The sequence below is a fragment of the Strongylocentrotus purpuratus genome, unplaced genomic scaffold (genome assembly GCF_000002235.5).
Source record: "Strongylocentrotus purpuratus isolate Spur 01 unplaced genomic scaffold, Spur_5.0 spur5_scaffold_19, whole genome shotgun sequence".
In the NCBI taxonomy this organism is placed as follows: domain Eukaryota; kingdom Metazoa; phylum Echinodermata; class Echinoidea; order Camarodonta; family Strongylocentrotidae; genus Strongylocentrotus; species Strongylocentrotus purpuratus.
In genome coordinates this window covers 27,835,869-27,980,047 of record NW_022145604.1, presented here as the reverse complement: position 1 = coordinate 27,980,047, position 144,179 = coordinate 27,835,869, and the positions used below count along the sequence as shown (strand labels likewise).

Here is a 144,179-nt window from a genome sequence, read left to right as displayed (position 1 = left end):
TATATCTTTAATTTTTTCAGTATAATTATGATTTACCATCTCTACTAAGTTAACCGAAAAATCTATTCCTAAGTATCTCGAATAACCTTCTAATACCCAATTTAATTTGTGCTCTGGCATTAGCTGTTTTTTGCAGGCTCTATTTTTCCCAATCCATATCACATGAGTTTTTGTAATATTGATCTTTAGGTTTGACATTTCTTCAAAATCACCCAATATTTTCAGTGAGCTCTGTAAATCTTCTTTTGTACCGTTAAGTGTCAAAATTGTGTCATCTGCGTATTGTAGTAGTTTACTATTTTTCCCCTGTAGATGCAAGCCAATTAAATCATTGGAATGTCTAATCAAAATTCCTAATATTTCGCTAACAAGTAAAAACAGGTATGGAGATAATGGGTCTCCTTGACGACACCCTTGTCCTATATTAAATCTTTCTGTGCAAAAACCATTTACTGTGACACAAGAAAAGCATTTTGATAAAATAGATGAATCCATTTTTTCAGCGATGGCCCAAAATGAAAAAAAGTCATGGACATTGATTAGAAACTTGTGAGATATACAATCGAAGGCCTTTTCAAAATCAATCATCAACAACATGCCTGGAATGTCATTAAGTTCGGTATATAATAATATATCATAAAGTAAACGAATACTTTCTCAGATAAAACGGCCTTTCAAAAATTCTTTTTGATTCTCATGTATCAAGTGGGGCAATACTTGCTTTAATCGATTTGCTATGCACCCAGATGCTATTTTGTATATAACATTTAAAAGTGAAATAGGACGCCAATTCTTTAATAAATGTCGAGGCTTGTTTCCATTAGGAATTAAAGTGATCATTCCTATTTTTTGTGATTGCGACAATTCTCTTGTAAAATAAGCAAAGTTCAAAGATCTGATCATAAATGTTTTAAGATATTGCCAAAAGAAACGAAAAAATTCAACAGTGAAGCCATCTTGCCCAGGGGATTTATTATTTTTCATACTTTTTAGCATTAAACAAACCTCACTTTAACTCAAAGGACCCTCTAATAATTTGGATAATTCTGGAGTTAACTTAGGAATATCTGGATAGTTTAATAATGTGTCTATATCTACCTCTTCAGTGTCTTTCCTCTTATATAAGTTTGAATAAAATTTAAAGATTTCGTTTGATATAGCATCTTGTCCACTAATAACATCTCCATTTTCTGTTGACAACTGTCGTATTTCTTTATTTACTTTATTCTGTTTTTCCAAGTTTAAAAAATATTTTGATGACCTTTCTCCTAGCCTCCATCCATTTGATTCTAGATCTCATGATAATTCCATCATTTACTTTTAGGCGATAGGTTTCAAGTTGTGACTTTTTGTCACTTAATTCTTTTAGTAATGCGGTCTTATCAATCGATGACATTAGTCTTTGTTCCAGTACTTCGCTATTTCTTTCCAGTTCCTTTTCCCGACTAATGTTTTGTTTCTTAATGAACGAGCCATAGGATATAGATTCACCCCGCAATAGCATTATCAAAGTTTCAAAAAATAATTAGTCATTGATAGAAAATTCACAACTTCCAACTATGTTATCGTTTTAATCAAACTCTACCTCATCTTTTGCATAAAATGTAATTGTCTCTTTTATAGTTTTTATAATTTTTGACACAAAATTTTCATCTTTTAATAGAGAATTATTAAATTTCCAAATTCCCGGACCCCGTTTAATTTTATTTAAAGTCAAGCTAAGACAAACTAATGAGTGATCTGTTCGATAACCAGATAAAATATCAGATTTATGAACTAATGATAGTAATTCTGATGATATAAAAAAGAAGTCTAATCTACTTTGTTTAAAAGGGTTCGGCTGGCGCCACGTGTAATATTTTTTCACAGGATATCTAATTCTCCATGGGTCACATTGATCTAATTCGTCCTTCATATTTTTAACCTGTTGTCTCGCCCTAGGATTATTTACATGAACATAATTATGAGTATCAAGGGTCTGGTCCTGCACTAAATTCCAGTCTCCACAAATAACAACATGTGGATTTTCGAACTCTGTGATGATACGTTGTAAATCAGTATAAAAAGTTGGATTATCAGTGTTCGGGCCATATAAAGACGCCAGTGTAATGTCGTACTCATATAATGTCAAATCTAAAACTACTAAGTTTCCACCATTGTCTATTCTACTTTGATTAACTTTGACCGGAATAGTATCCTGAAAAAAAATTGCTACTTCTCTAGAGCTGGATGTATGATAAGAGAAAAAACACTTGCCTCCCCATTTGCGACATATTTCTGTTTCTATGTCAGGAGTAAAATGAGTGTCTTGAATACAACATACATCATATTGTTTAGATTTCAAATATAACAAAACATCTTCTCTTTTCTTATCATTTGCTAGGCCGTGACAATTCGTTGAAATAAAAGTAATGTCACCCTGCATCAGACGAGAGTACCGAGGCGAAAAAAAGACGACGAACTACCTGTGGAAGATTTTTTCAAGATAAATACAACTACAACTAACACACATACAAAAACACAAACATTAAACACTAAGGTCGAACAACGACACGCCCGACAAGCCACGGGCAACAGCATTGTGGCCAAAATAAATCCTCTCGAGACCCTTTGAAATACGAGAGCAACGATTTACATTAATTTACATAGCAGGGAGTGTAACAGAAAGAGAGATAAAGATAGATGGTGCAACATCCTTAGTTCAAGAGTTCAAGCAAGTACATTTCTTCAAAGGCTTATTGAAATTTACAAAGGAAGACACCTGTTGAAGGTATGCGCATGGTTTCTTATGAGATCTACAGAGTACATGTAAATCTGAATACATTCTTTAGCGTTGCCAAATCCTGCATCCAGAACTAAACTAAAAGTACTACTCTCCACTGCCAATGAACTGAATGAGTGTAATGTTGCCGTCTTGCAAGTCAAAAATATAACTTTTAGAACCCTCAGAAGTTTCTTTCCCAAAAATTAATACCTCAATCTTTTTTCTTTTTTTTTAAACATAAGAAAATTCAAAAATAAACAACAAATTTAAGACTGGAAATATAATGAAAATTTACTTTAGACAACTTTGATTCATAATCTTTCCTTTTTTAGGAGTACTACAATAAGTGAAAAAGTTAAAAACGTATCGAAATCAAAACATCCTCTAAACATGACATTTATTCTACCCAAGGAATAATCTGTCTGGTTTTCGAACTGCGTTACAGTGTTATATTCACATTCTCTGCCTGGATTATGTTATATATCTAACAAAAATAGTGGGTAATTTACGAGAAGAGGGCATAATACCAAACATCATCATGTACATCTTATGCATGGCTTTTCTATCGACATATTTTCGAGTAAAAACAAAAATTCAACAATAAACAAATTAAAAAGTAGATATATAAAGAAGGATTTACTTCTGACAAATTTAATGCATACTCCTCCCTCTTTTAGGGGTACTAAAATAAGTGAAAATGAAAACGTATCAAAATCAGAACATCCACTGAACATAACATTTTCTCTACCTATACCAAAATTGTGTTAAATACTCAGTTTATCGGATATGAGGAAAGTATGTTCAAATCATTAAAAACTAAGATACCCTGTCCATTCTCTTTTTTGATTAATAATCCTCCTTCTTTTAAGAATACTACAATAAGTTACAAAATGAAAACGTATAAAAATCAGAGCATCCTCTGAAAATGACATTTTCTATGGATATAAGGAAATTAAGTTCAAATCAAAAGAATGTTTATGTTCATTTCACACTAAATATCTTAGACAGACAAAATCTAAATGCAAGGAATAATTTAATTCGAACTGTTTTACAGTGTTATATACACATTCTCTCCTTTCATTATGTTACATACCAACATTCCCAACAACAACAAAATAGTGGGTAATTTACTATTGGACATAATATAAAATATCATGATGTACATCATATGTATGGCGTTTCTTCATTGCCCAAAGAACTGCTTGAATCTTATTCTCAACATTCTTTACTTCGTCGGTATCACTATTCCATTTTTTCTTCCCAGAAATATTGGAGTTTATATTGTAAATAATATTTTTGGAATAGGAAAAACGAATAGGCCTATACAAATCTTTCGTATCGACATACACATTTTACAAGTGATCGATACAAACTGAATATTTGATTCCTATATAAAAATATAAAAAAAGAAAATGCATCAAAGATAAATTAAAACAACCTCACCATCTGATGATATCTTAGTCTTTTAGTCCTTCAACTTCAATGTAGCCGATGTAGATGTAGACTTGTTTTCCTTGGCCTGTTTCATTATGACAGTCGATTCAGATAACGGGAATCTTGGTTGATTTCTTTCTTTTCTTTATCTGTAATACTAATAGTAGAAGTAGTCACACTTTTCAAGTTTTCAATCGTTAAAGATAAATCGCTTTAGTAGTATTAACGGTAGCAATACTAACTTCAATATCAACAAAATATACAGGAAAATGAACTGGTGACCATAATGAAGATGACATTTTTCAACTTCTATCTACTCAACTTCTCTTTTCCAAGCCGATGTCGAACCTTTCTCTCGCTTCTCGAGCACTACTTCGATTCCAACTACGCGGATTATCGTTGACTGATTTCCTTCTTTCCTTAATCTGTAGGCACATTTTTTCTAGCTCGAAACGGCGTCGCTTCAAAAGTGGGGGTAGGTCGATAAGGAGCCTGAATGGAAGTCGGTTCTGGGCATCACGATTTTCCCTCGCAGCCACCATGAAGTCGCGTTGTTTCTGTTGATACTGCCGTAGTACCAGATCACGGTCAAACATGGTACCGAAAGGGGTCGGGTCCTCGCTCCTCTCCCGGTGGGCCAGGGTATCTACGAGGCAGTCGATGGGCGTTTATCAACGGCATATTTGTGACAACTTCTCCCGATAACCCCAAATTTCCAATCACATCTCGTACCTTTCTTTGCACATTCTCTCCTGCTTCCTTTGCTATTCCGAATATCAGTAGGTTCTGCTTTCTGTTGTGAATGTCCATCGCCAAGATGGCTTTTCTCAGCTCCTTTTCTGCCTTTAAGCGTTCGTTCTTTAAGGCAGGTATGCTCGGTTCTAAATCATTTATTCTTGCGGATGAGTCGATGGTTGTCGCTTTTAGGTCTTCTAGTCCGTTGCGCAGTTCGGTAATGTCTTTTTTAATGGTTGCCACGTTGGCGGCCAGCCCATCAAATCGACTCACAATCGTGTTGGTCAGCTCGGCCATGTCTGCCTTGGTTGCCGCCTCACAAGCCTTGCTCGCCGCCTCACTTGTCTTGCTCGCCATGGTTGCTGATTTTTTCGTAGAATCTTGTTTTTTCCTGAGAAAATATGGATCTCTTTCTGAAGAAGTATGACTTTTGCTCTTTTTCATACTACTGCATAGATTTTCGGTATATACAAAACCATGGATCGAGAGGATTTAAATATTTTTCCGCCTAGCCTTCAAAACCGCCGCCTGAAGCCATCGTTTCGTGACGTCATTCCTACATAACATGTTGGATTGTGTGGGTGTGCGGGGGATTTGTTTCAGGTGTGTGATGTACCTGTAGTATATGGGTATTCAGTGGCGGATCCAGGGGGGGGGGCCAGGGGGGCCCGGGCCCCCCCCCCCTTGAGAAAAAAATCATGTAAAATCACGTGATTTTTACCTTTTTGGGGGTTGGGCCCCCCCCCTGGCGCTCAAGGGGGGGGGGGGGGTGCAAATTGAAATTTTTTTGAGGACAAAAAAAAAAAAGTGCTCACTACCCCCCCCCCCCCCCCCCCCCCCCCCCACTGAGCGAATTTTTGGCCGGCGCGTTTTTCAAATTTTCGGGAGCAAAAAAAAAAAAAAAAAAAAAAAAAAAATGGTGCTCTGTACCCCCCCCCCCCCCCCCCCCCCCCACTGAGCGACTTTTCGGCCGGCGCGATTTTCAAATTTTCGGGAGCAAAAAAAAAAAAAAGTTGGGCCCCCTCCCCTAAGAAATCCTGGATCCGCGCCTGTGGGTATTTTATTTGATACAAAATGTACAGCAGATCACTTTTCCTACTCCTTTAGTGCCACAGCCTATACAAGCTGACAAATATGACAAAATCTATGTGAAAATCCTCGAAAAGGCGGCCATATTGGATTTATGCAAATTAGGGACATTTCCACTACTTGGATTTTTTTGGACTTTTAGTATGTCAGTTTGGGGACCTTACTAAAATGCATTGAAGTGAAAAATATTTCATTGCAATTTGTTTGACCTCAAAACACAATATTCCTGGCCTATAAGGGTTAGGGTTAGGGTAACGTTAGTGACTATTTTTGGAAACATACCTCCAGGACTGATAAGTAATGTATTTCATGTTAAGAGCAGGTTATGCGAGAAAGGTAAACAAAAATGCAAAGGGTGTATATCGGTTAAATATACCTCTGCCGTGCATATTCTAAACAAATAAAGTGCAGAATAAATGTTGTAGGCAAATATTAGCTTGCGGTGTGCTCTTTTAACATCACTTGAATGATCATATTTCCACCATTACGTGTGCGTACGTGGTGAGTATGTGCAAGTTGTGTATGCGTGCATTCATTGTATTTTCAAAAAAGCTTGCCAGACACACGCGTACTGACAATTTTGGACCTGTTCTAAGCCACTGTCCACCACAAAAGAGACGTGTATAGAACAGGACAACACCAAACTGGTAGATGAAGGGCATATAAAAAATGCATCCGGAACAAAAAGAAAGCATATCACAAAAAATGTTTATCAATTAATTTTTATACCAAAGCAACACGGACTTGATTTACATTGAAATCCACTCAACAGAAACCTGTAGACCTGCTACCCCCTTTTCCCTCTTCCACCCCATACAATTTAACCCACGTTGTCACCATAAAATAAGACCGCTATATCAGTATTACTTTCTTTGAAGAACGAAAAGTTCAAGCCCTTGGGATGTTCTTTACTGAACACAACACTGTAAGAAAACTGTAAAATTCAGCAAATCCCTAAATCACACAAACGTCCGATCACGCACTATCTTACATGGCGCATTAGATATATATAAAATAATTATGTGTTTAAATTGGAACACGCTACTTACTCTACCACGTTGACGGGACAACTCCTATCGTCTTTCGCCTGTGGTTTTCCCCAGAACTTTTTTATCGGCATCACATCTACCTTTGTTCCGAAATCTTTGACCGATGATGCCCCATTGCAAACAGCGAAGTCTCCATAGTACTGAGGAGGTGTTGTATCTGTAAATGGGTAGCGGTATTTGTTAACAAATGTACCCGATTTGAAAATGAAGATAATGGAGCTGATGATGATGATGATGATAATAATATAATAACATTAATTATAATATCCTGAAAAGGGGTCACCTGAATAGTAGTTTCCTGGTGAAAAACTTCTTTGTGCACAATCAATAATTTCCAGTACTCTCCAACTCTTGGGCAGCACTTGAATAAAAAACAACATACTTTCAGTAGAATCGTCGGGTTTCGTCCAAAACACTCTACTTCTATGGCATTGATTAAAGTCACGGATGGATTGTTAAATGTTTTTGAGGTAAAGTGTACGGGTGCAGTATCTGATCGAAGAATTGTAACCTGTATATGCAACTGTATTTACGAGGAATTACCTATATATTGGGTAAAGGGTACCCAAATGATCTATTTTGGGTACTGTATTATACATAATCTTTATTAACGATTTACCTCCTGTCACAGATGACACCGTTCATTACTTTTCTCATAAGATCGGGCAGCCAAATTTGGTATCAACTTAAAGCTTAGACATCGGAAAAATGGTGGTATCAAAATTTAAGCGGAACTCCGCAGAAATCTAAACATTTCCTCTGGATTTATAAAAGATATTGATAATTAGTCCATTTTTCAGTGAATTACCCTATAATATATCATGAAGATTGTGTTTCTATTAATTTTAACCCATTCATGCAACGAAGTGAACTACCAGGAATATGTGAGAGCAATTTCATATCAATAAGTTAAAAACTTTATGTTATTAAAATTGAAAGATTTATATAATAAGTCAAGTTTGCACTAAAAGTGTAAATATGTAGGATTTTGCTGTTTAAAGGAATAAATTTATACCCTTATTGTGCATACCGGAATTAAATATTTTACTGAGGTAGTCGATCCTCAATGTATTACCTTTCAACTGGGCAAGAAAACAAATTGAACAAAATAAATCCTCAAAAATGAGTTTGGGTGCACTTTGGTTCCTCCCTGGCCCACTGTGCGCCGCAGGGACGCCCTAAGGCAACCGTGCGTCATCACTTGAAAGGTCGTAAGGCAGTCGCAGATTTTCCGTCTCCACACATTCAAATTACGCCGTGCGGCTACCCTATTATGTGACCACTACCGTATGTGACCGTGGGAATGCTGCGGCGGTCCTATGATTGTTATTTATTGGCCGTAGATATTTTAGACTGCATGGCAGCCGTTGCAAATGTGACCTATAGGCATTAAGATTCTTTTCCTGAAAACCTCTTTCAATCTTCTCTTCATACAACTGTTAACATAATCTTCGTCATATTGCATACTTCTACGAAGCTCATATCCATCATGCAAGGTACTCAATGCGGTCTAAGATTGCCCCTGATTTAGCTAGGCTGTCGACTTGTGCGTTCATAGCATACACGGTAATCCTTCCTACCGTTTTCTTTTTGTATAAATAACTCAAAGGGGTGTGGCAAAGGTAGATAAATATCTTCCCAAAGGACATCAGTGCCACACCGGGGCTTGAACCAAAAACTTTCCATCTCTAGTCAAGCTTTTAAACTACTCGACCCAACGAATTTGAAGATCGGATGTAGGTGAAGTGTAAATACCTCTGTTTAACTCATTTGTGCATTTGTTTAACATCATTTCATTAATTATATAAAATGGAACAAAGTTTAAATTCTAAGAGCAAAATATGAATAGGGGATGAATTTTAAAAGTTCGTATAAGTCCAATTGGTCCCTGTGGTCCAGCGGATATTTCACCGAACTATGGGTCACAAGATAGGGGTTCAACGTCCCTGCCATAAAATAAATTATTATTCATTTGCCAAATTTAAGCCATGTGGGGTGAAAAAAACTTACCTGACATGAAAGCATTTAAAATACCACAGCAACTCAATAGTTCAGCCCCAGGTGTGTCAAGCGTGACCGATATTAGCGCTTAATTTACAAACCCAGTATCAAATAATTCAATTCAATTCCTATAATTTCATTTTTAAAACTCAATCAAAGTATTTCAAATTGCTTACATAAAATTAATATCAAATGACACTAGCAATAAAACATAACAAACTGAAATAATTTGTAATCATACAATATCGAATGTTGATAAGTAATAAACGTATTTTAAAGGTACTATGTCCCTTTTGCAGCCAACCTCAAATTCTGTAGAACTTTGCAAAAAATATGAATATGTCATGTATGTCCTATCTGTGAAATTTAAACGTTAGCAGTGTCCTCATATTCAAATTATGCAAGGAAACCCGTTTACTTGCTAGACTTCACTGTCAGACACTATTGAGTGACCGACTCGCTTTTTTCTTCTTTGGTAATAACATACATGAAAAGAGTTGTAAAGGGTACATGAGCATTTGTCTACATCAATAACCCACTTCTTGTGATGGCCAAGATTAAACTGATTGAATCTTTGCGCAGCATAAAACGTATGACCATTCGGTACAATTGTCTGAAAATCAAGACTATTACTTTTGGGCTCTATAGCCCTAAAGTCGATTTGACAACTAATAGTCATTATTTTCTCACTTGAAGACATTTTCAAGCCCCACCTTTTTTAGGGAAGTTCTAAATAAGTATTATCTTTCAAATGCAGTTGGAATTAAACTTTTTCATTTTTTTGGCCTGCAAATGGGACATAGTTCCTTTAAGATATGTATTGCAGATCGCGAGCAGGAGAACACAAGTCCATGAATTCAGTTTGGGTATTATTCAATTGGAGATAGTTAGCCGACATCCAAATGCTGCAATACATAATGAGATTTGGTCAAGTGTTTCGTTAATGTTTTCTAGAGAGCGTGGATTATTACCTGGTGGGGGGCCCGGACCACCACCGCAAAACAAGATACATAGTACAGCTCCTGCTATTGCTGCTACTATCAAAAAGCCTTCTGCAATTGAGATAAAATGAAAGATGATCATGAGGATGATAATTATACAGAAAAACGATTATCAGATGGTAACGTACATTATATTTAACATTGCAGTTAGAATAAGCCCATCGCACACTACATGACCATTTTGCGATCAGATCTTCACAGAATTCGAAGTACCGTTGCCTTGGATATGGAAGTTTAAAAAATATCACGTACCTAATTGACGTTCTGAATAATGATATGAATCCTAACAATCGAAATGTCAGTATGTATACCTCTTTTAGCTGACGTAAGCCGATTCGGCTAGAAATCGTATAAAATCGCACATAAAATGATGTCACAACGAATCTAAGCCGATGTGCATGGGCTTTCCTGCTTAAAGGAAGCTTTAATTGGCACAGCCGCCCTACGATTTATTTTCATTAGTAAAAGTCCGTACCTGGATTATTACGATATTTAATAATTATTTGAATGTTTATTTGGAATGCTCTTACACATTCTTCCGAAATCGGATCGTATTCAAGTCGTAAAGTGTGCGATGGGCTTTATGATGATCAAAATATAAATATAACCGCTACGAGCAGTACGTCTACTTTCCCCTAATTACGAATATATGCATTCGTTTATTTCTTTTTATATCATTTAACTAGTGCATTACATCGATAAATTTATTTTATAATTCACTATGTTTCAGTAATTTTTTTTAAAAATATTAAAAATGCAAAAAAAATTAGATGGACGAAGAAATGCATGTTTCAAAATGATTGAACATTCTGAAATAAGAGCTTCTATAATGCAATTAACTGTTTGTGCACTCGTGTGCACTTTTCGACATGATTAATATAATACACACTCTTTTGTTTGAAATATAGTGATAATTGACAAATGAACCGCAATTATTATGTATACAACATGGATTAATAAAATATGGCAAAATATTTCCTTTCAACTTACCGCTCTGCTTCAAAATAGTAGTAAATATGGTAAAAGCGAAGAGGAGTTGTATCGGCTGTATTTTCATCTTGTTATCCCAATTACTAACAACCACTTGGCAAAACTGATTGCATGTTTGTCGGTTAAGAAAAGTAACGATTCCAGTGTATAAGCATGGGCCTATGGTATAAGCGTCCTTTATGCAAAGTAAAATGGTGCTGAAGTGGGCTGCATTTCATTCCCACACCAAGCGACTCTTAGTAAGAGAGCTAGCTACTCGAGCGTGTCTATACAAGCGCAGATCAAAGTCATCCGTGTGTGCGTTGAAATAGGTTTGGAATGTCTATGATGTTCATTCGAGGGTTAAAAAATGGAGTCCAAAAAGTATCTAAGTGCACTTTCAAAAATACAAGTTTATCAAATTACCATGCTTCGTCAAGAAGTTTGTCGGGGTTAAAATGCGATGGGAATTTTCTTTCTTCTAAAGGCCGGTCATTTTGCTTAATTCAGGTCTCGTAACCTCGCGCCTCAATATAAATTGTAGCTAAGTTCATAAATATCTTTTTTTTTTAAAGGGTTAGATCATTTTTTATTCTCGTTGGTTTGATATTTATTGCGCCTGAATGTACTGCAGTTCAAAAGGATGACATTTGGGAGAGTTCAGCACTTGGAAAACCTCTTTATGTTACCTTGATAAGTTCTTGGGTTATATTCATTCAGATATTTCGTTAATTTTGCGCCCCAATCAAAGAAGAAGTGAATATAAGTCGTCTTTATTTCCCAAATGTGCGACGCAACTGCCTAATATTCAGGCAACAGAGTGCCGGAACAAATTCTTTTTTTTCCTTCATAGCAAGTACATTTTTATGATGAAATCACATGTCAAAGAAACCACAGTGTCAATTTTCGCTCGCTTGCTTCGCTAGCTCTTATAATCAAGAAGAAAAATGATGATTCTTTGCAACGAGATGCCCGGAGATCTTCCTTCTAGGGCAGGCCTGTATTTTGATGAAGAAGTAGTATTTTATCCCTAATAAAAGTCCTGTTTTCGCGGTCGATTCACTCGCTTGTACGGTTACATGTACAACTTCTTAACTCTAACCAGTTTGGATTTCGCAGGTCTCACTCGACAGACCTTGCATCGTTGAAATTCTATGAGCATGTGTCCAGTGCTCTGGGTGAAGTGAACATGTTATCGGTGTATTCATGGATCTAAGCAAGGCTTTTAACACCCTTTAGTGTGTGTGTATTGGGTTTTTACCGACGTTTATCAATCAGATATAAATATTTACGTCTGGGGACCGACCTTTAAACGTCACCATCCGAAAGACGTGACTCAGCTTCAAACCTGCGTCCTCGGCTGAATCAGTTTTGTAACTTCCGGTCCACTTTTAGCTGACGAGGAATTCATTTATGTCACCATTATTTATTTTAAAGTAATGCAATTGTCTTAAATAGCATAATGAGCCAATTAGCATGTGTACGATATATGGACTTCATTTTTATTGTTTATCTATAAAGCCTAAAAATGGTGCAATGCAACATTGTAAATCACTTTTGAAAGACTAATCATTAATTCATGAGAAGATATTCATGTATATGTAGTATAATTAGCCTAATTATCATAATTATCTAATTAGCATAGTATGTAATAATGTTGCTAATCTTAATCCAGGAAGCCTGAAAACATGGATAACATGACTTTTCCAGGAATTCTACCACAAGCTTGAGCAACGTCGGGCTTGTACTCTCAATGGTTCTGGCTTTGGTAAACATAGACAGATCATAGTTTGCACTGTTGTATTCAACATCCCTGGCCTATGTACGTACCTGTCTCACCACATCATCAATTCCATCATTATCATCTGCTTTAACCATCTTCAGTGTGCTTCCGACGGTCTCTCTAAATCCAATGACTGAAGCCTATATAACCATCAATGCCTATGAGGTGCCAGGTAAAAATGTCAGAGGTAAAAATGTCAGAGGTAAAAATGTCAGAGGAACAAATGTCAGAGGTAAAAATGTCAGAGGTAAAAATGTCAGAGGAAAAAATGTCAGAGGAAAAAATGTCAGAGGTAAAAATGTCAGAGGTAAAAATGTCAGAGGTAAAAATGTCAGAGGAAAAAATGTCAGAGGTAAAAATGTCAGAGGTAAAAATGTCAGAGGTAAAAATGTCAGAGGTAAAAATGTCAGTTGTAAAAATGTCAGAGGTACAAGCAAAAAAAATGAGTGCCGTCATAATATCTCAACACTTTTATCACACAGAATGTTGAGACGTACTGCTACTGCATGGGCTAGTCTATTATACCGTATTCCTTTCTTCCATAATGTAAATTTTATAAATGGCTGTGTGTTGTATTTCGTACATGTCCCGAGGATAATACAATGTGGAAAATAGATTTTGAAATTTATTTTGTTGTGATCAGGCTTGCATATAATGAATGTCTAACATTTTTTGATATTTTGAATTGGTCGATGTGTTAATGTTTGTGAAACGGACCGGTTTGGCCGGTGGCAGCCTGCAACATAGCCCGTGTAACATTCCAGAGACGAACAAAGACCAAACGAAGAAATGAAATTCTCGACAAAAGTCAAGTGTTAAAGTGAGTAGTGCATTTAGTACAAAATAGTTACATAATCACGAGGAATCACGAAAAGTTACATATAAGGGCTGGGCGCCCCGAACTCTCATGGCGGCAAAGGAAGTGGAGTAAGAATGAGAAAAAACAAGAAGTCGCCCGAAAAGTAAAAAGTCGCTCCGAAAACTAAAAACCCACTCCAAAAAGTAAAAGACCGTCTCGATTCAGAAGCTCATCCCCATTTTAAACTCTCCGACAATTATAAATAACGATGTAATTTAAACCGAACCTCTGCAAAGCGCGCGCTTCTCTAAAATGTGATGGTGCGGTTGGCATTTAAAGATAAAGTTGAGTTCTGGTCTTGCGATTGCATTGTGAAAGAAACGGTGTGGAAGCAATCAGAAAAGGTTGATCATCTAGCATAAACATGTAAGTATTGGTGTGTAGTGCAAGGTTTTGGAGTCATCAAAATGATAAAATCTTTGGTACACAGAAAGATATTGATATGGGACTACACAAACATATGTCATACATTATTATCGGGCCACATTTTAAAGCTGTTACTTGTCATATCTGGGATATGAAGTCATATGAAATAGATTTTCAGGGAATAACTTTTTTCTTTGATATTCTTCCACACTTGCATAATAAGAATGATAACAAACGCTCACACATTATTGTTCACCTTTCCCCAGAACTCAACCTTCTCTTTAATTGATGTAACATGGGCGGCTTGCTGCTTTGTATCGGAGTAACAAAGCTGCTTATTGATTTTTCGCAGACTACTCTATACCGCAATAGTAATCGACAATATTTTATTGCAACGTGAGCACTTCGGGAATGTGATGGTGCGGTTAGCACTGATAACATGGCTTTCTGCTTTGTTTCAGCATGGACCCTACTTTCAGAGTATCAAAATACCAAGTGGAATTGTCGGAAATATGCATTTATTGGAAATTACATATAATAGTAGTCATTGCCACGCAGTTAAAATGTCCAACAATCTTCAAAAGTGAAGGAAAAGTGGGGGGGGGGGGGGGGGAAGGTTCATAGATATCTGACGTATCATGCGAGCTCAACTTCCATTTGCTCAGTACTAAAAAAATCTAAAATTTTCATTTTCCCTCAAGAAAAATTTCAACCATGCATGCACCCTAAATATAATAATTGCAAATATGTTTCTATACTCCCCCTGCAAGGAACAAATATATATTCCGTCATCAATAACGAAGAAAACATGATTTTATGGAATATTATGCACAAAGCAAATGAAGGAGAGCTCGTATAATAAGTCACAGAGTTGCCAATTTGTATTTGATTGATCACAACTTCAATAATTCATAACTTTCTTATTTTCATTCAGAATTTGCTCAAACTTTCACTCACCTGATTTTCTTATTATTCTGCATCTATCGAAACAAACTTATTTTGGGGATGGACTTTCCCTTTAAGGTTGTAGGATAACCATGTACTTTTAAGAATGCTATCAGTTGCCTGATGACTGCGTGCAAGGCGCGAAACTCGGAGCAGAAACCATGTCCCATTAGTCTGCCTGCTCTGCCTAGGCATTGACCACTGTTCGGAAGGATATATAGCAAAGCATATAAGAGGAAGGGGAGAGCAGCCGGGTTACCGCGCCCCAGAAGAAGAATACCCCCCCCCCCCCCCCTCTTCCTTCGACACTAATCGAGCAAAAAGTCACATTTTGGGGCCGAAAGGTAAATAAATTTAAACTGGGAAAGTGGAGAATAAAGCAGCGGTGAAATAACGACTGCAGAATATCCCTCGCTGTTCTTTTTCGATAAGCCTAATATATAACCCGGGTGTAACCATAACAAACTTGTCACATGCTTTTGTTTTTATTTTATACCTCTAACATTTATACCTCTAACATTTTTACCTCTGACATTTTTACCTCTGACATTTTTACCTCTGACATTTTTTCCTCTGACATTTTTACCTCTGACATTTTTACCTCTGACATTTTTACCTCTGACATTTTTACCTCTGACATTTTTACCTCTGACATTTTTTCCTCTGACATTTTTACCTCTGACATTTTTACCTCTGACATTTTTACCTTTGACATTTTTACCTCTGACATTTTTACCTCTGACATTTTTACCTCTGACATTTTTACCTCTGACATTTTTACCTCTGACATTTTTACCTCTGACATTTTTACCTCTGACATTTTTACCTCTGACATTTTTTCCTCTGACATTTTTACCTCTGACATTTTTTCCTCTGACATTTTTACACCGAGCCAAATGAACGGTCTCACGCTTAACGACGTTGTATTATTATTCTTATTTGTTCATCGTCTCTACGATGCTCTTTGAATCAAAAACAGCTTTTAATGTTAGGCTTCCTGAAAGAAATTTTAATTGTTGTTAAGAAATTTTTGGTTGCACTATGTAGATTATGATGATGTGTTTGATCTTGCTTTCAATAACAAGGTCATACACAATGTCATGATGAAAATCTACTGGGTGCATGCCAATTGTGACTTTTTGCCCGATTATTGCCGAAGGAAGACGGGGGGGGGGTATTCTTCTTCTGGGGCACGGTGACCCGGCTGCTCTCCCCTTCCTCTTATATGCTTTGCTATATATCCTTCCGAACAGTGGTCAATGCCTAGGCAGAGAAGGCAGACTAATGGAACATGGTTTCTACTCCGAGTTTCGCGCCTTGCAAGCAGTCATCAGGCAACTGATAGCATTCTTAAAAGTACATGATTATCCTACAACCTTGGTACAAATACCCCTAAAATAAGACTTAACTAATAAAATACAATTGGAATTACTCATGAGTATTCTTATTGTATTGTATTCAGGTATTGTATTAGTCTTATTGTATTGTATTGTATTAGTTAAGTCTTATTTTGAGCGTATTTTTACTAAGGTTGTAGAGGAATCATGTACTTTGACGAATGCTATCAGTGTCTGATGATCGCTTGCAAGGCGTGAAACTCGGAGTAGCAACCATGCATGTCCCATTAGTCTGCCTAATTCAATATTTATATACCGGTATATTATGCTTTTGTATAAGCAAATGGTACTGGTACACTGAGCAAACTTCTGGGGGAAAAGATTTCTAAAATCGAGAAGTTTGGCCATGTTTTATAGGCTGAGTTGTCGCTCCATGGTGTAATCATTAAATAAAAAGAAAAGTCAGTGCAGCCCACAAAATAGGATCAGATATCTATGAACCTTCCCCCCCCCCCCCCCCCCCCCCACTTTTCCTTCACTTTTGAAGATTGTTGGACATTTTAACTGCGTGGCAATGACTACTATTATATGTAATTTCCAATAAATGCATATTTCCGACAATTCCACTTTCTTGTGGGCTTGGTATTTTGATACTCTGAAACAAAGCAGAAAGCCATGTTATCAGTGCTAACCGCACCATCACATTTCCGAAGTGCGCACGTTGCAATAAAATATTGTCGATTACTATTGCGGTATAAAATAGTCTGGAAAAAAAATCAATAAGCAGCTTTGTTACTCCGATACAAAGCAGAAAGCCGCCCATGTTACATCAATTAAAGAGAAGGTTGAGTTCTGGCGAAAGGTGAACAATAATATGTGAGCGTTTGTTATCATTCTTATTATGCAAGTGTGGAAGAACATCAAAGAAAAAAGTTATTCCCTGAAAATTTATTTCAAATGACTTCATATCCCAGATATGACAAGTAACAGCTTTAAAATGAGGCCCAATTTGTATGCAATATGTTTGTGTAGTCCCATATCAATATCTTTCTGTGTACAGTGCTTGTTACTTTACCAAGACTGGGCCAAAGATTTTATCATTTTGATGACTCCAAAACCTTGCACTACACACCAATACTTACATGTTTATGCTAGATGATCAACCTTTTCTGATTGCTTCCACACCGTTTCTTTCACAATGCAATCGCAAGACCAGAACTCAACTTTATCTTTAAATGCCAACCGCACCATCACATTCCAGAGAAGCGCACGCTTTGCAGAGATTCGGTTTAAATTACATCGTTATTTATAACTGTCGGAGAGTTTAAAATTGGGATGAGCTTCCGAATCGGGAAGGTCTTTTACTTTTTGGAGCGGGTTTTTAGTTTTCGGAGCGAGTTTTTACTTTTCGGAGCGACTTCTTGATTTTCTTAGTCTTACTCCACTTCCTTTGCCGCCATGAGGTGCTAAAGCTTTAGCAGAGTTCGGGGCGCCCAGCCCTTATATGTAACTTTTCGTGATTCCTCGTGATTATATGTAACTATTTGTACTAAATGCACTACTCACTTTAACACTTGACTTTTGTCGAGAACTTTTATTTCTTCGTTTGGACTTTGTTCGTCTCTGGAACGTTACACGGGCTAGGTTGCAGGCTGCCAACGGCCAAACCGGTCCGTTTCACAAACATTAACACATCAACCAATTCAAAATATCAAAAAATGTTAGACGTTCATACATATTTATGCAAGCCTGAACACAACAAAATAAATTTCAAAATCTATTTTCCACATTGTATTATCCTCAGGACATGTACGAAATACAACACACAGCCATGTATAAAATTTACATTATGGAAGAAAGGAATATAATAGACTAGCCCATGCAGTAGCAGTACGTCTCGACATTCTGTGTGATAAAAGTGCTGAGATATTATGACGTCACTCATTTTTTTGCTTGTACCTCTGACATTTTTACGACTGACATTTTTTCCTTTGACATTTTTTCCTCTGACATTTTTACCTCTGACATTTTTACCTCTGACATTTTTTCCTCTGACATTTTTACCTCTGACATTTTTACCTCTGACATTTTTACCTCTGACATTTTTACCTCTGACATTTTTTCCTCTGACATTTTTACCTCTGACATGTTTACCTCTGACATTTTTACCTCTGACATTTTTACCTCTGACATTTTTTCCTCTGACATTGTTTCCTCTGACATTTTTACCTCTGACATTTTTACCTCTGACATTTTTACCTGGCACCGTTCATTTCTATCTCTCCCCGCCAAATAATCCGAACAACAGAATCAACCAAGGGTAATCAACTGTTAAAAGAATGTATCATGAGTCTTTGAACAATCAATTAATATTGCTTGTCAAAAATTATCGAAGAGCAGCAAAGGTCAACGGTTGTGTTAAAAGTTCAAACAGAGGAATAAAAAATCAGCTAGAGAAAGTGGAAAATGTAGTTCTAGTTATTTTATCTGTACATCAATTAAACATAACGTTTTGCCGTATTTAGTTTCCATTTCGGGAATTCGATCCACGAGAGAAAAATCCCGTATGTTTTACGCGCGCGGCTACGAGCCGTCACTTCGTGAAAACAATATTGCACCGCGTCCTTGAATTTCGTGTTTTCACGAAGTGACGGTTATGTTTACAGCTCATTTCCCCCAAAAATATAAGAAATTATGGAAATAATTAAACATAGAACTAAACATAGGGATATGTTCTATCCCAGAATATGACATTTATTTTCCCTTGATACATTAAAGAGGTTGAGATTATAGTTTGAAAGTTTGAAAGCGATTAATTCAAAACTAACTTTCTTTTAATTTCGCGCTCATCCGTCACTTCGTGAAAATAGGGACGATACAGTGTATATGCTAATAAGGCTAATTATACTACATATACATGGAATATCTTCTCATGAATCAATGTTTATTCTTTCAAAAGGTGATTTACAATGTTGCATTGCATCAGTTTTAGGCTTTATAGATAAACAATGACGATGAAGTCCATATATCGTACATATGCTAATTGGCTCATTATGCTATTTAAGACAATTCGTCGCTGTTTTCACGAAGTGACGGTAGTGAAAAAAAATTGCATTCACTTTGCGTTACGATTTTCCTCACTACCGTCACTTCGTGAAAACAAGGACGAATTGCATTACTTAAAAATAAATAATGGTGACATAAATTAATTCCTCGTCATGGAAAATCCTTGAAAAGTCACATTATCAATGTTTTCAGGCTTCCTGGATTCAGATTAGCAACATTACATATTGCACATATATGCTAATTCGATTATTATGCTAATTAGGCTAATTATACTACATATACATGGATTATCTTCTCATGAATTCATGATTAGTCTTTCAAAAGTGATTTACAATGTTGCATTGCACCATTTGTAGGCTTTATAGATAAACAATGACAACGAAGTCCATTTATTGTACATAATTATGCTAATTATGCTATTTAAGACAATTGCATTACTTGGAATCAAAAACTGGTGTCATAAATGAATTCCTTGTCATAGAAAACCCTTGAAAAGTCGTATTATCCATGTTTTCAGGCTTCCTGGATTGAGGATAGCAACATTATTGCATATTGCACATATGCTAATTAGATGATTATGCTAATATGGCTATTTAAACAGTTGCCCAAGGTTGCCAAGCTGGCAACCAAGCTGAATTTACCTCAATACCCATCTAGAACACAAATCAACAACAAAAACTTGTACTTATCAACTTGTCCAGGTCATGTACATGGTATATGGTACCGTCTACTGGACTATAAGTAAATCTCAGTATGAAACTTGATAATGTCTTACTAAAAAGAAAGAAACCAACGACGTTTCTTGGAATTTACATTAACGATCATCTTAACTGGGATGATCGTTTGAAGCACATAAATAAGCAAATTTCTCGAAAAGTTGGTATATTATATAGAGTGAAATATCTTGTATCCGGTAAGAAATTATACATGTTGTACAATACACTTATTTTACCTTACATATCATATTCCGATGTCATCTGGGCGACATCAAGGATTGCCATGGATACACTGTTGTTACAAAATAAAGCCATTCGTTTATCTGTTGAAGCTGGTTTCCGTGACCACACACGCACTATATTAGGGACTTTTAGATTACACGACGAGAACGTGGACCGCCACGTGTGACATCCTTTTAAGGTAATGTGACGTCCTTTTAAGGCACTGCCGGGCACGGCCCAGTGCATTTACACAATGTCACACGCGACAGTCCACGCTCTCGCCGTGTAAATCTAAAAGTCCCTAATTTTGTACTGCAGAGCCTGACTGTTAATGATGTTCATTTTCTTCAAGCTGCCCTTTTTGTATCGCTTTGATAGCAATTTGTTACCTGTCTCCTTTTCTTCTAAGTTTCGCCATACTAATGATATTCATACCTATCCCACACGACAAGCAAGTAATATACATCTATCAGATCCTCGTATGGTGTTGGCTCATAAATGTACCAGACTGGACTGGACTAGATGTTTGGAATTCTCTACCTACTGACATTCGAAATGTATTGACCGTGCATTCCTTCAAAAGAGCAGTCAAGCACCTTAATATTACCATACATTAATTATGGGATTATAGCATGGGGATGTGCAATACAAACACAATTAAATAGGATCCTACTGCTGCAGAAAAAAGCACTCAGGATAATATTTCAAACACAATTCAGATCTCATACAGATATTTTATTTTTCGAAAATAATATTCTCAAAGTGAAAGATATCTATGTGTTCCAACTCGGCCAATTTATGTTCAAAGTAAGTAAAGACGACCTCCCCGCAATTTTTTCCGATATGTTCTGCAAAAATGCCTCTGTACACAATTACCCGACTAGACAACGGAACTGTTATCACTTACCCTTAACACGAACATTATTTGCACAGAATTCATTTGTCTTCGCTGGATGTGCCTATTGGAATTCTCTTCCCAACGATATAAAAGAAGCCCCTAGTCTTAGCAATTTTAAACGTAAACTTAGGAAAACATTAATCAGCCAATACTCCCCACCAACAAGCCAAGCTCAAAAATCTAAACCTACGGAAAGATAAAACAAATCTTTCCTTTTGTTATTCCTCCTTTCCTCCTTTTTTGTTTCTTTTTTAAGAATAATCTAAACAAGCCTAACGACCTGGTGGTGTACCTGCCTACTGTCCCCATCTCCTTCTTCCTGCCTTTCTCTCGCTCTCTATTTCTCTCTTGCTCTCTCCCCTTTCTCTCTCTCTCTCTCTCTCTGTTACTATATTTATCTTACTTTTATTTTTACTTTTACTTTTTTTTTTTTTTTGTATTCCCTTTTAGTGTGTTTTACTGGTATTAGCTTTCGACCATAATTATTTAAGCGTATCCATGTAACTAAGTCAGAGGCTTGCCTCATACAAGCTCTGCTTTTTTAGCAAGCCCCTCCGTTTTGAATTACTTCATCAAGGTCATTTTTTTTCTATTGTTCAGTACTGTTTTTTCCCAATATTTCTTATCAACTAAATTTTGTTCTACATAATACTGATTTTACTTTGTTTATATTATATTTGACTGTATTATATTATGTCTGTTTATATTTTGTTTGTTTTGAAACGGAAATAAAATCTGAATCTGAATCTGAATCTATCTCAAAGATGTAATTACTGTATCATATTCATATAATTTTGTTTATCACTATAAGATTATCGTTATCTTCTTGATTTCTAATACAAGAGCCTTTTTCATTTTTACTCTTCATATTTTTGTTACATGTTTATGTTAATTTTTGGAGATTAAATAGCAGGGCTATTCTATTCTATTCTTCCTCCTTCTTCTTTTCTGAAAATGTCTTTATTTTTTTTCTTATAATTATTTTTTCAACTTGGAAATATAACTTTATTGCATTGTATTATATATTGAATAATGCCATGTTTCAGTTATCTAACTTGTTTATTTTAGTTTTAATCTGTTAGCTATTTAGTAGTAGCTTAATAGTAGCTAAGTTAGCCTAGTAGTACTTTTTTTTTCTTCTTCGTCTACCACTTTAAAAAATACATCGTTAGATGATAAGGTGTGGCAATCTTTCAAGCATTAAGCTTAAATTGTCATCCTTCTGTATGCTTCTGTATTATTTACAAATGCAAATGTATAAATGATCGTAAAGATTTCTCACATTTGTGGTGCCCCACAAATATTTGATAGTTTGAACCATACTTTGAAAAAAACGAGATAGCACCTTTTACGTTTTATGCCAGCCAATGCCGATGTAGGCTTTTTGTTGGTTTTCTCGTGTTGGTTATAATACGCACAACTAGCCTGCCCATGTCTTGTTATTGTTAATTAATTAATTAAATGTCACTGTATTTTGGGAGGAAAGTGTAGCTGAATTGGTATGATCGTATTGGCTGAATTTAGTACATTTTGATGTCTAAATTACCTTCATGGCAATTTTAGGTCCTAAAAGGACACTAGTAATGACATAAATAAGAATAAGAGCAATAACCATGCACTTTGAAGGCATTTAAGGACTGAAACAAGAACCCAACTATCCCTTAAAATAGCTGACATAATGCCGTATCTTCTATCGTCTTGTAAAAATGTTAACACATCAAATGCATAAATGAAAAAACATGTCTTTGTCGATGACGAGCAATCTTACAAATGATCGCAATACAAATATGCTCAACGATAGCTGTAAAATCATTGAATAATAGGCATATTTGTACTGGCGGACAAAAGAATTCAAGTCTGTTGTGGAGTGATCACATGAATGGCATTGTCCTCAAATATTGGGGAAGTTATAGGGGGACGGGTAGCAAGGTATTCCTAATCTCTCCACTACAGGGGACTTTCCACTAAAGTTATGAAAATAGAAGGGTTACAAAAATAATTGTGATTATTGAATCATTTTATTACTCGCCTTTTATTTTTGAGAATTAAAATCTTTCCTAGTCCAGGAGTCAAGAACGACTCAATTGAACCTAACAACAGTCCACACACACAAAAAACACGCACGCAACCCCACAAACTTTACATTCATTTCCCAAGGCTGTTTAGGAGGTTACAGAAGCGAACGTGCAGTGCAAGGATATTTTTAAGGGCAAGATAGATTTTAGTTTAATACGAAATAAGGTCTATGATCACTGGGAGTTAGTCTGATTAGTAGTAGTTCTAAGGAAATCCATGACTTTGTTATATAATGAGTCTTAAACAATTCAGACAAAAATCTCTGATAAATGAGCATCAACACAAATCTTAACTTTAAAAGGGGCAAAGGCAGCTAGGTGAAAATATCATAATGTACTAAAGAATCGCACAATTTTTGTGCCGCGACGGGCACTGGAATCATTTGAGAGAGCTTCATCGTCTATTGACATTCGGCAGGAGTAAACTCCAATTTTGTTAAATTTCAATGAATAATTGCGCCGAAAGCGGAAAGAGGTGAAAACATGTCTTTGTCGTCGACGATGAATCAGACACATGCTCGCAAAAACACATGCTAAACAATAGCTGGTGAAACGAACGAAAACCAAATAAATGTTTTCGTATTGAAGTAAAAAAAAAAAAAAAAAAAAAGTATTTCAAGCCTTTGGTATAATGATGAGGTAATGGCATTGTCCTCGCATATTAGGGAAGTTGCAGGAGACGGATTGCAAGCTAAGGAATTGCCAACCGCTCCAGGGACTTTCGACAGAATGTGATAAAGAGAAACCGAAGTTAAGAAAAGGGGTTTTGTTTCTCGGATGATTTTAATTCTCAAAATGGGGGACTAAAATATAAAAAATAATACTAAATATTTCCTAGTCCAGGAGTTGGGGACGACTCGATGGAATCTAACAACAATAGTCCACACAACCACACAACCACACAAACACACAAACACACACACGCACGAATTCCCATTTCCCACACACTTTTCATTCATTTCTCAAGGATTTACCCTGTTTAAAGGCATACAGAATCGGACTAGCAGTGCAAAGATATTTGTTAAGGGAAAGTTATATTTTAATTTAATATAAAATCAGGGATATAATCACTTTTAGTTCGTGTGGTTAGGGGAAGTTCTGTGGGGACCGATGACTTTCTTTCAAAATGAGTCTGAAATAATCCAGAAAAAAAGAGATCTTTGATAAATGAGCGTCAACACAAAGGTGATTATATAATTGCCATAACGGAGTATTATCAATAATTACCCCGATCGTTGGTCCCGTTTCATCCATTTTGTGATCATATGACCTGCTTTCAAGATTTGAAGCCATTTTCACATCCCATCAAACTATATCTATTTGTCTTCACCAAAAACTAAAAGCATACTTGTCGGGTCAGACTTCTTTTTAAATCTAAATAAATCACTTTTGGTTAAATTTACGCTATTATGTTCATGATAATTTAAGGTCAGAGTATAACTTTTCTAGGGAAGCGCATATGACAAAGGGAAGAGCTAACATGATGAGAATCATTTACGTTATCTTTTCACGTTTCGTTAAATGTTTAAACGCATCAAATACATAAATGATAATGACTAGCAAATTATAATCGCACCGAAAGCAGAAGGAGGTTTTTAAAAACGTGTCTCTGTCGTCGACGATCAATCAGACACATGATCGCAAAAACACATTATGCTCAACAAAAGCTGGTTAGAAGAACACCAGAGCACCAGAAATGGTTTTTCATTCAACAATAAGCATACTTCCAATGCCACTACCTCATCATTTCAAGGTATTAATGGTATTTAATGGTATTGTCCTCACATTTTAGGGAATTTACAGGGGACGTCTTGGAAGGTATTGCCAATCTCTCCACGTCAGGGGACTTTGCATAACATTTGATAAAGAAGAACCAAAGTTATGTAATAGTAAAGTTAAAAAGGGTTCTGTTTCTTGGATGATTTTAATTCTCAAATTGGGGGAGTTTTAACAAAAATTACGGTTTTTTAAATATTAAAATCTTTCCTAGTCCAGGAGTCGGGGACTACTCGACGGCACCTAACAACAACAATCCACTTAAACACACAAATACGCACGCATTCCCACACACTTGTCATTTATTTCTCAAGGGTTTACCCTGTTTATGGGCATAAAGAATCGGACTAGCAGAGTAAGGATATTTGTTAAGGGAAGGTTATGTGTTAGTTAAATATGAAATCAGGGAAATACTCACTTTGAGTTGGTGTGATTACGAGTAGTTCTGAGGGGATCGATGACTCTTTTACGTAATGAGTCTGAAATAATTCAGGAAAAAAAATCTTTGATAAATGAGCCTCAATACATAAGTGATTATATATAAATATGTATATATATCATAGAGAGAAAGAGAGAGAGGGATATGTGTGTGTGTGTGTGTATTTATGTATCAGGGGCGGATCTAGCTTTTTGCCAAGGGGGGAGGGGGGAGGGGTTAACCCAGTGGCGGATCCAGGATTTTCCAAAAATCGCGCCGTTTTACTTTTTTTTTTGGTCCCCCTTTGTTTTTCTTCTTCCCCCTGTTTTTTTCTTCTTTACTTGGCCGCCCAAGGGGGGGGGGGTTAAACCGCCGAACCCCCCCCCCCCCCTAGATCCGCCCCTGTGTATACATATATGTTTACTCTGAGACGGCTTTTAGTCTTTACTTTAAAAGGGGAGCCGTGGTGAAAAACATCATGATGTACTAAAGAATGTCTCTATTTTCGTGCCCCCGGCCCTCCTCGCCCTAACCTCTCTTGCTTGAATCTGCCACTTGTAGTAGGTGCATAATAATCTGGATTAAAGAGAACCAGATTATAAACATCACCATACATCACACATCAAGCTACCATGTAGGAGCTGGGGAAAGGGTAAACGCTGATCCTAGATATTTTACGTTGTCTATTTCTACGTTCTTCATTTTGTTTGTTTTACTCTATCCTTGTTATCTCTTTCTTCCTTCCATTTATTACCTTAATCTGATGTTTTTTGGTTACAAGCCCTTATTCTTACATATTTTGTTCGAAGGTACTTGTGTTTAATCTCCGGTGAAGAGAAGCTGTTGGTGATGAATTTCGTAAGACAAAATAAAGATATTCATGGTAGGATGCGACCGTCATTGTTGGTCAAACAGTTTTTGAGCGTCATGTAACGCCTGGCTGGAATGCTCCCCAGGGAATGGAAATTGTGCACACAGTATGTGCGAGCAAGCACTGAATCCAAAGACCGGGGTAATATTATAGGTGTAAAGCGCTTAGAGACATTTGTAATAAGCGCTATATAAAATTATTATTATTAAAGGCATTATAGGAGGAGGTAAAGATTGATCAATATGCAGATGACACGGTTATTTTCCTTTAACCTGATGAATTAAATAATCGTAGATGCGTTAAAGTCTTAAATGACTTCAGATAAGCTTCTAATTTAAAAATCAATTCTGAAAAATATAAATGTGATTAGTCTGGGAAATTGCAAAACACATTATGCTTAACAATAATTGATAAAAAGGACGAAAACGAGACACCAGCAATGTTATTTCATTCAACAATAAGTGTTTTCGTATTGACGGACAAAAGGATTTCAAGCCTTTTGTAGAATTATGAGGTAATGGCATTTTCCTCGCATACTGGGGAATTTGCAGGAGACGGATTGCAATCTAAGGTAATAATAATAATAATAATACATGAGATTTATATAGCGCCATTATCCATTTTAATTAAATGCTCAAGGCGCCTCCACTAAAAAGGACTTTCGACAAAATATGATAAAGAAGAACCAAAGTTATGAAAATAGTAGGGTGGAAAAAGGTTCTGTTTGTTTGTTGGATGATTTTAACTTTAAAATTTGGGGAGTATGAAAACTTTGTATGGTTTTTGCAAGATTAAATTCTTTTCTAGTCCAGGAGTCGCTAGTCTAGGAGTCGGGGACGACTCGATGGTATCGAACAACAACAGTCCTCATAAACACCCAAACACGCACACATTCCTACACACTTTTCATTCATTTCTCAAGGATTTACCCGGTTTAGGGTAATACATAATTGGACTAGTATAAACGATAGAATGTTTATAAAGGGCAAGATAAGATTTAGTATAATATGAAATCAGGGATTTAATCACTGTGAGTTAGTGTGGTAAGGAGTAGTTCTAAGGGGATCAATGACTTTCTTACGTAATGAGTCTGAAATAATTTAGAAAATGAATCTCTGATGAATTAGTGTCATCTCAAAAGGGATATATATATATATATATATATATATATATATATACATTGTGTGTGTGTGTGTGCGTGTGTGCGCGTGTGTGTGCGCGTGTGTATATATGTATACACATTTTGAGCCGGCTTGTAATCTCAAATTTAAAAGGGGCAAAACCAGGGTGAAATATCATGATGTACTGAAGAACTGCCCGATCATCTCCCCCCCCCCCCCTCCCCTCCTCGCCCCAACCTCTCCGATTTCCTCGCCATCTTGTTGATTTACCCTATCCATGTTAAACTGTATTTGAAAAAAGACATATCAACTTTAACGGAGACATGCATGTCACTATTGAATTTAAAAGAGTTATATTTTGAGTAATGAAATACGATGTCACATGAATTTCAATAGACGCGATCGGGTAAAGTAGCGTACCCAGACCATTTTGTATCGAGAGGGGTGTTGGGAAAAATTTACTCTGAACTTTTAGCCTGATCCCACCATGCACCCAAAGCATCAACATGCTTGAGGTTTGAGACGGATAATTTGCATTGGGCGAGTTGAAACACCTCTACATCCCACCCCTTTAGCAATGCTTCGCTCAGGCGATAGGCCCTATGGGATTAGAGCGTAGTCTTTACTTCAGACTCGGTTATTTTAAAAAAATGAAAAACCTTCAAACTAAGACCTCACCATCTCATTCATGTGGAATAACATGGGTATAGAGCGTAGTCTTTCCTCCAGACCTGGTTATTTCAAAAGAAATAGAAATTTAAACAAATCTTCGAAACTAAGACCCACCATCTTATTCCTATTTTTTCTTCATTTAAAAATAAATTACATTATTACATATGTTGATACAACACGTCATAAATAAATGATTGGTCGGCGGTCACACGAACTGACGAATCAGTCAAAATGGTCCATATATATAACACACAGAGGAGGGACCGATTGGATGGTTCGTTGACCGTCGACGATTTTTTTTTAATCATGTAAATATTCTAACGCCCACAAATATCCTGGAATTCAATGTTTGTAGAAAAAAAAGTAATCGAATGAGTGACCTTAAATGTATTTAAATATTGACGCTGATTGTTTTATGCATGTGATTATGAAATATGTTCACATTATGTAACATAATATATATATATATATATATATATATATATGTACACTATTAGTGACATTGAAACGTTGGATTGCGATGTTATAATTTCATGAGTGCGTGTATGAATTACCTTTCTTCATGTGATGAACGTATCAATTAGTTATACTGAAGACTACCAATTGGTACGCGGTACACGGTGTGAATTCATGAGAACGAAATTTATTCAAAGGCAAATACAAACAAAACACATTTATATTACAGTTTTCCCTACTTCTGAAACACTCAAGCAGCTATATAATGCAAGAACAAGTCTGAAATGATAATCGGTTAACAAGCAAATAACAACGCATACTTTCATATAACAAATCATAAATAGCTATATAACGAGATCACGCGAAACACATTTGCATGTTTTGAATGAACGATTGCAGAACGGTGTCTGGAGGAAAGACTACGCTTGATTCTCATGTTATTCCACAGGAAAAGGATAATGGGGTCTTAGATTTGAAGATTTTTTTATTTTTTGAAATAACCGGGTCTGGAGTAAAGACTGCGCGCTATATCCATGCTTTATTACAGGGTTTTAGTTTTTAACAAATTCGACAAAATATCACTTCAAATTTATTACGTTTGTGGGTAAAGTCATTATTACATTTGTGGGTGATTCGAAATTATTACATTTGTGGGTAAAGTGGTTATTACATTTGTGGGTGAAATTATTACACTTGTGGGTAAAGTGTTATTACATTTGTGGGTGTTATTACATTTGTGGGTAAAGTGTTATTACATTTGTGGGCGTTATTACATTTGTGGGCGCTATTACATTTGTGGGTGTAACACCCCCATTTGTGGTTGATTCAAAATTATTACATTTGTGGGTAAAGTGGTTATTACATTTGTGGGTAAAGTGTTATTACATTTGTGGGTGTTATTACATTTGTGGGTAAAGTGTTATTACATTTGTGGGCGTTATTACATTTGTGGGTGTAACAGGGTACTGAAATAGATCGCTCTGATTCCTCATTTCGTTCAAACTGCATAGTTTTTTATCTTTATTGACTACACTGAATATTTCCTACCTGCTATTAGAAATGACAAAATGAGAAAAACATACCGAGGAAAAAATAATGCTAACAAGACGAACTAGAAATGCAATCGTGTCACAACGATGTGCGTGCAATGACGCCGTGTTTCTACGTGTCGAACGAAAGAGCTTCTCTCGGACTATCCAGAGCAATTTGTACGAAGTCTTTAGCTTCTGTAATATTGGAGACAGGTAGGGCGAAAGAAAGGCCTCAATATGACCTTGATGGGATGGTAGTGACTATGCCTACGATGTTTGAAAGAAATTGGGATAGGGGAAAGAACCTAGAAAGGGCTCGCAAGCACTACGTGCAAAAACATATGGGATTAGTTGCATGTTCGTCATTGCAATCAAGATCGTTCTAGGGGTCAAAAGCGTGAACCCGATTTGCCCCCATAGACAATGCGTGTAATGCATGGGCGGAAAACGTACAGGATCTGTATTATGACCGGAGTTAAATTGTTTTTTCTCTCTCTCTTTATGTCTCTTTATGGGCCGTATATGGTATCATTGGAAAGAGAATTTCATGGTCGTTATTGTAAACTACTCTCTTTTTTTGTATGATAATCCTATCGAAACATGTGATGTAAAATAGATTTAAAGGACAAAATGGCGTCTTAAATGGCCCCCTTGACCAATTTTAAAAATCCGGCCAAGAGGTGCCCTGCGTATTGCATCTCGGAATGTCATTGCAAATTTTCAAGGAAAAAAAGGATGTTTAGGGGGCGAAAAGTAGTCTGAAAAAATGACGTCATGGCCGATAAGTGTTATAATCGGGCGGAATTCGTATAGTGACCCTTGTTCAAATGCGATTTACTCACAATTTTCTGTGTAAGCATATACCATACTTGGTATCATTCGAAAGGGCACTTCATTGCGGTCAGTTTGACACCATTGTCATCTGCACGCAATGTACTGCACGCATTAAAGGCGCTATTATGTAATGCATAGCAAATTCATCATTTTTGGCGATAACTTTGCGCTGACGTTATTAAAATTTACTAAACTTGGCAGACAGTTGTCACGTATATGGATACATGTGTCTGCCAAGTTTCAACGACGTAGGTATAAAGATCGCCATTTTAGAGCAAGTTGAAGTTATTTCGGAATTTTCTTGAAAATGGCGAATTTGGAGGGCAATTTTCGCAAAGTTGGTCAGTGATAGGGTATATAATTTTGTATATGGCTGGAAAGGGCATATCCTCAGGTATCTAAATCCAAAAAAAGGTACGGGTCTGCCAAGCCATAATGGAGATACGGCCACAGAGAGAAAGCCAATTTCCAGAACTTTAGAGGGCGCTATTTATGTTTTGCAAAGCCATTGGAGCGTGAAATTGGGCATGGCTATCAGCAATTATGAGACAAACATACTGTGAGATTTTAATACAAAACGGACATTATATGAGAAAGTTATGGCAGTTTTAGATTATTTAGGGGTCCATTTCTCAAGAATTTGAGAGATTGTTGACGGAGTCGGTTTCAGATTTGAATTTTGAGTATGAAGATGGCATTTTGAAGGGCAGGTTATACGTAGCAGATTAAAGAACATCTCTTAGACTATCTAGAGAAATTTGTTAGAAGTTTGTAGGATCTAGGATAGTGGAGATAGGAAGGAAGATAGAAAGGCCTTAAAATGGACCAGAAACGGACAAAATGGCGCCTGGACGGTTATGCATGAGTGATTTCGAAAATCGAAAAAGTAGGTGACCTTGATGAGATGCTAGAGACTATGCCTATGAAATTTGAAATGAAAAGGACATGAGGAAAGCACCTAACTAGGAATCACAAGCACCATGTGTAAAACGAATGCGATTTTCTGACGAGGAATATAATTATAAGGAGGAGAATATTAATGGGGCAGAATGTGAACGAAAACAAGGCAATGACGAAGGTTCGTCATTGCAACAATGTAAATGTATACTGGTGTCATTAGGTATGATAGAAAAACAAAAAAATATCAGGGCGGATGTATTCTGCTTTAATAGGCGGCATGGGCGGCGATCACGGGGGTGGGGGGGGGGCGTAACTTAAGGGTTCCCCTCCCCCTCGTAAATGTTGTAAGAATGCAAAAACAAAAAGCATAGCTAACCATCTGTAAAAGCTGTAACACACACTTCAGGTTCGGAAGTGCTCTAAAGGGCATAATGTCACTTCTGAAAATGGAAAAACTTCTCACCCAGGAGCAATGCTTAATTGCAGTGATTATTATCTTTATAAGACTTTGAAATATCTCATAATCGCGTGTGTATAACATAGGCAGAGGCTCTTCGGTGCTTTAAAAGTGGTATATAAGCTCCAAACAGGACTTATTGCTGGGTCGGCAAATCAGGGACCTCGAATATCCATCATCTCATTTGGTTAGCCAGATTCCCAACTATGTTTCTTCTTCTTCTTCTTCTTCTTCTTCTACTACTCCTTTTTCCTCTTCTGAAGAGAGAGCGACGGAGTAAAAATGGGGGAAATAGGAAATGAAAAGAACATAAAAGAGAAGAAGGTATAGAGGAAAAGGAGAGAGAGAGAGAAGAAGAAAAATATAAAACTTAGATTTACACAAACAGATTACACTGTTTGAGTTGGCTCGACATTGTGCCTACGAGGATTTCAGACGAAAGTTCGAAAAATGTATAATTCTACAGAAGAAAGTTGAAATTAGAATGATAGGGCTTGGGCTTGTGCTAATTTCAAGGACAAAAATCATAATATCTATATTGCTTGTTACGGCAATCTTGAGGTTTTAAAATTGAAAATATAACTCAAGAGCGTCCAAGTATCCTACCCCTTGACCCCCGGTAGGGGTTCTAAGGCGGGCCCATGGATCCCATCCATACAGATAGAAATGCTTTCCAGGACCACACTTTTTTCTATGAAATAGTCCTTTGGAGAGAGAGAGAGAATTTTAACGAAATAACCCAATAAGGGCAGCGCAAATTTCCAAGGATGTAGTATAATCTTTATCACTCAAAACGGCTATCTTAAAGGTGTTAAATTGCTTTGACTCTAGTACTATTTTCACACCTGTTTTGCTTAACCCCGTACTTTGCTTATCCCCGTACTAATAACCCCGGACTATCTTTTTTGGCTTTTCTCACTGCAATTCCTAAGCCCCGTACTAGCCACAGCATGAATATTCATTAATTCGCTCCACTGCGCTGTCCCGGACTATTTTTCGTTTCCGTTCTCATTCATTTGCTTGGCACCGCAATTGCGGGGTTAGCAGGAGTTAGCACCACAATTGCACAGTTAGCCCTGCTATTTACCCCGTACTATAGGTGGGGTTAGCCCACTTTGGTAAAAGCCAGTCTGAACAGAAAGTGGAATAGGCTTAACCCCGTATTATAGGTAGGGCTAAGACCCCCCTTTAACCCCACCTATAGTACGGGGTTAAGCAAATTTTTGCCTGTGTGAAAAGAAAGTGGAATAAGCTTAACCCCGTACTATAGGTAGGGCTACCCCCCCCCCCCCCTTAACCCCACCTATAGTACGGGGTTAAGCAACATTTTGTCAGTCTGAAAAGAAAGTGGAATAAGCTTAACCCCGGACTATAGGTGGGGTTAAGACCCTTTAACCCCACCTATAGTACGGGGTTAAGCAAAATATTGCCAGTGTGAAAACAGTATAGGGGGTCCCGGTACTCTACTCTCTACACCATCGGCGGGGACTCCTCCCTTGCAACCTAAAAGGGGGCCCTAAGGCGAACTCCTCGTTCCAATTCGTAAATATAGAAGTGGCTCCCCAGACAAACGTTGTACACAATTTTCCATAAAGGTGGTGCATACGTTTTGCAGCCAACAAATTTTGTAGAGCTTTGCAGGAATAAGGAATATGTCACGTATGACCTATTTGTGAAATTAAAACGTTAGCAGTGTCCTGGTATTCAAATTATGCAATGAAACTAGTTTACAGGCTAAACTTCACTGTCAGACACTATCAAATGATTGACTGACTTTTTAAAAATAAAATAACATACATAGAATGAGCTGTAAAGAGTACATGAGCATCTATCTACATCAATAACCCACTACTTGTAATGGCCAAAATTAAACTGATTGAATCTTTGTGCAGCAGAAAACGTACGACCATTCGGTACGAGGGTCTGAAAGTCAGAATATTTAATTAAACGAGCGCACTCGCTAAATTCGATTCGACAACTAACGGTCATTTTCAGGCCCTTTTGTTTTGAGGGAAGTTCTAAATCAGTATTATCTTTTAAACGCCGTTGGAATTTAATTTTGTCATTTAAGGGGGACTGCAAATGGGACATAGCACCCTTAAAGATACTATGTCCCTTTTGCAGCCAACATCAAATTCTGTAGAACTTTGCACTAATTGTGAACATGTCACGTATGTCCTATCCGTGAAATTTAAACATTAGCAGTGTCCTAGTATTCAAATTATGCAAGGAAATCCGTTTACCTTCTGGACTTTACTGTCAGACACTATTGAGTGACTGACTGACATTTTTTCTCTTTAGTACTAACATACATAAAATGAGCTGTAATAGGTACGAGCACGTGTCTACATCACTAACCCACTACTTGTTATAACCAAAATTAATCTGATTGAATCTTCGTGCAGCACAAAACGTACGAGCATTCGGTACAAGGGTCTGAAAGTCAGACTATTACTTAGGTGATTGCAATCACTTGAGTCAATTAAAAAACTAATGGTCGTTATTTTCCCACTAACAGCCGTTTTCAATCCCTTTCGTTTTGAGGGAAGTTCCAAACTTAGTATCGTCTTTCAAATGCCGTTGAACTGACTTTCTCATCGTAAACTGGTTAAGATATTATTCATAATTATTTTTATTCGATAGCGATTATTTTTCATAAATATTTATAACAATTAAGTCTTTCTCTATGCTTTTTTCCTCCTAGATGTACAACAATGAATACTGTGGGGATTCTTTTACAGTCTCCGGAGCAACATTAACAATACCTTTACCTCATCGCCTACCCACTGGGTGGAAATCTGCTCTGCTTCGTAAAGCCGGTAACCAGTAACCACGGCGTGTTGTTTAGCAGCATGAACAAAAGCTTCATACGTTTACATCAACATCATCATCATCATCATCATACCGTTATCACATGATATTAATGATTATAATTAATAATAATAATGCTAACAAAATAATAATCATACTAAAAATTAGATTAATTATATTTAGAAGAAGAATTGAAAGAAAAAGAAGAAGAAGAAGAAGAAGAAGAAGAGACAGTAGGAAGAAGAAGACAAAGAAGAAGAAGAAGAAGAAGAAGAGGAAGAAGAAGAAGGAAAAGAAGAAGAAGAAGAAAAAGAAGAAGAAAAAGAAGAAGAAGAAGAAGAAACGGTAGAAGAAGAAAGTATAATTGTTATCTATTAGCCTATGACAAGCAATAGATCTAATTCATATTTCTGTACTGGGGTCATTAACTCATATTGCCATGCACTTAGCAAGGATGATAACAAAAGAAAAAAGGTCTCTGGTGTGGGGCCAATAATTCTTTCACAATGTTCAATGACCCACGATGGGTTCATGCGGGGGAGTTTTCTATACAATTTTGTACAATTACATTATAAGAAAAAAAATGATGACTGATTTCCCAATCCAATTTTGCACGTCTGTCATTCATTTCCTCTGACATGTACGATAAAGGCTTGTAACTAAAACACAATACCCAGAGTTTTTCGGAACTAGAGATAGATGCCATGTGTTGCGTCTGGCCAGATGAAAGGGGCTACCTGTAGATTTATACATGTTGTGGTGCATCCCGAAGGGGGGGGGGGGTGGAAGCATGATGGGTATAGACATGTGCAAATCCTATTATGCATGGATATCCCAACAATAATGAAAATTCTAAATAACTTCGTAGGGCGCTTCGGGTTTTTTTTTACGTGTTGGAATTGTGCTTATTTGATGTGCGATAATGTGGTGAAGAAACATTTACAGTGCACTCTCGTTATAAAGAACACCGATATAACAAAATTTCATTATAAAGAAGTAAAATCTCTGGTCCCATATGTGGGATTCCCTTTGTATTCTATTGTTTTTGCAACGTTTTTGTAAGGTTTATATTTAGGAAAAGTCTGTTGACCTCCAAAGTATATACAGTATTTAAGATAATTACTATTTTTTTTTATCAATGATGGTCCAAACGTAAAGCATTGGTGGAGGAGTACATGTATGGGCCAGGAGGAAGTACACTCCCTTCACAATGGCGATTCACTCATTCACATATGATGTATGTCATCACTCTCAAGTGAAGCAAGTATTGGAACAAGGGAACAACCTCTCGAGAGGAGTATAGGGGGAAGTGTCGTGGCAGTATTGGAATGCCCTTACAGGTACACTCCCCTCAAGAAGTTGTTCCCTCTTTCACTTACAGTGCACTCTCGTTATAAAGAACACTGATATAACAAAATTTCATTTTAAAGAAGTAAAATCTCTGGTCCCATATCTTGGATTTCCTTTGTATTCTATTGTTTTGGCAGCCCTGATATAAAGAAATTTCGTTATAAAGAAACAATTTCATGGGTCCCAAGGACTTCTTTATAACGAGACGACCAAGATGTGACTTTTGCTTTGGACTACCATCGCCCTGTTCATGAGGAAAATGATGAACAACCGAAGATTTGGGGGTATGAGTTACAGGTTAATGCTAGTGTTGGACAATAATTAAAAGATTAAGGTGTTAGCAAAATCAACAGGTACAATTATTTTGGCTACATGCAGTGTTTGTTGAAGGCATGCTGAAGGGATTTTAATGTAGGCCTACTGGTACATGTCTTGAACTGTTTTGATGTTGCACATAATTTTGTGTAATGTTCCTGTGCTTGGAGGATGACTGTTGTTGATGAAGGATTCTGGTGGTGAGAGGATGCATTACCCATACGGGGAATACATCCTCTCACCTACTGATTTTGATGTTGGAAGTGAATGTTGGGATAGTGTCTGTACTCACATTGGCTGGAGTTGTTCATGGGTGAAATTGTCCGAAGTCCTCCCAAATTAGATTTGGGTAGCGTTGACGCATGCGGTTGAAGACGCATGCGGTTGAAGACTATCACATGAACATAACAAATGATCTTCCATGGAAAACATTTACCAAAAGTTTATATTTAATTGTAAAGTGTCAGTACAAGGTGGCAGATTTACAATGTATTTCACACACAAAAAAGACAATCGGCATGGTCCTTGTCACATACTCCGAGAAACTATAGCGACATATTGCTGAAAGTGGAAAGGATAGGGAAGATGACTATGAGTGTACCAGTGGTAGTCATGATGAGAGCAATTTATACTAAGAATCACTGATTGCTATGTGCACTCAAGTAGCCAGCAGTAACTTTTGAGATGTTGGTATTACACAATGTGTGTTATGGGTAGTTGGATTTTTTTTCTTTTAAAGTCTACAAAATTATGAGAACCTTAAATAATTTTTAATTGGTAAAATGACCTTTTAAAGGAAAATGCAAGATTTTGCAACCAATGACAACAAAGCATGCCAAGTGAGTGTGTTGTTGTAACATATGTTTTCATATGCTCTGGCCTACAACAAATTTGGCAGAGGTGCAGAGGTAAATTTATGGTGAAATACATAGTCTTACATGTATAATAGCCCCAAAGGTGAAAGTGATTTCACACGCCCTAATATTTGTTAATACACATCCATTTTTCACAAAATTATACCTATTAGGTGACAAAAAAAATAGCGGTCAAACCTTCCAGGGAGGGTCGGTCAGTCAGCATTTTTTATTGTGTTTTTGACATTAAATTTTTCGATTAAAAAACATGGAAATTATTTGTTCTCAGCTTCTCGCTCACTCACTGCACTCGCAACTTTTCATCCAAATTTTTTGTCAAAATGGCTGATTTTCCTTGTTTCCAACAAAATTTACAATGATAAAATATAGACCTACACACCTCAAAATAACAGTAAAATACAAAGACTGACAAATGGAGGAATGAGCCGGAGAGCCAGTAAGGCCCGAAAGTAGCCCACACCTTTACAAAAATATGTATACAATGCATGATATACACAGAAAAAAGAAACAATTAACAAAAGTTGAACGCGTAAAAAAAATCTGACAAAAACCATTACGACAAGACAAATGTGGACATGCTCTAAAGAAATTACTCATAATTACTAATCAGCTAACGTTTAAGTAGGTTTCGAAAGTGTTTTGTATTTTTTGATTCTTTGATTAGTTTAGGGAGTGAATTCGAAAGGATTAGGCCGGCTGCTTGTATACCATGATCAGAGAAAGCTTTCTTATTGAGTGTATGAGAAAGATCATTAATTTGTGTTGTTTAGTAATGGTAAGTATCAGAGCGCCTTTTGAAGTAGTCTTTGAAAGACACTGGTAAATTATTAATATAGAATGTATGCATAAATACGCCAAGTTCAAGAGTATACATGTCTATTACAGTATCGTGCATGCGCATTCAGTTTCAGCAGTTCCCTACGAAGAAGAAGTGTTCAAGCGATGCCCGTTATGGACAGAAATTGCTTGAAAACACTGACATCGTAAGTAAAAAATGGTTGTATATGTGATGTAAATGTTGATTAATATCGTGTAAAGATCTCGGTGAGCACAAACATGGAGAGCTCCTAGTCAGGAATCCGCCTGACAAGCAATAGTTCATATCCTGCCCGGTTGACGTGAATTCACGCGCATGAAAATATGCTGGTAATGATGTCTGTCCTTTGTATGAGGGGACTGACCTAACAACACCTCAAGGAAACTTTGGACGGTAATAGGTAGGGTGGGGACTTGAGTAACCGGACACTTAATTTTGTGCGTTTTTTCAGAATATGTTGCCAAAAAACATAATTGAGTAACCGGACACTTAATTTTGTGCGTTTTTTCAGTAGTGTAAAATCTAAACAGTTAAAAAGTTACTCGCTCAAAATCGCTCAAATTTTGTATCAATTTGAAGAAAAAAAAATCACATTTTCACTTACCCATCATTGATGCCATTTGCCTCATGATCATCTTGAACGTTCAACATTGGGAACAATTGCAGAATACCCTACCACGGTTTTACAGAATTAGAACTAGGCCTAACAGTCTGACGAATATTAGAAATATAGAACTAGAAGCCAAGAGTCCAACGACCAACAGTCTGACAAATATTAGAAATTGAAACCAACGACCATCGACCAAATACTATTGAATGGAAGAGTCCAACGACCATCGACCAACAGTCTGACAAATATTAGAAAAAGAGACCAATGACCATCGACCAAATAGTGAGGCATATTTTGTTTAAAAGAGCCAACGCATTATTTTTCTTTTGTATTTTTAGAACGAGACATTACTTGTTGATTGAAATATCTAATAGGGTCTTTGAAAGCAGACTAGCAGTGTAAAAGAGGGCACAAGGTACAAACAAATACGTGTGTGGGACTATGAGCGGGCTGGACATTTTGTGTTACTGAAATGGGCTTAGAATTCAAGTAATTCATCTATTAAATGACTATAACAGACAATAAACAAGACAAAGGTAAGGACAAGAATCAGTGCTTATCAATTTAACAGACATTTTGCATGAAATACCATCAAGAAAGCCATCTAGATTTGTCACAAATTAGCGACAAACACATCAAACTCAGCGCTGCAATGGCGCACAAAACGGCGTAGAATTCAACTTTTCATCCACCAAATGAATTCAAACACTTGCATTATACAATCTTCAATACCTGTATCACCGTTATCGCAAATAATAAAATCACAATCTATATCTACGGCTAATATATGAAGACTAACAATATGGTATGGTATTAGCCCAACTTTGTTTGGGTGACATTTCCGAGCATCCGAATGCTTCCGAAGACGTTGCTTCCAAGACCTCTGATGCCGAAGATGACGTTCTGTGTGACGTCACAGGTCTACTAAATAAAATAATAAAATTCACTTTTTGGCTCAGATATATACTGTTTCGTATGTTTTTTCAGCGTTTTAACCCTCTTGAAACCATTCTAAGGCGTTCCATGCGATACAATGTCAAAATGTTGGCTACAACATACATATCTGGGGCATTTTAGGTCATTACCTGGTTTTTTACTACGAAAGTAATTGAGAGTGTTCCGTTAAAGCCCTAGTCGTGTGGTGCGCCACCTACCGGTGGTTCCGGGAACATTGCGTCTAGTAACAGGAGTAAATCTAAGCTTTCATTTTACTCCCCCTTCTACACCTCCGCCTCCATCTTCTCATTCCTTTTGTTCGTTTTCTTCCTCGTCGTCTTTCCCTTCTTCTTCTTCTGTATACTTTCTCTGTTTCCATCTTTTCTACTTCTTACCATTACTTCTTGTTCATATGTATTAATTTTATTATTATTGTGATTGTTATTCAACACTGTCGAATTCATGAGACCAAAGTAACTAATGAGGTTTTACTGTAATGTTTCCAGTATACGTTTATTTAACAAGTGTTAAAGCCAGGGGCGTAAATCCGTACCGAGGAGTGGGGGGATGATCGGCGATAGCCATCACATACTAGCACGAGCACACGCCCACACTAATTTACGCAAGCGCGCGCGATCGCGCACGCACAAACACACAACACACACACACACACACAAACGCACACGCACACACGCACACACACAAACGAACAAACAACAAACAATATTAGAAGACGATTCGTTGTACCGTTCTCGACTCTTAATCCTCGTCTGAATTCAGTTCCCCTTTTCCCTCCCGCGCGAATCGCGGAAGCTTTTACGTTTCATTAAATCATTAGGGAAAGAAGACGATTCGTTGTAATGTTCTCGACTTTTAATCCTCATCTGAATTCAGTTTTTCCCTTCCCCCCTCCTGCGCGAAGCGCGGAAGATTTTACGTTTCATAAAATCATTGGAGAAAGAAGGCGATTCGTTGTACCGTTCTCGACTTTTAATCCTCGTCTGAATTCAGCCCCCCCCCCTCCCGCGCGAAGCGCGGAAGCTTTTACGTTTCATTAAATCATTAGAGAAAGAAGACGATTCGTTGTTCCGTTCTCGACTCTTAATCCTCGTCTGAATTCAGTTCCCGCCTCCCCTCCCGTGCGAAGCGCCTAAGCTTTTATGTTTCATTAAATAATTAGAGAAAGAAGACGATTCGTTGTACCGTTCTTGACTTTTAATCCTCATCTGAATTCAGTTTTTCCCTCCCCCCTCCCGCGTGGAGCGCGGAAGCTTTTACGTTTCATTAAATCATTAGAGAAGGAAGATGATTCGTTGTACCGCTCTCGACTTTTAATCCTCGTCTGAATTCAGTCCCCCCCCCCCCCCCTCCCGCGCGAAGCGCGGAAGCTTTTTACGTTTCATTAAATCATTAGAGAAAGAAGACGATTCGTTGTTCCGTTCTCGACTCTTAATCCTCGTCTGAATTCAGTTCCCCCTTCCCTCCCGCGCGAAGCACCTAAGCTTTTACGTTTCATTAAATAATTAGAGAAAGAAGACGATTCGTTGTACCGTTCTCGACTTTTAATCCTCGTCTGAATTCAGTCCCCCCCCCCCTCCCGCGCAAAGCGCGGAAGCTTTTACGTTTCATTAAATTATTAGAGAAAGAAAACAATTCGTTGTACCGTTCTCGACTTTTAATCCTCATCTGAATTTAGTTTTTTCCTTCCCCCCCCCCCTCCCTCGCGCGGAAGCTATTACGTTTCATTAAATCATTAGAGAAAGAAGACGATTCGTTGTACCGTTCTTGACTTTTAATCCTCATCTGAATTCAGTTTTTCCCTCCCCCCTCCCGCGCGAAGCGCGGAAGCTTTTACATTTCATTAAATCATTAGAGAAATAAGACGATTCGTTGTACCATTCTCGACTCTTAATTTCTTTAAAAAGGGGGTGAGTTTTTTTCTCTCTCTCTCTTTGGACTCCTAAGAAATGTAAAAAGGAGGTTATAAAATATCTTGAATATCTTAGAAAAATTGATCAAATCCCGGGATCAAATTCCTGAAATTTCTGCTAGCTTTGAAAGCTCATTCAGGATTATTTCATTTTGAAAAGTAAATGCATTGGCCCCCAGTCCCCCTCGATCGACTAGAGCTCACCTGAAATTGTGGGGGGGGGGGGGTTGTACATTTATCAGTGTTCCGGATTTGGGGAGGGGGGTCTCCAAGGTAGGAAAAGCCAACAAAAAGCCGGCGAAAGGGGGATTCAGAAATGTTGGCATTCCTGAGATAGGGTGGGGGGGGGGGGAGTGCTTTCAAAGGGCGGGAACGAGCGTACGCGTACCGTAAATAATACTAAGTGGGGGAGCCGGGCATCTACTGTATATGATTGCACTTTTTAAGCGCTCGCGCGCTGGCGCACTTTACGTCTGGGCTATAATAATACCTTGCAAAATAACGAAAAATTATTCTAAAGTTTATGAAGTGCTTGTTCGCGCACGTCGCGCAACTACTCTTAATGATCGTGACATACTATATCCATGTAGGCTATACAGTTATACTTACATTAAAAAAATAACTCATTTCTCATGTATTATGCTAAAATTGAAATAATAACATTTTTTTCTTCTTCTTCTTCTTCTTCTTCTTCTTCTTCCTTTTTTTCCCTCTTTTTTTTGTAATATCAGGGGGGATGATTGTACAGGCCACCCCCCCCCTACTTCAAGCCAGGGGGGATGCAGCCCCCCCCCCCCCCCATCCCCCCGGGATTTACGCCCCTGGTTAAAGCCCCTCTTAAGGTGTTGGGAGCCCCACATTCGCTAAAGAAATTAAATGGCAAAATGTAATTTAAAATGTATAATGAATTGAAACAGGATGTCATTTAACATTCAAATCTGCAAGGATTGTCAATAAAAATGTGCATGAAGACGAATCTTGATGAAAGCATACCAAACTTGGGTTTGTGTTGTACACAGAAACACCAAATTTGTGTATTCTTTCATCAATATTCCTCTTCAAACACGTTTATTATATAAATCATTGCAGTAGTCAGTTCAATGGCATACTTTCTATGATTCATTACACAATTGAAGTGAATTTTCGCCATCAAATTAGTTGGGCTCCCAACACTTAAGGCCCGGTCACACAGAGAGGACACATGGGGAACGCACGGCCAGCGCATGGGAAATTTGCAATTTTGCCAGTGCGTTGTCGTGCGCCCAACTTTTGTCGAAGCTACAGCGAGCTGACACCAAATGCATAGCGTGTTGTTAGCGCGCTGAGCGCATACAGGGCGCATACAGTGCGCATACAGACCGTACACAGAGCGCACATGATAACAACTTCCACGAATGCACAGCGTGTTGCTAGCGCGCTGGACGAATGGTCCACGCATGCACCGCGTTCTACGACGCACGGCCCGCGCATTGGAAATCGGTAAAGGCCGTGTGCCTAACTTTTGTCATAATTTTGGAAAAGCTAGCGAGCTGACAAAAAATGCACAGCGTGTAGCTAGCGCGCAATGCTATGCAGGGCGTGTGCTCCGCGTATGGCTGGCGCTGGTCTAGCTCGCTCAACGCATGTCTGGCGTGCCTTTGGCGTGTACATTCATGCGTCGAGCTCCGCGCACACTTTTGAGCATGCTCAAAAAACCCTGACGCACACAGCGAATGACGACGAATGCATAGCGCTGGTCCAGCGTTGGTCCAGCGCGCTCGACGAACGAGTAACGAATGATGACGCACGCCTAGTGAACGACAACGCACTGGCCCAAATTGCAAATTTCCAATGCGCTGGCCGTGCGTCCCCCATGCGTCCCCTCTGTGTGACCAGGCCTTTAAGAACACCTTGTCATGTCATGTCTCGTTTTGTCTTGTCCTGTCATGAATTGTTTTGTCATGTCCTTTTTTATCATATTAAGTCAATTTCCTTCGTTCTTTTATTTCGATTATTTAGACACTTTAACATGATTTATAAAAATAATGTTCATATTATATTTATTCTTGGGAATCAAACAAACAACAATCTATGCTTTCCAGTAGGTTCCCGTTTCATTTCATAATTTTTAACTTACTTTGTTAACTATGTTCTTTTTTGTGTGGAAACAATTGATATGAAATGGAATAAATTCGAATCAATTAATCAATCAAAGGCTTCAAATATCGATACAAATGTAGCAAGAAAGTGTGAGAGAGATAGAGAGAGCTAGAGATAGAGAGAAATATTGAGAGAGAGAAAAGGGGAGAGAGAGTGAGGGAGGGAGAGAGAAACAGAGAGAAAACGGGGGAGAGAGAGAGCTAGAGAGAAAGGAAGAGCTAGAGGGAGAAGGTAGAGAGGGAGAGAGAGAGGGAGAGAGAGAATAGGGAGAGAGTTTATATATATATATATATATATACCGTGTGAGTCAAACAAAAGTTTACACCTAGAAAATTGCTTATTATTTTTAAAATCTGTTATGAACAGTAAATTATTATACATGTTATGAAAGAGTGTTTTATTATTTTTTAAATAATTAACAATTGTCTAGGTGTAATTTTTTTTTGACTCGCACTGTATAGACGGGTCTGGCGGAATTCAATCATTTTTTCGTACAGAGAAAAAAAAAATTGGGCACCTTGCTAACCGTATGAGATGATGGTTATTCTAGGTCACATAGCCAATTCCAGGGGGTCGTTTCACAAAGACTAAGATCGACGTGAAGTTGGACTTAAGTATGGCAGGCCATTCATGCCACTGTTTACTCTCACCATTATGATCTTTAGATAATATTTTTTCCCTCAATAATGAATAGATTTGTTACCATGACTTGTACGTCCCTTGAGATACTAACATGAGTGAAAATGGTGAGAGCAAACGGTGGCATAAACGGCTTGCCATAGTTAAGTCCAACTTAAAGTCGATCTTAGTCTTTGTGAAACACCCCCAGCTTGCCACCTGTTATTGCTGAATACACACGCTCTGTTATTAAATACAAATTAAATAAAAATCGTTTTCTTTTTGTATCATTATGATATAAGCATACATTCGCATTGTTCGTCTTGTAAGCAGTATTTTTCCTCGGTATGATCTTCTCATTTTGTTATTCCTAGTAGCAGATAGGAAATGTTCAGTGTAGGAAATAATAATAAAAAAACTACACAGTTCGAATGAAAAGGGGAATCATAGCAATGTATTTGAGTCCCCCCCCCCCCCCCCCAACTGAGCGAATTTTTGGCCGGCGCGATTTTCAAATTTTCGGGAGCAAAAAAAAAGTTGGGCCCCCTCCCCTAAGAAATCCTAGATCCGCGCCTGGTTTTAAGGCAATCTAATTTGGACATTGTGGCTGTGCAGCTTGAAGAAATAATGTGAGTTGATTTGATGATGTATGGTGTTGTAGTCACCTTTAAACTCTTGCAGCTCACAATATTTATTTTTCCCTTTTTCAAAATAGCTTTGAATTCCACTTCCCTATTCGTTATTATTATCATTACATTCATTTTAATATTAGCAGTTGTATTTACTTGTTTTCTTGTAATCGGATATCTTTATCATCATCATCATAATTGTTTTTTTAGGGAGAGGGGGTGAGATCTATTGGACCACTTGATTGGTTCACAAAACTAAATTTCACATCTTTGCTTCTGTCTGTCTAACTCTGTCTCTTTCTCATTTCCTCATATCTTTCTCAATTGTCCACTCACATTTTATTACAATTATCTATACATGTATGTCATATGTATGGTTTGTTCTATAAAAGAACATGAAAACGATATGCACTAATAATAATAATTGTTCACACATGGCACGATTAATCTCCTCAAATGTAAATTAAAAAACGATGATCAAACTGCCTCGGTAAGACTAAATGACAAAAGCATAATTTGCTTCATACATGTCTGTATCCACCTTAAAACACACAGATACAGTTCCATTAAAAAGACGAGATATCTCTATTTTCACTTTGCACTTAATACCAATCAGTTGCATTCACTGACACATAAAATATACAGTTTTATTTTGGAATATGTTCTGGTTTCCTCTTTTCTTGTCTTTCGTTTTATAGTTCTGTTAATATACAGTGTTCTCATGTTATGTCATGTGTGACATTTCAGGGATTCTTGTCTCGTCTCCAGATTCACAATATTCTTTCTTCTTATATCTATTTTTTTACCAGCTTATCAGAACATAGAAACACAAAAAAGCTTCAAAGGCAAACAAATTAGCACGTTTTTTGTTTTTTTAATATATATACGCAGTCACCTTTACATGCATTTCTTGGTTATTTCAAGTAAGGAAAAATGATATATCAAGAATTAAAGTGATAAACAAGGTATAGTGTGGGACATGTATATCAAACCATAGCAGTTCAGAGTTTCCTTTTTTTCGGTTTTAGTTTAATCCCTTTTCCCTTCTCAAGTGGGCAGCAACTAATGTTATTTTCCTGCATATTTTCAAAAAACAAAAATGTTCATTTCAATAACCAATGTGAAAAAAAAAAAAAAAAAATCTAATCTGAAATTGGCCAATTTGTACAGGAAAATAAATATTTTATGTTCGTATCTGCGTTGCAAATTTAAAGACTTCAGTGATTAGTTACAATTGAATCACTTTTATTTGAGAACGACACAATATACTGCATTGTAAATAAACTCAGAATTTCCTGTGTCTTTTGCTCTTTTTGCTCAAGTAAATTTGGAATTCCTAGCATTCTGGTCAATGAAAAAGGCACTTAAAGGAAACACTACTGCTATGAGTCAAGAGCTTGTATACATCTTCTTTTCTGCCCAAAGGCAGATATACCGGTACATGAAGATTACCTCAGCGATAAATCGTAAATTTGCAAAGTCCTATGTATCAGAGTAATGCAACAGCTAGCTAGGTATTGTAAACAAACGGTAACTGGTTTCGCACACTGCATTGATTTTTTTATAAAGCACTGAAAATATATACATTTGTTTAGGCAGAAAACTACTGAGTAACATATTATGTACCATGCATCCCAATATAAAACGATTCTGGCTTCTGGGTATACTGTTTGAAAATTATCAGGTCATGCTCGTTTCCCATAAACACTAAACTCATAATTTTCTTTTTTTAGTGGTAATAAGTGCTATCACTTAATTTCTACAAAATTAAGATAGGTATACAAAAATTGATATAAAATTACTGTACTCACAATTTTGAAATAATAACAGTTCTTCAAAATAAATCAAATGACTAATATGAATAACATTGTACATTGTATAACAAAATAAAACCAATTCAAACAGAGAGCATTAATATTCGAACGTTATTTACTCTGATTACGTTAATTACATGCAGGTTTTGAATAAAGAGGAACTCGTCATTTTTGCATTGATACTTTTCTTGCATCACTGATGTTATCAAGTTTTAAGTTTCAAGTTTCAAGTTTTATCTTCTTACCAAAACTTGCAACAGATAACGTAATAGCTATCATCTTCAGCAAGTATGAAGCATATACTCGGCCATGCACGGCATTAGTGATACAAGATACGTGTTGATGTGAAAGTGAGATGTTCCTCTTTATCCAAAACGTTGGAATAGTAGCCCACTGACTTTAAAAGCCCTTATTTATATACAATTCTTGAATACATATATATAAAGTAGTGCATTTTGATCTGAATATAGAGAAAAACAAATAACAAATGTTATATTCTAGAATACATAATGCCTACAGTAGTGCAATTTGATCTGAATATAGAGAAAAACAAATACAAATTTTCAATATTTCAGTGAGATGTTCCTCTTTATCCAAAATGTTGGTATAGTAGCCCTCTGACTTGAAAAGCCCTTATCTATATAAAATTCTAGAATACATATTTATAAAGTAGCGCAATTTGATCTGAATATAGAGTAAAACAAATTTTCAATTCTAGAATACATGTATAAGGTAGTACAATTTGAACTGAATATAGAGAAAAACAAATAACATTTTTCAATATTTCAGTGAGATGTTCCTCTTTATCCAAAATTTTGAAATAGTAGCCCTCTTGACTTTAAAAAGCCATTATTTATATAAAAGTCTAGAATACATATATAAAGTAGTGCAATTTGATCTGAGTATAAAGAAAAACAAATACAAATTTTCAATATTTCAACGAGAGGTTCCTCTTTATCCAAAATGTTGGAATAGTAGTCCTCTGACTTTAAAAAAGCCATTATTTATATAAAATTCTAGAATACATAGTTATAAAGTAGTGCAATTTCATCTGAATATAGGAAAAAGCAAATAACAAATTTTAAATTCTAGAATACATATATATAAAGTAGTGCAATTTGATCTCAATATAGAGAAAAACAAATACAAATTTTCAATATTCAAGATAATTCTTATACAGTGAGTATTAAACAAAGTTTACCCAACTTTGGTAGCTAATTATTGAAAGTCAATATCAATACGACCTTGAAATCTGTTTTATTGTAAAGAATTACTTGTTTTCTGTCTAACGATCCACTATGATACATTTTCTGCCACAGTTGACTGAGCACCAGAGTGTTTAAAAATTTCCATCAAAATCTCCTTGTACCAACTGGTATGTGCTGATGTATTTTATGTCAGTGGGCCTTATGCATGGGTAAATTTGGTTTTTAAATCATTTTAAAGTGTTAAAACCTGTTTCAGGCTTCAGTAGTGGTCCATTGTTTAAGATGTATCTAACCTTGAATAGGACTTGTCTGAAGTTGTCTCAATCCACGGGATAACCTTACATTATTTGGAACAACCTACTAACTTCTTGTCTCATGATATCTAAGATGTCTCTGATCACTTGTCCACTGCACCATTTCACATCTATAAGGTGTGTGAGGTGCATAAAGAGTCATTTGTTTGAAACAGCACATGAAATCTCAGAGATGGTACTAACCTTAAAGATTTAATAAATGCAAGAAAAAACTCATGTCGATAACTACCAAAGATATTTACAATAAACTTTTATATAATTTTGTATGACATGTATGACTCGATGTCAAGGCTTACCTTAAACAAGGCATGCGAGAGAGCCAAGATTGTTTCATAACAGAGAATATCATAAAGTTTGGTTCTAAAAGGGCCTTTTGTTTACCGGTAGTCCGAGTTGACGATGCAATCTTTTGCATTCAGACAATGTATTTTCCGATTGAAATAGCAGTTCTTAAGGGCTCCTGACCCACATACATTGCTTCAGACAAACTTGGTACAAGAGGATTGTGATAATACATTTTGGAAAGGCTGTTACTCAGTCATCCATTTCAGATGAGTTATGAATAAGGTATCATTATATAGATTATTAGTTGCTTATTTGAAGGCCACACAGGTTATTACTTTCAAATGGGAATCAACGATAGTTGGGTATACATTTATTTTATAGACTGTAATATAGCAATTTAAAAAAAATTGTCTTCATCTTTTTAAAATGAACACTAGTTGCACTAGTGAAATTAATGAGTTAAGCATATAAATCATTGATCCTAGATGCGTTTACAAAGAAATACTAGTAACATTCAAGTTTCTGCCATCATAACTAAGTTTACTCTCCTTAAAACATCAAACTTGAAGATATTTCTTATAACTTTGTTGCGTTCAATTACTAAGTCTCACAAAAAATTGACATGCCATCACCAAAGAAAGACTGCCTTATTGTCAGTTAGTAAGCACTACGTTTTTAATTTTGTTGATGTTGTTTTTCTTTTTTGTTATTTAGTCCTTGTCTGTCATTGTGACAACCGATGTCCAGTGAAAATCCATCGGTGTAAGAATATGTCAAATTTAACTGTAAGTACTAGTAGTATGATACAGAAATTGTTCATGTCATCTGTTGAAATAGCAGTTTGAAGTTGATGATGTGATATTAAATATACCCTATATGTTACCATGGTCACCTGCATCTTCTTGCAAAGATTAGGGAATATGACTAAGAACCATGACTTTGAACAGATCTATTTACAAACAACCTTAAATGTAATCATAACGCTTTCACTGGAAATATCTTCTCTACAACGTTCAACGATAATAGTTTTCTTGTGTGTAGGCCTATACCTTCGTTTTGAGAAGCCCTTCAAATTGTAGTTACTACCTACATTGACCTTTCATCAGGCAACTCAAGAGAGAATCTTTTCAGACAACAAAGTTTTTACATGTTATTCATATGCATTATTATCATGATGACTTCCGGCATGATCAATGGCTGACTGTTTCGAAGCATCTCCCATCTCCTTCATCTGATGCTGTGAAGCCGGATGGAACATAATATTCTTCTTTGCACGACTAAATAAATACAATAGTACAAATACACTGAAGATTAGAATCTTTTAAAAAAATTATGGAAAGTTATTCATGTACAAACTGGTTTTGATAAAGACCCAAATTTGATGCACCTGAAGAAAAAAATATATCTTATCCTGTTTTTTCGTACTACTCATCTTTGGGCTTTAGGTGACAATTCTTGTTTGGGTATATATAGAAATAAGGCCCTTGATGTTTCCCAGGGGGCAATTGACCATGACAAATAATAGATTTCTTCTATTTGCAAAATGCCACAAACTGGGGGGGGGGGGGTGAAGGAAGGGGATATTGATCTATGCTGGCCTCCTATTCAGTCAGCAGGTAAGCATGACAAGCCTAATCTGAAATGTGATAGGGGTTTAATAGTATATATATGTATATTTGACATTTTCTGTCGTAGCATATCAAGTTGGTTTATTTACCTACTTTTTCTACTTTTACTACTTCAAATGATATTAACATAATTTTTGTAAAGGCAATTATCAAGTGAAACAAGTACAGTAAAAGATCATAAGAAGGGATCGTTACAAATGTGTTACTGTCCTTACATTTTTGTATTTTTTTTATTTGTTATATACGAAAGGTGTAAGCTATTATGGTCTGGGATATGGACAGTGCATTTACCCATGAGTTCACTTAACATACTTGGATACGTTGCCGGACTGTGGAACACATGGCTTGTGCTTCCTTTGGTAAGACATTAATCTACATTTGCAACTCTTCACCTAGGTGTTACTAGTAAGTGGATATCCGGTAGGATGCAACCTTAAAGTGGTTAGATTGGCATGTTTGTGCTTGTAACATGGCGCCTGGTGAAATACTCCTCGGAGAGCGGAGCGTGTGCACTCTCCAATGTCCAATGACCGGGGTAATAATAATTACAATGTAATTAACACTATGAACATGACTGACAAAGAAAGCGGACAAAATATACAGTTCCTCAGGTAGACAAAGGAACATCCCTTCACTGCTATTGTGTAAAAATGTGTAGAACAGGTGTCACACGCATATTCACCTCTTTACATAATAGCAGTGAAGGGATGTTCCTTTGTCTACCTGAGGAACGGTATATTTTGTCCGCTTTCTTTGTACGTCATATTCATTGTGTAAGGCGCTTCGAAGCGTGGAATAAAGCACCATTCAAATGTAATTATTATCATATTAAACATAAGAAAGAGACATAGAAGGGGGGAGTGAGGAAAAATACGAGAGAGGGAGAAAGAACACAGCTAAATCTTTTACCAATCGCACACTCAGACTCTAAGCTTCTACTTTTGTATGCCAGACTACGAATCTATCTAAATTTTGTAAGGGATAGGGAATGGAAACAATACAAATAGAGTGCCTACCTGCGCTGTTTCCTTTTGCAGCAAAAGCCCACTACCACTATAATGATCAGTACTACAGCTCCAGAAACGATGCCAAGTATTTGACCCAAAGTGATTCCTGGTGCGATGGGGCGTTTGTCAGTATCCGGCTCTGGTGGTTATTGAAAAAACAGAGAATAATAAAATGATTAAATAGTGATAAAAACGAACAAATATGATAACAATGTACTGTTGTATCAATCAGTATAGATACAATAAACTACAAATGCGAATCGATAAATTTAGTTACTTCTTGAAAAAGAGACTATCAGAATTACATTTTCCATGTTTCAATGAAACTAAGAGTGCATTATTTTCACATTACAATACAATTGCAGTACAGGTAATACCACAGTAAAACCATAACTTAAATATAATTTTCTATAGACTTTATTAGTGTGCACTGGAAAATATTTCTTGATCGCCTGAATGAAACCTTGGACAAAAAAAATCAGATAAGTAATCAGAAATTTGCAATACTCTGATGTAAAGTTTAATAGCATTAACAATTCCTGTGGCAACTATTTATTCTCATAAAGTATCTATAGCTAGGCTATCACGCATTCTCATATGAGGCCACTGCTGTATTTTCAATAGGAATGGAACGTTGGGTCTGACTCTCTTTATACCTGTACAGTCTGCAAGATTATCTGAACTTTCATCGAAAGTAATCAGGTTGCCAGGACATAGGATGCAGGATTCCTCACGATAATTGGTCTGGTCTTGATAGGTGTTTAGAGGACATGGAGTACATGATGAACTTTCCAGATAGCTCCCTGGCTGGCACACAACTACATAACCGAAACATTGGGAAATTCATGTAAACTGTAGAAACATAAGCATCATAAACATGTAGTTGTTGTGGTAGTTGTAGTAGCAGCAGCAGTAGTAGAGTAATAGTAGTATACTAATAGTAGCAGTAGTAGTAGTAGTAGTAGAAATAGTAGAAATAGTAGAAGAAGTAAAATATACTGGCACAAGGCTTATCTGCCACAATGTCTGTGTTCTGTTATAGATTCAAGTTATGAAAGTGTTAGTTAACTCAGTTAAAATATAGTTTTACATACAATTTAAATTAAGTTTTGCTGAGCATCACTCATAGTTTAGTTGAACCTTTACATGGGTTGATTGGTCTGAAATCTTCTTCTTTTTTTCCCCTCCCTCTTCGGACTGATTTTTTTTCAGTTTTGAATGCTTTAATACATATTTTTTTTTATTCATTAAACATATTTTCCTGAAAAAAAGTAAAAAAAGAAAAAAAAAAGTAAAATGTAAAAGCCGATCATAGATTTCAAGATTTTGGGGTCAGTCGCAAAATGCAATACAACATCTTTTTTTTTGTTAGGCCTTTGTATTAGGATCGTATTTATAAATGAGGATTTTCATGAATAGATTCTCTTTCTTGTCCCCTTACCAAGGCAGTCATTACTTTGTGAAGATCCATTCTGGATGGTAATCATTCCTGGAGCACATGGAATACATTCTTGTTCTTGATGCACATCAAGATCTAAGAATGTGTCGAGTGGACACGGTATGCATTGTGGATTGGTCTCATTTGATTGGTCCACGTAACGCCCTGCATTACACAGGGCTAAAAATACACAAATACGATATAAATTACATAAATCTACCTGTCTGAGCATTTGATGACAACACATTTTTCATCCCTTTTTCATTGTATAGCCATATGTATAAGTATAAACATAAAACAGACATTTACACTTGATTATCAATCATTTGCCTGTTTATCAAAGTGTCATTCATTTATCAGAATTACTATCACATCATATCTGATCAGTCACATTTTGCACATTAAGAATAATAAGTTCATAGATAAATACTTATGTTTGACAATATATGTGATGATAGATTTTGCATGCTCTGTACAAATTTTGAACCTTGCAGTGGTAATAATGCTTTGAGTAGATCAACAAGTTATTAGCATAAAGCATAAATTCATTAAGATTCAAAGTTCTTGGAAAGTTTTGTGATTTTTCTTTATGATTACTTCTGGAAAATAACAAATAACACTTTGTTACACTTTGCCTTGGTGAATGGATAACTTAAGAAACAATAATTTTACAGGTATGTAATAAGAAATGTATATAATTCGTTTTGGTTTGGCTGTGAAATATAATAATAAAAAAATTACCCAGACACAACAACCTCACAAGATCTTTATATTGGTAATTATATGAAGTGATAAAAAAGTATGTATACGTCTGAGAACAGGGAGAGACGTTAATGATGACACTTTCAAGAGCAAAAACCGAAGCAAATGGAATGGGAAGTGGAAGAGAGAGAGGAGGAGAGAAACAGTGAGACTTACCAACACAATCAGAGGCACTTGCTGCTCCTGGTTCCAGAGTTACATATCCAGCGGGACAAGGGAAACAGCTTTCTTTTCCAATTTCGTTTTGGTAGGTATTAAGAGGGCACTGAATACATGTAGTGTTACTAGGATCTGACCACACGTCTTGGTAATGGCCAAGTGGACATGGTTCTGTATCAAATGAGAATTATAACAAGTAATTAACAACATAAATTAGAAAGATTTGTGTTGTGTTTATATTAATGGTTCATTCACTTGACTCTCAACCCAAGGACCTCTACTACCACTGTGGCATTTCCTTTGTCTGCTGTGAGAATGTGGATAGTATTATCTCTGTGCAGGTTTGTAATGGCTTGATGTTCGGCGTAGCTGATGTTAGGCCTATAGGTAGCTAATTGGCCAAAACTAGACCCTGGGAGATCTGGAGGCAGATGAAGCAAGCCCTATCCTGGTTCAGGTGTTTAAACCCTGGCTCAATGCATTGAATGATGTCTTTCTTATCAAATTGTCTCGGGTTTGTTTGGTAAGGCTCCGTTGATGTCTGCTGGATCGAAGACGATATGTTTAACCAGGTGCGACACCCCTCCCCCCCCCCCCATTTTGTCGGTAAAATTGCGCTGCCGTCAGCAAAAAAGGGGGAGGGAAAAAATGAGAGGGAAAGAAAAAGAAGGGAAAAAAATGAGAGGGAAAGAAAAAGAAAAGAAAAAAAGGAAGGGAAAAGAAAGGAAAGAGAATAGAAGAAAAAAGAAAAAATAGAGGGAAAAAAGAAAAAAAAAAAAGCAAAGGAAAGAAAGGAAAAGAAAGGAAAAGAAAGGAAAAAAAAGAGAAGAGAGAAAGGAGAAAAGGAAACATAAGAGGAAATGAAACAAAAGAAATTGGAGGGCTGAAAGAGTTTGAGATAAGGGGGTACTAAGAGAGAGGGGGAAGGGTTGTTGGCTGGAGTCGTCTAGTTGGGGAAGCAAGAAAGATACGCATAGATATGTTGCTGTGTCGGGTAAGTTATGTCAGTATTCTCGCTCAATCCTTGTTTACTATATCAATGCAGAAGTTTAAACTCAGTGAAATATACAATGTCGGTCGGCAGGCGAGTTTTTTTCCTGTGACTTTTTATCGGCTGTCGAGAGAGACTACAACTAAAATACTTAAACTTTCCCGAAGTTTCACCAGCAATCATTAAAAATTGTCATTGTGAACCTTACTGTAATATCAACAAAAGAAAACAGGGGTTTAAAGATTGCCCCAGCGAGTATCGAACCCGAGATATCTCTGTTCAAGTGCAACACTCCATCCAATCACGCCACATCAAGTACTTGCTCACCAATGTCGCACATTTTGTTTATATAGCTATGATGCTGACTAGTCTTGACGAAAGGGTAGGTATAGATAGTTCGTAGGAAAATAAGCCCCCGGCCCCGGGTTTAGAGGGTTAAATTTGTAGACATTGGCACATTGGCATTAATATATTTGTTGGTAATTGGTGGCCTTTACTCTACATCCCCCCCCCCCCTCCCCACCTGAAAAAGGTCTAGCGACGCCCCTGGGTATAACCTATATCAAAACGTCTAGAGAATGAGTGGACCCATTTCAGGGCCAACTTACCCTGTCAAAAGAATATGTGGTGTAACTATCCAGGAAACTTGCCAGTTGCGTTAAAAAGGAAATAAGAAAAGCAAAGCACGACTATTGTAATGATCGAGTGAAGAAACATTAAGGCGGCGAATCCTGCAGAATGGTATGAACAGATCAAAATCATGACCAACATAAAAAATGCCAACTCCTATATAACTGTTCCTGGAGTTGACAGAGATGATACCGCCGTAATAGCAAACAGGATCAATGACTTCTTCAAGTCTGTTGCTAAGGATGTAACTGCCATGGATGCTGAGAACTCACCTGACCCTTCTTCACCTCCCCGCATTCAACCTTGGGATGTTTACCAACAGCTTAAGAAGGTGAAGGTTAGGAAAGTTGTCGGTCCCGATATAATACCTAGCCGAATCATCAAAGAATTTGCGTGAGAACTATTAGTATCCCATTGGCCTATATCTTCAGTACCTCACTTGCTGAAGGTGTCGTTCCAAAGATGTGGAAGAGAGCTGAAGTTGTTCCTGTCCCTAAAACCACCCCTGCAAGTATCGACAAGCTCTGTCCAATCTCCTTGACCGATAGTTTTGCAAAAGTATTTGAGGGTTTTGTGTCGCAGCTCGACAATAAACAATTTGGTAGTATAAAGGGATTATCAACGACGCACTGCCTAGTTGACCTATTAAACTGCCTTTATCAACACGCGGAGAAAAGCAAGGCAGTATCGACTCTTGTGATGACAGATTTCCGCAAGGCGTTTGACCACATGATTGCCATCCAAAAGATGGTCTCATTTGGTGTCAAACCTACATTGATCCGCTGGATAGTTGATTTTCTTACAGAAAGGACTCAGTGCGTACGCTACAGAGGTGTCACATCAAAGTGGGCGACTCTGAAAGCAGGGGTACCTCAGGGAACCAAACTTGGACCGATTGTGTTCCTAATCGTCATCAACAATGCAATACGTGATAGTAATATAGCATATTGGAAGTATGTTGATGTCACTGTTGTTGATACGAGATTCGCTGGAGATCAGTCAATTCTGTTGGAAGCAACACTTCAATATTTTGCCGAATGGTCCACGTCAAATGGAATGTCCCTTAACTCTGCTAAATGTGAAATTATGCAGGTGTGTTTTATGAAAAAGCCCCTAACACCACTGTCACTGGAAATCGATCAACAACCTCTAAAGCAATCAAAATTGTTAGGAGTCCATATCCGCTGTGATTTAAAATGGAGTGATCATGTTGATTTCATGAAAAAACATGTAAATGGAAGAATAAACCTTATTACGATCCTGAAAGGTCACGGACTGCCAATTGAAGATCTCTGTCCCATCTACACCGGTTTCCTCGGACCCCTCATAGAGTATGCCTCGCCGGTGTGGAATGGAGGCCTAACTAAAGAACAAGTAGATCAACTAGAAAGGGTGCAGAAAAGAACTCCAAAAATAATCTTGGGACCTTATTATCAGTCATATGAGACAGCACTGAATCTAATGAATCTGTCTTCTTTGGCTAACAGAAGGAAGGAACTTTGAGTTTTGCAGAGAAACTGATTTCAAAAGAGAAGGTACCTTACCTCATACCTCCTTGTAAGAACATTAGAAGCTTACGCAAATCAAATTCCAGAGAACAGTTAAAATGTGAAAGCAAACAATTTTGTAACAGTCCAGTTCCCTACCTTATTGACTTGCTAAATTTACAGTAGTGATTATGCACTTTGTACACAAGGTTGATGTTGTCCTCAATGACGCTATGAGACTAATCAGCGGAACACTCACTGCAACACCAGTCAGCAACCTGCCAATATTATCTGGCATACCACCAGCTCAGCTCAGACGAGATGCGCAGTATGCTAAGCTTGCCCAAAAGCATGACAGAGATAAATGCCTTGTTCCTGCCCCCTCTGCCTTTGAAGGACAGCGTCTCCCTAGAAGACACTTTGCAACACAGGCTGCTGAGCTGCGGCCTGAGAACCCCCCCTCCACCTTAGCCACTTGGATAACAAAACGCTGGTCAGACCAGTGGAATTCGTCCACTACCAACCTGAAGGAGTTCATCCCAAAGCCCTGTGCAAAACCAAGTGGCAGCGACCTCCCAAGAAAAGCCTGGGTCAACCTAAACCGTGTCAGAACTGGAGTTGGCCGCACACAATATTTCCTACATAAAATTGGAGCTGAATCATCACCAAACTGCGCCTGTGGAGAGATCCAAACTATGGATCATGTCATTGATGATTGTCCGATCTACAAATCCCCCCACGGCGCTTCCGGACTTCGTGAGCTCGATGATGAGACGATCTGTTGGCTCAATAAGGATCTTCCTATCTAGATGATGTACTCCCTGATATTCTTTGCACGAACGAACGAACGAACGAACTTTGTATACATTCGTATAACATGTAAACTTATCCCCATAGTGATGAGGTAGAGGTGCTGTAGAATTATTTTATTTTATGTGAAATAGTATATAAGTTTTTGTTACCAAGATGGTTTTACAACCTTGATAATTGATAAATGAAAATGATAATATAATAAAGTAAATCAAGATTACCATGGTTAAATTTTGTAATGATTGAAACGTACTTACCATATAATTATTACCAAAAAATCTTCAAAATTACTATATTTCATGTCTTTCATCTGATTGCATACCTACCTATCAATTTGCAATATATGTTATCATAACTTAACAATTAAAATGTAAAATGTAATTTATGGATCTACAACCAGTATTCTCTCTGTCGATATTGTACTTTTTACCTTATTTTTTGATATGTCTGTTATACACTCTCATCCTCAGCATTATATTTTATATATATCTCTCTATCTCTCACTTTATCTCTCTTTCTCTCTCCCTTTCTATCCCTCTGTCTTTCCCTATCTCACTTTTCCTGGATCTCCTGTGCTGTCTGCACTATTATCCTCCCTACCTCTCTTCTATATTTCTTTCCAGCCCTATGATGATTGTGGAATAGATTTAAGCAACTGTTAGCTGTTAAGCAAATTTTATTTATTTGTATATATATGTAAACACTGAATTATTTAGAAAATTCATTCACTGCATGATATTGCATAATACAATTTATGTTTGTATAAATATATATGTTTTTACACAATGTACAAAATTCTGCAATTCAGCCATCAGGCTGCATATATTTCAATAAAACCATTACCATCATCATTACAACCACAAACCTCGTTTAAATATTACTATTATTATTAATATCTCTGAATACAAGTCTGTTGAAAAGGACACATTCTGCAATTCAGCTTAATTATTATGATGGATTCAAAAGAAGTTTGTATCATGTTTAATGAACCTACCTATACAATAGTTGATATCATCAGCTCCGGGATCGGTCGTTATTAATCCAGGGGGACATGGGAGACACTCAACTTGTCTCTTTTGATCTTGGTAGGTGTGTAGCATGCAGGGTGCACAAACAGCTGTGCTGGTGTTTGGTAAGAAGGACTGGAAATTACCAACGGGACATACGACTATTGGGGAAAAGAAAAAGAAAAAGTAAATCAAGATATGATATCGTTAGGAAAGAAATTCTACCGAAAAATTCTGCTACATGCCTTTAAAGGTACTATGTACCATTTGCAGGCCAAAAAAATGAAAAGGTTAAATTCCAATGGCATTTGAAAGATATTACAAATTTAGAACTTCCCTAAAAAAAGGGGGCTTGAAAGTGTCTTTAACCACTTGGCTGCATGCCACGTACATGTACGTGGTCTCACTCTCACTTGCCTGTGCGCACCACGTACATGTACGTGTTTAGAGCTTTGCACTGTCAAGACTGTAAAACTGCATAATACCTAGCCATACTGAGTAATTAGCACTGCAATTATGTTATACAGGTCTTGAACAGTAGATGGCGCTCTTCCAAAAAAATATCATTTTTTTGTGTAGTGTACAGTTTTTGTCAGGTTTTTGTACAGTACAAAAATGCTGTAGCACAGGGGGTATGAACGTGTTTTAAGCCAATAGCAGTCAAGTGGTTAAGTGGGAAAATAACGACTATTAGTTGTCAAATCGACTTAAGAGCTATAGAGCCAGTAAGTAATAGTCTGATTTTCAGACCATTGTACCGAATGGTCATACCTTTTAAGCTGCACAAAGATTCAATCATTTTAATTATGGCCATTACAAGAACTGGGTTACTGATGTAGACAAATGCTCATGTACCCTTTACAGCTCAGTTTATGTATAATATTACCAAAGAAGAAAAGGGCCAGTCAGTCACTCAACAGTCTGACAGTGAAGTATAGCAAGTAAACAGATTCCCTTCTATAATTTGAATATTAGGACACTGCTAACGTTTAAATTTCACAGATAGGACATACATGACATTTATAATTCCTGCAAAGTTATACAGAATTTGAGGTTGGCTGCTAAAGGGACATAGTATCTTTAAGCTCTATTGCATATCACATCTTTGACCAATCTCTGTATGAGATAAAGGTACATGGTTAGGATAGCTTGCTTTTCTGGTGGAAAATTTAATAATGTCATCTCGAAATGAATGCAAAAGAAATGCTCTTTAAATCAAGCATTGCAATTTGCTCCATCTGGCAAACCATTGATTAATGTAAAATATAATTCTAAAAAATGTTTAAGCAGATGTTCAATTTGCTTGACCTACCACAGGTTCCCTGTACTGTAAAACCAGATCCTCTTGGACACGTAATCTTGACCTCACCGTTACTTTGATTAAGGTCAACTGCAATAACCTCACCATCGACTTCCAAGGAGAAGGATCCGTTTTCCAAACGCTGCTCGAAACTGTTGCCAAATTCGCTGAATGATTCCTCCAAAGTTACTAAGGGAAAAAGTTGGTACAGTTACAAACATGACTGTGGTTTGACTTGGGTGATGGTGTTGGAGTGCAAGGAGCATCATGTTCTGACATGTGTGCTAAGCATCAATGTATTCTTACCAAAAAAAACACCTTAATACAAAACGTGTTTTGTTTTTTAAAATATTGTATTACAACTTGATCAATATATATGATAAGGTGAATACATTTGTTTGTACCCATATTTCTTAATCAGTATTTTGTCCCTTTTTGCACTGTTAAAAGGTACCTAAAGCCAGACATAATAACATGTCCCCATTTTTAAATGATCTCAATATCCCAACATATAGACTGTTTCAGTCCTCTTTGAAGGTTTGAAGAAAAAACTTTATAACATTAAATTCAATCGGCGTGTATAATACACACAAATACAAAATGATCAGAGGTCTTGAAAATAAGAGAATAAAATGAATCAATACTACAAATCCATTACAGAGGATGAGTTAAGTAGGATGAGGAGGATGAGAAAAGACAAGGAGAACTCAGATCAAATACTGATAAGAACTGATCAACACAAATCCTAAGTGATCGAAAGCATCAATCCCTGTTCATATTATTGTCCAATCTCCTAATCATTTTCATTGTTAATGAAAATTAAATTACTTTTAGGTCACATTTCACCTTGTCAGGGAGGAGGAACTTTCAGAATATTACTAAAACATTTTGTTGGATTTAATTTTCTTTTTTATTGATATGGAGAGATAATATGGCATAAAAAGAGATGAATGACCTTGTATTCCTATGGATGGTAAGCATATCTCAACCCTTAGAGAGCTGAAGAACACATTAATTTATTAGTATTGTTGTGGCTCACCATTGATTAAATCCATGTCGAATGAGATAGTGATAGGAGATTCTTCAACTGACCTCTTCTTTGACAGATCACAATTGTTGACCTTAATTAATTGAAGAAATAATATAAGTACCTTAGAAAAGCATAAAGAATGAAATAAATTGTACAGAATGAGAAGCATATTATGTGTGTATGTATATATATATATATATACAAGAATAAATTCTTCTAGTATGGAGGATCATTAGCTTATGCTTTTGTGTATTTTCTCGAACTCCGAGCAGAACTCAAAAACTTTTTTATATACATATATATATATATACAGTGTGTCCCAGAAAAAACGAAACCAAGAAATATTGATGTTTTATCATAACTTAACCAAATTATAATCAATAAATGACACATATTTGTGAAGCTTAGATCATCCTCTTTCATTTGATACAAATCATATGATACATATTTCACGCATGAGTGATTAAAACCAATTTGAAGAGAGGGAACCAAAAAGTCATTTGGCGGATGGTATCTGAATTTCAAAGATAAAATTACATTTCAAGATAGTTCAGTTTGTACCCTTTCATATGACACCTCAATCAGGAAAAATGAGCTAGGAATAACAATTTCTGTTTGTTCAAAGTAGTGCTTGCATTTCCATAATTTTATCAAACAAATTCGTTTTCACTGGCTAACTGCCATAGCAACAAACAGAACTGACAAAAGACTTAACTCTGTTTCTTTGACGATCAGCCATAGACGAAAGACTTCATGCATACGATATACTTGGACGAATAGTCTGCAAGTTAGTGACTGCCATTTGACAAGCAGTTTGTCATTTACTTTTTTGAGCGGGCAATATCACTTTTTATTCGGTTTCAATAATCTTCTGTTTGTGATTTTGGGCGATAACATTTTAAAACTGCCCTGCCGAGATGTATGATATGGTTAATAATTCAAATACCGCATCACCCTTGCCAATTCTAGAAAACAGACATTTTAACAAATGTAATTATTTGTAGGAAAACTAGCAGGTCTGTGTCACTGTGCTTATCTATTGTGAACTTCATGTGCAATCTTTCCGGTCTTGCATTGTACGTGCTAGTAGAATTATACCTGGTCAATATTTTTTTGCAATATTGGCAAGTAGTAGCGAATGTTATGCCTGTAGTTCTAACAAATCAGAAGCCCAGAATCTTCATAAGGGGTATCTAATACGATTTATACAAACTATGACTGATGAACCAACCTGTACATTTGAGGGAGCACAATCAATGCAGCCACTGGCATAAGCATTGTTCATAATGGTAGAGCTGGCTAGTTTTGTAATGCTTTCTTCATCTGCTTCCGAAGCACATGTTGCACCTGAGTAAGTTAAAGTGACTTGCGCCTCTAACAAATCTGGAGACATCGTTTCTAGGAATTTACATAGAAAGATAATAGTATGATATAAACTAAGCATTGGCCCATGGAAATTTGAAAGTTTTGTTACTGCTTTTTTTCTTGATAAAGTGTTTTTCTAAGAAAGATTGTGCAAAAAGCTGACATTTAGCACTACAGGTAAATAGACTTGGTACAATTCCATCATCGCTGTAATTTGTCACTATTCTGTCAGGTTTTTAGTTTAGATATCATATGTACTTCATGTTTCCTTTTGTATCGCATGATATGGTGGATATTTTACTGGAGTCTTAATCCTAGGGTTGAGGGTTCGATTGCCAGCCTAACAATAACTCTTTTGGCAAGACATTAATCAACATTTGCCACTCTACACCCGGGTATACATTATTAATATTACTAGTATTATTATCAATATCATTATCAGTATTATTATTGAGATATAATTTCAACAAAAAAAGGACATGATGTACTGCTGCTGGAATCAAGCCCGAACCATGTGATCCACAGTTTAGTGATGTATCCACTAGACGATACCTCCAGCTTGTTAAGTTACCTGCGCAAGGAGGCAAACTTGCTCTGCGGTTGTCATCATTTTCATGATCCCATTTGTAAACCGACTCGGGGCCACAGGAATACTCTGCCAGTGTAGGTTGAACAAAGCCAAGATCAGGTGAGTTACAACTAACTGTGCACTTCTTGGTTTCACCTTCACTCCAACAGTTAAGTGTGGCATTCTCAGGACTCTGCAGATGAAGACAACCTTTGAAATAAAGAGGAAAAACATTTGTAATACCTATCAATCACAGGTCTATTTATGACAATATAGTGGTGAGTTTATTTACTTTTACATTACGCAAAAAAGTAAAATAACGATCACTGCAATACATCATCATCATCATCATCATTGTTTAGCGCCACTTTTTCTCATGGTGTCGGGTGTGACCCTTATCCCAGCTTCCGGTCTCCAGCATCTGTCTTTATTTGGCAGACCAGATGCTTGTTGCAATTGCAATAGAAGTACATGTAAATAAGAAAAATGTAAACACTTTATATCTGAATTTGAGATTAAAGTCAATCTAGAAATTAGGAAAGACAAAGACAGGGAGACGGGCGAAAGTTACAATTTGAGGTAGTAAGTACCTGGACAATCCTGAGAATTACACGGTTCTTGTTTTGTATTTTCTCCATGACAAGGTTGTCCATATTCATTAGGTGGTGGGTTGGTACATTCCCTTGAAGTGTTTCGAGTTCCACCTTCACACGATGCACTGCATGGACTCCACGGCAACCAATCACTCCAACTACCATTAACTGAAGAAAAAGAAATTTCAACAATAAATCATTAGAATTGTCAAAGTAATCAAAATACAGTTTAGAGTTGTGGAGATTTCTGTTTCAATTAAATTTGGTGTATACTGTAGTTTAAAAAAGCTGAATATCTGTATTTGCATCAATATTTTGATAGTGTAATAATCTCATAAATAATTGTTAATAATTTAAGTATATTTCTCATTGATGAATGGACATTCTGGACAACTCCATCTTTTTACATAGCATTTATGACATAATGAATTTTTTTTTTCTAATCTCCCTGTGCTAATGTAAGTGCATGTATTAATTTAGTTGTGTGGAGAAATGAAACTCAATTCATACATCAAATTGCAGATGAAAGTTATCAAAATATGGCATATAATGTTAATGATTGCTGCATATTATATTTTTTTTAAATAAAATAAAAAGTAAGCTTCCAATGGTCCTGGCTGTACAGTAAAAATTAAAGTTATTCATACCCTTTGAAAATTTTATGTTTCTGTGTTTTTCGTAACAAAAGAATGAAAGGTGGACTGGTTGAATTAGGGCATTTGAATAATACTTGAAGATATCTGTTATTCTCAAGAAAAGTAAATCAGGGATATTCAATTTTACACAAGCTTAGAAAATTTCATACCTTTGTATGAGTATTAATAATTTAGCTGTTTGGTAAATAGGGAATAGCTGAATCAACTTACTAATTTCAAGCTCACAAAACTCTCCAAAGAATCTTTCAGGACATGAACAGTGAATTGTTCTATTCATGGTAGTACAGGATCCTCCATTCTCACAGCTCACGTTGTTGCACAGGTCTGTGAACTTTTCACAGTTTATTCCTTCATAATCTTCAAGACACAAGCAAGTGTAGGAACGGAGTTTGTCCACGCAAGTTCCTCCATTTTGGCAGGGGGTCAGGCTCTGACATTCATCAGTATCTACAACAAATCAGGGGAAAAGTCAATAATTTAATAAAGTTCATGGGTGGTATTCTCGAAGGTAGACTGAATTTAGTCCGACCATGGTTTAATTCTCTAAGTATGAAATGCTAAGTGTCTATATGAATATAATTTTCTATCATTTAATCTGTCACTAAATTAAAAAAAAAATGTTTTCATTAATGAAATATTTTGTAATTACAACAACTATGAAATAATTATGCTGTCATGGTAATTTAGTGACATATCAAATTATTCAAAAATATATTCATATGGACACTTGGCATTCCATACTTAGAGGATTACACCATGGAGTAAATTTAGTCCGCTTCAGTATGAAAATACCCACCCTAAATCTCTCATCTTTACTCTCCATGTTTCTTATCACCATATATTAGCAAGTCAATAAGGAAGTTTCTTTACTTTCTAAATAATTCATTACATAAAGAGTAGATTTGTCTGTACAATGTTCTGCCTGCGGTGTGTGTTGGTGTGTCTGTGTGCATGTGAATGAATGAGGGGGGATGTATGTCTGTTTTGATAAGTTTTACAAATTTGTTATAATAATTTGCTTGTATGTTTATTTTTGTACAGGGCCCCATTCTCACAAGCTTTGCTTTTTTGGGGGTCCTTCCGATTTTGCTGTTAATTTTTTATGTATTTTACTTTGAATTTTAATGGAAAATAAATGAAATGAAATGAAGGGAAAAAAAATTGAAAATTTCACCATATTCTCTTTCTGAAAAAAATATCTTGAACATCCTACTCGTGACAATTGCACTATGCGAATTTCAACTTAGCCTGTGTTCCTCATGCGAGCAAATTAAAAGGTGGTTGTTAAACTTGAGAGCTGATTATAGATAAAATATATCAAAAATTAACGATAACATACAAATAATTGGAGAATGTTTTCCTTTACAATCCTATTTAATCTAATACAAACTTTTAAACAATGTCAGAATATTATGTTCTTGGTTGGAAATCCTATCCTTACCATCACACATTGAGGGAGTCGAGGAGGTTGTAGGAAAAGCCTGGTGGGAGTCAAAGTCTGTCCATGAAATAATGTTCCCATATAGTTGTGGCAAACACTCCGATGTGACTCTAGACAACACGTCATCTGAAACATGTCCACTCCAAACGTTGATGCCAGTCATGTAAATAGAATCTACAATTGAAAAAAAATATGTCCTTGTTCTTTGTAATCAAAGTAAAAAAATAAGATTTCATTTTTCAGCAAAAAAAGGGCAACCGAGCAGAAAGCAATGGACGGGTTAATTACAGAGCTTCTGTACTTCATATTGTGCCTTGCAACACTATATGTTCTATACATAGCACACAAAATGAAATATAACACAGTCGAATTTTTTGATTTCCCCCCCCCCCCCCTTTATTTCCATGTTTTTTTCAGAATGGATAAGAAGATTAAAAGATTACTATTACAATTTTTGAAGACTGATAATCAAGTGCAGAATAACCCTCGGCAGTGCTAATCTACAAGTTTGGTAAAACATATATTTTGTCACAATACCTTTAAGATTATCCTTTTTTTTCTTTACTGTAATGTGGTCTCAACATCACTAACGGATAACGCCAATAACCATTATTTATATCAGGGTATTTTTGTTCTCACTTTTGGGGGAAGTATATACAGCACACGATGATCTTCCGTATAACATGTGTCTAGTTTCAATTCAATTCAACAGAAATGATGACCTAATCTACACAACCATCTACTGAACTTGAGGCTGTCACCGTGATTGCCCGAGACAAATCTCTGTAAAATATTTGTGTTACTAGGAAGATTCAATTATTTTCTTTACTTCCATTAGTATGAAGTTCAATTGGCCTACATGATTTTAATTCATGGTAATAACAGCATTTGCTATATACATCTTTTCTTTTTAAAAGAGCGATATCATCATTTTCTTAGTTGGTTGACTTATCATACCGTTTTGGTCAAATTTATCAGCTCCAACTTCAAGTTGCAAGTTTCCTGAGAGATTGTATTGAGATGCATCACTATTGTCACTCATAATCTCAGAGCCATCCAGGAGAACAGACCATCTTCCAGTGTTAATGAATACGAGCAATACATGATGCCAGCGACCATCACAAACGGTAGCCCCAGTAGATGAATGAATCCGACTGGAAAAAAAAGAAAATTAAGGAATTCAATTATGATCAGAATGAAAGATCCAATGCCTATATTGTAATCACAATTTTTCTTAATTCCTGATTTACCTACCACCGAAATTGTTTTACATGTCTATGAATGCAACTGAATCGTAAACAGTTATATGTATTATTTAAAATGACTTTAACCACTTGACTGCGTACCACGTACATATCCTTTTTTACAACTATGTGTTCAGTTATGTAAGCTGTATAGCAGTGTGTACTGAGCGGGGAAAAAATCAAAATGGCGGCCCGCCGTTTACTGCGGAGTTCTAACATAATGGATGATACATTGGTTGACAAAAGTAATTTCAGAGATTGTTCGGATATTTCAGAAGGTGAAGAGGAAGACTTTATGGATCTACCGGGTAGGTAATTTCGATAATGAAAATGAAAGATCTGGTGATGAAAGTGATGATGTAATCCCATTAATGGATGTTGGTGGGAGTCCAAGCAGGCATTCATCCTCGCCCGTCCCTCCCGGAAAATGGAGGTCTCCTCGATATCTTCCTACTACCGGAGATAGTGGGGATGGAAACAACCTATATATATATTTATAGCCCCATTCAATTATGACTTCCATAAAACAAAAATTATAATGAAAAAATAAGTAATAAATTAAGGTAAAAAACAAATATGTAAGCAATATATACATGAATATCATATTTCCCAAAAAAACCTGTAGCAGGGGGTATGTTGAGCCAATAGCAGTCAAGTGGTTTAATTAGGTAGTCTATGTAATCATTAGGTGTATGGTATAAATGTATTGCAAATATAGAATGAACATTGACTCAATTAGTTATATATGTATTAGCTATCAAAATTTAGGAAGGCAAAACTCATGTTCAGCTAAGGGAAATTTCATTATTCATAATCAATTGAAATAGTCTGCATATATAAGGGTCAAATTCTTATGCTAATGCTCTTCATACGCAAGTCCATGCATGATATAACAACATAATTAGAATTATTAGAAGGTCCTTTGAGTGAAAGTGAGGTTTGTTTAATGCTAAAAAGTATGAAAAATAATAAATCCCCTGGGCAACATGGCTTCAGCGTTGAATTTTTTCGTTTCTTTTGGCAATATCTTAAAACGTTCATGATCAGATCTTTGAACTTTGCTTATTTTACAGAATTGTCGCCGGTGCTCAAAATACACGGGGGCGATGGGCGATTTGCCCCTGTGAGCTCCGTAATCGCCCCCGTCAGGTTGCTCACGGGGGCGACTGCAAAATTAAAAATCCCCCAGTGGAATTATAAAATAAAGATTATGTTTGTTGATATTATTTTAACACAATATTGAGTATCAATTTTCAAAATTTAAACCAATGAAATGGAACTTAGATGGCGCTATCTCTATCTATATGAGTATTACCGATACAAACAACGTACGGAAGCTCGCAGTGCAGCTAGTGCGGGCGTCAGCAGTGTGCACACTGACGCCCAATATCTGGTGGAGCTGGGTCGCGCAAGGCCTGAAACGGGAGAAGTTTTTCGTTGTGAAAAGTGTGAATCCTCTGAAATCTGGGAATTCCAAAAGACCAGCAAATAATGTAATTCGACCAGTAAATCAATATTGAGAAGAAGAAGACCAAAGATGTTACAGGGGCGGTTTAGTGGGTTTAACCCCTCCCCCTCCCTCCTTGGCTTCCAAGTGAAAATGTGATGGGCATAGAAAAATGTTATCATGTGTCCAGACCTACACTGTATTAGTAGATGTCAGTAGATGCCAGGAAACACCACTTAGGCGAGGCGTCAAAAATATCGATACCAGCAGGCTGCCGCCTCACGTATTGGCGCATCGAGGCTGCAATTACGGCCGAAGCCTGGCTGGGGCAATTATTTTTCACTTATTAGCCCAGCCGGCTTGCGCCAGGCTGGGATCTGAGGCTCGGTTTCCATTATAAAGGCGGCAGCCGGCGCATGCTTTTGAATGCCATTTCCTACCGCCAGCGGTAGCCGGCTGAGCTAATTTAAAAAATGCAGCCAGGACGCACAAGTGCAGTGAGCTGCCGCTGGCTGGTATATATGGGGGGGGGGTGGGGTTCAAAATAGCAACAACAAAAATCGCCTCGCCGCTTTGTGGCTCGTGGACGATGCTCCACATCGTATTTGGGTTACCCCCTACCCTTAGCAAAAAGCTTGATCCGCCCTTGTGTTTTGTAAGGATATGGTAAAGACTAAAAGTAAAAAATAATGTAAATAAGGTTGCTTCGAATAATGAGGAGGAATTATATGTGCAGAAAGGGAAGACATAGAGAGAATGTCATCACGGGGATAAAATTCAATAACAGCTATGTAACATGTAAATTTCTAAGAGGGAAAATGCCGACTTAAATAAATGATAATGATAAAATACCAAGGAATCTTGGAGTTTCATGGAACCAATTCAATGGAAATTTGTATTTAAATAAGCTGTGGACAAAAAATTAATTTGAGCCCTTATTGTCGCAGTTACAAACATTTGGAATAATCACTTTAATTCCTAAAGCAAACAAGCCTCGACATTTATTAAAGAATTGGCGTCCTATTTCACTTTTAAATGTTATATACAAAATAGCATCTGGGTGCATAGCTGATCGATTAAAGCAAATATTGCCCCACTTGATACATGATAATCAAAAAGGATTTTTGAAAGGCCATTTTATCAGAGAAAATATTTTGACTATATGATATATTATTATATACCGAACTTAATGACATTCCAGGCATGTTGTTGATGATTGATTTTGAAAAGGCCTTCGATTGTATATCTCACAAGTTTCTAATAAATGTCCTTGACTTTTTTCATTTTGGGCCATCGCTGAAAAAATGGATTCATCTATTTTATCAAAATGCTTCTTCTTGTGTCACAGTAAATGGATTTTGCACAGAAAGATTTACTATAGGACAAGGGTGTCGTCAAGGAGACCCATTATCTCCATACCTGTTTTTACTTGTTAGCGAAATATTAGGAATTTTGATTAGACATTCCAATGATTTAATTGGCTTGCATCTACAGGGAAAAAATAGTAAACTACTACAATACGCAGATGACACCATTTTGACACTTAACGGTACAGAAGAAGATTTACAGAGCTCACTGGAAATATTGGGTGATTTTGAAGAAATGTCAAACCTAAAGATCAACATTACAAAAACTCATGTGATATTGATTGGGAAAAATAGATCCTGCAGAAAACAGCTAATTCCATAGCACAAACTAAATTGTGTATCAGAAGGTTATTCCAGATACTTAGGAATAGATTTTTCGGTTAACTTAGTAGAGATGGTAAATCATAATTACTGGTATACTGAAAAAATTAAAGATATAAAATGCCAAATTATTTCATGGTCTAAACAAACCGTAATTGTCCTCGGAAGAATAACTGTAGTCAAATCTTTGTTGGTGCCAAAATTGAACTATTTATTGCTTTCACTTCCAGAACCGAATTCGTAAATTATGAAAGATATAAATCGTTCTTTTGATGCATTTATATGGGGTAACCTGAAAAAATCAATAGAGAACAAATGGGTCAAATGTATAATAAAGGTGGGGTTAAGATGATTGATATTTACATTCATGCTAAATCCCTGAAAATATCATGGATTACAAGATTTGTAACTGATTCTCAGATAGAAAGTTTCACTTTTCACATGTTCAATTCATTCTTGCCCCAAACCTATTTTTTTCACCTGTATATGGGCTCACATCATTTTAGAAAATTAGCAGACTTGACTCCAAATCCATTTTGAAAAAAGGTCCTTTACGCTTGGTCAGACTTCGTCGAAGTACTTATTGACGACATTGCAAGTCAACTTCTCTGGAATAACCCCCCCATTGAAATAAATGACAAAGTGGTATGCTTTGAGGCTTGGAATTTACGAGGAATACGTTTTGTGAACGACATCCTACAAAAAGATGGTTCTTTTTTTTTCATATTTTGAGTTTCAGCGGAGATTTGGCATACAAACAAATTTCCTCCAGTACTATGGTCTTTGTAATGCAATTCGGTCAGGTTTTAAAATGACTACACATGTAGCTCCTAGTAAGGCCTTAGAACCTATCATTCCCGAAGCCGTGCACCTTGTGGTGAAAACAAATGTTGGTTGTTCACATTTTTATCAGTCTTTTCTAAAAAACAAAGTAAAAGAATGTAAAGCCCTTACAAAGTGGAAAAGTTTTTTAGATTTTCAAGATGTACTTTGGGGTTCGTACTGTCAAATTCCATTTTAGTCAACAATAGATATCAACACGAGGTGGTTTCAAATCAAGATTTTAAATAGAATATTATATATAAAGGACAGTTTGTTAAGATTTGGTGTAGTGGCTGACAAGAAGTGTACTTTTTGTAGTAACAATGATGAAACTATCATACATGTTTTTTGCTTTTGTAACTATTCTAATGAAGTATGGTCGAAGTTAGAGTTCTGGATATTTCGTAATACGGGGGAAAGCATCAAACTTACAAATCAAAATAAATTGTTTGGATTTTGCGGTAGCAATAATAATGCACTCAACTGTTCTGATGGTTGTAAGACAAGAAATATTTTCAGCTAAATTACGAAATCAACTACCATCATTTGATATATTTTTAAAAGGCTGTAAAATGTTATTATGAAATGGAAAAATATATATACCAAACAAATCTCAGAGAGAATAAATTGAAGAAGAAATGGTTTCACTTTAGACAATATTTTGAGAGTGTTGGAAATGTGCTAACATAAACATGATCATGTATTTTATTATTACATATTGAAAGTACTAATTTTGTCATAAATGTTTGTTTTTATCTGCCACAAAATGTTTCGGTCGTGATGATTATTATCTGTGTCAAGCCATTATGTATAAAAATTATTTCTTTAATTATTTGTATATGATATATGGATATACTGCATATGATGGAATATGTTTTGAAAATCATAAAGAACCCTGTGGAAGGTAGCCTATCCGATGGGCGTCGGGCTTTATGGCAAATATACTGATCGCGTTATGGAGACTGACATCGGCGCGGACGTCAGCCCGAGCGCCTATCATCACTGGTGAACTCATCATTATTCATATTATTGTGTATCGTATGTGTGACAAGCGTATTCTCATGCATGATTCATAAGACTAGCATTATTTGGTGATCGATCACTTTGATTCAACTAATCAAATGTTATCTCCAGTTTCCTCATCGCTCATTGGCCTATTTTGGTCCATGCGACATGAATATTCATGTGAGAGCTTTGCAAGGGGTAGATTTTCTATGAACGAAACAATGAACATGAAAAAAAAATGAAAATTTTCGCATGCACCAGTGACGATAGGCGCTCGGGCTGACGGCCGTGCCAATGTCAGTCTCCATAATGCGATTAGCATACTTGTAAAGCATGACGATTATCGGATAGGCTATGTGGAAGGGGGAGGGGAATAAAAATAAATAAGTGCTCTATGATCAATGAAAATTCTTACTTCATAATTCTCAACCATATTCTGGGTAATGTTGAATCAAAACTAAACAGATTCACTCACCCAGCTTCTTTGAAAAAAAGACTGCAAGGATTGTAAATGCCAAACTGAAGATTACCCATCCCAAATTGAATGAGCTGCTTGTCAGATGATGTCATATCTGCCTTCACCCAGAGAGAAACAGATACATTCTGCAATTCGGTGCTCACATCAGCAGAAAACACAATGGAAGATATCTCAGGAACCAGTTTGAGATCGTAATTATCAGGAATAACTGGGGAATAAAGGTAGCACAAAGTATATGTGTCACAATTACAGGGAAAGGGCTTTCATTGTCTTTATACAATAGTGTGCAGGTTAAGTAAAACGTTTATTCATTGTTCACGGTCTTTAATAATTTACTGTCATAAACAAAAAAACTAGTTGTTTAAGAATGTCACTGCATTAAGTTTGAGTCAGAACTGATATATATATATATATGTATATATACTGAAAAATGTTTACTAATTTGATACCCATGAACATGAACATACAGTAGTCCTGTAGATCAGACGAATGGAAAAAAATACAGTAAGATACTAGAAACCTAATACCTGTTTCACATTCGTCCCCCGTATAGCTAGGATGACAAGTACAGATATACTGCATGAAGCTGTCTGTGCAGGTGCCATCATTCTTGCATGGGCTGGAAACACACGAACTTACAAGCTCTTCACAGTTTGTACCACTGAAATATATAATAAACAAACATGATAACAACAAATGGAAGAACTGACAAAACACACAGTATGCAATGCTAAATATCAGTTACCTGTAGTTGTATCGTCTTCAACTGCCTTCCCCTCAAATCTTCATCTTTATTTTGAAAACTGTTACAATACTTTTGCTTAAAATCAAGTTGTATATTGTTGTACTTTCTTTTTTTATATGTTATGTATAACATTGCGTTTGACAGACCTAAGCACTTCATGAGAAGCGATAATTATTACCATTATTCATTATTTCTTTAGAATTTAATAAACATCTCTTCTCCCCTAATTCAGCTGTATATTGTCACATCGCTATTTACGTGTAGTATTTCCCTACATTACGGGCATTCCAGCATTTATTCAAAACCAGAATAATCTTATACAGTACTCTTATTGATATATCTACAGTTCTTACCGATAACCTTCTGCGCATTGGCAATCAAACCTATCAGTTCCTTCTATGCATGTACCAAAGTTGACACAAGGGTTAGAGAAGCATTCAAGGATGTCAACTTCACAGACGTATCCTGTGAATCCTTCAAAGAATTAAACACAAAACATTGACTCTTTCAAATGAAATCGTAAAATATGAACAGTATGTATTCGTCAATTTGTGTGTCACCACAAATAGATTTTTGATATGCTTCACTGCCTGTTTAAAAATTACAATTTATATATATTTAGGTACAAAAAGACGCCTCCTGGTCGAAAGAAATGTGAATGTGGAGGCAATATTTGTTAATCATTTTATCAAATGGTGTTCAATTCTAATAACAAAATTGTCATAAGAATTCATGTGCCTTCAGTCATTTGTATCATAAAAAACTCTGTGAAAACAAACTGATGTATTAGTGCGAAAAAACATGAAAGCTTTGATCAAACTAGTGGCATATTGGTAGAGGGTGGGCACAGAGATCTGAACTGCGATTTCTTACTAACCACTTGAGCAGGCACATGTATATCTTGATCTTCCATCTATACAAGTCGCTCCATGCTGGCAAGGACCAGAAAGACAGTCATCAATTTCCTGATCACAGAAGTCTCCAGTAACACCCAGTGGACATATACAGCGGTAGCTGTCCCACTATATTATTAAAAGTTGAAAGAAATTTACACAATATGAAACCTATGAAACCTTCATGTCAAACAACTCATTTGTATGTGTTTGATGCAATTATATTATATTACAAAAATATACTTTAAAAATTGAACATAATTTGTGATATCTTTTTATTTTTATTCTATGAATTATTCGCTTCCAACAGTCTGATCAGTAGGCCTATACTATGAGAGCATGCAAAATACTGTACAGTGATTATTTGCTTTATATTCCACATCGGTAACATTTCATTTCTTCCGTCATTTTAGACCAACAAGTCATCAATTTACAGCTAGCAAACCTTGACGATACCAACAATAATACATGCAGTATGGTGGTGTGACCACAGTTCGACCACTAAAAGTGCTTAAAGAGGAGAGTAATACGCAACATATTACAAGAAAGTGTGTTGCACTGTGTAGATAGTACTTCTACCTTCAGTGAAAGTGCGTTGCACTGTTTAGATAGTAGTACTATCTACACTTTTCTTTTCCGATCAATGATGGGCGAACTATCTTTCATCCCATGATTTACTTTTGACCAACCGTAGAGCAAGATTCTTAGTATGTGGAATATACTAAAGTTAATACCTGGTCTTCACAGGTCGAGCCGCTAGCACAGCGATGATTGACACAGTCATCAATGTCAACTTCACAGGAAGGTCCTGCAAAGCCAGGCAGACATTCACAGGAGAAACCATCTCGATTAACAGTGCACACACCACCATTGTAGCAGGGGTTGTTATCACATGGTGTTAACTTCAGCTGGCACCGTGACCCGTATCTTCCTTCATTACAAAGACAGCTGTAGCTATTGATGCCGTCTATACAGGATGCCCCGTTTTCACAGGCATGGTTCACGCAGTCAGCAATGTTTATCTTTTAAACAGTGAGATATTGATACACATATTAATTTTTTAGGGATCTATGTATAATAAACATTATATTACAACACAAGTACATGTACACCGTATATTTGCATGCTAAGGAGAATAATCATTTATTGCGATTTTATTCTTTTCAGATGGCTTAAAGTGTGACCTCCTATTAACCACTAGACTGCGTACCACATACATGTACGTGTTCTCGCTCTCGCATGCCTGTGCATAGCACGTACATGTACGTCCTTAGTGCACTGCACTTTCAAGGATGTATTACTGTATAATGCCTAGCCCTACTGTGTAATTAGCACTGCAATGATGTTATACAGGTCTTGAAAAGTAGATGGCGCTCTTCCAATTTTTTTTTTTTTTTGTACGGTGTACATTTTCTGTACAGTACAACAATGCTGTAGCACAGTGGGTAAAGGCACCCATTTCAAGCCAATAGCAGTCAAGTGGTTAAAGGGATTGGGTAACTGTCTCAGATTCTGAAACAAAATCCTGGATTTAGCTCATGCTGCAATGATAATTATAATCCTTTAGTTCAGTCAGGAATCCCATGGCTTTTACAACCCCATCGTCTGTCTGATTATCAATATATTTATGATTGGAAATTGAAATCCAAAAATTTGTTTTCCAAACGGTTTTTATAACACTATAGTCTATTGGGGAAAATAAGTATGGTAAAACTAGTCACTCAAGGATTTTTACTTTTGTGAGGCACTTCATGTTTGTTTTGAAGTGCAATGTATTTAGGGCTTCAAAATTACACCATATCACTTACACTGATAACACATAGGGTCATGCATCTCAGATTTAACAATGTTAAACGATGCCTTTAAAGCAATCATAATCTTGATTTATATAGAATCAATACTAATTGAATACTTACTTCACACAGATTACCAGTGAAGCCTAGTTGACACTGGCAGATGAATGTTCCCCATTGGTTGATACACCTTCCATCATTCTGACAAGGGGATGGTGACATCTCACATTCGTTGATCTCAGACTCACATATTAATCCAGTGAAACCATCCTTGCACATACATGTGTAATCATCGATTAAATTCTCACAGCCTACAGTATTTTCATCTATGCATAGCTTTTGACGACAGTAGTCTATTTGCCTGCTGCATGTTTTCCCCTGAAATCCTGGAGCACACCGGCAACTACAATATAGAAAGGAATAAACGATTTATAAAACTATCAAGTTAGATTAAAGATGCTCATTAGAACAAAGACATTAGCAGCTTGAGGTTTATAGAAAAGGGGGCCACTCCAAACAAATAATAGGGAAGAGAGTACATTGACAGAACATGTTCTAAACTCAGTTATGCTATGCTAATGACCCTTGTAATATGTTTAGATTACCTGAATTTTGTGTTTAGGTTTTCACAAGATCCCCCATTCTGACATGGGTTGGCGTCACAAAACTTGTCTTCACTGCATGATTGGCCAGTGTATCCAGCTTCACAGTCACAGGAGAAAGCGTTGATTCCATCAATACATGCTCCATGCTCACATGGCCTATTTAAGAAGAGAAAGAATATGCATGAGAATCTGACAAATGTAACACAGTGCATGTTTCTAAACCAACATGAAGAAGAGGACTGATCAAGGCTTTTTTTTCTATGTGTAACAAAAAGGTTATACAAAAAGCAACCTTATTGATTGACAGGAAAGATGGGGATTATTTTATTTGTATGAAAGTGCAGATATCTATGTCATAGTTTTATAATGTTTTTATTGCCTATTGACTGTTTTTTACACATTGTTTTTAATTGATGTTGGAATTTGGAAATAAATGATTTGATTTGATTTAAAATCGGTCGCCAATTTTTTTTGTTTAATCTGATTATGCTAATATTCATTTTATATATATATTTATCAGATTTTGCACAAAACAGTAGGCACCCACTGAGGGAAGGATTGTTTTTTGATACACTTTTTGATACACAAAGATAAAAAAAACAACTATTTTTTCAAAGGGCCCAAATCTGGAACACTTTAAATCTAGTCCATCAATACATATTGTTAAAAGGAGATATAAGACCTTATTACTCAGTAGATATATTAGCAATGTTTGATCAGGTTTTTGTCTTTGTCTTTGTTAACGTAAGTTAAATAATGTTCTTGTTTTTTTGCTAGTACCTATGCTTATACTAGTGCTAGGGCTTCTAAGGCCCCCCCCCCCCCTATGATCTCGGCCGTGAAACGCCCGATCGCCGCGAAAATTTGCATACATGTCAAGTGAAGTGTATAGAATACTATGGTAATTTCAATTTTTTTGAAAAATTCACTCATTTGCATATTTATGGTAATTTATGCAAATAAGGTCATTAAATTCACATTTTTGCCCATAAATCAGACATTATTCATATTTAAGCATTCTTTCTCACTACATATATTTGTTAGACCATTTGGAATAATAATACAACACAAAAATTTGAAAAACCAGGGTTATTCCTTATGTTATCTATTGTTTTGATAATTTCTTACGTATTTCTTTTTTTTTTAACTTATGTATTTTATTGTTTTTGTTGTTTTATTTTATTTCCAACTATAATTCAACTATTTTGACCCCAAAATAAAGACCTAAAATCTAAACAAGACCAAATAACCAATGTTTTACCTCTTTATTTGAAAAATGATATTTCCATATGTTTTGTACACAAATCACAAAAATGAGCGATTTTCGGGCTGACATGCGAAGACAAAAGGACACGTGCCTTTGTAATGGTAGGTCCAATTTTCGAAAAATTTCTTTCAAAAGTTGCGCAAGACTCGAAAGAAAAAAGTCACAAAATTTCAGTGCAAGATTTTCTTGCGTTAAAAAATTATCGCGAAAAATGTCGAGGGGGGGGCTTCTCAAGCCCCCCCCCCCCCCCCCCCCCGGGCTTAATAGGGTTAACAAGAACACATTTGTGGCCTTATAAAGATACAGGTTATGTGAACCACAAACAATAAATGTGAAGGCTGAAGCACACATAGGATTATGTGTGAGTGTTCTGTTAGTGTATAATTGTCTGGAAAACTTGGATTAGCTTACTCGCTTGCACATTCATCCCGATCGACTTCACAGCGTATTCCTTCAAACCCTGCAGTACAGTCACACCGATAAAACTGTAGATCTTTCACACAGGAACCTCCATTTAGACAGGGTGAAGAAGCACAGGGGTTGATCTCATGCTCGCATAACAACCCTGTTTCGTAGAGAGCGGGAACAAGAGGTTACATAAATATCAAAATCCTTGAATATGGTACGTCTGCTTGGCGGCCAGTCAGCAGGTTTTTAGCCAATTTCGCCCGGAGACCGAGGGGCGGCTGCCCAGGCACCGCTTGTTTTTAGGGCATCGCTCGATCGCCGCTGAAGTTTTTGCATGGAGTTAAAATTTGGCGGCGCCTGCTCACTGTTCACTCTCCGCCCAAAATACGCTCGGTGCCCTGGTGGCCGCCACTCGGTGAGCGTTCGCCGTCGAGCGATTTAGGTCATAAATCGAAGCCGCTGGGTCAAAGCCTGCAGAACGGTCGCTGCTGGAAGATCAGTTGGTCACTGGGCGGGGAGTTCAAAATCGGTCGACAGCCTTTAACCTAGCGGCTTCGATTTTTGACGTACATCGCTCGACGGCGAACGCTCGATTAGGTCGGTCATCGGTCGGTCACTGCCGGGACGCCACCCGGAGAAGCTCCCCAATTTCGCCTAGTTTTAACCTAAAATCGATCGGCGACCGACTGGAAATCGACAGGGCACCGCCCAGGCATCGCTGGGGCTCTACAGGCTGCTCGACTTCTACAAAAAAGCGTTGGGTGATGCCTAAATTTCAGTGGCGACGGAGAAGGCTACTAATCGGTCGGTCGCAGCTTTGAGTTGTGACCATAGCTTAAAGCAAGAGACATGGCCGTGCCACGACCGATCGCCGCAAAATTTTGCATAGACCTTGAAAATGGGGTGAAGAACACAATTACATCATCATTATTATGTAAATCTTTTTCCATCTAATACCATAATTTATGCCAAATATATGCATAAATTTACATGCAGATTGATAATCAAGTAAAGGAAGATCTTGGAGATAAAAATATTTATGCAAGTTTTATAAGTAGCTTAAAAACATTATTTCAAAAGAAGAAATATATTATTTTACAGAATTCTTATTATTTCTAAGTTTTTTCAACCTCAACCTTTTTTTTTTTTTTATGTTTCAAGTTTCAAGTTTATTTATTTCACTTTATCAAAGATAACATAATTGAACATAATGAACAATGGTAATTATTATAACTAAACATACAATGTAGAAAACATAATGTACATGATAATAGTTATAACAGAGAATACAAACATATTAATCAATCAATAAAGTGGGGTATCTACTAAAAAGCAAAGCTTGTATTATGTAGGTCCCAGTTCATAGGTTTATATATAAATTAGGGTATCTGAATTAACATGTTTACAAAAGCATATGATTACACGAGGGTTATCTTTAAGTGACACATTTTACTAAACATATCGTAAACAATTGAAAAAAAGGATGTTGTATCAGAGTTTTATCTGCACCAATAATCAGTTAGATTAGATGATCATTACAGCTTAAATCTCCACAAGTTATCTTTGTCCATTATATGAACATTATTTTCTACCTCTTGGATAAACTCAATACCAATTATAATCACCTTGATATGCTGCTGGGCACTGGCATTGAAATGTAAGAGAGTCTCCGTTACATGTAGCTCCATTGAGACAAGGGTCTTGGGCATCACAGACAGTCAACACCTCTTCACATCTCTCTCCAAAGTAACCTACATCACACAGGCATCTGAAGGAAAGGGGTTCTTCTATGCAGGTTGATTCCGATCCACATGGATTGCTATCACACCATCTTATCTCCTCAGTACAGGTTTCCCCTAAAAAAAGGAAAGGAACCTCCTAACACAATATGTACTAGTATAGATCCAGATCTAAAATTTATATAACATGACATCTCAACGCTCTATTACCAGTGTGCCAAAGAATCTTGTTGGTCATGACAATGATGTTTTTTTCTTCTTCAGTTTGTACCTTTAACAAAGAAGTGTTGTGGATACTTGAAATACAAAGCATATCCACCCAGAGAGGGTGCTCAAGGTGCTTAAAAATAAACATATTGAATAGAAAATATTGAATGTATATTTATACATTAAACATAAAGACCAGTATTGGAAACGCCCCAATTTCAAAAAATGAAATGGAAGCTCTCATTACCAATTATGTGAAAGAATATGTTTTGACTAATACATGATGATAAAAAATTTGCCTGGAGACCGCCTACTAATTCATATATTTGGTATATTTGTTTCTCTCATGGTCTGTGAGAGATATAGGGTAGTCCCATATACATCTTTCTGTGTATAGTGCTTGTAACTTTACGAAGAATGGGCCAAATTTCTTATCATTTTCATGATTCCAAAACCTTGCAGATGCTAGATGCTAGATGATCAACCTTTTCTGATCGATTCCACAACGTTTCTTTCACAATGCAATCGCATGACCATAACTGGTCTTTACCTTTAAGGTTTATATATGTAGATATATATATATATATATCTACATTTCCATCCTGAAAGAAACAACAATAAAAAAAGACAACACAGTACCAACACAATACACTTAAGGTGCTTACAACAAAACATATTGAATAGAAAATATTGAATGTATATTTATACATTAAGGTTTTTATATATGTAGATATATATATATATATATATCTATATTTCCATCCTGAAAGAAACAACAATAAAAAAAGACAACACAATTCGAAAATTATACAAAATATAAAACAAACTGAACTTGCCACATATTTCAAGGAGATGTGCACCTACATCTACTACTTCTTAGATGGGGTGAAACTGCAAAAATGGAGAGTGTTTACAAAATTTGCTTCAGGTAGGACTGTTGGTGGCAATTGAAATCACATACCTTCATATCCGTCAGGGCAGTGGCAGATGTAAGTTGTAGGTTGATCCTCACAGATAGCTCCATTCCTACAAGGATTTGGCTGACAGAAGTTGACCTCTGTCTCACAGGTCTGTCCAATGTATCCCTCGGTACAGATGCAGTCAAAGGCCAAGGTGGTATCATCAACAGCTGTACAGGTGCCTCCATTTATGCAGGGAGAGTCACTGCATGCTGTCCTGACTTCATCACAAAACTGTCCGGCATAAGCCTCAGGACACGCACAGACTGCTCTATTTCCAAGATCTTTGCAAGTGCCACCATTTTGGCAGTTCCAATCAGCACACAAGTCAATGTCATTGTCGCATATAAAACCGTTGTATCCCGTTGTACATGAGCAGGTGAAACTGTTGATGCCATCAGTGCAATTACCATCGTTTAAGCAAGGACTGCTCTTACAATCATCAATGTTACTAGAACATTTCACTCCTATATATCCCTCTTCACACTGACAGGTGTATCCACCTAATGACAGTTCAGAGACTAAGCAGGTTGCACCATTCTCACATGCATTATCAAGACAATGATCTATGTCCTCTGAGCAAGTTTTTCCACCAAAGCCAAAGAGACAAGAGCACTCAAAATCGCCAATGCTATTCGTACAGGTTGCACTGTTCATGCATGGTGATAGATCACAATAGTCAATTTCTTCCTCACACAGGGAGCCTGTCAACATTGGAGAGAAAAAAAAAGAGTCTTAGCTGTGGTTGACATAGAGCACTGAACACAGGGAATGCACAAAAAGATTAATGTATAAATTATTATATTCCACATACTAAGAATCTTGCTCTATGATTGGTCAAAAGTAAATCATGTGATGAAAGATAGTTCGCCTATCATTGATGAGAGAACCAAAAGGTTCACTTTCACTGAAGATAGAAGTACTATCTACACAGTGCAACGCACTTTAATTCTGTATGCTGCGTATTGCTCTCCTCTTTAAGCGCTTTTAGTGTAAGTACACACACTTTAGTCACGCGCAAATTATGGTCACACCACCATACTGCATACACTGCACGTATTATACACCATTAGCTAGCTGTTAATTGATGACTTGTTGCTTTAAAATGACAGAAGTGAAATATTTCCAATGTGGAATATAAAGCAAATAATCACCTTATGGCGATGGCAAACTATCACTTCCTCAGCGATCTGAATATATACGCCATCTTTCCTCAGCTTTGCTTCAGAAAGATAGCTACATCCAGATCGCCTCGGAAGTTATAGTTTGTCCCATCACCTTCACCAACAGTAATTATTTGCTTAATATCTGAAGATAGAGAGAACAATTCATTTATAGGAAGAAATGAAAGAAATGTTCGAAGGATATTAAAGTGAACAGGTAAACAATAGATTTGATTAAAAAAGGGGATACAAGAATCTTAAAATGCAAAAGGTTATTAAATTTGTTGGAAGGTCAACATACAATAAAAGATGACTACGTAGGTGACGAAAAGACAATTCATTTGTCTTAAACTGAAATTTGTACAATTTTGACTTGTTGAAAATGATGAACATCATTAGTATACCTGTATATCCTGGAGCACACATGCATGTAAACTGATTGACTTCATCCACACAAGACGCTCCATTGAGGCAGGGATCGGAGTCACACGGTAGAATCTGATCACCACACGTAGACCCTGTATATCCTAATCCACAGATACATGTGAAGGAGTTAATTCCATCAAGGCAGCTTGCATCATTTTGGCACGGCTGGTTCTCACATTCATCAATATCTGTAAATATCAATGCAGAAAGTAATGGAAATGATACATTGTATAATATTAAAATGAAAACCTATGACCCTTTAGAGCGTCGATCACCTTAAAAAAAATTGTAATGCCAAAATATATGAAACTAGAAATATCGCAATCCGTATTGCCGTGCAATGTGAATGTATACCCCGACAGTGACAGCGATTTTGTGTCATTCTTATGTTCGAAGGAGGTACAAAGATCACCTCTCCCCTCCTTGAAACATAAGGATGGCGTAGAGAGGTTGCAACTAGTGGCTTGGACTATTGTCAAGACTAGGAGCAGCATCACAAAAACAATATGTGTGTAGATTAGAGTATAATGTATCTCTGTAGAAAATTTGAAAGAAATGAGGCAGTTAAAGCACATAAAAGACATATAACCTTTGACCATATAAGAGACGGAACAATGAGGGCAGCATTGACCAAAAATTAGATGTGTATATTGTACCAAGATACATCTCCATACAAAATTTGAAAGAAATCCGTCATGAAATATGTCCTGCAAAGCGCAGACTAGACACCCACCAAAATATGACCTTTGACCCTATAAAACATGGGACACTGGTGGCAGCATCATCAAAAAACTATAGTTGCATAGATTTTACCAAAATACACTTCCATACTCATTTTGAAAGAAATCTGTTAAGAAATGATGCAGTTAGACCGCACACTACACTGTGAGTCAAAAAAAAGTTTACACCTAGAAAATCACAAATTATTTTAAAAATCATCTATGAACAGTAAATTATCATACATCTTATGAAAAAGTGTTTTATCCCAAATTATTTAGTATTAACACGAATATAGAATAGTGTTTAAAGAAATTTGAATGGATCAAACATCGCAAGTCGATTTTTGCACTCTTGCAAACAATGCCTCCTGTTCACTCAAGCATTAACACATACCAAACCAAAATGATACTAAATGATCTGGGATGAAACACTTATATAATAATTTACTGTTCATTGATGATTTTTTAAATAATAAGCAATTTTCCAGGTGTAAACTTTTTTTTGACTCACACGGTAGAGTGCACACAAGACATCTATCAAGATATGACCTTTGACCCTATAAAAGACGGAACACTGGAGGCAGCATTACCGAAATCTAAAGGCTTGTAGATTATACCAAGATACACCTTCGTTTAAAATTTGAATAGAATCCCTTCAAAAATGTGGCCTATAGAGCGCACATAAACCATCCCAAAAAATGTGGCCTTTTACCCTATAGAAGACGGAACACTGGGGGCAGCATTACCACAAGTTATAGGTGTGCAGATTATACCAAGATACACCGGGGGATCCAATAAAACTAAGAAAAACCTCACTTCACATCAACCTGCCATTTACTCAGATTACGATGAATAGGCATGCATGGGCAATTACACACGAAGTAACTTTCCAAGCAAATACGCTAATTTTCAAGTTAAAAAAAAAAATTAAAAAATTAAAAAATGCACAAGCCAAATAGAGGGGTGTATCACTTTTATCATAATACCACAACATGTACCTGCACTGCAGGTGACTGAGGATCCATTAGATTAAGGTCACTCAAGTTGGTGTTTGGATAATCTTACGCCAAGGGTACCTTCCATTTTGTGAAAATGAAGTCCGTTTAACATTCAATGTGCATTTATTACTTAGAAGATGTTTTCAAGCAGTCCTTACCAGCACACATAGATGCATCAGTAGAACCTGTCTGCAGTGTTGTAGTCTCACCCGGACATTGATGACATGTACTTCGCTGAGTTCCACTCTGATAAGTACCAAGCGGACATGCCATGCAAGGGCCAAAGCCTGATGAAGAGTACTCTCCGGCTGCACAAAACTCTGCACAATGTATACAAAAAGGATCACACAAATATAATTTGGCTTGTATTTGGCAAGATTGGATTGTAACATTGATGCACAAATAAAGAGGATGTTTATTTAACCATTGATCTTCTTGAAATGAATTGTCGAGTCTGTACTTCAAATATCTAAGAGCCTTAAAGAGTACCAATCACCTATTAAAATGGATAACTTGTGTAAAGACAGAATATATTTAATCAACTGAAAATAAATTCACCTTACAATATTTAGGAAAAATGATAAGGAGTGTGAAGGACATAAGTCCACAAACGTTCTCTTCTAAGAGTTACGTAGGCTATGATTTGATCATGACTGGCAAATTTGCCAGAAAATAACTGCATGTGCAGCTATTTAGTGAAGTACTTGATAAGAATTACATTAGAAATGATAAATGAAGAACGATTGCAGAAAAACAGAAAGTTATTTTTGTTAGGGGGGGGGGGGGCAAGACACCTGTGCATAGGGTCATTTCATTTCAGGGGGCGGTAGTGTCCACCCTAACGGTGGGTGCAGGGAGGTTTTGACGTTTCAGCAAATTTTGATAGAAACTAAGACGTCTCATAGTACTACCGACTCTAATTCGATACGACGAAGGAACTGAATGATTGCGAGCAATAATTTAAAGCTATAATGAACATATAAAGTGGGGGAGGAGTCAGTGCAAAGAGAATAGATAGAGCTTCCTACTCCCTCGCGAAGCACGGAAGCTTTGCAGTTTCATCAAATTTTGAGAGAAATAAGACATCTCATGGTATACTTTCGACTCTAATTTAATGCCGGATTTTTATGATGTAGAAACTTGAAAAATTGTGTGAAATAATGGGGAGGAGGTGGGTGCATGCAGGGAGGAGGAAGTTTCCCCCCTCCCAGGAGAAGCGCAGAAACTGTGACGTTTATTCAGCAATATTTTGAGAGGAGGAAGACATATCGCAGTAATTTGGTCTTTAATTCGATGCCGGCTTCTCTATGATAAAGGTAATTGATTGCAAGAAAAAAAGTGAGCCATTATGATTAGTGAGCATGGGTGCAGGGAGGAATCGATAGAGCTTCCTTCTCCTGCGCAAAGCGCTGAAGCTTTGGCATTTCATTAAATTTTGAGAGAATGTCTTATAGTTCTTCTTCTGACATACAAAATTCTCCATGGCCAAGCCCCTAAATATCTTTCAAATTTGATTTCCTTACAGTCATCTAGTTCTTTAAGACCTCTTCGATCATCATCAACCTTGCAGTTAACCCTTGGACCCTGTTCTGTTTCAAAATATGGCGATCAAGCTTTTTCAGTAAATGCCCCTATCCTTTGGAATAAACTACCTGACTTGACCAGTTTAAGTCCTTGCTGAAAACGCACCTTTTTAATTCATGAATGCTATTCTGCAGTTGTGAGTCGGTCAAAGGAGGTGCACACCATCTTATCCTTTGTTTGTTTGATCTTTTGTTTGATCTTATGTTTGACCTTATGTTTGATCTCATTTTAATTGTTGTTATTATATATGCATGATTTATTGAATAAAGAACAAATTTATATTTTTTGTGTTTATTTAGTTGGAAATTTTAGGTCAGACAATGGTGCGCTTAGAAACACCCGTATTAAGCGCCTAATAAATGTTATGTATTATTATTATTATTACAGCTTCAACGACTCTTATTCGATGCAGGCTCCATGGTTTGATCCAGGATCTTGAGTTCGAGAAATAAAGCCATTAGGCCAATAGTAAGCACACAAAGCAGGGTAGTGGGTGGGTGTATGAAGGTGAGAGTTTCACCCCTCCCGTGCAAAGCAGAAAAATTTAAAGTTTTGTCAAAAATAAGAAAAAGAAGACAGCTTTTGATAGTAATTTGAATTTCATTGAGTCTAATAACAATTATGTTCACATTTGTTTGCCATAGTGAGCATGCAAAGCAGGGGTTTGGGGTGATGCAAGGAGGGATATTTAATGTTCCATCAAATTTTGAGAGAAAGAAGACGTCTCGTTGACGCATTTCTACTTAATAGGGGTATTTAGTTGCATGACCCAGCACTCTCTTTCCCCATACTCTTCTTTCTTCTTTTTTTCCCTCTTTTTTGTTGTTGATCACTTGAAAAATCTTAGGGGGGCAGTCGCCACCCCCCCCCCCCCCCCCCCCCCCCCGTAGGGCCACCCCTGCCTGTACATGTGTTGCTCCAGCTACACAGGCAATTAACAAAAACCAAATGAAACCCCTGGCTTAGAATTATCCATCGGTGGCAAATTAGAGCCTGAAACAATTGCTGGGTTGTCATGAGACTAAAAGCCAATACCAATACCAGTTCTTCCAAACACATGGTAAGGTAACAAAATATGTTTATTGCACAGATAATTAAAAGGAAAACAATTGATAAAATCACAAAATGCATATTTACATACAGACATAAGATAATCTAGAAATAAATTTCAGAAATTTTACAAATTCAAGGCGTTTAATTTATTTTTTAAAAGCAAATGGCTCTAAGTCAAAAATACATGTACTTACCAATACATTCAAGAGATGAAGTAGAGCCTTTGTTTAGTGTTGTCATGCCAACAGGGCAGCTGGTACATTCTGTAGCAAAGAATTCCTCTTGATAGCTTCCTATTGGGCAATGGTTGCATGGTGCTAGACCGGTGAACGAACTATAACCAGGCTGGCAGATGTCTTGATGAGAAAGGATGAATTGAGAAAATGTGTATTGCAATAAATGGGTTCTGGACAAAAATTAAGCACCAGACTTTCTTGATTGAACCAAGCAACTCCTCTACCTAAAAGTGTACACTTATCTAAAGAAAAACCAAAAAGATTTGCATGTATTTTCCGATTTTACAATGCTGATACATGTAGATTTAAAACAACCGTTTGGTGGAAAATCTTTTGGCTTATTTCCTTGAAGCTTCCTTGAAGCACATGTATAGTTTTGGCCAATGGATGCTGATCTTCCTTAAAATAGCAAGAGACTTTACTTATAATAATGTAGTGTTTTTTTTCCCTCCTCAAGTGGAACATTAAACAATATAGAATTACAAAATAATCCATATGTATCAATTTGAAAAGAAATATGTCAGTAAAAGACCCAAAGATTTCGCTGATCCCATTCAAATAATATAGGAAATCTCAGCTCCGTATTCCATGAATATTTTCCATTAAAATTGAGCATTTACAATTACAAATTCAGTGAATGTTCGTACCTATGCACTGGGTCACATTCTTGGATCCAACTCCAATAGTAGATTGTCCTTCCGTGCACTGGTGACATGTGAACTGTCCATGTGTGTCTTGATAGGTCCCTAATTCACACTGGATACATTCCTGAGTTTCATTGCCATAGTAGAAACCCCTTCCACATGGTACTACATAATTGAACAGAGAATAAATATGGATTTTAGGAGTAAGCATATTATAAAGAAAGATTACAGTATACTAAAAAAAGGTAGCAGTATAGTGATTAGTAGCCAGAAAACCCATTTATTTTCTAATCAAATGCACATGTATTTTGGTTAAATTAAAAACAATGGCACACCATGTTTTTTCCTACTCTGTTGATTTACAACTTCTGGATCAACAGGAGAGTTAAAAGAGTAAATAATAGAAACGTAAGTATATCACGTGTATGCTGCTTTAGAAACCCACCTTAATCCCATCATGATGCTAACTCTAATGGAACATATAGCGTATCCATCTCCAGAAGTGGATTTTTCCGGTACGCTTGTTTTTTCAGTTCTTAAAACGTTTCTGTACAATGTACCGTAGCGTTATTAAGCGTGCATGGTCAAGCCATGATATGGAAGGTGTGTATACTTAGTTGTTAACTGCAAATGTACATGTACTGTATTTGATAATGGGCATGTGATGATTGCCTATATATAGCCATGGTGAGAGACTTAAACCTAAGGGTATGAAATTATTACATGCATATATACATGATTTTACTGAACCAGGGGTTTACCCTAAGCATACTGGGGGATGGAAAGAAAATCCACCTCCCTCAACGTGTGCCATATTATAATTGAGGTTGTTATTTGCACTGCAAGCTTCCATGACTTTGTGCTACATGTAGCTTTAATTAACATATATTATACAACACCCAAGTAGATCCTTGTCATTTGATTGGAGGATTGTTGGTCGCATGATATTCAATAGATACGCTATTGCACGGGCATGCACTATTCGACGTAGTACTATTCAACAAGCATGCATTTTTGGTTATATGCAGACTGCGTACCTCTCTGCCCTGCACGTATCCCATTGTTATATTAGCTGCGCGCATCTGACATGAAGCTCGAAGGCAATTTGAAGGTAATCGAGAAGGCCTGACTCCAACTTTAATATAAGAAGCACAGCATAATTTGTTGAAAGATTAATGTTCTATTAGATCTACTTCGATGTTGTATAAAACAAATAATGAATGTTTTACATTTGTTCAATAGTGCCAATATTTTCATTCGTTGAAAGATTAACATTAATTCTATTCAACGAGGCGTTAGCCGAGCTGAATAGAACGTTAATCTTTCAACTCATGAAAATATTCACAATTTTGGACTCATATGCATTCATTATCTGTATGCTATCTATTGATATGCAAAATTTATGAAACTTTAGCCAACAAGTACTGCGCAAAATAAAAACCATGAAATGGGCAGCCAAAATAAAAATTCTCTATACCTGTATGTATTGTACACAATGCAAAAAGGTCAATATGTGTATAATAAATTTGTGATAATAATGCAAAGCCCCATCTACACATGCATGTATATGGCCACGATCCTAGGGAGAAGGGAAGCCCCATTCTTACTTCCACCTGAGGCCAAAATAAAAAAAAAAATATTCCTGCCTTTCTAGGATTAAAGAGTAATGTTAACTTGGTTAAGAAGTTGTATTTTCTTTTAAGTTTTGCACATACATTTGTTACATGACATCTTACCACAGCGATAGACGTCGTTGTTAGTTGTATAGGGAGGGACGCAAACCAATTCCACTAATTCATAGTTGAAAGAGCTCTCATTCAGTACAGCAGTGAAATCATCTACTCTAGAACTCAGGTCCAACTGACCACCCTCAATGAGAGTCTCGACAAGACCAATCATTTTTTCCTCTGCATCTAGTGCTGCATCAAAGTCCGTCTGACCTTCGCCCACGATCACATTAGATTCAACGTTAAATCCGATGACGATTCTGAAGGAAACAAATTTTGAATAAAAATGTATCAAATCCACACTGCACCTCAAAAGATCATAAAACTACTTAGAGTATGTGTTTGGTATGGTAATGTAAGAAAAGTCATAATCATTTTTAAGAACAGTCCACTGACAGTTTATGCTAATGCATAAGTGATGTTGTAAAGGGAGAGATCATAATATAGATTTTCACAATTTCTTCTTTGGGATAGAGCAACTGTAACTACTCCATACAGTTAACTCTCCACAAGTTGAATCTGTCGGGACTGCAAAAATAGTTGAACTTATGCAAAATTGGCCTTGGGAAGTGTATATAACACGTGTTTCACATAGCTTGGTTTAGAAGAAGAAAAAAATTGTGCAACTGCGAGTTATGCAGAGTTATCAGTGTTTCTGTAAACTCCGCAAATATCGCACAATTCTTTTAAACAATTTTATTGTGCTTTACACAAGGAAAAAAGAACACAACTTTATCCCTTACATACAAAATAGCATGCTATATAACCCTCCAAAAGATTGTTGTAAATTTTATCAAGAGAGACTATAAAAATACGCACTCAAAATCAAGAGCTGATCTCTTATGTATTTTAGAGTAAGAATGTCCAGAATGCAAATGCTCCTCCAATATGCCAAGGTCTACAGGTATGTCCATCTGCCTTCGTCTACTTCTACGTTTGCGCCTCCGACGGCTCGAAGCAGGACCGCATGTCACTTGTACATTATTCACTGTGCATTCATCATCTACAGTGCAGCTGTCACTAAAGTCTGAAGATCGGAATGCTTCAAGGAATGCTGCAGCGATGGCTAACTGTGTCTCGTTTGTGCCACATGAACCACTGAAGTAGAATAATTCACTTGGGAGACTGTACCTCTTCCCTTCCACTGATTCTTTAAGACAAAAATTTTTAAAAAGGAAAGCGTAGATAATAATCCCTCAATAAATAATCAGCAAAAAAATAGTAGATGCTCTTTATTGTTCAAATTTCCATAGAAATATCAAATTAAAGATAAATTAATACTCTACCAACATCAATTAAGATCAAGCTTTGAACTTTCATGCTCGAATGGGTACATTCATTTAACCATTAGACAGTCGGATTGGTTGGATTGTCCATTAAATTGTGACAAATAATACAATTAATCCATTACGTCAACTAAATAAGGGCCTTATTTCTTCTTCAGAAATATATTTTAACATGTCAAAATCTAAATTACACTTACCAGAACAGTCAGCTGTGTCATTATGAGGCGCCCACTTTCCTGATAATCCACACACATACTGTGAAGGGATTTTGGGTTGTGTGTCGGGAATGTAAAAATCTTCTCTGCATAACATACTGCAAAATATTCCATCACTCCATCCATCACAGACCAAAGCTCCATTTAGTGGGGGATCCAAGCCTGGGCAGGAAATACCTAGTAAAAAAAAAAGCAGGCAATTACTAGGATAAAATTATAAATATTTGTCCTTCCCATAACAGAATTTGAGGATATTTCTGTCCCTTAAAAAATTGTAAAAATTAAAACAACTGTACTTCAATGTTAGTTTAAGTTTAGCCTATTTCACATTTCTACATTTCTTGTACAGACTCAAAATTCTTATTCAACCTTCTAGTATGTATATATTAACGCTAAAATGAGTTGAGAAAATTTCACACTGACAGCTATTTAACCCTATTTAGCCCGGGGGGGGGGGGGGGGGGCTTTAGAAGCCCCCCCTCGACATTTTTCGCGATAATTTTTTAATGCAAGAAAATTTTGCACTGAATTATTAAGACTTTTTTCTTTCGAGTCCTGCGCATCTTTTGAAAGAAATTTTTCAAGAATCGGACCTATCATTACAAAGTCACGTGTCCTTTTGTCTTTGCATGTTAGCCCAAAAATCGATCATTTTTGTGATTTGTGTACGAAACATAAGGAAATCTCATTTTTTCAAATAAAGAGATAAAACATTGGTTATTTGGTCATGTTTATAGTTTAGGTGTTTATTTTGGGGTCAAAATGGTTGAATTATAGTTGGAAATGAAATAAAACAACAAAAACAATGAAATACACGTACATAAGTTAAAAAAACAAAGAAATACATAAGAAATTATCAAAACAATAGATAACATAAGGAATTCAATTTTTTGTGATGTATTATTATTCCAAATGGTCTAACAAATATATGTAGTGAGAAAGAATGCTTAAATATGAATGTTTGATTTATAGGCAAAAATGTGAATTTGATGACCTTATTTGCATAAATTACCATAAATATGCAAATGAGTGCATTTTTCAAAAATTGAAATTACCATATTATTCTATACACTTCACTTGACATGTATGCAAATTTTCGCGGCGATCGGTCGTTTCACGGCCGAGATCATAGGGGGGCCTTAGAAGCCTTTAGACTAGATTTAGACTAGATTTCAACCGCGACAACGATCACTGAATATTGTAGGACCGCATATGCGTCCAATATGTTCATTTGAACCAAATGCATGACCCCATACGAAAAATTTGTTTTACCTTAAAGACAAGGGCAAGTTGTATCATACACACTCAATGGCAAATGACAATTCAAGACAGAAGCATAAACATATCATTGAATAACTTACTTTTGACACTTATAATGAAGCTGCAAGTAGTCGTCTTGCCGTTGTCTTGGTTTGTAGCCCTGCATTCTATTAAGTGGTTCTTGTTGATGGCTAAGGTGGCCATGCCGTTGTTATAGTTACATGAAATGTCAAGTGGATCCCCCGTAGGTTCAAGGAATACAGGTGGATCCCATGTGACCTCTGTTTCTTGTTGGCTGGTGGAGACTTGGGTGTTGTTAGGACAAGACACCAGAACTGGGGAAAGCTCATCTGCAATTTTTTTTTTTATAAAGAAGGAAATTAGTGAAAAGCGTATCTTTAATCCTTTATTTTCAAGAGGTAAAAATTAAAGCAGATATCAAGTACACGATGTGTATAGATAACAAGTTTGTAATTTTTTTCATACAATTCGTCATGCGATCAATCATTATGATACTGATGATTGAGTAATACAAACATGTAGGTCTAATGAGCAAGAGTGCCAACATGCCTATATTGTTTGTATCACAATTATATGGATATCCAACCACTGTACTTCCTTTTGATCCTACCCCTATACAAATTTAAGTTCGTCGCGAACTCGTATTATGCTCGTGGTAAGCTTAATAAGTTCGTTTTTTAGGCTTTAAGCTCGTAACATGCTTCCAGGACGCTTGTAACGATCTAACAAAATCTTGGCGAGCTCGTGCACGAGTTCGCCACGAGCTCGTGGCGAACTCGCAGGTAAAAGGGGGAGTTCGTGGCGAGCTCGGGGTTAAACTGGGGAGCTCGTGGCGAGCTCGTGGCTCGTGGGTAAAAGGGGGAGTTCGTGGCGAGCTCGGGGTTAAACTGAGGAGCTCGTGGCGAGCTCCCCAGAGCTCGCCACAATCTCGCTGGTAAACAGGTGATCTAGCTCCCAGGAAAACAGTTGGGTATACAGTGTGAGTCAAAAAAAAATTTACACCTAGAAAATTGCTCATTATTTTAGAAATTATCTGTGAACAGTAAATTATTATACATTCTATGAAAGAGTGCTTTATCTTGAATCATTTAGTATCATTTTTGTGTGGTATGTGTTCACGCTTGGATGAACAGGAGGCATTGTATGCGAGTGCAAAAATCGACTTGCGCCAAAGTTGCTAATGTGATGTTTGAATAAAACAATTGCGATATGGGTATTATTTCAGTCATTACAGATCAACATAACATTCTGAACAAAATTAATCATGCCACACATATCAAAAATCGAATATAAAATATCAACGAACATTGTTAGTGTGTTTGCGTGTGACTTTGCTTCTGCAAAAAACATATGCAATGCATTTCATTTGATACATTCAATTTATTCTCTCACTCCGCTGATCCCAACATAATACATACTGTAGGCATTACTTTGGCGCAAGTCAATTTTCGCACTTTCACAAACAATGCCTCCAGTTCATCCAAGCGTGAACACATACCACATGGGATGTATAATAATTTACTGTTCATAGATGATTTTTAGAATAATTAGCAATTTTCTAGGTGTAAACTTTTTTTGACTCACACGGTATACATGTAATGTATTTTAAAGTTCCCTTCAGGATGCCAATTTCTTTTATTTATTCTATTAATATATGTACATGTATTTTTAAAATGTCTTGGGCCAAGGAAAATGAGTTCCTACTTCCTAGTTTCTTGTCTCCACCAGCATCCTTTTTATGTAATTTTGTTTTAATAAAAAATATTGATCTGAAAATATATATCTCTTACCTGAAATAATTAAGGTAAACAAATGCATACTTTATTATTTTGATACATTTTTGAGCCTCTTTGTCAGAACATACATTGTATATGCAATTACATTGAAAGTTCAGAAAATTTGTGTTGAAATTGAAACAATAGCTTTTTCATGCTGAAGTAACCTGTCAAATTACTTGTAAATTTAATTAAATTCTTTTGAAACTTTGAAACTTTGAAACATTTATTTGCAGCATACCAGATTTGGGAAGGGGGGGGGTTGCCATTTATTCTGACTGTATCATATATTTAACACCCTGAAATGTCATTATCAGGTATTACATAAGAGCGCACACACCCAGGGCTTGATTCGAGGTCAACTCCCTGTTTCTATCTTGCTCTCTCCTTATGTACATAGGATCCCCCTGCTTAGACACACATCCCTATTCCTCTCTTCTCTCCTCTCTCACTTTCTTGTTTACTCTCTCTTGTGGAATTACCACTGGTAGCATTCCTGATAAGAATGCATTGATGTGTTAGGCCCATTTGGTCAAGTCTTTCTCCATCTTGCTGTTGTAGAGAGCAGACATGGGTTTTGAATGGTATTGCAGCTCCTTTGTTTTAGGTAAGAGAAAAACTAATTCCTCACACCTTATAATTAAATGTTTTACTTGTGTATTTATGGGCCAACAGTTAGGCCTACCTCTCTTATACATTTATGAAAGAGAAGTGTAGAGTAATGATTAATGAGATAAAGTATTTATTCTCTTTCTAGTGAGATATCTTTTCATATTTGGGAAGTTTGTTTCTCTACAGCACATAGTATATTCACTTCATTAAAGTAACATTCGATATAATCTATGTGATAAGGTTATATTCATGTAAATATTCCTGTATCTTGACTGACAAACCCTATCATTTAGGCAACATGAGAGCACAAGAATGCATTTTGTCTGAATACTGAATACTAGTTTGCTAGCGGTTATAAAGAAGGGATGTTCTAGAGATCCTATAGTATATGTACATGTATCATTACTTGGTACCCTGGGTTGGTGAATACACTGACAAGAAGGGGGGATGCTATATAGTTATTGTACGAATACCGCTTTATTAGTTTGGATCTTTGTAGTATTATGAGTGATTAGAATGATGGAATAATTACCAAAATGGATAATAATATTTCTTCAAAGGCAGAGTATTATACAGTGTAATTACTCACATATTTAATTTCATTGTACAGTGTAATTATATAATTTGGATATCATTTATTCATTCATATTGTTGTGTGAAGTTGTGAACCCTGCATACAGGTAACATGCATTATACAGGGTTTGTATTGACTCTAATAAAGAGCTACTTGTTTTAAGTTACATTTTATGTTATATCTTTTCTTTCTGTTCTTTGATATATTAGTGATTTAATTGATTGATATCCCAGAAGTAATGAGCTTTTAAATTGCCCTAAGAGTATCACTGTATTCTTCACCAGCTAGCCAACTGAATTTTCCCTGCATGGCTAGCCTGCAGATGTTACCAGGATATTGAAAGGTTGATAAGTTAGATTAATATATATATATATGCTTGCCAATAGCTCAACAGGATCATCAAGTTCACCTCTATATGTAGACACAAATTTGTTCTCAATGCCAACCTGCTGTTAAGCACGCCATTAAGCTTGCAGCCATTTTTTCCACGAGATTGTCGAAGAACTCGTTGACGAGCTCGCCGACGAACTCGTTGACGAACTTCGCCGACGAGCTTGCATATTTGGAGCACGCCAACGAGCTCGCCAACGAGCACGCCACGAGCTCGCCAACAAGCTTATCGGCCAGTGACGAGGTTGCATATTTGGAGCACGTCAACGAGCTCGCCAACGAGCACGCCGACAAGCTCGTAGCTAATTTGCATATTTGGAACGAAACGAGCTCGCTGGCGAGTTCGTCTGCGTGCTCGTCGACGAACTCGTTGGCGAGCACGCCGACGAGCTCGCGTGTAAGCGTACTGAAATTTGTATAGGGGTATGTCCTACTCAAGATAAGTCAGTTCGTTTATAATAATCTTTTAAAGTCCACTCCAAATTTTATTAAGTTAAACCGAAAATGGAAATTCTTTTTGCCCAATTGATCGTAAGCCCGGCAGCCACTGAGCAGCGCCAGATCGACGTTGCTCTATCCCTTATTGTTCAACGCCAAACAAGGTAGCAGCAACTCCCATCTTTTAACGTCTTTTGGTATGACGCGGCCGGGGTTCGAACCCACGACCTCCCGGTTGTGAGGCGGACGCTCTAATGATTGAGCCAGATAGTCGGATCAAAGGTCATTTGTACCAAAATTGTAAAACCCATTGAGATGAATACAGGATTGCATGCTCAATAAAGTTACATGTAAGTTGTTATTCATTTGCAATGTATTCTCAGAGGGCACATTCTCTGAAACACAAGTGGAAGTATTCTTCTCACAAGGGTAAACAAAAGGTATTCATAAAGCACCTCCATCACTTTGGCAGTGATTAGTGGGACCTCTCCATGTGTGAAAGATCTGTGACTATTTGGGGGTCATTTGTACCACAGCAAACTATGAACAGGTACCAAAGCCAAATAAAGTAAGCCTTTATTCATTAACCTGCGTGTCCATAATTATTTACCTTGAACATAAATGGGAAACAAGCAGTTGACCTGATTGTCTGCATTATCAGAGAATGTATAGATAAATGTAGTGTCTTCAGTCAGGTTGTATGGAGATGCCAGATCAGATGGTGACGTTGTGACAATGAGGCTGCTACCATCTAAAGAGTCAGTAGCAGTAGGCGGAGTAAATGACACTTGTACACCCCAAGCTTCAGTCCGAGTGACGGTGATGGGAGACGGACACGATGTCAAGATTGGTGCTGTAATGTCTGCAGATTATCAAAAACAGTTTGATTTCTGTAAATTCAGTGGAATGAATTGTAAGCATACATATACATACCTAGGCAAAAATGATTACCGGTAGACAGAATCTAACATTTTCAGATCAAAGATTCAAAGCAAAACCTGATGAGAATTGACACAATTGGCATCAAAACAGAAGTCAAAGAAACCACCCGTAAACTAGCAAGGATGAATTGAAGTATCTAAGAACACTTGTGATAGATGAAGTTTACAAAATGGAAATCTAGCGAGAAGTGAAAAGGTTTGTAACATTTCTCGCAGAAATCACTTTAGCAATGAACTATAGTAAGCAGTAGATTAATAAAAAGGGTAAATGCATTGTATTGTAAGAAACACCTCTTGCAGAACTTAAGAGCGAGGGATAGGTAACTAGAGTAGGCATGTTTTGAAAGCCTCTTTTTGGCAGTCGTCTACACAGTGATTTTTTTGGACGATTAATCAACTAGTCGGTAATACAGGTGTAAGCTGATATAGACTATTATTATCATTAACTACCCCTCCCCCTTTCCATTAACATACCTGCCAGCATTTGAAAATAAGAATTAGGAATTTTAGTACGGTATGCCTTCAAAAATAAGATATCTGTACCCTTAACAGGCGTTCGCACATGCAGCGGCAGTGTAACTGGCAATATGCAGTAAATCTGTACACAAAAACTAATACAAATCCGCTGCTCAATCATGCAGCCATTCAATGCACGCAATACGTGAACTCTCACATCCCGGCACATGATAAAACAAGCTTAATTTGGCTTTAATAAGCAACAAAACACACACAACTAAAGAAAAAAATTGAAAAATTAGAATATTCCGGATTTTGGGGTCCTAAAAATCCAGAAAAACAGAATATTTCTGATTATTTGTAAGGGTTGGCAGGTATGCATTAAGCCCTCGCGTGACAGCAAGGTAAATATAGGAAAGCCCTAACATTTCTTATCAAGCTCTCTAGGGACGAGTTGTAAATCTTCCCCATCAAATTGGGTTGATCAGTATATCTCTAGCAATGCGTTGCGGGCGCGGTGGTCGGATACGAGTATGGGTGCGTACTGCGTAGGCCTGGTGTACATGGTCAGGGGTCAGCGGTCGAGCATGCTGAACAATGCTATGTGTTTACCAAATGAACGGCCTTCGAAGGAGTGGCAACAAAACAAATTACAGTGTGCATGTTGTCAGCTAGAGCATCTAACAGCTGTGCAGTGTACGATGAGCTCGTTTGCATTACTAGCTGGAGCACGCGGCAAAATCAATCTTTTGTGTGTTGAGTACCTACAGCCTCGCAGCGAGTTGGATGCCATTCATTGGTTTATTACACGTAGGAAGTCACTGCGCGAATGGTTTCTTGAGTGCGCAACTGCGCATGCAGCCAGATTTCATTCATAAAAATATGTTACGTAATTGTGAAAGCGCTCGACTCGCTGACCTCGTGGGTTTGGCTTGATAACTGCAGCCCCATGGGGGTAACTCAATTATGACCTCGGGAGGCCGCCAGATCTTATCAGTATGATGGTTTGTGTTTGTTTTCGTACCGTCTCCTTGTCTGAGCTGTCTTTCTGTCTCTCTCTCTACCCTGCCCTGTTTAATTTAGAATATCCTCTCTTGTTCCGCTATTGCTGCCATTCTCCTCTATTTCCAATATCTTTTTTTTTAGTACATCTCTCATAAACAATAATGCCCGGCTGCATGTGTTGAATTAAAGTGTTCTGCGTCAAAATGCATTATTGCAATATTCTCTGTGTATGCTCTGCAGCCGCGAGCCTAGTGAGCTCAGTGCAGAGCTAGCAAGCGCAAGCGGCGCACAGTGCGGCGTGGCCAGTTCTTGACAAAGATCGAGGGCATGTGCATCATCAAGCGCAGGCTCGATACTCATGAAACTCATCAGCTGGCTAGTTGTTTGCTTCTAAGTTAAGGTTAGGTAGAAATTTGATTTATTTAAACTTCCTTGACAATGTCTTAGAAAGTAGAATTATTGTGATAGATTTCTATTTCACATCCATTTAGACTCTTTTTAGGCGATGTTCTTGGGTTTCCAATGAGTCATCAAGATTTCGGTTATCAAGTTCATTATTTGACTACTGGCTTTACAGGGTATACGATTAAACGTTTACTCGAAACGGGCCTAAACTAGAGACCTATACAAAAATGTGAACAGCCATTGGGCTTGTCTTCTTAAACACTTCAAAAAGTGGTGTCCCAATGACCACTAGGACCCTGTTCTCACTCATTCGTCGACCGATCGAGGCTAGATCGATCTAGGCTAGATCGAAAGAGAATGTGATAGAATGATTTTTAAAAAGAATAACAAAAGAGAAGGTGATAGAAAGAAGAAACAAAGAATAACATAAGGAAAGACAGAAAGAGATTGTGATAGAAGGAAGAAACAAAGGATAGTGGAAGAAAAGATAGGAAGAGGAAATAATACAATAATAACTAGTTGGAACTTCATCTGCGCGCAGTCGAAAATGATGCCTTCGCCATAGAGCGATTTCACAAACCAAAACAGAAGTAATTTGTCAAAATCAAGTTTAATTGTAATACATTAACAGGGTCTCAGAATATCGTGATTACAAGCTATTTTTCATATGCATGTATGACCCTTATATCTTTGGCCTCAAGACCTCTAAATCTACTTGGTTCATCGGCTCTGCAAGATAAATACAATGTTTTGAATTTGATGGTAATCCGTCCATCAGTTCTATTGATAAACAAACATAATGAGCCCTGTGACCTTTGACCTCTGATCTTGTGGCCCTGACCAATTAGCTTTGCAAGATACATCCATGACCAAAGTTTGGCAGAAATCCATCCATCGGTTCTTGAGAAAACGTGATCACAAGCTATTTTTACATACATAATGAACCTTGTGACCTTTGACCTTGTGACCTCAAAATCTAATTCGCTCATTAGCTCTGCCAGATACATACATGACCCAAGTTTGGCAGGAAACCATCAATTGGTTCTTGAGATCACGAGAACGGGACGGACGGACGGATGGACAACCCAAAAACATAATGCCTCCGGCTACTTTGTAACGGAGGCACAAAAACAAAGAATAACATAAGAGAAGGTGATAGAAGGAAGAAACAAAGAAAAACATAAGGAAAGACAGAAAGTGAAAGCGATAGAATCATAACAGATGATAGAATAAGAGAAAAAGAACAGCATAAGGAAAGACAGAAATATAAAATGATAAAGAAAAGATAATGGAAAGATAGAAGAGAATATGAAAGATGGATAAATAAAGAATAACATAAGGAATGGTAGGAGAAAATGATAGAAGTATTTTACAAACCAAAACAGAAGTGAGCTATTTTTGCATACATTATGAACCCTGTGATCTTTGACATTTGAACTTGTTACCCTATCTAATCAGTAGGCCTGAGTCATCACCGGTTTTGCCGAACCCGGGTTTGACTTGAAAATTTTGGGCGGGGACCGGGTACCTGAAATTTTCACCACTGCACTGACCACCGCTGCACTGACACTAAAAATAGTGTGCATGCAGCGGCGGGAGTTAGACTAAGTTGCTGTTTTAATAATGCGACTGAAAAGAAAGTTACTGCTTTCAAAACAATAAAATAATCAATTGAATTAAATTAAGATGCTTTAAAAAATAAGTGGATATTGTTTCAGTTGACGGTAGGTGTTTTTATCGCTCTAAAATTGAGGCTGCAAGAAAGGAATCACGCTTCGTGGTACCGATCGAGTGCGTTCAGAAACGGAAGTGGAAATAGATCTATGACCCACTGAAGACAGAGCAAGAAAGTGCCACACATAATACTAAAATATTGATCAGACTATTGCAATTGAATCGTAATACTTAAGGCATTAATTTAATTGTCAAAATATATCCACAACATAATGGTTTACCCTTGATAGTTTGATGATGGAAAATAAATTAAAGCTCTTGAAATGACTTCGAAGTGTCTTTCGTTCGTTCTCAAAATGCGTGTCTAACGGCAAGCAGAAGTTACGAGTCAAGCTTGATATGCATGTTTACATCCCTACACCGTCATCCGACCTGATCGAAACATTAAGCATTAAACCAATTAAAAAACATCACGTAAAACTTTAAGGGACTCCAATTCAACAAAATTACCGTAAAATAATTATTTGCTTTGACAAATAATACTATAGATATTCATAATATCTTACAGAAATAATGATATTTCATGAGCTACGTACTCGATAACGAGTTCAGCTAGCCATCATTTTGAAATGAGACGTAGTTGTCATGCAGTAGACTGTAGAGGGCAGTATGCAGCAGAGAGAGGAAAAAAGCGCGGGCCTGAGATCACGTGATATTCACGTGCCTTTCACGTGATTTTTTTTTCCTCTCTGCGAGCTGCCGCATTCTGGCTATAGCCTGCGCTATACGTCTCATTTCAAAACTCACCCAAACATGCTAAATCTTCTGATAAGCCATTGATGAATCTATTCCATTGACCATCACTTCCACAAACGATCGGCGATCCATCGCCTTGTAGATCTGTACCAGTAGGGCAGTAAGGTGTGCACCTGGTACCCACACTCACATCAACTGGTCCAGCACATAAAGATGGATTAATGTTGACATGCTCAGGTAATTCTAGAGGATCGCACCTTATGGCTGATAAAAAAGGAAAATAGCTATTAGAGGATATCATCTGTTCGGAGCCATCAGGTAGTTAACTGAGTTAAGTTGAGTTTATTTTATTTATACACGGTAAAAGCCCAAAACAGTTCGCAGACTGGTTTCAATCAGGGCCGTGTTACAATATATGAATTAACTACCTTCTGGCTCCAAACAGATGACAACATAAACATATAAGCTAGAATTAGTAAATATTGAGAGCAGCAGACATCAAGGTTTAATTTCCTGAAGAGGAACATTACCATAATCTACGGCCTACAACACTAATCCCTTTACTCCCATAGGGCCTCAGGAACCATGCATGTCATGGTTAAGATGGCAGAAACATGAAGAAAGGAAAGAAACGTCCATACAATTACATACATTTGCACACAGGATAAATTAGTTGTCTTTCTAGATTTAGCAATGTCAATCGATTCTGTTACATTTGCCTATCATTCATACCATATACATACATTTGAGCCTCATTATTCATGAGTAAAGTTCTAGTTATTCCTAGTAAAAGTATTTAATATAATAATGTGAAGAAAACGCACTAAACACAATCCAAAATAGATTGTTACTCATGGATTCTTGTCTATCAGTTTTTGAGGAAAAGAATTCTTGGAACAGCTGATAGGCATGCGTGAGGATTGCCGTATGTAACAACACCTTATGTAATGTCCCTACTAAAAGTGGAATAGATAGGTACGGTAACTAAAGCAGGGCTCCCACTTAGCCGAGTAGGAGCCACGAGTTGTGGCGAGCTGGCGCGATCTTATGGCAAGCAGTTTTATCATTAAAACATATTTCTTGATATCACGAAATCAAATTCTTGATATCACGAATTCAATTCTTGATATCAAGAATTTCCATTGCTTTACAACGTAAAATTATTTCGTGATATCAAGAAATATGTTTTAATGATAAAACGGCTTGCCATAAGATAGAGCCAGCTCGCCACAACTCGTGGCTCCAACTCGGCTAATTGGGAGCCCTGCTTTAGCAATAAGTTGACCAAAGTATAAAAAGTGGTTTAATAAATTCTTTAATAAAGTCTTTACCTTCGCATCTCGGTGTTGTTTGTGCAGTCCAGCTTGAGATTGCTGTAGATTCATCAAACTCACATGTGACCGTGCTAGAACCAGTCAGGCGATACCCAGGATTGCAGGTTATGCTGCACTCAGCGCCCCATATTGTATTACATACATCAGCAAACTCAGCAAAAGATGGCAGCAAATACGGACGGCACCTGTGAACTTTATCATTAACATTCGCATCGGAAAAAACGGGATGAGTATCATGATGTCATGTAAACATATTTTTATTAGGAAATGGCTTATCATGCATGCAATTAATGCAAAGAAATATGTTTCTCCATGGTAAACATAAACGTTAAAGGCTGTAATTCTACTAGTTTATAAACTGGTGCTGGACTTAACCCTATTTAGCCTCGGGGGGGGGGGGCTAAGGAGGGCTTTAAAAGCCCCCCCTCCCCCTCTTACATTTTTTGTGATAATTTTTTAGTGTAAAGCAATCTTGCGCTGAAATTTTGTGACTTTTTTCTTGCAAGTCTTAAGCATCTTTTAAAACAAAATCAGACCAACCGTTACAAAGTCACATGAGCTTTTGCCTTTGCAAGTCAGCCCGAAAATCGCTCATTTTTGTGATTTGTGTACATAGCATATGGAAATCTCATTTTTCCGAGAAAAATAAAAATCGCTGCTTATTGGATTTGTTTATAGATTAGGTGCTTATTGGGGGGGGGGCAAAATAGTTGAATTATACTTCGAAATGAAATAAAACAATAAAAACAATAAAATACATAAGTTAAAAAAAACAGGGAAATACATAAGAAATTATCAAATCAATAGATAACATAAGGAATATCCTGGCTCTTCCATTTTCTTTTGCTATTATTATCCCAAGTGCATACCTGCCAACCCTTCCGAATAATCCGGAATATTCTGTTTTTCTGGATTTTTAGGACCTCAAAATCCGGAATATTCCGGATTTTCAAAATTTCAAAATTAAGCTTGTTTTATCATATGCCGCAATGTGAGAGGTCACGTATTGCGTGCTTTGAAGGGCTGCATGATTGAGCAGCGAATTTGTATTCGCTTTTTTGCACAGATTTACTGCGTATTGCCAGTTACATATACCGTGCTAAAAATTCTTAATTCTCATTTTCAAATGTTGGCAGGTATGCAAATGGTTCAAAAATATATGTAGTGAAAACTAATGTTTGAATGTGAAGAATATATGATTTTGGGGGTAAAAAAGTGAATTTGATTACCTTGTTTGTATATATTACCATAAATATGCAAATGAGTGAATTTTTCGAAAAAATTGAAATAACCATAGTATTCTATACACTTTACTTGACATGCATGCAAATTTTCACAGAGAACGGCTGAGATCATGGGGGAGGGGGGGATTAGAAGCCCCTCCCACCCCCCCCCCCCCCCAGGCTATGCAGTTTCAAAATAGCCCAGGCTATATATAGGGTTATGCTCTTGTTCAAAATTGGGATTAACAAGGGAAGTTAGTCCGAGTATTTTTTGGTTGTTTTAAACGTGATCAACTGAATTTGCAAAATATGGAACAACAGTTGCATCATTCACCGTTTGGATTTGATGTCATTGCCAAATCCGCCAGAGAAATATCACCTAACGTAACACAGGTTAGCTTTTGACATTATCTGTCTGGTAAAATCAAAATCAGAATTAATTCTGAATATTTAAGTTGAAATTAGTTTACTCTACTCTTCATTTCCTGTATACACTTACCCTGTACTGCAACGTCAAATGTACACGTTTTGCTATTTCCTGTAGCATCTGTGGCTGTGCACCTAACCTCAAAGTCACCTTCTCCTGTCAGGCGTTGTTCTTTGTTACATGTAACGGTAGGTTCTTCACCACTGTTGTCCTCAGGTATTACAGTCCAGGAGATGTTTACCATAATTTCCCCAGAAGGAGGGTTGAAAGTCAGATATTGAGGACATGTTAAAAAGGATGGGCGTTGTATGTCTGTATAAAGAAAAAATCAGCAGGGAAACTTTGCCTAAACGATGTAAAAACAAAACTTAGCTCAATGAACAAAATGAAAGATAACATCATCAAATCATTTATATAATATATTATCACTTTTATATAGGATTGTTGTTGCGTTGGGTACAGGCAATGCAAATGTTACATGTAATAGACACATCAAAACAGCCCTAAATACTTTGAATGTGTCATTGGACTAACGTCTATTGATTTAATAGGCCTTTCTGGACTTTTTTCAGTCAAGTGATTTTCAAATAAGTTTCTTGCTGCCTCGAGATCACTGGAGCAGAGATGGGTGACAGTTCTTTCACAAAGTATGATTATGTCTCACCTTTGCAAGTTGTCATTGTGAGGTCTCCTGGAGCCCACTGTCCATTTCCTTGACATGACAGCACAGAGAAGTTAGGAGGATCAAGCTGATAACCTTGTTGAGTACATGATACAACACATGACTGTCCAAAGACAGGAGTTATTGAACATTCCTCTGGAGTGACTGAGCCCCCGTCTGGAACTACTAAGAGTGAACATGATGTAGCTAGAAAAAGATAAAAAAAATACCCCTTATGTTTTGAAATGTACAAGGTATGGAGCCTCCTTGAAGATGATTAAAAGGTGTGTTTTACAATCTTTATTTTCTCCTGTTTTGGGGTTTGGTAGAGGGGATAACATGCCTAATTAGATGGACATTCGACTGTGCGCAGTGGAAAATGATGCCTCCGCCATGGAGCAATTTTACCAACCAAAACAGAAGCAAGCCCTGTGACCTTCGACATTTGATCTTGTTAGCCCAAAATTTAATCAGTTCATTGGCTCTGCAAGGTACAAACATGACCCAAGTTTGGCGGGAATCCGTCGATGGGTTCTTGAGATAACGCGATCACGAGAACGGGACGGACGTATGGACAACCCGGAAACACAATGCTTCCGGCTACTTGTAGCGGAGGCATATAAAATCATCATTATGTACAAAACAGGTGCTTCAGTCCTGGAAAAGTAGTCTGTTACATCTGGTACAGTAGTAAAACTCTTGGTTGAATATCTCGAATATTATCTGTTTTGTATTTATAGATAGATAGGTATAAGAAATATATAGCTTAGGTCTAGTCAAAATAATCTGATGCACCACAGTAAGTAGCCCTTAGAATTTTCAGGTTTACCTACTTAAACCTGGGTGGAGAGTTGCGAATTTATAGTTAATGCCTTGAAACATGAAGTAACTGTTGGGCTTGGATTCGAATTCCCAACCTTAAGATTGAAATCTAATGAACCTCTAGAATCTGACATTTCTACATAAAGCACATGTCTTACGTCTGCAATTGAAACTATTATTGGTCCAAGTTCCATCTGCCTGACAGACTGAGCTGCTATCACCAATCCCTTCAAAACCGTACAGACAGTAGAAAATACACTGAGTGCCGTAGACTTCGGTGTTTGGTGGGTTGTTTATGCAGCCGGATTTCACAGCGTTTTCAGGTGTGGTCAGCGCTGGGCAGGACTTTGCTATATTTAGAAATGTAGTAATATTCATGTAAGTTATAGTTGGACAGTCTTGATGGTTAGTGTACGAAGCTAGGCCACTAAGAGGACCAGAACATGGTTGCACCCGGGGATAAATATGTGCGCCAGATTCAAACAAAAAGTTGAGGCTCAGCAAATTTGTTGACAATTAGTAAATGGACCATTTGCAGATAACTACCGTAAGGGTCCTGGCTACATTAGGTCCAATAATTAGAATCTTAGCATATGTATCTATTTAATATTTCATTTTGTTTTAAATCTTTATTTCTTATATAAACGTTTGATAAATGGACCAATTGGCAATTAACTAGTCGATTGGGAATTGAAAGACTATCAGTATATTAGAAGTAAAAAAAGAAAGGTATTATGATTCTTGTATAAAATTTGAAACCCTCATTCCATTTTGATATTTCTCTATTCAGATATGTAGTATATAGGCTAACATAAAAAGTATTATGCGATCTTGCTGTATATCAAGTTTCAATTGATTCCTTTTGTAATTTCCCCACAATGTCTATTCTTTATCTTTCATAGAGTGCATGCGACAAGAAATACCTCTTTTTCCCTAAAAGTATTCCCCAGCAAGGATACAAATTCATATCAACGAGCTATATTCAAACTTCATAACTTTGGGTGGCAGAGCAGTGAATGACCTTTAGTAAACATGCATTTGAATTTGAAGGTCTGCTATATAAGTAGGGAGGCCAATGCCCGGGCGTAAGGCTTCTACACCTACGATTTGTGCGCTCGTCGCCCACTTCAAAAAATTAGCAAAGGGAAAAAAATGATGTAAAAATAAAAATTGAAGAAAATAAGAAAAGAAAATACAATTATACATTTCACAACATACCTATAATCACGGATCTGTAACAGTCTTTCACCATTTGTTGACAATCTTGCAGATTTTGACGTTTTTTAATCCAATAATTGTGGTTGCAGACGACCTTGACGCACTCGCACCACCGACTAAGAAAATCCTAGAGGGCGTAGAGGTTTGCTCACTAAAAACCTTCTCATTGGCAGAAGGTAGACCCTAAAAATATGGGATCCGTTTTGAGTAAAGAACTTTTGATAGAGATCAACATTTCAGATGTTCACAATTGCCACTTCTAACAACTAGAAAATATAAAGAAAAAAGATTATATCTTTTTAAATACAGATTTTTACAAACTGAACATTCGAAAGTAGATAGAGTACGATGTTTCTGTCAATCTTGCATTGGTTTGAGCCCTATAGCTACATCCATCTCAAAATGAGAAGGAAAACAGTGAACAGTGACGTCATTGTTCGCGCCAAAAATAAAGGGTATTGCGACATAATCTGAGCTCCGGTCAGATCGTGCGCAAAGCGTAGTCTTATTTATAGACCCTAGTACCTTATTCTCACAGCACTAGATACGAGTGTCGTGCAGTAATGTATGAGAAGTGTTAAAAAAGATATTTCAGTAAAAAAAAAAGTCTACGTGAGCAGTCTATACTCCAATTGAGAATTGAAATGAAAGCCATGATTTGAAGGTGTGTGTTGTATGATACATGGTTAGTGAGTGTGTATGTTACGTATAGCGAAAGGGAGAGAGAGAGAGAGAGTGAGAGAAATATTAGTACACGTACGTTGCATGCATGGATGTGCGCTATGATTGTGTTCGCTGCAAGATGGATGTTAATCGGACCTAGTAACTTCTCGATCGTTGATAATAAGGAATACTCATGAGGAAATCAAATTATTGGAATACACATTTAAGGTAAATATCAATGAATTATAAATATTTCTTTCCTGCCAATTTTCATATCTATTCTTCATTTTTGAACCATCGTCTTCGGCTCGTAGTAGTAGAAGATGTAATCGTTCGCACATTGATGGCTGGACTTCAGCCTGCATCGGGGCTTGCCTGTGTCGGTGGAGGGATCAACTAAGAAGAAGAAGGTACGTGTGCGACCGATTCAAGGCTAGCCGCTGTTGAGTGATTGCACTTTCGCGCGAAGTTTTAAACTTCATCATGAACTTTGTCCCTCGGGCCTGTCTAATTATGAACGTAACTTTGCGACATGAAATATAATTGTTTCAAGGCTCTTACGTACGGAAAGGCGTAGAAGGAAGCTGGATAAAAAGAGCTGGATATCTCCTATTTGATGGAAGTTCTGGAGTCGGCATATGGGTGGATTTTCTTAGTGAAAGTAAATGCTTTCTTTTAATCTTAGTTTTAGTATAAACAAAGTAGTAATTAAAAAGTTAGATTTGGGCATTGGCCTCCCTAATATAAGGCCTGTACATAACAAACGCACAAACACACCTGCGCGCACACACTCGCACACCAGGGCATCGTTTCACGAAACCGTCCTAAATACAACGTCCACAACATCCCATTGAAACACAAGTTAATAATAATATAGTATTAATGAATGCTTTGAGAGAAATAGTTGTTTTTATACGCTCAAGGGAAGGTTAGAATTGTGCTATTGCCTCGAGGCGTGCCGAGGGCAATAGCCCAATTGTAACCTTCCCGAGAGCGTATAAAAACAACTATTTCTCGAATATTAAAGCAGTCATTAATACTTTTATATTCAAAAAAAAAAAAATTAAATAAAAAATTTTTAAAAAAAACTTTTGTCGAAGATGGGATCCGATCTCTTGCGTACCAAAGGTGAAGTAACGAAAACCGCCGCCATAAACCGCTCGGCTATCGCGCTCTGCTACCATACGTAGCAGTTTTTTCTTATATACACATTAAAATGGATTGAAAACGGCTTTGCGTGGTGGAAGCTTCGCGGCTGCTCCATTAAACAGGCCCTTCTTTTACTTTTGCAATGCATATTGGCACGAATTTAGATCAAGATCTATCGGCAGATGTTGTTTTTTTGTTTTTGGAAGTTTATTTTCGTCTTAATGTCAACAATGCAAGATAAAATTGTTGGTAAGATCGATCGAGATTCAATTGTATTGAAATTACCGACCAATTCTTCGCACACGTACGGTATCCTCGATCGCTCAGACCATTTTTTAACATGTAAATCTATGGGGTAACCATGGAGACTGACCTATTTTCCCAATAACCATGGTTATTGGGATTTTGAACTGTTTTTTAACCATGGTTACCGGGAATTTTCGGGAACAGTTAAAGTTTATGAATGCAATTTCGACCAATCAGATTGCTGGATTACTTAAGTGAGGTATATAATACATGCATTTCCATGGGATGTTGGTGCAACTTGTACTTACAACAGTTTCGTGAAACGCTGCCCTGTAGTACATCGATAGCCAATGAAAGACAATTGGAGAAAACAGTGTGTTTTGGCTAAATTTAAGTACCACATTAACTTAACAAAAATATCCCCCCCCCCCCATATAATATCTCTATGACTCGAATGCCTGTTGAACAAACCTTGACATACTGGTTCGGTACCGGTCCAGCTAGCCGGTCCATAATCACCGCTCAATTCACATGTTCTTGTTTCTGATCCTACAAGGTCATATCCTTCATTACATGAGAAGGAACACTGAGACCCATACACAGGACTAACGGAGCAGGTAACAACAGATCCATGAAACGGAGCTTGAAGACGAGGACATCGGAAAACTACAAAGAAACAAAATGAATACAAGCATTAAAAGAAAAACAACGTCTGGGGTGATATAGGATGGTGTCGAGCTAATGAAGGTATGCTTTCAGGCCAGAGGCATTGAATGAACACCCTCACCTCCAAATAAAAGTAAATATGGTAGGCCTAAAACAGCTGTCACATGGTGCAGGCTAAGCCTACCAAGTGGCAACATGTTGTAAATTTTCTGCTGACGATCTAACACGGTGAAGGCATGCGGTGTGGCATTGAGCAATCAGCTGGTCGCAGCGTAATTTTTTTTACCACCTGAGTTCTGGATGCCATTATAAACTCATTTGCATAAACCCAGTCAGAACTCATCTTGTTATTAGCGAGTTTTCGCTCAGCGACGGACAGACCTTCTACGACGCACAGCACTCAGGGTTACGGCCGTCGCACACAGACCGCCCTCGTTACAATATGCGGTTTTGCTTTTTGATGAACGCTTACGTATAGTACGGAGGTATTGCAATGCAATGCCCAATAGTCAATTTTTTGTTATGTAACCAAATTTAATGCATACGTCTTTGTGAAGTTCCTCGATACAAACTATTTTATTCACCTGATAAGAACAATAGTATTTCAATAGACAGAATCCAAACTGTATACATTAGTTGTTGCCAGTTCGACAATATTAGGGAGTTTTCACAAGCTCATTGCGGACGGAGAATCTGCGGTTCGTGTGCAAAATCAAGAAGCTACTTTAGTAACAGCGGGGTGAACGCTGAGGTACTGAAAATCTAGAATGGTGTTTGGCCAAATCTGTGGGCGTTCTTAATGATATCCCAAGTGAATAAACAGCCAATCAGCAAGCTTGTACTAAAGATGGTATGGGAATTCCGTCGTTTTTTAATGTAGGATGACAAATTTAAACCCGCAGGGGCCGATTTAGCTTTTTTCTACGGGGGGGGGGGGGGGGGGGGGAAGTTGCAATTTGAAAAATCGCGCCGACCAATATGTCGATTAATGGGGGGTAGGGAGCACTAAAATTTGTTTTCCTTTTTTTTTTGGGGGGGGGGGCCAGCCCAAGGGGGGATAAAAACCCTCTGACCCCCCCCCCCCCCCCCACCCCTCCTAGATTCGCCCATGACGCGAACGGCTCTTCGGTGAGTTTTTTTATTCCGATTATTGTTTCTGAACTATAACAACATGAATATGGATATAACATGTTTTGTTTTAAAACTTTGAAATTTGATAAAAAGCTGTTTTATGGCTTGGTCGAGACAAGTTGTGCTAGTCCTGTAGTGGAATAGGCCATTTTCGTAATGAAATGAATTTAATACATAAGTCTTTGTGAAGTTCCTCAATACAAATTATTTCATTCACCTGTCTAGTATTCGCAATAGTCAGAATGCAAACTGCATGTATTAAGTGTGGCAACGACTAATGTATGCAGATTGGATTCTGTCTATTTAAATAATTTTATTCCTATCAGATGAATGAAATAGTTTGTATTTAGGCACTTGATTCACTTGGGGCGTCAATGAGAACGCCCGTAGAATTGGCAAAAACCTGTTCTGGATTTCAGTACCTCAGCGGTCACCCCGCTGTTACTATAGTAGCTTCTTGATTTTGCACACGAATCGCAGTTTCTCTGTCCGCAAGAAGTTTGCGAAAACTGCCTATTGACAAGCTTGACGCGTGCTTTTATATACGATGTGTGATGACTTCAAGGCGGAGCAGTCACTTGGTGCGTTCCGGGCAGTAAGCAGCCTGTACCCATCCAGTGAGGACCCGGCGAGGGACCGGCCAAAACGGTGAGCTGCTACAAGGTCAAGGACGTTGTAAGTGGTAAGGACCCGGTATGGAGACGGAATGGAAACGTTGAAGACGTGGTGGAAAAATTTAACAAAAATTAAAAATTTGCGGCGGGAGAGATTTTCACCGCTTTTCATTTAAATCAAACGGTATGGGACCATAGGTATTTAGCCGATGCTATGTAACAGCACCATAACGAGAACCCCGGCCCCCCCACTCAGTGTTATTTAGGGTACGCATATGCTCGTACCCTCTTTTTGAAAGCACCCCCTATCTGAGGACTGCCAACATTTTCGAACCCCCCTTTCGCGGGCTTTTCGTGGGCTTTTCCTGCCTTGGAGACCCCCCTAAATCAGGAAAAATGCTCAATGTATCCCCCTAAATTCGGAATAATTTCTCAGGAGTCCAAAGAGATGAGAGAAAAAAAGAAAAACAACCCCTTTTTAAAGAAATCTCTGGGTGAAAAGTCAAATACACCCCTTTTTTTACAATTCTTGGGAAAAGTACCCCTTTCCCGGACATTTTGGCAACACGCATGCGGTCATTCCGACCTCTGAGTGGGGGGGCCGGGACGAGAACAATGACAAAACTGAAGCGAAATTTTAAAAAGGGGCCCAAACCTATGTGACTCTATATGTACAACATTCAATGCCTCACTATGAAGAAAACAAAGAAAAAACATCCAATTATAGGATTGATTTAACTATTTGTACCTGTAACATGAACAATAACGTCACAAACTGCCAGATTTCCTTCAGAGTCAATAGCATTGAAGGTCAATCTTGTTGGGGTCTCAGGAAACTTGTACTCGATTGGTATCATTGATTTCCTGAAAAGGATAACAAATATTCAAACATGAATAGTTTACACTAGTTTTAACACATCCTTAACCACATATGATTTACTAATCAAAATAATCTAGGATGTAATTTGTTTTCCTTTAATTCTCTAACTGATAATATGGTTTCTGTCTGAGAGAACTACTGTTTTTCCTTATTGCAATAAATTGATGATATATTTTGTATGGTATTGCTGGTCAATCACCTAAATTGTACCCAATAAGAAGAGCTGTTTTTGTACACGGTGTGTTAATTTTGTAATCTGTCCTCATCTTCATTCATGCCTCGTAAATTTTCCTGCCCATTCAATGATATAAAGTTTTGTGTTGGCAAATTGAGGTAAATACATTCTTGAATGATGATTGCTGGTTCAAATAAACTTGTAGATAAATTTTTAAATGATAACAAAAAGAAGAGGAAAGCACTTTCAATAGGGTGATTGCAAGCCACTTAAATAAAGCAGACATAGAAAACTACCATATGGCTCCTCCACTAGAGAGAGTATTGCTGATTTTCACTCAAAAAGGGATTTTTTTTTTTTAATTTAAATCGTGTAAACCATAACGGAACAAATTAAATGTTCCCTGCATATCTAACTTTAAAAAAGCATGGGAGAAAAAACCCTAATGTTTCTCATGTTTTGACAGAAGTGTCAAACAAAATGAAACATTTCTATCATCGTCATCATCACCATTACACACTTATATAGTAATAGACTGGTGCTCCACCATTTCTAAGAGACAATTACTAAGAGAATGGACAAGAATTTAAAAAAATGCAAAAGGCAACTTACAGTGTCAAACTAAATTCGCCAGAGTTGTCAGATGCTTCAGGTTCCAGGTCGCTGATTTCAAGTATAGAGGCATAGGTGTATCCTCTATCAGCATTGTAGTAGTGATTCATTGGACAAGGAGGTGAGAAAACAGGTGCTTCATTATCTGAAAATACAATTAAAGATTACATTTTGTTACATGCAAAAAAAGACAAGAGACACACTACAACAAACCTAACCAGAAGGAGATAGAGAAAAAAGAGAGAGCAATACCCAAGTTTTGTATGGATAGCTATAGGCAAAAAATGTAGCCTGGGTTTGAAATTGTGTTTCAGGGGGGGGGGTTACTTTCCTGAGCAGGCAACTAAGCATGGTTGTTTCATTCGATATGCTGCTGTGATGTATGTGTGTCCCAAAAGTGGCCACTTCTGTAGTCCCCTGGCCTGTCAGTTTGAACATTAACTAAACAATGTTTGGCGTATGCAGATACACTTTGTGGCAATAGCTGCTCAGCAAAACATAATTTCAAGCTATTTTGTATGTGACGACTGTATCAAGGTGATAACCCTACTAAATAAATATCAAATAAGATACCAACTAAAATTATATTTACAGTTAACAACTGAATTATTCATACCCCTAGTAAATTTGATGTATTTTCTGTTATTCGTAACTCCAAGATGAAAGGTGGACTGGCTGAATTAGGTCCTTTTTTGAATACTTTTAGATGTTGGCTTTGATGTCATATTCTCAAGAACCATAAATGGGGATAAATTCATTTTTTACATACCTAGTTCTTAACTGTATATGTTAATTTGACTTCACAGTTCATAAATACAATGAAAAGATACTTGGAGAGGTACTAAAAATACCTTGGAATAGCTCCCCTTTAAGCCTGCCCCCCCCCCCCCCCCCCACCGAAAAAACTCTACCTGTGCATGTTACTTCTCGCACGTCATTCCACAATCCGCTACGGAGACAGGTCTTTTGGTAGACCCCATTTTGGAGGTAGCCATCATCGCATGAGAATGAGCACAGGGTGTTGTAAAGCACTCCACCCGGATTGGTACAAACGTCTGGCGTGACGAACCCATCTTCAGGTTCAATCAGCGAAGGACATGTAACTTGAACTTATTAAAATACAAGGGATAAAGAGAAAAACAGTCACATTTTGGTGCACTAACACACTCGGTGTTATTGCAAATATTTCTAAATGCGTTTTTTTATAAATAACAATATACATTTTACATATATATCATACACATTTACATTTTTAACACTAACAAAAAAGCAGAAAGGCTGTGGCCTTGGATACTGCCTAAAAAAATAAGACAAAATAGAAATACAAATGTAGTCATCTGCCATATATAAAGACAGTAGAAAAAACAGTGAGCATATCATCATTAAGAAAATATTTGTATCGCTATGTGTTGTATTTCTTCCCTGTTTACAAGGTTATGTCAGATAGATAAATGTTTAACCATGATTATGCATGCAGCATCTATTGTCCCTTTCTTAATTAGAATGACAAAACTATAGATGTCCATACAATCAGCATGCTACAAGAAAAATATATCAACCATATTGATGTATTACAAATTTACCATCACAATGGAGGTCTTGTCCATCAAATGTGCCATAATCCTGACAAACTCTGGTAATAGACTTCAATCCTTCACTGGTCTTGAATCCATCATTGCAACTGAAATAACATGAATCTCCATAGAGAGCAGATATCGGACAACCGGAAACAGAACCATTGGAAACTGATGGAATGTCACATTCAATCTCTGTGCAAAGACATAAAAACATTTGTTATGATTATATTATCAATATGATGCAGCTTTTAGTTGTATAGTCCTTGTTAAAATTGTGTACATAGCTTTTGCACCTTTACACACTCACTCACTTCCTAGACCGATCCAGGCTTATTCGATCTAGGCTAGATTGGTCTGACTGTAAGTGGGAACAGACAAGCGGTCCAGGAAGCAATCTTTTGGACGGACCCAGAAGATCACTTCGCAATTTGGTCTTTTGCACCGGTTCGCTTCCTAGATCGCCCCAGCCCAATCTAGCGTGCAGTGTGAACATGAACCGTGCCAGGAAGCGATCTTCAATGGGAAGTGAGTGTGTGTTGGCGGGAAAGTAATGAAAGAGAGAAAGAGATTACAGTACACGAATGAAAACAGAGAATAATGTAAAGAAAGATAGAGAGAAAATGATGGAATGACAAAAACAAAGAATAACACGAGAAATTTAATTCGTCATTGCAACGAATCTGAAGGATGCTGATCTTGTTGACAATTGTTACAGCTATAATATATCAAAAATTGGGTGAAAAAAGAACAATATTCACAATCAATATATATTATACATTCAATTTTCCATAAATTTGTCGACGTCATAATATTCAAATTCTTTTTTTGAGTTCCAAGGCCATTATGATGATGTCACGATATATATATGTAATGGCCAAATGAGACCTGAAAACATATCTCCGACTCATATTCTATCTAAATATGAAAAAAATGGGGGGTCTCTGGACTTCCTAAAGAGCTATAATTGTATAGGCATGTTTTTGCCCACATATGCTATGTATTACAAGAGCTCACACGTACGGACATTCATCTGGAACGGAAGCTCATTCCGTTATTAATGGTCATAAAGAGATAAACATGGTACCAAATTGTTCGAGAAAAGAATGGGGAATATCAGGCCCAAAAAAAAAGAATGGGACTTTATATGTTGCGTTCACCCATGACAAACGAAAAAGCGCGCACATTCTCGTGTGCACATTCTCGTGTGCACGTTTTTTTCCTAAGCCTCGGTCACAAATGCCATTACGAACTGCAACGAACGCCGTACGAACGACTTTCAGACAATGGAAATTTGGAAAGACAATGGAAAAACAGGGAGATTCGTACAAAATTATCCTTCGTACAAACCTTTGTGACCGTAGCATAAGAAATGCTTGAAATGGCCTGAAACGTGCTCTAATTTGAATAAAAAGTGATTTTTAATATCCACAACTCAATATTAATGTAATTCATGTATCATCTATACCTGTAGCAACCTGTACCCTTTGGCTACGGGAACCAAGTTGGCCCTACGTGTTATCAGTGTCTGTGATATGGTTTAATATTGAAGCCCTCAAAAAATTGTGTTTCAAAATGATCATTAAGTGTCTCAAAAAATTAAAAGTCTTTGAGTGGCCAGTTTTACCATACTCATATTCCACAATAGACTGTAGTGTTATAAAAACTGTTAGGAAAAGGAAAAAATGAAATTTCGATTTCCAATCATAAATATCTTGATAATCAGACAGGCGATCAGCTTGTTAAAATCATGGGATTCCTGACTGACCTAAAGGTTTATAATTATGATTGACCCATAAGCGGCTAACAATTAACCGTAAATAACAGCTAGAACTTTTTCGCATTTTGATAAATAATTATGAAAAAGAAACCAAATGTGTGGTTTATGCGACCTAGAACTAGGCACCGTTAAGAATGGGTTTAAACTGACTACTGTCTGGCTTGGATTGCCTGGAAATGAGTGATGAAAACTCTCCATTGGAGAAATATCAGTGAATTGTCTCATAGACTTCGGTTTGGGCTTAAAGCTCTTTGATATAGTCATTATCATTAAGTATCTGTGACCCTTTCCCCATCAGCTGGTGAACTTATCCCTCTGTCGATACAAGGCTATAAAGGACTTAATCCCTCTATTAATAGAGCTTGCGAACAGTTAGGCAAGCATGTATCGTTGAGTTAGTCTGGTATTCACACAATTGGTTCCACATTCATGAACATCATGCCCTGTAAATAAGATGTGGTACCAGCAACTGGCAACTTTGGAACTCGATGTCAAACAACAAGTGTAAATATCATATTTACAATACGCTGCATTCCGGCCAATGGAAAAAAAGAAATTAATGAATGAAATAAATGCCAATATCACCGGCGCTTGAAAAATAGTAGAGAGACAGAACCAAAAACAATTCAATATCGCTGATGTTACAGGCTTTTATTACAAAAATATGCCAACAGAAAGAAAGAAATGAATGCAGAAAATGAATGCCAATATCACCAGCGCTTAAGAAGTATAAGATCACGGGAGAGAGAGAAGCAAAAACAATTCAATTTCGCTGATGTTACCAGCCTTTATGACAAAAAGTAAGCCAACGGTTCAAGATCATTAACCCTCGAAAGGCACCAGGGCCTGACGGTGTGAATGGACGAGTTCTGAAGACCTGCTCGTCCCAACTCGCCGTCCCATACGCTATGATATTCCAGACGTCGATCTCCGAAAGAGTAGTACCTGCCTGTTGGAAAGCGTACGCCAGTACCCAAGAACAATCGCCCCAGCGCGAATGGGGATTTTCGCCCTATCGCACTGACATCAGTTGTTATGAAAAGCCTGGAAAACCTGGTGCTTGAAAAGCTGACAAGCTCAGTTCTTCCGTTACTAGATCCAAACCAGTTTGCATATAAAGCGAAGCGTTCCATTACCTATGCAGTTCTTACCTTGACAAACACGCTGTACGAACACTTAGATAAGGCAAAGTGTTATGCCAGAGCAACTTTCATAGACTTCTCGTCGGCATTTAACACTATAGAACCCCTCATCCTATTACAGAAACATCAACATCTACAAGTTCAGCCATCTCTTATATTGTGGCTGCAAGACTTCCTACATGAAAGGACACAGAAGGTCAAGGTCAACAGTGTTCTCTCTGACGAACTTATCACAACAATTGGTACCCCACAAGGGTGTGTCCTCTCTGCGACCCTATTTACCCTGTACACCAATGACTATATATCAAATACTCCATCTGTTCACATACTTAAATATGCAGATGATACAGTAATAATAGGATTGATTGAAACAAAAAATGAACTTGATTACAGAGCTACCATTTCCATGTTCGAAAATTGGTGTAGGGAAACAATTTACTGCTGAACTCAAAGAAAACATAAGAAATTATATTTGACTTTAAGCAAAAGAAATGTTTTGGACCCATTGATAGACCTGTATACTTAAATGATGATACAATTGAGAATGTTGAAAGTTATAGATACCTAGGTACAGGTATCGACAATAAGCTGTCTTGGGAAGAAAAGTCAAAGTGACCCTAACAAAATGCAACCAGCATTTGTATTTTCTTAGAAAGTTAAAGTACTTTCATGTGAACAATAGAATTCTGTTTCTCTTTTACCAGTCGATAATTCAGAGTACTATTGCATTTGATTCCATTGTCTGGTTTAATAATGCAAGGCAAAGTGACAAACAAAAGCTGAGAAGGTTTGTAAAACAAGCCAGCAAAATAGTAAGATTAAACGAGAACTTACCGTTTGAAGTTTGATCTTTATTTTATGAATATTTAGGAGGAAGTTATTACATGAGATCCCGCCAAGCGCATGCGCAGTCAATATTCAAAGCTACAAATGTGGCTACTCTCAATAGTAAGGAACAGGGAACTTACACTTAAGTTTGACGTTTGGGTGGGTGAGGAGGGCATGTAATAACTTCCTCCTAAATATTCATAAAATAAAGATCAAACTTCAAACGGTTAGTTCTCGTTTAATCTTACTATTTTATATCATATTTCGTCGTTCGAAATTACATGAGATTTTGAAGCATAGTAGCCACATTTGGAACAACCAACATGTACAGAAAAGTGAACACTGATTATGCAGATTGAATTGAATGCTTCTAATCAATGACTCACCATATTTGACAGTTATTGTAGTCTGTTCATACATGTGGCAAAACATTTCACATACAAGACGTCCAAATATAAGACGTCATAATGTTGCAAAAACATTGTTCGTTTCTGTATCTAGTTTATTCTAGCCATCTGGTTTCTTAATCCCAGTTCTATTAATTAGACAGCTGGTCTCTTAATGCCAGTTCTATTGAAAAGCCTTCTGATGCAGTTCTTAAAGCAGTGTGCTATCTTGTAAGACTGCCTGGGTAAAGTTTCTCTTGTTTTCAAAAGGTTTCCTGTAGAACTTCCTGAACGTTTTCTCTGAAGACCATCCTGCTCGGGCTAGGATCTGGTCCATTGGAAGTGCTGCCTTGGCAGCTGCTGAAGTTGATGCTGCCCGTGTTGAATGAGCCTTATAAACGTTTGTATCCACACCTGCTCTTAGCAAGCAGGTCTTGATCCTAAAAGTTTGTGATGTGCCGGTGGCACGGTTCCATCCTTGTCTGCGGTATTGAAAAGTGCTGGACGCTTGCGTCCTGTACGGATGGTACTGGGGGTGGGGTGTACGTTGTCTACGCACCACGCCAGATGCAGCTTTTTGTTGTTCTGTAAGATCTTTGACTCTCTTTGTTAAGTCATCGCCAAATAAGTAGTGCCTCACTGGTGTGGCAGGTTTGCATAGATGAGAGTACTTGGCATTTAAGTCTGGCTTAACCTGATCTTTGCGTAAGCAGTTGATTTCAAAGTTTGTGTTACACAGCAATGCCAATGCATCCTGTTGTGTCTCAGATAGGCTATCGGGGGACAGAGTTTGAATAAAAGCTGTGAGTCCCCTTGTCAATGGCTTTTGGATTCTTTGCAGTTTCAAATCACGGCTTCTCGTTTGCGAGGATAGGTTTTCCCATATTGCTGCATTCACTTTGGGGCAACACAGTGGAGTACAATTGCTTGGAGGAGGGTATTTCCCTCCAGCTTCCTCCAACACATTTTCCTCTAGCTGGTGGGACATGAGGTACATGGCAGACTTTGCTAAATCATCGTGGATCACGCCACCTACCCCAGTGGGGATAGCAAATTTCTGAGCCAGGGCAGGAACTTTGTCCTCATTCTCCTGGTCTAAACCTGGTGCAACAGTTTCATTGACATCACCCTCATCCATGCTGCCAATGTCATATGATGTAGGGCATTGGCCCATGTTTCCAGTGTCAATATGCTCAAAATCATCATCATCATGTTCAACTTCAAGAAATCTCACGTTCGTCGCAGCTGTACATGCTGTCGACGGTGTATCCCCTGTGGGGCGAGTTGCAGATTGACAAGGCAAAAAATCCACCATTCTCTCCATTAAGGATTCCAATTTGTCAAGTCTTCCTCGTAAAACCGTGAAGTCCTCCTTTTCTTCAGGCTTTTTGCCCTTCTTTTTAGGCCCAGAGTTCTTAGACACATTCGGGGCAGGCTTTGCCAAGACACTTTTGCGTTTCGTATCGGAGGATTTCACTGCCGATGAGCGCTTTGGCTCAGGCTTCGTAGAGGGGCCCGCGGCGGTTTCGCCCGGTGAAGTTCCGGCTTTAGCCGTGCTCAGCGTTTCGCTGGTTTTCTGCTTGGTGCTGCCTGACGGAGACGCCATCGTGTACGTGGAAATCGGAACAAAACTTCGATTTTTGATATAAAAACAGCACAGATTCTCAAAAGTCTTCCAAAAACATGAAAAAGGAGAGTTTCTCTCCCTAATGAAGTATTTTTTCGAAACCGCGGGTCCGAAAAAAACGCCAAAAAATAGGTATTTTGACTGCTGAGGGAAAGTTACTTTCCCGGTAAAATCAATTGCGCGGCGAATCGACTGCGCATGCGCTTGGCGGGATCTCATGTAATTTCGAACGACGAAATATGATATAAAATAATGAACCATACTGTTGACCTAGATGAAGTCTGTAAGGAAAGAGTAGTATCTAAGGCCCTATCCATTATGTCTGATCTAACCCACCCCCTGACCAGTACATACACCTGAGAAGCGGACGAAGATTTAGATCTGTTAAAGCAAGAACTAGTCGCCGCATTAATTCATTCATTCCACTTTCCATAAGAGTTGTTAATGAAACCCAGTAAAGAGAAGAGAATGTGAAAACCATGCAAAATACCCTCATTGACATGTTATACGAATATATTGTTTCAGTATACTTACTTTACTGTTGTACCCCTACTGTTATACCATATCAAGAAATAATTTTTAACACAAAATACCTACTTCAGATTAGAGCATATAAGAATAAAAGAAAATGTAGGGTATGTAAGAAGAAACAGAGAAGAAGAAGAAGGAGAAGAAGAAGAAGAAGAAAGAGTATTTAAATGTATATTCATCATGATCATGTATATTATATCAAATGTAAAACAGGGGCCTGTGAATGTCAATTATATTTTGTTCCCATGTTCATATGTTGAAGCAAGATTGTTCATGTGCATATAAACAATTATCCTATATGGACACAATAAAGAAATGAAATGAAATGAGAAAAAAATGAAATGTTTGAAGAAAATGAATGTCAATATTACCAGCACTTGAGAATTATAAAGAGAGACAGATAGCGGGAGAGAGAGAAGAGAAAATAATTAAATTTCGCTGAAGTTGTCAGCTTTTTTGACAAAAAGGAGGTCAACAGAAAAAAAGAAATGAATGAAAGAAATTAATAAACAAAATGAATGCCCATAACTATCACCGGTGCTTGAGAAATAAGAAGAGAGTCAGATCGCCGGAGAGAGAGAAGCAAAAACAATTAAATATCGCTGATGTCACCGGCTTTTATGACAAAAAGTAAGCTAACGGAAAGAAAGAAATGCTTGAAAGAAATGAAGAAAATGAATAAAAAGAGAGTTACATCGCAGGAGAGCAAGCAGCAGAACAACTTAAATACAACTTATGTTCACAGCTTTTATGACAAAAATATGCCATCGAAAAAGAAAAAAATGAATGCCAATATTATCTGTGCTTGAGAATTAAAAAGAGAGTCAAATCGCAGGAGAGAGAGAAACAAAAACAATTCAATTGTGCTGATGTTACCAGCTTTTATAACAGAAAGTTATCCAATGGAAAGAATGAAATGAATGAAGAAAACGCCTTTTTAGAAAAAGGAAAAAATAATACAGTGGGCCGTGAAAGAGGGAGGGAGGGGATGAAACAAAGGACATTAATTGAAAGTCGTTTTTATATATTTTTATATATATATATATATATATATTTATATATAGTTATAAGTATTTTATCATTTGAAATCGGCTAATTAATTAATTAGCGTAAGGAAGAGAATAGTAGAATAATATAAACAAACATTAACATAAGAGAAGGTGATAGAAGGAAGAAACAAAGAATAACATAAGGAAATTAAGACAGAAAGAGAAAACTAATCCACGCCTAATGCACAGGTTTGTTTATTTTCAAAAAAATGAGGACAACACAGCAAAGGTCTAGGAACTAGACTAGACTCTAATTCATGCCTCAACAACAATAATAAAAACATCGCTTTGGCAGGTAGCTCAGAAATTGTCTCATAACCTTTCCGAGTTTGATTCCGATGCCAGCGCACGCAGTGCCCCTATGCATATAGTTTTCTATTGAGACATATGAGCGTGCTGTGCGAGAGTTGACGTACACGTAATGCCCCGTTGTAGAATTGAACAAAAGTCAGATTCGAAACCGGAAGTCTATGAGACAATCTAAGCATCGTCTGAGCGTACGATTTCATATCTATGTCCGCTTCCGCTGGGGCACTTTTCCCCGTTCAAAATTGCATTTGAGGTAGCAGTTCATTTTTGAATTTCTGGTAATGAAAACAAATTCAAAATAAAACATTAAATCAAAAGTCCTATTGCACTAATATACGCAGTCAGACAAGCTGGTCAGTTGTAAAGAGGGCTTAATCTGATGCAGCTGCTAAAAAGCCAGTCGAAACGTGCAAAGGAATTCAATCGATCGATGAACAGGCTCTGTCCTACCAACATTGATGGATTAAAGTAAAGTAAAGTAAAGTGACTGACAGCTCTCTCCATGAGAAGACGGGGGGAAAAGTTTCCTGAAGTGAGTCAAATCTGAAATATTTTTGTGTGTTCAATATCAAATCTCTGGCATTTCTTGCCCGATTTTTGTGCTTTGAAGTTTTTTGGGGTAAACGAATCCATAAGAACAAATTTTTGGGAAAAAACAAAGATTTTTGTGACCTTGGGATTGTTTTTCTTCACATTTTTCTCTTCAGCCAGATTCTATTTACAGGTATTATTAGCGCGTCATTGGCAATGGATTAGGAAAGTGATAATGACTGGAGGTCCTTCTCCAGGCTCGTTTGCAAAGTCTATGAGACAATCTCTGAGTCTAGGAGCCTAAACTTGGAAACTCTACAACTGGGAATTTTCGAAATGGGCAAATTTACCCGATCTGAACTTGATATGAATTGACTGTGGACGGGGTACAGACGAGATTGACGGGACTATTAATGAAAGAACTAGGATCATATTATAGACATTATTTACACATTCTACCCCGACCACAACTCGTTTTTTCGTTTTCTAGGATGGTTCCAGAACGTAGTGAGAACTAGTTTGGTGTGATGGGGGCTTATAATACTGCTAATTGTTGCTCGACCACATCACGTTGTCATCCTTGTAGGATCAAAGTACGGCAATTCTGTTCAAAGTACAGCAATAAGTTCGTTGGTAGTACATCCATCGCGTTCACTCTGTCTAATTGTAGGATGGGGAAAATATTGAATAGGCTCAAAGTTCAAAAGTACCTTCCCGTCCTAGACAGTCCAAGCCCGTCCATGAAGCTCTTAAACAATGTGAAAACATATGCTACTAGGTTATAGAAATGCTGTAATGATATCAAATGCGATGACTTTTCAGAGATTTAGAGAATAATAATATTTGTGTAGAATCCAATTGTTTGCTTACTGTTGCACGATGGGACGGACTCACTCCAGCTCCCAACTGTGGAAGGTGAACTGGATCGGTTGCAGACAAGGGAGAAAAAGGAATCATCCCCAGGGTCCTCAGAGAGTACATGGCCATCCAGGCAAGAAACCAGGCACTCAGATCCATAGATGGCCCCTCCCGTACAGCTTCCACTACCAAAAGCCATCGTAAGTTCACCATTTGGTGGCACAAACAGTGGAGGGCATCTGGTCACTGCAAATACAATATACAAACATCAGATTCAGAGATGGCATGAGCCTTGACTACGTGACTACAATGTATAGATTCATGATAATTCTCCAAAATATTACAAACCATGTATTTATAATAGTCCTCTAATGTCAAACAAAAAAATGATACACGATACAAGTGTTATTCTGTTAGGCTTTGACAGACAGGAAACAATCAAGGAACAAAAGCTGTCCTCGTTTGTAAAGTCATACACCGATGTTTAGGTGTGTGTACGTGTGAGTTTCAGGTAACATGTTAAATTTTGTCCATTCTGTCTTTAGTTGTCATATTAATCGAAAGTTGTTTTTGTATTGTCTATTAAATTTAAATTTTGTTTTCTATGAATTTGTTGAATGGAAGCACAATAAATAAAATTCAAAACAAAAATGATGGTCTGATATCCTCCAATAAATGTGAGCCTGATAAAGCCCTAGTCAAATAGGCCAGGATCACGGACGAAGGGTATACGTACGGGAGTGCCACCCACGGTCTGGCTGCATCTGTGTAGATCCGTCTACCTCAAAAAACGTCTGTGGTGTTTAGGCAAATTTGACAGAAGTTTGGAAATGTTCGAAACATCCACAGGGTGCTACGTTGCCAAACAATCTTTTGAACACTTCCTCACCCGAACCTACTTTTTCCCTTACGCTTCTCTGAGGGCATCTGTGTTGTTTTACGAATGTCCCACAAATTGCCATTCTTGAAAGTACATGACAGCCCAACGGTCGTCACGAGTTTGAATTACTATTACCTTTATTAATTCACCCTTTGCAAAACCACTGGGGCAGTAAAATATTTTACTACAGATCATACCAAGGATAGATCTCTATTTCCCATGTAGCCTTGATTCTAGCCCAAATGTTTCTCCCTTCTCAATCAATGTATTGACTTGAGTCTCAATCAAACTACAAAAAATTGCTCCCCCCCCCCCCCCCCCCTTAGAATTTAATCGCCAGAGAAAAAATGTGTCTCAATATTTATTTAGAATGAGTACTCTTTAAGTGTAGTATGTATGCTAAATCCATTTAAGCCTCAGTAAACTAATACGACCGCCGAGGCCTTTCCACATTGCTTCCATGACCAATCACGGACCGTCCATTTAACCTTATATACTTATCGGGAAAAGTGCATTATTATGGACTCTTCTAAATTACTTTGCGGTCTCGTCGGGCCTGTGCAAAGGAGGTCTTTTTATGTCACCACCCTACTGCCGTCTTTGACCAGGGATAAATACAATATTGTTGAACCCTAGTCAAGAGTCAGGGACCATGCATGCAACCTGTACTAGACTTCTCGGGAAGTCCGGAATGCGGCCAGCTGGTGATCCGGACTTTGATGTGACTGGGGCTGAAGTTTGACCCTGTACAGTGCGAACAAAAGTGAATCAAACTGTGGTAGCTCGATCCTAAAAAAATTCATGAAACAAACCTTTGACATCTAGAGTGAATGAACATGAATCCTGATTTCCAGCAGTATCAGTAGCCCGATAGTGAATGGTATGTTCTCCCTCTGGAAGAGTAGTTGGTATGATGCCATTCGCAATGTTTGAATCCACGCTATAAAGATATGCTGTCAAAATATCTCCAGCATCTGTTGCCTAGAAAAAGAATCACATACAATTATCTTAGTAAATGTAGCATTACTAAAATGTCAAAGAAATATAATTCTTGTGCTGTGTACATGCAGGAAAATTAATGTATCTTTTAATTGACGAATTTCATTACGTACCGAACTTAATACATGCACTAAATTAATGGCTTCAATGTACTTTCTTACTATTCAAGCTATTATTACTATAATTATTATCATTACTATGATTATAATCATTATTATCGACTACATTACTATTATTATTGATATTGTTATTATTAGTAGTATGAAGTCTATCATCGTAATTATTGTACTACCTGTACAGGCTCCCATAGATTAGCTTGGAACGTTGCCTCCATCTGGTTGTAGTCCGCATACAAATTCTGATCTGATGGACAGGTAACTCTCGGGTTAGTTTCGTCTGAAATTGAAATTAATAATGTAAAAGGAAGACCTCATGATGATATATCATAAACTGAATTATATACCTCACTTAAGAAATATAGCCATCTGATTAATCAAAATTACAGTCGTGATTTTAACCATTCCCGTAAAGAAACAAAAAATGCCAAACCTATGTAATAGTCCAAGAGTAAAATCCCAGCAAAATTCCGGTTACCGGGAAAATTATAAAATCTTGCTGCGATACCCATTGGTTTACGTGTTAAAATGTTCTTTGAGCGAGCCCGGACACCATACATTGTGTGTGTGTGAATTGGTCACTTAATTTTTAGGTTTTTTCATAAGACGACCGGCGATCTCAATCTTACAACTAAATCCGGCCTAGATTCTACTTTTAGTTTCCAAACAAGCCAAAACTTCAGTGAAATTCTCTATAAAAATATTTGAAGACTAGGCTACCTGCAAGTTATCAACACAGACTTCGATAGCGTAAAAAAAATTCCAAATTCGAAGCTGGACAACGTAGGCCTACTTCAAAAGTTTTAGGCTGTTGCTATAGACGGAAGAACGGTTCTTTATACATGAAGAAGTCAATGTTAACTATTAGATTCGGACTTCAGCGTCATTTCCTCACTTCTAACAATGTCGAAATCATTAAGCATGAAGATTTTTCCAATTTGACAAGAGTGTTTTTCAGCAATGCTTAAACAAGAAGGAAAGGGAGTTGTGACTCACAAACCAGCTATCTCAGCAGAAGACATAGACAAAATCCACAGTTCGCTTGATTTGGATGATCCTGTAGGTCTTCAGGACAAGGTATTTATTGATGTTATGTTGTATTTTTGCAACCGCAGGAGGGACAATTTACGTGAAATGACACTTGACAGCTTTTAAATTTGTGAGGAATTAGGGGGAAAATGCTACATACAGTAGATCTAGTCTCACTCTCAAACTAAGATACACTCTCAAAAAACAACCGTGCAGATAAACTAGAGAAAAGCCAAGGTGGTGTCATAAGTTGACTTTTTTTCAGTATATAAAAGTTTTTGACTCACACTGTATAGTATAGAACATTTATGCAGATGCAGGTGTAAATCAAAGATAGTCACTAGATGTCCAATACGTAACCATGTTTTGACGAATTGTAAACATATATTGACGAAATATGTGTGGCTACTTAATATTTTGGTTTGGGTCTAATCCAAGCTCTTGTAGAGCTATAAACTGAGTACGATGATAAATCTTAGCTGTGCTTGCATGGTAACGTATGGTACAAATTATATTGGACTTGCCCTAGTTTGTAATATTTAGGAATTTGTATCAAAACAAAATAATTATAGAACCTTGACAGAGCTGATCAATGCCATCCCAGGATCCATCCTCCATACATCTATGATTGGTGCTGTACTGTGGAGTGTAGCCAGGATTGCAGGATGATTTGCAGATTGTGTTGTAATGTTGAATGTGACTGACGTTGGTGCTTGATCCATCGTTTGTACAAGATATGATTTCACCATTTACCAGATCAGAGAGTGGGAGGCAAGTCACAACTATTAAAATAAAACCAAGAGAGAGAGAAAGAGAAAGAACCTGAATAATTTGGAATTTTGGCTGCATTGCCAATTTTCAAATGAATTACAAGTTCAATTTTAACATTTTTATTGTGTACGTAAGTTTATTCAGATTTTTTTTTTAAATAACAAAGAATTGAGGCATGCTTAAATAAAGAAAGGAAGAGGGAACGAGAAACTAACAATTATGTTTATTCAGCCTTATACAAACCAGGCTGACGAATTCTGTGTGATTTGTAAATCTTACCAGCACATGAGATTGTCCCACCTCCTTTCCAGTAGCCTCTGTCATGTTCATCTTTACCACACACACGTTGAACGGGATCGCTTTCATTGATTGGCTTAAAACCAACGTTACAGAAGAGAGTGCAGGTATATCCGTACCCAATCTTACTCTGAAGAGGGCATCCATTTATTCCTCCATTCCTAGGTTCAGGAATCGAAGAACAAGTGATAGCTATCAAAAAAGAGATGGAAAAGGATATAGATATCTAAAAAATATGTTCAACTTTTTTCCTAGAAAATAGTATACAAATATACCGGTACAATACTTTTCGAGGGTCTAGCAAAAACTATGAGCTTATGAAGAGGCATAACTGGTAACTTTACCAAGGGTAAATTTATATCAAATTTACTATACCCGAGGCTCGCATAACATAACCTTTCTAATTGTACATGTAACATATTCCCATAATATTAAGAATAGACAAACGAGGCAAATACTGGTTTCTTATTTAAATACAGTACACATATTAACTTCCAACAGATCTATTACCGTGAACAAAAAGAACTATCCTAAAAGGTTGTTTCAATCACACATCATATACATCATTAGTTAGGTCATGGTGTGGGTTATGGTGTGAATCTATACATTGCAGTCACGTAGTCATGGCTCATGCCATCTCTGAATCTGCTGTTTGTTTTTGCAGTGACCAGAAGCCCTTCACTGTTTGTGACATTAAATGGTGAACTGACGATGGCTTCTGGTAGTTACATTTATTTCCGCACAGTAATAATTACTTCCATTTAATATCAATTTTACTAATTTCTTAATGAAACTTAATAAAGAAAAAGTAGAAACACTTGAAAACAAAATGCATGATATTTGGTTACATGTCCTGATTAAATGCGGAAGGAATATGTTTGTAAACCGTAAAACGTCTCAGTGACCTCAATTTGTTACAGAGTCTCTGAATACATGCATGGAAACGAATCAGTCATACCACCCTGTCAGGTAGCTAAATGATTGTAAGAAGAATGTGGAAAGGTATACCTTCACATTCTGGAATGGGTTGGAGCCATGATCCATCCAGGCCACACTCGGTGATTTCAGCACCCTTAAGGGCGTATTCTTCAGCGCAGCCAAAGGAACATGTTTCACCAGCAGGCACATAAGGAGATGATGCACAGAGTGTCTCATTGCTCACCCCCAAGATCCCATACAGCGGTGGCCTGTTACAAGTTTGTACTAGAGGGAGAAGGTATCATATACATGAATTTAGTCAGGCTTTCCCTTTTTGATGTGCGATTTCACCACATCTGTTGCATGTGCATTTTTTTGCAAATATTGTTTACTTTGGGAAAGTAATGAACTACAAACAATTTATGATTCATTAGATATGACAATGAATAGTCGATTAACTGTGCTCTACATTGCTGTGAGAATCTGTCGTCTGTTCACAGTGTTATAAACTCTGTTACAGTTCATGACTTAAAACCATTTAAGCTCCTATTTCCAAACAGACGATGTATTGTATCTCGTTTGCACTCCAAACATAAAGAGTATATTATGAATACATACCAGAAGAAAATATACTTCACTATGCAGGAGGTGAAAAGCTGTGTACAGTATTTCATATATATACCGTGTGAGTCAAAAGAAAGTTTACACCAACAAAATTGCTAATTATTTTAAAAATCATTCATTAACAGTAAATTATTATACATCTTATGAAAGAGTGTTTTATCCCAAATCATTTGATATCATTTTTGTGTGGTATGTGTTCACGCCTGGTTGAACAGGAGGCATTGTTTGCGAGAGTGCAAAAATCGACTAGCGCCAAAGTGATGCCTACAGCATGTATTATGTTGGGATTAGCGGAGTGGGAGATGAATCAAATAAAATGCATTGCATATGTTTTTTGCAGAAGCAAATTGAGTTACACACACACACACACGCGCGCGAATGCACACATGTTTGTTGATATTTGATAATCAATATTTGATATGTGTGGCATGATTTTAATTTTGTTAGGGATGCTATTTGGATCTGTAAAGACCAAATTAATACCCAAATCCCAATTGTTTTATTCAAGCAACTTTGGTGCAAGTCGATTTTTGCAGTCTCGCAAACAATACATCCTGTTCATCCAAGCGTGAACACATACCACACAAAATGTTACTAGATGATTCGGGATAAAACACTCTTTCATAAGATGTATTATAATTTACTGTTCATGTATGATTTTATCAATAATTAGCAATTTTCTAGGTGAAAACTTTTTTGGACTCACACTGTACATAGAAATCAGAAAGTGTTGGTTGGTGTCCTAAAATTGATATCTATGAATTTGTGTTTTGGTTTGTTTTATTGTTTATTTGTTTGTTTTATTTTTTAAGAGGGATACACTCCATCCCTCTGAGGAGAGAATATTTATTATCTAACAGACAAGATTTTTTGGTTTTAATATCCCCCTCCCCCCTCTTTTTTTGCACTCTGCATTATGTCATAAACAGAAGAGGTATGTCTTGACCTAGCAGCACACGTAAAGGCTTGTTCAGATATGACGCTGTAAACAGCTGCAAAAAAGCGCAGTGGTTTTGCCTCGCGTCATATCGGAACAAGCCTTATAGTTATATAACAAACAATCATAAAGACTGTTTACCTTCGCAGACCGGTTCAGCACCGACCCATGTAGCCATGTTAGTCCCAGGTTGAACAACACAGTAGAGTACACTATTTCTGATCATGTATCCCTCAGAACACTCATAGACACAAACAGATAAATGTTTGGTTTCGCAGAATCCAAAGGTAAAATACCCATTCTGAAGTGCAGGGGCTGGATCACAGCGTACCTCTGCAAAATCCATTATGAGAAAGTGGGTGTTGGAATTCACATATATGGAGCCGTAAAGTCATAACATATACATGTCGCTCCGCTGTATATATATCAGTTTATAGCCACATATTGGATACTCGTTAACTTCAATACCGTATTTGCCGGCGTAAAGGCTTATACGACGCTGCAGCCTTAACACCGGCAAATAACGATGTTTTAATGACGCACTATATGGACCAATATTGCCCAAGCAGACGACATCCCATAAAGAATGAACATAATTGCAAAGCTTTTATTTGTCAAATTATAATGAGTTTAGTGTATATAAATGTAATGGCATGTCAAACCATTCAAATTGGGATATGACCCGATTCTGATAACTAAAATCTTTTGCTTGTAAATACACAGGAAAGGGGTTAATTAACAATCAAAGAAATCAGACTTTCAAATTGAAACCCCCCCCCCCCCCCCCGAAAGGACTGCATTTGTTCCCTCTTGAAACGCCGAACATACTGCAGTGAGTGCAGCTGAATATACAATGGCGTCTTATTTTGTTTACAAGCGACAGATTCCTTTATTTTTGTATCGCTGCATTTGTCATCAAAATAAAACCATGCGCTGGGTTTAGAGTGAGGCCATATGTCATACATTTAGCCTGGCGGTAGTGAAGTACACTGTAAGAGAAAGAACTCAAGAGAAGATGAAAACACAGGCACTGAAAATGTGTGAGATGTCATGGGACATCGTCTGCTTGTGCAAATCATGTCCATACTGTGATCTCACACATCTCAGCAGCATTCGGAGAGCTATTCAGGTGCTATGCCGGGGCTATATTAATTTTAAGCATTTTGTAATTTATAATAATCATTACTTTGAATGTTTCCAAGCATTGAATTTTGATAACCTTGTCGAATCAAAGTTTCAACTTTGCAATAATGAAAATAAATTAAATTTTTAAAATCAATGAATATCTACTTTAATAAAGTAATACAAAATTTAATGAAACATTTCCTTAAATACTAAAATCAAAGAGTGCTAGAAATAAAAAGCAAAGGATTTACCTTCTAAACAGTTTTTCCACATAAAATCCTTACAAAGGTTACTATATAGAGCACGATATACACAAAATTAAACACTATTTAGTTTTAGGATAGTATCAAACCAGATTACATATCAGTAGGTCGTGGAAATTGAAACTGCCTTAAAAACTTCAAATACAATGAACTTATCATAGGCTGAATAAGAGGCCTATGTTGGGGCTATTACCACCAATTTACCTTCACACTGGGCAGTCGGATTAGACCATTCCCCTTGCTTGGAAATTGAGTTGGTGCTTTCGCAGATGGCATGGTTATTACCCACCAGGTAGTATCCAGCAGAGCAGGAAAAATGGCAAAAAGAACCTCTACGAGATCCATGGCTGCAAGAGGCATGTAGACCTACTTGGAAAGGTAGAGGTTCACATCGGATCTCTGAAAAGATGAAATGAAAATATTACGTAATCAACATCCCAAAATAGAAGTGTTCTGCTTTCTTTTTTAAATACACTGTTGGTCATAATGGTGGAATAATTATTTTTACTCCAATTTAGAAAATGATTTTGACTTTGATTATTCCTAGAAAATCTAGATATTAGTATACATTCTCAGATTTTATTAAATATTAATTTGTGAGTGTTTGTTTTGCGTGACTGCTAAAGCATGGGTATGCTACTATGCTAATCGACTAGGGGACCTACGTCCTTAAGTCATAACTGACAGTAATGAGGATCAATGCCTCATAAAAGGGCACTAATATAGCACATCAACACGGTTTTGATCCTGGGGGCTCACAGTAACGGGGCCATTGCTTAGCCACTAAAGCGTGACTGTACGCAGCGGGGGCTAGGGTACGTCGCGGCCTCAACAAATACTAAAAAAAAAGAAAATGCAATAAATTATCAATAATTCATTGCATTTTGCCCTGACCCCTGACATAACAAATTCCTCTATGTTGGCATGCCTTGAACCATAATACAAGAGGAATTTTTCCTGTTGGGGACCGGGGGAAAATGCAATGAATTTTTGATAATTTATTGCATTTTCTTCGTTTTTTTGTATTTGTGGAGGCGGCAACGTACCCTAGCCCCCGCTGCGTACAGTCATGATTCAGTGGCTAAGCAGTGGCCTCGTTATTGTGAGGCCCCAGAATAAAAACTGTGTCGATGAGCTATATTAGTGCCCTTTCGTGAGGCATACTGTCAGTTATGACTTAAGGACATAGGTCCCCTAGTTGATAAGCATAGTAGCACACACATACTTTAGCAGTCACGCAAAACGAACACTCGCAAATTATTCAATAAAATCTGAAAATGTATACTATCATTTAGATCCATTAGGAATAAAAAACATTTTTTAAATCATTTTATAAATTGCGGTAAAAATAATTATTCCACCTTTATGACCAACAGTGTAGTATGTGTTCAATATGCACGTAAGACTGTTTGGTCAAATTTGTCAGAAAGAAAATATCAGAAAATCACAAACGAAAGAAGGGTCTTAAGAATTTCAAATGTGCCAGATAATGTGTCATTATAGCAAATGGTACATATGGCTTGGTTAACTTTGTTTGTTGTAATTACTTCTAATTGTAGTAAACCTACCTGACACAATAAGGAGAACACTGCATGTTCCAACATTGCCGCTGTCATCAGTAACTAAATATGAGAAACTGTAGTAGTTAGCTTCTAGTTCATCAACGCCTGGTTTGGGATAATCTGGCTCAGTGATGGTTTGAGCTATACCACCATTATCAGTAGCAACGGGGATGGTCCAAATGAAGATTGATGCGCTCTCATTGGCTGCGACGGAAAACCGATAAACCACAGGCTGAATCTCACAACCAGAGAATGTGGGGCTTTCATTATCTGAATGTGTTTTAAAATAAACAAAATTAATATATATATTTAGTTATGGACAAGCGGTGAATTTTTAAGATATCAATTTCTGGCAGTTTTGGGCAGTGGATGAGCACTTGTTTGTAACAAGATTAGACAGGCTGTAAGCCATATTGAACTTATGGCATTTCATTTCAAGATTTCAAAGAATATTTGGCTGAGAGTATTCTTTATCATGCAATAGGTGGTGGATTAGATCATGCACACTATGGACAAATAAAAAAAACTATATATACATATATGTATATATGTAAATATTATAACCTTACATGTGCTATTATTGTATTATCGGTATGTATTTCTTCTTGTATTATGTACAGTACATGTACAATGACTGTAAAACCAGTGAAAAAAGAATTTCCTGAAAGGGACAATAAATTTCAATTCAATGTTGTATTAACAGGACATCTATAAATTACCCCAAATGGTACATTAACAGGACATCATGAAAACTGTTATATTACCCAAATGCTTACCCTAACCTTAACCCCAAATTCAAAACAATATAACTAATTAAACTAATGACTAATGAATGACCCAATTGTTTCTTGAGATGCCTATAAGTTTCCTTTGCCTGCAAACGTACGTAGAGGGCAGTAATTCTATTGTTCAATCCTTAACAGGACATGAAGATGTCCTGCTAATGACAATGTCTACTTAACGACTCATTTTCTCACTACATATGTTACACTGTAAGATGTATATATGAAAAAAATGAGTCATTAAAGGCCCACTGCACTACTGGTAGCTACTTGCGCCCTCTATATAACAAACATTATCGGTGACCATTGGTCCCCCATGATCCTCTTTTTCTTATGTTAACTGAGAGCTGAGTTAATGAGATAACCACCTGTCCAGTGACCTTTTAGAGCGGTTTAATCCCTCCTGTAAACTACGGCAGATAAGCTTTAAGTAGACATGATATACATCTTACAGCATCATTATAAGGGCTATGTACTGAAAAAAGAATTTAGGGTTAGGATAATATACCAGTTTTTATGATAATAATAATAATAATAATAATAATAATTTGTTCTTTTATAGCGCAATTCATGTCTGCTGACATTTCAATGCGCTTTACATTTTTACAATATACATAATTATATAAAGTATATATAATGTACGGTTAATGTCCCATGTAGGATAATATATAGATGTCCTGTTAATACAACATGTAAGGTTATTATACAAATATACCAAGCTGTGAGAAAGAATAGTGGAAATTATTTATCTGAGGAGGGACTGGCATAGTACTATTTTTTCCGAGGGGCAAAGCCCGGAGGAAAAAATAGTTACTGTTACCAGTCCCTCCAAAGATATATAATTACATTACCACTATTCTTAAAAACTAAATGCTTGGTATATTTGTTTTTATAACTTTTGACTGAACATGATGTGATGTCACAATGCTTATCTACCTGAAAATCTCATAGAGCATGCGCAGTTCTGCCCAGGAAAAAGAATGAAAAAGATTCGGAGCTCTGGCAGAGATTTTTTTATAATAGCTAGTGAAATAATATTTTATCACGTGACCACCAATTGACCAATCATGTATTTAGAAAAGTCATGAATATTCATAGAAGGGGTATAAATAAATATAAATATATACATAAACAGTTTGTAAAAAGGTACATCCAACTTTAGCAGCTCATAATTAAAAAGTCATCAAAAAAATCAGTGTGCCATTGAAACCTTATTCAGGGTAAAGAATACATGTAACTTGTCATCTGTCTATTGATACCCTGTTCATAACTTGTCTGCCACGGATGACTGAGCACCGGGGTTTTTGTAAAGTGCCGTCAAAATCTCCTTGTTCTATTAAGACTTGGGCTGATGCCCTGAATTTGGGTCAGGCCATATGCATGGATTAATTTGGTTTTAAATTCTTTTAAAAGTTAGATTCCGCTTCCTGGTCGATTGCTTCATTTTATTATGTTTTTAGGGTTGTCCGTCCATCCGTATGTCCATTCGTCCGTATAGACGGATGTATGTCCCAATCTCGTGATCGCGTTATCTGAAGAACCGATCGATGGATTCCTGCCAAACTTTGGTCATGTATGTATCTTGCAAAGCCGATGTGTTGCTATGATTTTGGGGTCACGAGGTGAAAGGTCAAAGGACACAGGGCTCATTATGTATTAAAAAATAACTTATGATTGCATTATCATTAGAACAGATGGACGGATTACCATCAAACTCAAACATCTATCTTGCATAGCCAATGAACTGAGTAGATTTTGGGGTCATGAGGTCAAAGGTCATGGGGCTCATTATGTATGCAAAAATAGCTTGCGAAAGCATTCTCATTAGTACTGACAGATGGATTACTATCAAACTCAGGACATGTGTGTATCTTGCAGAGCCAATGAACTGAATAGATTTTAGGGTCATGATGTCAAAAATCAAAGGGTCATACATGTACATGTATATGAAAACAAAGCTTGTAATCACAATATTCTGAGAACCTGTTAATGGTTTACAATCAAAGTTGAATTTTAGAAATTGCTTCTGTTTGTAAAACCACTCTATGGTGGAGGCATCATATTCGACTGCGCGCAGTCAAAGGTCCATCTAGTTTAAATTGATGGAATGTAGCTATAAAGCTTTCACATGACCTTGTTTAAAACAGGATAGCCTTAAGCTAGTTTAACCCTATATAGCCCGGGCTATTTTGAAACTGCATAGCCCGGGGGGGGGGGTTTCTAAGGCCCCCCTATGATCTAGACCGTGAAACGACCTATCGCCGCAAAAATGTGCATGTATGTCAAGTGAAATGTATAGAATACTATGGTAATTTCAATTTTTTTGAAAAATTCACTCATTTGCATATTCATGGTAATTTATGCAAATATGGTAATAATATTCACATCTTTATCCATAAATCATATATTCTTCATATTTAAACATTAATTTTCACTACATATATTATTTAGACCATATGGGATAATAATACAGCCAAAAAAACTGGAAGAGCCAGGTTATTCCTTATGTTATCTATTGTTTTGATAATTTCTTAAGTATTTCTTTGTTTTTTAACTTATGTATTTTATTGTTTTTGTTGTTTTATTTCATTTCCAACTATAATTCAACTATTTTGACCCCAAAATAAACACCTAAACTATAAACAAGACCAAATGACCAATGTTTTATCTCTTTATTTGAAAAATGTGATTTCCATATGTTTTGTACACAAATCACAAAAATGAGCGATTTTCGGGCTGACATGCAAAGACAAAAGGACACGTGACTTTGTAATGGTAGGTCCGATTTTCAAAGAATTTCTTTCAAAAGATGCGCAAAACTTGAAAGAAAAAAGTCACAAAATTTCAGTGCAAGATTTTCTTGCGTTAAAAAATTATCGCGAAAAATGTCCCCCCCCCCCCACCCCGGGCTAGATAGGGTTAAGCATCCTTCTAGCTCCTTGTCTCATGATATCTAAAATCTTACATCTCACTTCACTTGTTCGTTGCACCATTTCACATGCTAAAGCTGTGAATAAGGTATTTGTCTCGAGCAGCAAATGACAACTTGGAGGATTACGGTAGTATCATCACAGCTTCAGTAAATGCAGGAAAGAAAGTCACGATGATTACTACAAAAGATATTGAAAGAAGACATCCATGCCAGCAAACTTTGTCCATTGTGAATGACTCAATTACAAGGATTCCCTTAAACAAGGACTTCAAGCGAAACGAAGATTGTGTCATCATGTCAAAGGGGAGATCATAAATTTTGCTTTTAAATTAACCTTTTGTTGGATGTGAGTTGCAATCATTAAAATAACAATTTATAAGGGCTTTTGACTCACATTCATTGCTTCAGCTCAAACTTAATAATACTTTGGTTACTTACCTGTACAATTCTTAACGGGATGTGCAGACCAGCCATAAGAGAGGCAGATGAGGTATGAAGCCATTCCACGGTCAAGACCATATCCGTCATCACAGGAGTAAGTACAGATGCTGTAGTAATCATAACCTAATGTGCACGTCACTGAACCATGCATAGGATCTGAGAGTGAGTCACAGGTTATTTCTAATGAAAAAAAGAAACAAGAACAGTATTCAATATCTAATACAAGAATATTAAAGCCCAGGTGTACCCAGACACACGCTCTTGCTTTTAATCTCTGCATTATCATAATCTTGAATCATGATAAATATCACGGTGTATATTGATGCAGCATGAAAATATAATATTACTAGAAGAGAAGGAATCTTACTTTTGAAATAAAATTATTGAATATGAAAATATTTTTATGCTGCACTCTTTGTGATCTTCATCATTAGGGTTAAACGTATGAAACCCCTTGGGTGAGATGCACACCAAAGAATTACAATTACAAAAATATCTGTCATATATCCTAAGACAAATACTAAAATCGGTGCCAATCCATGGAGCCTTGTGCATTTATTTGTGAATATTGCGTTTCAATTAAGCGTTTCTTTTTATTTCAAGCTAGACTTTCATTATTTTGAAATGTTTGTGAAACTAGACTGCATTTAATTGTTGATGTGATCACTTTGAAAATGAAAACCGTTTTCTCCTTCTGAAATCAATTATGTGTAAATAACAGACTAAGGGATGGTTTTTCTTTACTTGTGCAAACTGGAGCAGGTTGTGGTGTCCAGCTTACAGCCTGTGGTGTCCCTTTACATTCCAGCGGAGAATCGCCCTCTAATTTGAATTGTTCCTTGCAGGAATATCGGCAGATGGTTCCCACAAGCAAGTAGTCGGCGATTTTTGGACAGTCGTGGAAGCCATTATTCGGAGATGCAAGGATTGAACACGTCTTCACTGCAAGTATGAAATTCTATTATTTCCCATAATGTCAGGTTAAATTATCTTTTATCAGTTTTCATGAAATGCTTGTGACAATATGATTCATTCTAAATAGATGAAGTTTTATATATTGCAATCTGTATCGCAGCGCAATGCGCATGTTTCCCCAGCAGTGGCAGCGATTTTGTGTCATCCTTATGTTTGAAAGAGGAACAAAGATCCCCTCTCCCCTCCCTGGAACAAAAGGATGATGTAGAAATCGCCACTATTGGCTCGGACTATTGTCACGACTAGGAGCAGCATCACCAAAACAAAATGCAAAAAACACAATGAATTAACAAAGAAAATTAACCCTACGCTTTCAGATCCTTGCAAACTTATTCAGGTGGAAATGCAAGAGGCTAGTCCAGCACTGATGCAAATAGATGACAAAACCTTGTAAACTTGAACAGGTAATAACGCTGATCTGAGTATTTACTTATTATTTCATTGTCTTTTCCAGAGTTTTTTGCACATATGACTAATCATTTTGCTGTCGTGTTTTCAAGGATGTTCGTCAGTATGTTATTATGGCTGTTCATTACATGAATAACAATGGCATTCTGGGAAGATTTTACATTTACTTTCTTGCCGAGATTTGTATACAACAATCGGAGCACAGTGGGGAGATTAGTGATTCCTGGCACTGGGCATGCTGGTCATGGTACTCTTCGGGCAAATTAAGCTTCAAGCAAAAGAGAGACATTTCACGGAATGTATATTCATTTACATTCCATGAAATGTTTTGTTTTCTTCCTGGGACTCTCTTAATCTTAAGTATCTTAACCTTAATTAACTTTCGACCTCCAAGACCTTCCATATTTTGTAAATTTACTCCAGACCACCAAATTTTAACTAATTGTGATTTACCCAAGTAAGCCGGTCGAGACTCCTCTTTCTAATAGAATAACTTTTTTTGTCCTCTTTCGTAGTTAAATCTTTTCACATTTCCACCTACTCTTCAATCAATATGAAATGCCAGGACCCAAGCTAAAGAATGTGTTATTGCATATTGATGTTAACCTTAAAACTTTTAAATTTAAAGTTAATGACGTCAATTGGCAATAATGTATTAATACAGAGTTGTCTTTTTCGTTTTCAACAAGAGGACATTATAACCGATTCATAACGATATCATACATGTACATGTATACGTGTGTATGTACTGTACCATGTACATGGATATTACTGTAAAGAAATTACCGGTACAATACCTGTGGCAACTCTTGTGGAAATTGATAAAATGTGAAAGAAAATGAGAAAATAATATATGGTTGCGTAGCTTAAATCAAAGTTCCCCATTGCTGTCCTCCTGTAGGGATTTTTTGTCAAAGCCGGTTACTAGGGTTCAATTTTACAGGGGAGACATTTTTTTCAACCTTTGATCCTAAAAAAAAATCCTATAAGGCCAACAACAATTAAAGAGGAACTTTGATTTTAGTTACGCATCCATTATTCTCTGATTATCTTTCGCACTATACAAATATAAGAACATTTTTATAAGCCTTTTCGAGTACCAGAAAGAGACTCGGATCTAATAAAATTAGAGTTCTGATTAAGTCTGGCAAACATTTGTTAAGTCGCATATTTAATTAAGTTTAGTGCCTCAATATTGTTTTGTTTTTATAATAACAGCATAAATGTTTTTATTAACTGATATTAACATTGACATTAAAATGATACAGAGAACCAGGATTTCGCAAAACTAAATATTTATTTGGCTGTATGGATTTGCAGCGGCATTTCCTGCAATAGTATACCCTGTAAAGATACCTACCTTCAACAAAAAATCGGACTCTACAAATGTTCTTGTTGGGACTAGGAGCACCGTCTGTTGCTTCATAGACATACTCATGTTGACCCTGTCCAAACTCCTTTGGCAGAAATGGTCTATAAAGTATGAGTGTAAGACGGTAGACACTATTTAATCTGTCTTAAAGGCATGTTTCTAAAAATGGCCATTATTTATATAATGTACATGTAGATAAAGTAGCTAATTTGCATATGTACCGTGTGCATGAAGTAGGGTTAGGGTTAAGAACTTAGAGTTATAGTGTTACGTAGGTGACTATTTTTTAGAAACATACCTCTACGACTGATCAAGTTATTTCCTATCATATAGGTGCAGGTTACGAAATAAGGTAAGGGGTATCGATATGCCGGATATCTAAATAAATAAGGAGCAGAATAACTGTGTGAGTGTGATGTGCAAATTTGTGCATGCATACACAGTCACACACCCTCAAAATTTGGGACCTGTTGTACGCCTAGTGCACTTTGTCCACCACAACAGAGACATGTATAGAACAGGACAACACCATACTGGCACATGAAGGGCATAAGAAAAATGCACCAGGAACAAAAGGAAAGCATCACAAAACATTTTTATCAATTAATGTTACACCAAAGCAACAATGCTTGATTTACATTTGAAATCCAATCAAACAGTGGCATGTGGTCATATACATGTAAATGACAATAACAGCAACAACAAAATTAGGAGTACTAAACATGTAAACCTTGTTACCCTTGTTCCCTCCTTCAAATCATCCCTCCTCCAAATCATCCAATTTAAGTTGTGACTATAAAAACAAATCCACTATATCAATATTACTTTATTTGAAAAACGAAAAGTTTTAACCCTCAAGAAATTCTTTACTAAAAAAGCCCTGAACACAACACTGTACGAAAGCTGTACATAACTGTAATCTCCAGCTAATACCCTAAACATAGAAATGATGGATCACCCATTATTTTCCACGGTGCATTAGATGTATAAAATAATTATGTGTATAAAATAATTAGGTGTTTAAATTGAAACGTGCCACTTACTCTTCCACGTTGACGGGACAGCTCTTAGCGTCACTCGCCATTGGTTTTTCCCAGAATTTTTGTATTGGCATCACATCTACTTTTGTTCCGAAATCTTTGACCGATGCCTTGTTGCAAACAGCGAAGTCTCCTGAAAACTCAGGAGGTGTTGTATCTGTAAATGGGGAGTGGGAAGTGTACCATATTTGAAAATTAAGATGATGGAGCCGATTATGATGATGATTATAATAATGATCATAATAACAATAATTATAATAACCTGAAAAATGTCATCTGATTGGTAATTTACTGGTTGAAATCTTCTTTGTACACAATAATTTTGAAAATGTTCATGCCTTCAGTGAGTACTTTTGAACGCTTGTACAGCACTTGAATAGAAACAAGGATAAATGGTTAAAGGCTATTGATGAGGGATAGTTTACAGGGTGCAGTTTCAAATCTGAGAATTTTAACTTGTATTTCCGAGGCATTACCCATGGGGCTCTAGGTACCCCCTAGGACCTATTTTGTATTTCATTCATGAAAACTTCATTTGTACGCAGATGACACCGTCTCTTATTTTTCAGCTCTGATAAAGACCTGCATACAATTCAATGATCAAACCCTCAATACGGAATTGGTCGACATGAACAGATGGATTAGCAGAAATAGACTGCAGGTTAATTATGACAAAACCATGAGCATGCTCATTGGAAACAGACACATGCTCAAAAACAATAACCCACTTGATATAAGTATTAATAAGTATAATGCTTTGGTTTGTACATTGGTGCAGAGCTGAAGTGGGATCTACATGAATCACCTTTGTGAAAAAGTTGGTATAGTTTCATTTTTTTGAAGTTAGGAAAATAACTTAATGGATGAAATTTAAAGGGAGTGTAGCCTGACAAGACTACGTGTCTTTCCCGTTGCCTGACTCGGGCCAATCCGTTTATAATATAACTACGGGCGACGCGACTCGCAGCAATCACTTGCGTGCAACGTACGCAAAACCGAAGCGTGAGGAGAACTTTGGTCTGTTTCGTGAATGCTGGCATGTAGAGATTAAGTCGCGAACTACCGTTAATCAAGTCTTACCGGTATTTGCCAAGCTACACTCCCTTTAAACCTTATATACTAAAATGTTATGCTACGTCATCTGGATTAGGCGGACATAATATGGCAGTCATCCTATGAAAAATATATAATTTAATAATAGTTCAGCACCAAGAGTAGCAAGCTTGACTTAAATTAGCGCTTGTTAGAAACCCAGCTTTAAATAATTAAATTCAAATAATTTCATTTCCAAAACTAATCTGTTCTGTTTTGGTTTCAGTGCAAAAGAGTGGCATGCCACCCTCTGATGGTGTGGGCGGCTATTGTAGTCGGCAATAATCCCAGGCACTGAACATTGCCCTCAGAGTAGAAAGAGCAAGTGAACAGCTGTCTCCAACAACAAGTGCCTTCTTAGCGTCTACAGAAAATAAGCTGAACGTGGTTTACCTCAAACTTCTCAAACAATTGAATGAGATGTAAAAGAAATTTTATAAACTGAACTTTACAAAAAACGTTCCGATTCTGTGTAGATTATTGTCCCTTAAATGTGACTGTAAGAGACTCACATCCACCTACTTCTCTGTTATGGACCTATCGAGTGGCTACTAGCAGGTCCCACTCAATCCTGAGGACAGAGAAGAGACAGCCTTCACCGGCCCCCCCCCCCCCACTCCGGGGTCAGAGGGACCGCATGCGTGTTCCCAAAATGGCCGGTAAAGGGTACTTTTCACGCACCAAAGTCTGACTGGTAGTCCACAAAATTCCTGCCTATATTGACTTTGCACACCGGACTTAGGGGGGTGTTTTCAAAAGGAGGGAACATGCATACGCGTACCCTTAATAACACTGAGTGGGGGGCCGGGCAGCCTTCACCACAGGAACAAGGCTATATTGATTCAATGTCATGCCCTTTGGCCTAGTAAACGCCCCAATGACGTTCCAACGCCTCATGGAAGCACTACTACATGGTCTCCATTGGTCCACTTGCTTAATCTACTTAAGGTGTGTCTTCATCATCTCGGGATTGCCAAATAGCCTGTTATTTCTGATTTGGGAAATAATCCCGAAGTTACAAATCGCATCTTCATCAGCTCGAGATTCAACCTCGAAACTTGAAACTTGACCTTGAGATATTTTGCTCAGTGTTAGCACATAGTGCGAGTCTTCGGTCTGGTGAAGACGCACAGGACAAATAGCTGGATATTTTGCCAAATAGTGGGATATTTTGCAAACTATCCCAAGATATCTTGGGATGACAATCCCGACCAAATATCCTGCTAATTGCTACTTTAGTCTGATGAAGACGCAAATTAGCTGGATAGTTTGCAATCAGGATAGTTCAAATAGCTGGATATTTGGCATTCTCGAGATAGTGAAGGCAGGCCTTTAGATAAACTAGAGAAGAACTTTGATGACCATCTACACAACCTCAAGAATGTCCTCCAATGCTTCAGAGAAGCTGGTGTTAAACTGAGGCCATCCAAATGTCAGTTCTTCAGTAAGGAAGTTACCTACCTGGGCTATGTAATCAATTCAGATGGCGTACTTCCTGATCCCAACAACATAAACAAAGTAGCCCACAAGACCACAAGACCCAACCCATGTCAGATCCTACCTTGGACTTGCATCCTGCTATCGTTGTTTCATCATGAACTTCTCAAAGATTGCATCTCCATTGACCAATCTCACTCACAAGGGAATGAGGTTCAACTTGACAGAAAAGTGTGAAGACTCCTTCAACACACTAAAAAGGGCTCTTACCAATCCACCCTTACTGGCTAGCCCAGATTTCTCAGTTGAATTCAGCCCATCAACAGACGCCTCTCTCAATGCCATAGGTGCCGTTCTCTCCCAAGTAAAGAAAGGGAAAGAGAGAGTAGTTGCCTTCTGGTATACAACAATCGGAGCACAGTGGGGAGATTAGTGATTCCTGAAATGGTCAACGTACAACACAGTGTTATGGGCTATTGTTGCATCTGTTCGTCACTATAGACACTACTTACGAGGTCAAGAGTTTATCATCTTCACTGACCACCAACCAATCCATGGTTACAACAAAGTACCAAATCACGACGAACCCAATGGGTCATCAATCTCAATGCCCACACATTCCACATCAGACATCGTAAAGGCCAGCAGAATACCCATGCAGATGCTTGTCCCATCTACCTTCAATCCCTGAACAGACCGTGAACCAGGTGGATGTGC

The 144,179-nt window shown here is 37.1% G+C and overlaps 1 protein-coding gene across 1 annotated transcript; it reads right to left on the bottom strand.

The window, feature by feature from the left end:
* Positions 1 to 45,744: 45,744 nt before the first annotated feature.
* On the bottom strand, positions 45,745 to 143,599 carry LOC592461 (sushi, von Willebrand factor type A, EGF and pentraxin domain-containing protein 1). Its single transcript, XM_030989881.1, has 56 exons — positions 143,587 to 143,599; positions 140,937 to 141,090; positions 139,882 to 139,994; positions 137,883 to 138,080; positions 137,136 to 137,318; positions 132,990 to 133,253; positions 131,626 to 131,820; positions 130,175 to 130,366; positions 128,563 to 128,757; positions 127,537 to 127,746; positions 127,062 to 127,268; positions 125,634 to 125,737; positions 125,155 to 125,323; positions 123,475 to 123,708; positions 114,431 to 114,616; positions 113,759 to 113,956; positions 112,848 to 112,992; positions 111,929 to 112,044; positions 109,241 to 109,435; positions 105,652 to 105,843; positions 104,675 to 104,878; positions 104,083 to 104,322; positions 102,358 to 102,552; positions 101,078 to 101,290; positions 96,400 to 96,651; positions 92,081 to 92,329; positions 90,702 to 90,896; positions 90,038 to 90,368; positions 89,228 to 89,478; positions 87,495 to 87,656; positions 86,806 to 86,967; positions 84,133 to 84,294; positions 82,236 to 82,445; positions 80,671 to 81,372; positions 79,389 to 79,619; positions 77,767 to 77,920; positions 76,089 to 76,244; positions 75,607 to 75,886; positions 74,425 to 74,712; positions 73,675 to 73,819; positions 73,151 to 73,271; positions 72,580 to 72,713; positions 72,050 to 72,260; positions 66,326 to 66,522; positions 65,369 to 65,542; positions 64,138 to 64,374; positions 63,269 to 63,439; positions 62,682 to 62,888; positions 61,977 to 62,143; positions 60,755 to 60,836; positions 59,728 to 59,904; positions 58,403 to 58,576; positions 53,488 to 53,661; positions 51,788 to 51,949; positions 51,141 to 51,270; positions 45,745 to 49,773 (listed from the first exon to the last, which is right to left on the bottom strand). The coding sequence occupies exons 1-56, from the start codon at positions 143,597 to 143,599 to the stop codon at positions 49,647 to 49,649; spliced, it is 10,890 nt and encodes a 3,629-aa protein (XP_030845741.1). The 3' UTR covers positions 45,745 to 49,646.
* Positions 143,600 to 144,179: the final 580 nt, after the last annotated feature.

Excerpts from the sequence above, each read along its gene's own strand:
- LOC592461 (XM_030989881.1), bottom strand. Across the intron at positions 86,968-87,494 it reads GAATGTGACCCAGTGCATAG|ACATCTGCCAGCCTGGTTAT; the intron begins GTACGAACATTC and ends TTTCTCATCAAG. Across the intron at positions 76,245-77,766 it reads CGGGATGAATGTGCAAGCGA|GCCATGTGAGCATGGAGCAT; the intron begins GTAAGCTAATCC and ends CTTCTTAAATAG.